At 48.2% G+C, this 144,179-nt stretch overlaps 1 protein-coding gene across 1 annotated transcript; it reads right to left on the reverse strand.

Moving 5' to 3' along the window:
* Positions 1–11,407: 11,407 nt before the first annotated feature.
* On the reverse strand, positions 11,408–94,198 carry LOC144167750 (chitinase-3-like protein 1). Its single transcript, XM_077696934.1, has 9 exons — positions 94,080–94,198; positions 88,854–88,958; positions 80,048–80,351; positions 77,911–78,058; positions 72,035–72,159; positions 50,143–50,302; positions 44,741–44,920; positions 40,786–40,908; positions 11,408–11,666 (listed from the first exon to the last, which is right to left on the reverse strand). Exons 1-9 carry the CDS (start codon positions 94,159–94,161, stop codon positions 11,499–11,501), a joined length of 1,395 nt encoding a protein of 464 aa, XP_077553060.1. The 5' UTR covers positions 94,162–94,198; the 3' UTR covers positions 11,408–11,498.
* Between the last annotated feature and the right edge of the window lie 49,981 nt (positions 94,199–144,179).

A 144,179-nucleotide genomic window follows, 5' to 3' on the forward strand; every position in this document is an offset into this window, starting at 1 on the left:
TATGAACTGAATGAATCGGTTTTTGCATTGTTGTTACTATTGGCCCTATAGCTTTTTTCAAAAGTACTATGTAGTTTGCCGGACTGTAGCGAATGAACGTGATTCCGTATACCTGCAGCTTTATTCGAATTTAATAACATCCTGGTGTGCTGATTCAGAAAAGTTTTTGGAGGTTAAACAGTGTGTTAACGGCACCTTTACAAGAAAACCTTCATTCCAATTGAATACGTATACCGTAAATTATGCTGCTGTGACAAGGGCCGAGGAATATAAATACCTAGGAGTTTATTTAGGGAGTGGTTAGAGGCTAAATAGGCAGGTTCACACCATAATAGTTACGGCTGCATATGTTTTTGGCTTTCTGAGAACAAATTTCAGTGAACTTCCATCTAACTGAAAATAACAACCGTATTTCACTCATGTGCGCTCAATCTTGGAGTACTCATGTGTTTTCGTGGATCCCTACACCAAAGAGCTGGTTGATACGCTCTAAAGCATACAGAATATGTCAGTGCGATTTGTATTAGGTAACTGCCACGCTCAACTTAGCATGAGAGAAAGTAAAAGTAAACTGAAATGGCAGGACGTGAAAGGTCACAGACGAAACCACAGGTTGAACTTTTTTCGTAATATCTATCATTCGAAAACTGGAGTAGAAGGGGAGAAGTATGTCCAAGCGCCATTCTACATATCGCAAAGTGGGACCGCTAGCTTAAAGAAAATTATTAACTTTCCTTTAAAGGTGACGCCTTGCGCGATTCATTTTATTTTACATCAATACTGCAGTGCAATTATCTTCCACGTATGATTGCATTAACTGTTTATATTGACGATTTTCAGCGCGCTTTGTAGAATTATTTTGTTATTTTGTCTCATAGTTAATGCTTAGTGTTATGTATCGCCCTTCTGTAATGCATGCAAAGGAAAGCAAGCATCAAATAAATAAATAAATAACTAAAACAATGAATAAATAAATGAATAACAATAAATAAATAAATAAATAAATAAATAAATAAACTTCCAGAGGCACAAGTTTGCCTCCGACGGGTTGGGAACCCTACGCATTGAACCTTGACCAATAAAATATTTATTGCCCTATTCGTTGCAGTATGCAAGGTTTCCTGTATGCATGCTACCATTGCTACGTTATTTGTTTGAAACAAATTATGGAACTCTAATTTTACGCCTTTCCTTGCGTGAACACAGAGGAATACAACTGCAGCCACCTGAAGCAGGGCGTCATTCGCAATGCGTCTAGTTTTTGAACGTAGTATGACATTAGAAGAAAATTAAGTTCTTTTGGACTATTAAGTGGTGTGGACGTATACTCATGAAAACAACATTAAAATAGATTGAAAATGAAAGTACCTGTTCGCTCCTTCTTAGGATCAGCCCTGCGCAAGATCATCAGAATTGTTGATCGAGCAGAAAATGTCTTTGCAAGAAAAATGGGCAAAAACTGGACATACTTTTTTGTGAAGGAGTTATATTAAATGCTCCTGAGTGTTTTGTTGAGAACCAAAACGCTTCGTAAAGGCATTCACACCGGTTTTATATACATCAAAATTGGTCAAGCAACTCTTATAAAAATAACTTATGTAGTCATAGCATGAAAGTGTTCTGGAATATTGCCCTAAAAGAAATTGGCTAAAAGCGGCGCAATTTATCTCTCTGAAATTCAACCCACTAAAGTATGCGCCCTCCGCCCCCCCCCCCCCCCCCCCAACTCCTCTTTCCCCGTTTATTACAGGTAAGCCGCCCCACAGAGGATATCAGGACCTGGACAATACAACTATTCAAGCTCTACAAAGAACTGAATATTTGCTGTGTTCGGCAGTAAAAGAGGCACAGCAATTAAAGGAACGACAATTTGTGAGCACTGTTTAATAAATGAATTTTGCTGTCAACTGAGGCTGGTAATTAAGCAAGGCTGCGCTGAAAGCTTGACGGCTGGTGGTTGCGCGCGAGCTCACTTTGATGTAGCTACATTGGACCCAAAATGCTGGGTTTGGGCTGCTTCTGCACTGCGCGAATGAGTCATCTGCTTGCGCGACATGCAGTGACCGGCTTCAGTACAGTTAACGTACTGTGGCCGAACTGCAATGCCCGTAGCACGGCCGTATTTCCGGTAGCTTTAGTCCGGCTGGAGTCCGACGACCGCATCTCGGCTGTCTTCCGGCGGCCGTACTTCGGCCGTACACGGGGGGCTTTGGAATGGCCGGAGCCCTACGGCTGGAATCTGGCCGTATGACCGTAAGCCGGTCGACTGGCCGACGGACACTGGCCGTTGGGCAGCCATGGGAGTACGGCCGTATACGGCCAAAAGGCCCACATTTGGACATGGGCCGAACATGGCTGCCGGAAAACGGCCGGACAGAAAATCACCGGCCAAAGTACACCGGCCTGTTTTAGGCCGAACAGTTCTGTGCTGCCTGGGGTTGCAGCATCCTCTATAGCATTGGTTGGCCATTCGAGCTACAGGTCACGATGGTAGCAACTACCTAGACTCGGCCGTTTCGCCGGAAATAAGCGATTTGTTGTTTGCTTGCCCGCATTATTAGGGAACTACACCATTTACTTGTGTAATTTCCATAAAAACCACCTCCCGGCGACCGTGGTTCTCACGTGGACCATGGGAGCGTCGGCGCGTCAGTTTTAGAATAGGGGAAACGAGCGTTTGAAGACCAGGTAGGGGGTCCCAAACACAACATGCTCGCTCACGACAGTAACTGAAGATTTACACCCATGACTAGAGACACACTAGCGTTTCCGCATGCGGCACAGTCGCGGCGAACAGGTCCCTCCAAGGCCCCGACGCTCGGAAAAAACATATCGCCGCAGTTATAGTCACCTCTTTACAAAGCCGCGCCGACGACGATGACCAGCGCAATCTTTCACTGCACTGCCACCCCCTTTCACGCATTTATAAACTGACTTTCAGCAATAGTGTCGATCTGCCGGGCGGTGACAAGTTTTAGCATCTGCGGTGTGTGCCGTATCGTGCATACACCGCACAGCCGTGCAGTCTGTGCAGGCAGATGCTTGCCGTGGTAGCGCGTGTAGCGGCGTTTCCGCGTGCAGAGGATCTCCGTGTTTTTCAACGTTGTTCATACCTTGTAAATGACGCGCTTTATCTACAAACTCCGCTAAGCTCGTGCGACTGATAGCGACAATGGGCATTCGAGGATACGCCTTGCCGCTGGTGTCGGAGCGCCACTCGCCGGGACCGCAACCGCGTTTCCCCCAGAGTCGAGAACGCTGAGGCTACAGCACTTAAAGGGGTTCACAAATAGCGGCGCCATAAGGTTGGTTCAGTGCTTATTGCGTCATAGAGGCTGCGTCAGAGCCAGAACTACGCATGGCGGACTCGATTCCCTTTTCGCGCGGAAAAAGAGTCGAGTCCGGCCGTGAACTACCTCAGAGCGAGGCAGTATGCCGGCGGGTAAGTGGTAGGGAAACAAGGAAAGAAATAAACTACCTTTCTGCGTGTTTGTGCGGCCCCTGCTTTACGCAGAGGTGTAATATTTGGTATACGTTGTTGTGAAGGGGTACTCCAGCAATTGCGCGATTGAAATTGCGCCCTTTGGAAGGCTAAAGGGCCCCTTTAAAGCGTTCAAACGAGAGGCGCGTGCTCCTTCTCGGAGGCGGCGTTCCCTTGGCGCGATGCGAGCTCATGGTTTTCCACCTGGGCGTGCCCGCACTGAAACACACGCCGCAAGTACGCGCGGAAGTTTTTCCTCTTACCTCGTTCCTCGCCTTTTCATGAACGCCTTCGCCGTGTGAACATCGAAATGCTCTCCGTCCTGCTGGGCGGTTCCCGACTCCAGCTTTTTTTTCCCCTGCAACTCGCAGCGAAATGCCCTGGCTCACCGCGGTTGTAACGCACAGCTTGTATGCAAGCTTCAAAAGCTTTCTTTCGGCGCTATTAATCAACGTCGCCGCCCATCTGATTTTCGTGGAGCCAGAAAAATGATTTTGCTGGTGCACCATCTTCCTTGGAAGCTCTGCCTTTCGGTCCTGACTTATCATGCCTCTGCCTGAACTCTTTTGGTCCTCTTTCGGCCCCTGCGCACCGCGACGTGCGTGCGACGAACTCGTCTGCGAGCTGAGCTGCATGATCCACAGTATTTACCCCTGGCCGGTCTTGCACCCAGATCCTCACCGTTTTCAGTAGTCGGCCGCAAAATTGTTCGAGACTGAAGCACTCAATAACAGAACGTGTTGTTAGTCCAGTTGGTTCACAGTGTTTGGGAGGCTTAGCGCAAAAAAAAAAAAAAGGACGAGGACGTTGGCAAACGTGACAGGCGCATGTCACGTTTGCCACTGTACTGGTTTTTCCCAATCAGTATGAAGCCCTCGACTACTTTGTCGTGCTCTCCGAAAGTCTTTCTCTCTGTGAGCCACTCTTTCAGGTTAGCCCTTAGCTTATAGGCGAACTCCGAGTATGACTCGCTTTTAGCTGTCTCAGCTTTACGAAACTCGGCGAAACGCTTCTGCATGAATTATGAATTGATTTAACCCCAGCAAACAATATCTCAAGTAATAAAGAGTGGGGTTAAGAGGCTTTCACTTGTCTTTGGTTTCACCTGTTGTAGAGCCACGTGTGTGAATTCGAATGACATCACATAAGTAATCGTTGTGCGTGTCGTTTATAGCGTCGCTTTCCAACTACCTTGGATTGGCGGGCATTCTTCTTTGCTTACGCTGGCGCTCACCCTTTTCAGCCTGACGGTTAGCGGTATCCGTGTCATTGATCAGCCCAATGCATTTCGACAGCTCATCATCGTCAGCCCCAACGCCGAGTATAGTCTGTATCAGCTCTAGCTTTCTCATCCCGTCCGAAACATCCTAGCGCATGTTTCTTTGCAAGCTCTAACTGCGGTTTCCTCAACGCCTTCAAATTCGTGGGCGGTCTAGCGTACCCGTTCCCCTTTACCCCAACATTGTTTTCCGCGAATAACACATGCAACAAAAACACACGTCCTACCAGCTATCCTCAGAAGCCCGGTAAAACTCATTGAAGAAACGTCCCGCACTCACCATTGACAGCCGTGAATTCTGAAAAGTCAGAAGCCGCCTTGACGTCTGTAGAGTTGGATCTCGCACCGCTGGCTCCAGTCGTTAGGAAGTTGCCATCTGACCGCTGCCAACCAGTTGCATTCGGGAAGGCGTCCCCGAACCGAGATCCGTCGCCTCCATCATGCTAGATAGCGTGAAGAGCAGCCAGCACATTTTTCTGCCTTTGTGACGACAACAAGAAGCCGAAGGCAAACCTAACTGGTTTACTGCATGGCGAGAGATGAGCCGAAGTAGTACAGAAACAATGCCCTTACGGGCGAGGTTACAGTACAGGACTCGAGCAGGGTGACAGCATTGATTCGTTGCTCGAAAACGAATAATCTTCTGCCCTCGTGGGCCCCCGTGTTTATTCCCGAACCCCTAACGGTCATGCAACTCTCTCCCTGTTTTTGCACACGGCGAGAACATAGTACACACACACACACCACGCTTTTTCCAGAGTTCGTTAGGGGTCTGTGGTAGCGGCGCACGTTGAGTCTGAGATAGGGCGAGAGGAGGTCCCCTTTGCAGCAAGTCCTAAGTCGCCGCTTCTGCCGCCGCCGATGTTCGAATCACGCCGACAGCTAGGCGCCCTTGCGACGGCCGTTCTGCGGAATGCTGTGATGTATTCCGAGGCAGGCATGCACTTGCAAAACTATGCAGGACGCGCGAATATGGTTGTGCGCGCGCAGAATAGTAACAAGGGTAAAACAGTATCATTTTTTGCCAAACCTTCCTGCCACCATGAAGCAGTACATACGGACGTGCCATGAATGCTAGCGCCGCAAGACTCCGCAGGGCCAACCAGACGGATTACTGCAACAGTTTAAAGGGGCACTGACACAAAATTTTGAAGGCGAGATAACTTCGGAGATAGATTGGTGGGAACACACATACATCATCTGCAAAATATCAGCGGCGAATACAGCCTAGAACATATTTAAAATCAGTTTTGAAGTGTGCGAAACGCAACCGAGCAGCCAGCAGAGGACCACGCGCAATTGTAAATAAACAACATCCAAACACGTCACGAGTTTGTGTTTGCCGCTTCCGCACTACCGGCGTTTTGCGCCGGCTCGCGCGGCTCGCCGCTCCAATCGGAGGGCCGGAGCCATCGAGCGGCCGTGGCCGGAGGGCGGAGCTTCTGCTCTCGAGAACGAACGACCCGATCGTTGGCGGCGGAGGCGCCGTGATTTCGTCAGCTAATCGGGCAGCTGGCCGCGACCAAAGTTCTACAGTGATTCCAGGCACTCTGTTTCTATTACTGTTTATTACCATTGGATGCGAAAACGCGCCGGAGGCACGAAAAGCTCACTGAGCTAGCCGCACGGTCGCTGTGCAGGCGGCGGCCACGGCCGCGAAATGGCCCAGGCCGGCGCAGGTAGCTCGAGTGATAGCTTGTTACCGCTGCACGAAATTGTCCCCAAGTCCCGACCATGGTGGCTTACGTGAGAAAGTAGTTAATGATGCGATGGCGGGTTGCATTAAAAATTGTCATCTGCACCGCTTACGAGAGCGGCACTCGAATATCCGCCGCAGTGCTGAGCCGAACACATCTGTAGGCGGACCTGTAGGCAGACCGGCCGGCTGCTCCCAGCGCGCGTCTTGCCACCCACCGTCTCGAGCGTCGCGCGTCGTTCTTTAGCCGCGGTAGCATTTGCACTCGCAGCGCCTGCGTCACATCCACGGTCACTTTTTAATTAAGCGCTTCACGAGATCAGTACCTGGGGGCATACGCAGAAACTGCCGTCGATGCGGATTCGACAGTGCTACGGCGGCTCTGCTCTGTGATATCCCTCCGACGGTCACGTGGTCAGCTTTGTTCACACAAAATCCACAAAATCCATCGTTTCGCGGCACTCGCTGAAACCGAAACTGCGACTGGCCGCATTGAAAATGCCTCTAATTAAACAACCGTCGCACGCTGAAGCAAATGAGGTTTCTACAGGTTATAAGTAGGTCACTAGCTACTTATCGCAACAAAAAAAAAACAAGATGCAAAATTTTTGTGTCAGTGCCCCTTTAAGGTACCCAATAGGCCGTTTGAGCAGATAGACATGAACTTTTTGGGATCCTTCACAACCCCTCACGCTGGAAACAAGTGGTTAATTGTCGCCACACGGAATACTGAACCCGGTACACAGAAGCGAAACCGCTTCAGCACTGTACAGCGCTCAACGTGGCCTAGTTTTTTTTATTTAAAACATGGTTGTTCGGCATGGCGCTCCGTCGGTTCTTATTACAGACAGACAGACAGACAGACAAAATAAAGAGCTAAGTAAAGTAAAAGCCCAACCCGTACCACATAAATGTATCACGGATGACGCCAATTAAAAATAAACAAACTGGACCGAAGTCACAAGGAGTTTTAAAAGACAGGAAAAGAAGACAGAAAGAAGAAAGAAGAGAGATCTATCACGCGAAACCAAGCCAAGTTAGGGGAGGCAATCAGCGGTATTTTTTTAAACGAATATGGGAAAGCTCAGTTATGAATCAACATGTCGTTCTTCGTACATGTGATCTTGATATGCACACATATATGCAGTTTAAGTGCTTGTTCAATGGTGAAATCTCGTGCTCCATGTTGACTCCTCTTGATCAGTTGATTCTTTTTCCGTCTGCGTTCCCTGCCTTGACCGCGATCTGCACCTTCCCCTGTCCTGCTGTCCCTTGTGCCCTGGTAGACGTTCTGTAAAATTCAGAAACTGATTACTTCCCCTTGCCCCCCTTCCCCGTGTTTTTCCTCTCCTTTACTTCATATTAGTTCTTGCTGTCACTGATCTTCCAAATTGAACTATCTTGATTGTAGTTTCACCTTGTTTCTGTTACTGATATCCCTACCTGAGGTATCTTAATTGTGGTTGCAACTCGTTTTTAAGGAAATTTGTTGGACTTCCGCTACTTCCCATTCCTCCAACTTATACTCCCTTTATAATTTGTACTTACTACTTTAACGTACTTTTACACAATTGCTCTTACGTCGTGTTTGTCGCTCATCATCAGTAATATATGACCTCGTGCACCCAGTTACGCGATTATATCTAGGCAATTATATCTACGCGATTATATAACTAACCTATTTTCAAGCAGGTGCGGCCACTCTAACCTCTTCCTCTCTTCCTTAAACCTTACTGTACATATATAGTTCTACCCTTTTACAATAGTTATTTTCCCCATCTCCTTTTTAACCCTTCCTAATTTCCTGTGTACACCTTTTTACTTGGTCTTCCCTTTCTGTTAAAAGAGCACTAAAAAAATTCCCTCGCACTTCCCCGAGGGGGAGAGTGTGTAAGTGCGAATGCACGGTTGTTGATTGCGCGATTACGGTGAATATCGTGGTCTTGGAGTGGAGAGGAGGCGCCCAACACCCGCAGTCACTGAGCGGAGAGAGGAGGAGGAGAGTAGCGCCCGCCGTTACGGCGAGGGCTACACGAGCGCCCTCACGCGTCGGAATGCGGAGCGCCCGCTACGCGAGCGAGAGCTCTCCCGCCCGAAGTGGAGAGGAGGCGCCCAACACCCGCAGTCACTGAGCGGAGAGAGGAGGAGGAGAGTAGCGCGCGCCCATCTCCCCCCGTTGCTAGGGAAGACGAGGAGGAAGACGAGGAGCGCGCGCACCCGCAGCTATTGCTATGCGGACGACGGCGGCGGACGATTCAGGCTCGCTTAAAAAGTGCATTCGCACTTAAAACACACCAATAGGTCCACAATTGCTACTGTTCCCTCCTGAGTGACCAGCCCTTGTTGATATTCCCGTTTTATTCCCTGCCCACCCTGTTTATAATACTTCCCACTACTCTAATAGAATTCCGGGCTATTCTCGAACATACCTCCCACGGGGGAGTGTATTTGTCCACCTCTTTCCACCAAATGCACCTTCCCGCCTAGGTATGCCAGGGGGTCACCAACTCAGACCGACTCTTTGCTTTTGCAGTTACTTCATTCTTTTTTTTTCCGAGTTATCCCCAGGGTCTCCGGGCATTGTTGCGCACACTCGAAGCTGTCCTACTGCGAAAGTCCACCTCCACCTCGAGAAAGAAAATTCAAAAATCCACCGCCCCACCTCTATCCTGCTGGTGGCCACGTACTTGGTCGAAGTCCTGAGGGTTATGACCCTGCGATAGAGGCTTATACCTATTTGCTCCTTGTCTTTTTTCTCCCACTTCCTGACCCTCTATGAGACCGCCACTGGCAAAATGTTTGCCAGCCGCCTCGGGAGACTGTGGTTTCAATATTTTGATATCATTTTTTTCCAAATGTGGGTTGGCCTTCTTTCGGTGATCCTTCCATTTTTACACCCAGCTTGGTTGATGGATAAAGTTTGCCATGTTCAGCCCCTGGGTGGTCTGGTGGTCTTGTGCGGCAGTGAACCGTTCCTCCCCCTCAGTAGGTGAAATCAATAGTGAGAACGGCGGAATACCCATTAACCTATTCCTCTTCAGTTATACTATTTTATTAATCTTTTCTACCATTTGAGCTAGGAACTGCGTGAGCTTTTCGTCTTTTATTATTTCTTGTTTTTGTTTGGATAACGGATGCCTTAGTTTCTTCTTGAATTTACCTCGAAGGAATTTCATCTTTGGACAGTCGTCTAAGTAATGGTCAAAACTCTTAGCTTCTTTTTTACAACTGCACATTTTATCACCTTTAAGCCCAAACCTATACAAATAGTGCGGGAGCCTTCCATGGTCCATCACTGCTTGTGACACAAAATGATTTTTTGGGAAGTGACTTGGGATATATTAGATGCAAAGCATCTCTTTCTCGGGGGGATGTCCCGCGTCTGTGCCCCGTCCGCAGCGCCTCTGATGATGACTGTGGCAGGATTCCCCTAGGGATTGGCCAAACAAAGAATCCATCACGAGATAGCTTTGCGTTCAACCACCCTCGTCGTCATCCCGTACGGGAACCGCTGAAGAAGAAGAAGGAGAAGAAGACAAAGCTGCGAAGAGGAGGGCATGTACGTTGCTCTCGGCCGGTGAACCAACATCAACAACCTTTACCTCACCAACTCTGACGGAGACTACCGATTCTACCTCAGAGACAACAACATCGACAAGAACATGATTGACGAGTTTCGGCGCCTCGAGAACCACCGCCTACTCACTGTCACACAACAGTACTTGCGTGCCTTTGCCACCAGTGTGGACCCGGATGCGGAATTCCCTCTGGCGCTACTAAACACCAGATCCCTCAACATAACGGCACCAAAATAGAACCACATGGAACCCCCATGATGCTTCGCATCCTCATCAGGGTTCCCCACGTGAAGATGGTGTAATTTTATTATTATTTCCTGCTAGGATTTCGCTTGCACACATCTAAATTGACCGGAGGTGGCCTAAACAGGGAGGCAACCATGGAGTGAAAACTGGGTGTAGCGACGTCGACGACGCAACGCACACGCGCATCGGAGCATGTCTCAAAGTCATGTGTGCGGCTAGTCATATCAGCTATATTTCCGACCAGTCGTGCATCGAATGGGACGCCGCCCTAATGCATGTGCCTCGCGCTCAAATCACTTGGCGACGCGGCGGTTTTCGGCGCCACCGAGGCGGTGCGACAGGTAGGTCTAACACGCATTTCTGGCTGACACCAAAAATGGCGAAAGTGAAGTGGCGCAAGTCTCCATCTCGCCGAAATGGGAGGCTATGAAAAATAAACAAAAAGTCGAGGACCTCTTTAGGAAGGGGGGGGGGGGGGCGGGGAAGGATTCAATCACTCCCTCCGCACCGCCCCTCACCCCTCTTGAGACTGCCACTGGGTAGATGTAAACTGATGTTAATTTTCGGCCGGTTGCGGCATGTGAAGCAGGACCCAATTCGGACTCGAACAGGACTCCCGCCTTTTTATGTGTGTTTACGTGTCAAGGTGTCGCATTTTTGCCGCCAGTACTGATATCCTGTTCGTTGACATTACTTTCCATCATTGTATTTCTTACTCGACGGGGTATTTTTTTTTCGTTGCCCTAGGACCCTGCCGTGTATTTTACACACCATTAGAAGTTTGCTTTGTACGTATTAGTCATGCATTGTTGGTGTATTGTACGTGGCATGGTCACGTTGGTGTCGAAAATTCTCAGTCTACGCAGCCAAAGTAGTTCAGCTCGCGAAAGAATTTAGCAGAGTCCTCATTCCTTATTATACAAAACAAGGCAAATTTAAACGATCGATAGCCCTTGTTGTTCTTCCGCGACAGCACTAGCACTTATTATCGCCTTCAACGTCACGATACATGCTCAGTATTGACTAGACCACAATTACTGCAGATGCTGAAAAGCCTCGTGCATGTAAAAAATTTGTGTACGTGGATGGGAAATTGCCAGTTAGAATGCAATGAAGGTAGACGCACAGAACGAAACTTTATTTTGGTGACCCCAATCTTTATCGCGCATAAATTTGTTCCTGATTGTCTTGCAATCCACATGTTTTGTCGCAAGTCAGTTAGGTCTTGCTTGTTGGCTGCTGGGATGGCGTCGAGTTGCCCACGAGCAAATTTCGAATTAATGTATGAATGGGGTAGTGCCCGTGTCCACAGGTGTTGTTGACGTCGTCCATATTGAGTGCGTAGGTCATCACGCCACCGTAGCTATTGTTGACGGTCCATTCCACCTGTAACGTTAAACACAAGACATCGAAGGTGTCATTAATACACCAGCAAAACCGTCATAGTGCGACCTTAGATTGTCGAAAGAAGACCAGGCTATGGCTTTAAACTGATGGGCTTTAAATGTGGTTGTTAAACTCAAGGGCATCGGGTGCTATGTTCAAGGGTTTTAAATTTATTTTTATTAGAAATACTGCTTCCCGAAACAAACATACTGAATAATTTCACAGTCTCTTCGAATGCACAGCAACACATGCATTGATTTACGGTTAAGCAGCAAATTAGAAGTAAATGCTGCTTGCAAGCGTGCGTTCTCTCTTTTTGTTGGGAAATGAAAGTATGGGAAACAAGTTAACAAATGCAGCATTACGTGATTACGATTTCAGAAAGAAGTGCAAATAAAAGAGCCTACGAAAATTTCAAGAAACTGTGCACTCAGCCACAACTTCATTCTGTTTAAAATTTACATATCTAAATGCATCCTCATCGTATCAGCCCATTTCTGTTCACTGGAGGACAAAGACCTCTCCTCTGTTCCTGTGACGTTCCTGTCTTGAGGTGCCCTAGTTCCTTATTTGCATCCGAACTTTCTGATTTCATTCCTCCCTGTAGTGGGTGTCAACGCGAGCCAACGCGAGCCAACTAGAGCCAACGGGCCCAAGAGGTCAACGCGAATGACCCGCATGACATTCAAAAATTGGATGTTGAACGGCGATGTGGACGCGCATATGACAACTTCAAACCAAGTGCAACCGCGCGAAAACAGCGCGGGTGCGTACTAGTCCAGGACGCTGAAGGACAAAGAACCGCGCTTAACCCGAGGACTTGACCACGGTTTTTCCATGCTCGGAATTGAGTGATTTTAGATGCGACTGCATCTCATTCACTCGCCTTGTCCCTCCATACGGCGTTGCCCACACCCCTCCCCCTACACTATAAAAAAAAAATAAGTTAGCGGCGCCCGGTTTTGATCCCACGACCCTGTGGGCGGAACGCGAGGTACATGGTGCTCTTCCCACTGCGCCACAAAACCGAGACAGAACCAAATGCTACGAACGCGCCTTATATCCTTGACTCGTTCAAACTACGTCAAGATGCTACTGATACAACGCATGATGGGGCAATGATTAACACTTGCAATAAAAGAAAAGAAGCTCCTACTTACAGCAACAATGATGGAGTAAAGGTCGTTGCGACAGCGAAGCCCCAAGCATACCACTTAGAGAGATTGACCAAGATTGGCCAATAAAACATAATAATAATCATAAAACATAATAATCATACGCGTTCCCGACACGTTTCACGCGATTTCAGAATCCATCCAGCGGAAACACCAAGTGAACCCCACGATGCGTCGCATCTACACAGGGTTCCCCTCGCGGGGAGGTGGGCGCAATTTTTTGTTTTTGTTTTCTTTCCTACGTACTTTTCAAATGGTTTAATTGTCTAGCTATGCACCAGTCACGTGATGTGTTCGCCTTCCCCAGGACCACTGGACCCTTTAACCAATTTTTCTGCGCAACTTAAAATATTTGTGCTAACAACTTTCTTAAAAGGGGGCGGTTGTGGTAAGGTAGCAGTGAAGGTGTGTGCGGTGATTGTGGTAAGGTGTAGTGAAAGTGTGCATGGTCAGCGCCTCATCTGGTCAGACGGCTGCATCAGGCTGGCCGAAGACGAGGAAGCGGCGGAGGAACCTCACCTGAGCCCTCCAAAAGCATCCATTTCTGAATTTCTTTTTATTATTATTCTCCTCCTCTCCCTTTCTTCTTCTTCTTCTTCTCCTTGTTCTTCTTATTTTTCTTTCTTTAGTTATTTATCTATTTATTTCCTCTTGTTTTTGTTTCAATATTGACCAAATTCCAAACTCAATTCCCCCAACACAAGAAAAAAAAAAGCTTCCACATTTTTCTAATTTTCTTTGAATCATCCACCTAGGCAGTAATCTCATTCGAATTAACGACTGATGTTTGGCCGATCCCCTGATTGGGTATGCGCCAATATTATCAAGGAACAAAAACAACAACAGTACACGGAGGCGCGAAGGCCGAACGAAGCTGCTCGATCGTTGCGGTGGTTCGCGGTGTGTTCTTGGACTCCGAGCCGGTGAGCATTCCTGGAGTGCCTCTCGTCATGTTCCTGAGGAGCGCTCCTACAGCCCTGGTGCCCGAATTCTTGGAGGTGTAGAACCGAGAAAAGGAGGGAACCTAATAGCACTGTGAGGCCTAGCATCGACGCAACCTGACACCGTGTGCTCTTCGCGGCGTAGGTCCGAGATATTATATAGATATCTCGGTTTTAGATATCCAGCCAAGTGCACTTATTCCTGTTGATTTCATCTATGAGGTCTGCCACCCAAGTTTTTTTTCTCTACATTGTGATGCGCGTTTCCCAAAATACTTTAGTATTAGCTTACATAAAGCAAGAATTGTTTCTCAACACTTTGTCCTCAGTAAGTAGGAGCAGTAAGCAAAATTACGGACGATGCTCAGAACTTACTAAGAATGTGAAGGCGGGAGCCTAGTTGGACCTCTGATTGATCTGCTGTTGAACTGTGCGGCCGCGCCCTTCACAACCTGATCGGCCCCTTGGACAGCCTTGTTGGAAGCTCGTTCCACTTGCTCGCCATCGCCAGGAGCCTCCTGTTCTCCCCTGTCCTTAACATTCACCTATCAAAGCACCTCGTATTCCCGTTGTGGCAGCCGCCTGTCCTCCTTTGGCGCCGCTGTTTCCCTTTCCCGCGATGCACAATCTCTGGCCCACGCTCGCTTGGATCGCAACCTCGACTTCTTTTTGCGCCCCCAATATTCCGTACCTCACAACGTGCGTGCTTGAAATGTAGAGATTTAAGGCTTTCACTCTAAAACAAAATTGTGCACAAGTAGAGCATTACAGCAAACCGCGGCGGCCACTGAACCACGATAGTAGCTGTCGCGGCGCACTAGGTCGACTACTGAAAGTTTCTCGATACTTTAGTGAGCACAATTGCGCTTGCCATTGCAGTGTCTGCGGGGTGGCCAACTCTGTCGAAAGTTTCGTTGACCTATGGGAGCTACAGTTGATTATTTCCCATCTTCCATCGAGAATTTCTCTGGAGGACGCTGCGTTGTTTTAAAGTGTCGCGCTGCAAACTCTTTTGAGCACGTGCTGAGAGTTGCAGGCCTCTGCGCATTTCTGCGGGCATGCTTGGACTCACAATTATCTTTCGTGCTTTCAGCTGTCGTAAAAAAAGTAAAGGATTGCACCAAATATTATTATAATCAAGAAATATTTATACTGCAGCAGTGTTATCAAAACGCAGTACCGTTAAAGAAAAATACAATAAAGAGCTACAGCAGACGTAAATTCAACAACGGTGACAGTGTGTTGCGTTTGCACAGCCGTGGATGGCTGCCGATGATTTATTAATACTCAAGAGGTAGGAACATGGGCAGTAGCTCGGCCGTCGGCGACAGCAGTGGCCAGCGTTCGACGGGTGAGGCGCGCTCGTGCCACAGAACCCAGTGCCTGTCTCGCACGCACATCGTCGTTGTCGTCTTCTGGCGACATATCACAGTGATAACTAACTCCAGTTACTACCGCGACGGCACGCTCACACTTTGGTACGGGTGCCGACATTCATCATTAATCGTAATTATCTTCACCTGACTTAAAATTGCGTTTCTATACGCTTACGGGGCAGTGACATTTATTCAGCAGGACTACACTATCGAATGAAAACCACTCTGTTACAACGGCTGTGGTTAGTACGTAACATTAAATACATGCAGTTTAATTAAAACACAAAGAGCTAATAAATGGTGAAACTGCTCATTTATCCCACTCGTATTTCTTGAGAGGTCCCATTTCGGCTCTACGTACATGGTCATGCTCGCGATAGTTCTTACTTCGCTGCTTAATAAAAAAATCCCTCTGCAGAGAGCTCGTGTATATGGAGACCCCGGCAGTCGCTTTTACGAATAGCAGGTCCTTTTTGAATGGAATGAGCTAACATATCCTGTAAGTGAAATACGTTCAATTGGGCGCTGCTGTGTTAAGTGACTGCAGCACATGTATAATTTGTTGCTTTCAAGGCACACATTCACCTAAAGAAACACTTCACTTCATGCAACAGATCTTGACTGCCACACAAAATTTCACAGAATGCAATGAAGTGACCCGGCGCAAAAATTCACAGAGATCAATTTTCTGTGCTTCTCAGTAGGGTCAGCTGATTCCTTGGTGTCCTTGCACGCAAAACAGAAAACACGTTAATTTCTTACAACGTGAAGCTGTCAACTCCACCGGCACAAAATACGCCTACCCAGCGCGCGGCCCTTTTATAATTAATTCCGAAATGCTTTGCTAGTAGGACGCGGATATGCAACCGCCGCAGGTTTTATGGTTAATGTCGACGATTTTCATCGTTTTAGCACGCAAAACCGCGGTCGGGCAACCGTCGAATCATGGTATCACGGTAAACATCACGTGTCGTATGGTTCCGCGGCAGTGGTTCAGCGGTACGCTTTTAGGCGCGGAGTACCTTAGGACCGCACAATGTCCGTCCGCGTCCGTGTGCATAGCATTTACAATCGCAAAAATCACACAGGCACCGGCAGGATTCGAGCCTGTGTCTGGTTGACCAGACAGAGTTAGTGTCAGTCGTATTACCCATTGGGCTATGACCGTGAGTTAGTACCCGAGAGTCCGACGGCTTACTCCCTCGCCTGTAACGGTGAGGAGTATCCTAGGACCTCCCAATGTCCGTCCACGTCCATCCGTGCGTACACCACCATCAAGCGAAAATCAAGCTAAATTAGGTTTGAGCCGGGAGTTCCAGTTTCATTTAGGGAATAATCAAGGTCGAGGCGCAAATTGGATGTCATTTCGAGTCCCCGTACTTCGCACCCTCGCCATCATCCACGGAGTGGATATGCTGCCATTTTCTTCCTCTACAGTCAGTATATTAATTGCATGGTTTAGCCAATTGACCTTGAGGACATACGATGGCTCCACCTGTGCGTGACGTCAACTAGAAAGCTGGGTTATGTCTTCTGAAAGCGCACCACATTCCCTCACTTGTGCGACAGCACCCTTCAACCTGTAGCCTCCACGCGCTCTAGCCACGGGGTTTCAATGCACATGACGTATGAGAGTAGCTCACTGACTATGTACTAATATTGTTACGGAGAAAAACGGCGGGGAACACAGTGCCAGTTCCTCCTCTTTCTTTTCGTCACTCGACCTGCCGCACAACCAGTCTCTATCTCTTCCTTGCCGCTCCGATGTAGGGCTAACCTCTCGCTGCGTTCTCGTCATTGAGATCGATAGGTATCCCGTGACGTAAACCCCGCCTTTGGAAGCGCCATCTCGGCGCTCATGAGCCTGGCGCGGAAGTTGTTCGGTGGTAGGGCTTAAGACGCGAGACGTGCACCACGTCTGTGAGAGTGTAGCTGGACGTGTGATGCTGAAGAGGCTATCGCATATGTCGCAGGCTAACTTCGCGTGGTATGCGATAAGGTCCAGAATACCAGGACATTAGTTTTTGACAAATTCCAGCACGTCGCGAGGGGGACCATAAGAAGAAGGAGTACGAGTGACCCCTGCGTAAAGTGGCGAGCTTGATGCCGGCTGTCATAAAGTGACTTCTTGGAGTGTTGCGACGAGTAGAGGCGCACCCCGGCAACTTTACGGGCGTGGCCTGCACGAGATATGACGGTGCGGGCATAGTCGGAGGTAATAACAGGAGGCAGGAAGGCTGTGCCCAGCGGCAATGCTGGTCCACGACCGAAGGGGAGATAGAAGGGAAAGTAGCCAGCAGTATTGTGACCAGGTGAATTGTAAGCAAAAGGCACGTAAGGTAGATTCATATCCCTGTCGCGGTGGTTGACGGACTTGTAAAGACAGCTGGTCTGTGGTTGTTTGATTAAGGCGTTCCGTCAGGCCATTAATTTGAGAATGGTAGGCGGAGGTGATATTGTGTTGGGTGGAGCACAAGCGAAGGATGTCGGCAACAACTTGCGATATAAATGAAAGGCAACCCTCTGTCAAGAGCCGTCGAGGGGCCTCGTCAAGAACGATAATGTAACGAAGCAGAAAATGGGCAGCGTCAGGAGCGTAGCGCGTAGTGCCTGCGTGATTGCATAACGCGTGGGATAGTTGCGAGGGATACCCATTTATTGCCACATGTGGACTGTGGAAACGGACCTAGCAAGTCTAATCCAAAGCTAAAGAATGGGTTGGTCAGTATGTATGACCAGTGGTTAAAGGTGACCTGCTGGAGGAGTATTTGGTGATTTCCCACGTTGGCAGAGATCGGAGGTTTTACGAAAAGACCAGAGTCCAGAGAGTGAGAGAGAGACAGACCCGTCGAATAGCACCATCGAACATCGTGTTTTATTTGATACATAGCCAGAAGTAAAGAAGACAGTTGTGCGTGCGGTCAGACAATTTTGGTAGGAAACTTAGCGTCCAATCTTCCGCGTACGCATGTGCTTGATTTGTAGCTATATACCGACCAGAATAATACGTATCAAGGGCAATCACCTGAGAGGGGTTGTTCCAACAACAAGACGAAGACCAGAAATTTGAATTTAACTCCAAACATGGTCCAGTCAAGGAGCTCCGGCATGGAAAGCGGCATCAGGACCAAATATGGAATTTAAATATGAAGCCAATCCAAGCTGTCCGGTAGACGTCGCAACCCGGCGGTCTCCGCTGGCGTCTTCCAATGGAGGAGCAGTCTGGAGCGTCGAAGAGGACCTGAACACCTCCATGTGATGCTCGAGTAAAGCCAGTGTGCTGGTCGCTGCGTAGTCATACACCATGACAGAAGCGTAGTCTTCCGCTGCTTGTTCGTCGGTCAGGAGGGCTTCAAGCTCGGCGTTAAGTGCGGACAATGCTGCATTGTTCGCTCGAAGACGCCCGTGGAAGACACGAAGGGCGGAAAGGTCCAACTGCTGGGACTGTAGGAACTGGTCCACCTCGCTGATGATCTTCGTGTTCATAGCCCGCCGTGACGCGCGCTTGTTCTTGATCCGTTACATGCCGCTCCTGGCTGAAGAAAGGTGTACCCAGCTCATCAGGAGAAGGCTCGCCGCAACGCTGGCTTGCTTCCCGTGTTTCGTCACCAATGTTACGAAAAGGGAAAGCCGATCTTCAGCGTTTATTGGAGCCGTGAAGAGAGAGATGCAAAGCCGTGCACGGTAGTCCAAGCGCAGCGTTCCGAACTCATGCGAGTTCCTGCTGCATTCCTCGTGCGTGCAAACGTGCCACTTCATTCTCAGCGTTTCTTAATCATCATCATTGTCCATGTTAGAAATCCGCAACAGAAATCCGCAACAGTCAGCATCCTGATGCAGGCGGTCAGACTTGGAGATGCCAGAATATGAGTAGTCCTGAGGGGGCAAAGCCCAGCGCCCAGCCACACCGTGTGGTTCTTCAGAGAAGACACCCAACACACGGCATGGTGGTCAGTAATGACCGAGAAGGAGCAGCCGCACAGGCATGTACAAAACTTAGCCACAACCCAAACTAGAGCACGGCATTCTGTCTGGCTGCGAATGGTTCCAGTCCTATGCCCACTGGAGTCAGTGCGAACGTCGGTGTGGCCGGACACTACGAAGTTGGCTAACAAAATGGTAGATGTCAGCCGTGAAAGTAACGTAGCAAATTCTTCAGCTTGTTTAGGGCCCTATGAAAAAATGGCGTATTTTTTCATAGATAGGTGAGATGACGGGGGATGTTGGTGAATCCTTTTATAAACCTACAGAAATAGGAAAAAGCGGCCACTAAAGCTACGGACGTCCGCGGTAGAGCGTGGGACACCAAACTGATTCACGGCTTTTATTTTATTATGGTCAGGCTGAACACCTCTCGTCAACATGATGCCCGAGAATGTTTATGCGGTGGTGCCCGAAGTGACATCTGGCAGAGTTGATCTGAAGGCGTGTTTAGAGAAAAAGCGGGAGGATATCAGACAGGTGGATAAGATGGGAAACAAATACGGGTGAAACACTAGAAGCCGTCATGGTAGCACAAACAGGTGGACCACTCGAATCCCCTAAAAGAGAGTCCATCATGCGCTCGCATGTGGCAGGCGCATTGCATATACCGAAAGGCATTGCCTTGAATTGGTACAGGTCATTCGGGGGACAAAAACGGCTTTTTTCTTTGTACAAGTCGTCGTCAGAAATCTGGCAACAACCCGAACGGAGGTCAATGGAAGAAAATATTGGGTACCATACAGGCAGTCAAGGGTTTGATCGACGGAGGGCAGGAGTGTAATACGTCCTTCTTGGTGATTTTGTTCAGGTGGTGGTAGTCGACGCAGAATGGCCACGTTCCGTCTTTGTTCTTCAATAACACGGCCGGTGAGGTCCATGGACTGCAGGATGGTTTAATGACACCTTCTTTCAACATTTTATCCACCTCACTTTGGATTACGGCGCGTTCGGCATGGTATACGCAGTAAAATCTTCGGTAAATGAAGCTAGAATCACCAGCGTTGAAACGGTGTATTACAGCTTCTGTTCGTCCCAATTGAGACAACCGGGGAAGTCAAATATAGCGGAATAAGATAGCAGTAGGCGTCGAGGATCACGGGCTCGCTCTTGAGCAAGGTCCTGGCTCAGAGTGGCCATTACTTATCAGGGGAAGCAGGTGCAGCTGCATGAATATAATCAGTCAGGGGAGTGGTTACAGCAAAAGTTGAGATTTTGCAGCCTTGTATGGACAACACGGACCCAAGATTGCTTTCTGTAATACTTATGTGAACATCTTCAACAGAGCTCTGTGTGGTTGGGTTAAACTTGAGGAAGAGGCAAATACACCAACCAAGGGCGTTTAGTGAAAGCGGTCCCAACGTTTCGGAGCCTGTTCGGCTCTTTCATCAGGGGTGACTGTGTATGACAAGAAGCAGAAGTTATATTAGTTGTCTTCTTTTCCTTTTTCTTTTTACTCGCATCTTGCCCTTGCGCGTCGGAGGCCATGGGCGTACATGGTGGGGAGGGCTCCGAGGGGTCTGTTTAGGCTTCCCGGTTCTCTTGTATGTGCCAAGAAGTTAAAGAGTATTCTTTGTGAGTAACTGGCTTCGGCGCCAATCACTTCAGCGCCGTCCAAGTTAATCCTGTGGTCAGCTTTTTTGTAGTGTTCGGCCAATGCACTGCGCTGAATGTCCGACTTGCGAACGTCGTTTTTGTGTTGTCGGGGGCGTTCCGAGAAGTTCCTGGTCTTGCTAACGTAACTACCGGGGCATTGTGTACAAGCGATTTTGTAGGTGACCTTTTGGGCTTTTCTATTGGCGGACGCTATTTAGATCGGGGTATCAGCCATCCAAGAGTTTACACTGGCTTGTGGGGGGCGACACTGTGTTTCTTCCGAAGAATGCGGGATGATGTTTCACTCGTTACTTTCTCTCGTTCCTTTAACTCGTCCTTTGAATTTGTTTTGGCTTTTTTTATACCAAGTCACCACAGATGAAGGACCCGAGTAGGCTCCGAAACGTTGGGACCGCTTTCAGTAAACTCCTTTGGTTGGTGTATTTGCCTGTTCCTCAAGGTAATACTTTTGCATGCAAGATAAAAATAGGACAGGCAGAGACAGTGAGCTGTCGATGGTGGTAGCAACTGTGTGCGGCAGCGTCACATTTGGGGTCAGTAGGACATCAGTCTTGGCAGAAATAACGTACTCGCCGTCAGATAGAGGGCAAGGGGCAGCCAATAAAACATACGTGAATACCTGAGGCAGGAGATGAATGTGTGTTGTGGAACATAGGCAGGTCGGATGGGTCTCATCTGCCCCCGGCGTACTCGGTAGCTCCAGACTCGGGAAATCTTTCGAACAGTCTATGAGCGCTGACTGGCCCGCTAAGAAGTCAAGGCCTAAGATCACATCATGCGTGCGGTTTTCTAATACGGTGAAAAAAAAAACGGGTACTGTACAGCCAGCAGTTCTGACACGAGTAGTGCATATTCCAGCTGTGGTGAGCGCTCCACCGTTAGCTACTCGGATATGAGGCAGGGCGGGTGTAAATACCTTACTGATAAGAGAACGAAGATTTGTGCTGCTGACCGATATTGTCGCCCCAGTGTCAATGAGTGCATGAACAGGCATGCCGTCATCTTCAATCTCTAGGAAATTCTCTCTGATAGGAAGGGTGAAAAGGATATTTGCGGGACAAGTCGAGAATGCAGCTTTACCTCTGGGAACTGCATGCATTAATTTTCCGCAGAAAGAAGCACTCGGAGGTCGTCGGAGATGACGTTCTCCGAGGCTGAGGCGAACGATACTGACGTCAGTGTTGTGACTGGAGTGTTCGAATAGGGATGGCGAAGTGGGGGAATGGGTTCAGCTGGCTGCTGCTGGTTTCGAGGTGTAAGGCGGCCGTTCATATTGTCGAAGCGCTCAAAGAGAATGGTGTCTCGGAGAAACTGGAACCAACGCTGCTGACAGTGGCGAGCCCATCCCGTGACAATGTCTACCGGACGTGCATATCACGACTCTCTATCCTCGGTTGCTACGTCGATACCTGCAGCTGTCACTTCTGACGCCATGCTGGACAATAAGATTACTTTTTATAAATGTTCCTCTGTAATCTCTTCAATGTTAAATACCGCACAGTCGGTCTATAGCTGTGCGGGAAAGCAAAAAAACGTTAATGAGGCTCACACTAATGCGTAAGACTTGAAGGTAGTGAAGCTGTAGGCACCCTGTATGACCATCACGACGGTTAAAGTACACGATTGCAGCCGATTTGCTTGTTCGTCGCTGCGACGACCTTTTCTTCATCATTATTGGTATAAGTGCCAGCTTCCTTCATTTCTGTAAGTTATAATCATTGGTCAATAAACGTGGTGTGAGCATTAGCACGTGTCACCACTCACGGTTGAACCGAGCGTCGGCTCCAGTTAGCGACGGACATTCCCGGTGCTGACGAGCGGTATCGGTATCGGCTGGAATTGATTGATTGTAGGGTTTAACGCGCCGACGCAACGCAGGCGATGAGGCGCGCCGTAGTGGAGGGCTCCGGATTAATTTTGACCACCTGGGGATCTTTATCGTGCGCCGAAATCTCGTACACACGGGCGTTTTTGCTTTTCGCCTCCATCAGAAAAGCGGCTGCCGCGGCCGGGAATCGAACCCGCGACCTCGTGCTCAGCAGCGCAACGCCTTAGCCACTGAGCCACCGCGGCGGGTTGTATCGGCTGGAAGTTGCCGGTCCCGCCCACACACCTTTGCCCGGTTGCGTTGAACGGATTCGGTGTTATGGCCGAACGGAGGGAGAGGAGGGCGAGAACACGCAGCTATAGGCTTCATATCATCACTGATGACATGACCGCTGTGCTGGCCGGAGATTTAAACGTGGGCATCAAACAGCCCAATGCGATCTGTCGGGCGTCCTCCGCGGTCGAGCGGATTGGGTTGGCGTGATACACAGAGTGAGATGCCTACGACGAGGGAAGGAAACAGACAGCTCCATGTTTGTCCGCAATAATGAAGCTCGAGGCCTTCCAAGTTTCATTCAGATAATTGGTCAGGAAGTATGCTCAATAGCAAATAACAAGCAAATGTGTTTTGTTTCGCGCACTTTTAACTGCGTCCAGCTTCACAAGTCTTTCTTCTTCACAGAATGAAAGGACATTAATTATTTTAAATTGAAGGCACGTGTAATTTCAGTGCCATCCGCTGCTCGCAACGCCAGGTTTTTCGTCTCATGGGGCACATAAGCCTTCATCGATAATGACCTAGAAAAATAAGGCGGGGCTCACACCACTCGAGCCCTATCGACTAGCATTCACCATCTGACGGCGTACTTTTTGTTATCAAGATCGTCATGCGGATGGAGTTGTTCTTTCAGCTGTTGCTTGGTGACTGGGCCGCCGCGGTGAAAGTGCTCGCTTGTCCGATTGGCGGTGCTTTTTTGCACGGATAAAGCACACAAATTTTCCTTTGTTGCACCCCATTGCACGTTAAGCGAATCAGTAGCAATCCATTACCACTCACCTTATTGCACAGATCATGCGCTGTGGACCAGAGGCATAATAACGGAAACCAGCCACATCAAATAGATGGTTGCCCTACTTAGTAACTAAGTCGGGAGCGTAGATGACATTTATAGCATGAAGCGTAATAAACGCAGATCGACTGAACGGGACCTCCACATTCGCTTCACGCATAACGTTGCGTAACATAGGATACCACCCCGTTCTGCGTTTACGAATCTTGGAACGGACACATCTGTGCTCTTTCTTAGTTCAGAGGAGTGCGTGTGCTGTGCTGCACGCAAGAGAATATCACCCGTCGTTCCAAACAAATATTTTAGCTTCGGACAGTTTTAACAATCTAATTGGCAGGCTTCACTCGGCCGGTTTCCCTGGCACTGCCGTCGTCGCTGTGGCAAAGGCGTCGCTCAAAAAAGTGAAAGGAGAGAAGAAGCCCAAAGGACTCTCCCGTCGGCAAAAAACGGATGTCATGCCGTACATGCACATTGTGTCCCACAACATAAAAAAAGTCACCAAAAGATACGGGATCACCCTTGCATTCTCTGCCCCGTGTCAACATGCGCGCCTGTTCTCGCACACACCGGATGAACGCAGGAAGGAAGCATGAGTAAAGAAACGCTCAAATCGCTACGTTGATTGTGCTGTCGGTGTTGTGTACAAAACCTTGCTATCTTGTGGAAGGTCTTACGTTGGCCAAACGGGCCGTTGCGTTGACGAGAGAGCCAGGATACGTGAGTTGTCGCTTGGAAAAGATAACCGAGCACTCCCCCCCCCCCCCCCCACGCTCTCATGGCTGCCGTTGTAAGCCACGGTTAAATGAGATAAAAATAATATACAAAAGCAAGAATAGAGAGACAAGGGAATTAGCCGAAGCGTCCTATATCAGGGAGAGAGAGAGAGTGACTGTGTAAATGATACCTCGATTGCTCTGTACAATAGAGAAACGGGCTTTCTGAAAAACGTGCTCTAAACATATCTATTTTTGTTATCATCTGTGTATGTGTACGATCCTTCTTTCTCGCCCTCTCTTTTCCTAGGGAATATAAGCGCATGCGTAGCCGAATAAAGTATTTGGAAGTTCGCGCCTGTCTCGTCCACTCTGTTTCTTCGTCCGTGTTTTCTGTTGCGGAGCAAGTCATGGCCACTACTCTCCAACTACCCCAGCAAGAAGTTCTTCTCGATAACGCAAGTTGTACAAATGTGTGTTGAGCATGATTGTGAGTTGGGCTTTTTTTGTTATCAATGAAACACATCGTATAAGAAAGTCGCAGATATTCAAAGCGAAGTGTTTTCACTCAACTACCGTGCTCACAGCTGCTTCAATTAGTTATCTGAACGCTCTTCGAAATCCGCGCTTCGTCTGCTACTAGCGGCTACGAGTGAGAGGAGTGTACTCATATTTCCGTATTTTCACTAGGAAACCAACGCAGAGGGGGCGCGAGTAATCTCCATAGATGTCAATTCTTATGACCCTAAATCTTGATGTGGTGTCATCATAACTTCTTACCTGTATCGTTGCCATCAGGAACAGGCGTCGCAAGCACTGCATCAGCGGAGTATGACGGAGAGAAATGCAAGAGGAACTGAAATTTCAGTTACTTGCGCTAGCAGCCAGGTAGCGAAGCGTACGCTCCCTTATGTTCATGTGAATAGCCAACACAGCAACAGGGTAAGATCTTTCGTCATAGATGTATGGTTATCGCCACCATACTACATGTGACGTCAAAACGATCGCAGAGGGGCCTGTCCAGGTGTGGCCCATGGGTTCAATATTAACCATGAAATTCATGAAAACCAGCATTTTACAGGCTCAGATAATACAACCCATTGTAAACTGGCGTGACGTCATTACTGGAGCCGGGGCTGCCGTGGATTGCACATGTTTTCTCTTGTACCGCCAATTACTGACAGAGTACAGCTCCGGGCCTCCACTAAATAGTAAATTGGTCGAATGTACGAGTCAGACTGCATTAGGCAGCCGAATTTGCTTCGATGTAATTTAAATATTATGCTAAGCTTGTTCGTTCCTTTTTTTGCTGCCACAGGAGCAAAGGCGTAGCATTTATTACCGAAAGTGTCTACAGATTTTCTTCATCGTCTTTAGCTAAGTGGGCATCAAACTTGAGATTTATGTTTCGTAAGGACGAAATTTCATGCTTAATTAACCAGACGGCTTTCGGTTGCGGACTGGAACAAATGAAAACCCTTTTCTTAAGATGTCTAGAAGGCGAAGTTGCTTCGACCGCATCGGAATGGTGCAATCGGATAGACGTCGGCTTCATAACGCGAAGGTCCAAGGCTCGATTCCGACTACGGGAAGCGATTTTCTTTCTTGGTCTCACTGATGGACGTGTCTTAACCAAAACGCACTGCAGGAAAACCAACTTTACACAATGTGATGGCACTTGATGAAAGAAGAAGATGATGATGATGACACAAGAAGAAACGCTTCCCGTGGCCGGAATCAAACCTAGGTCTCTGGCATTATAAAGGTGACGCCTGTCGGATTGCACATTTAATTCTGATTCACAGGACAAGAGATAGCAATGATTTTAAGAATTAGAAACCATTAGCATACTCTCAGTTTAGTTCAAACTGTTTAACAAAGTAACAGTCAACCGCACAAGCGACAGCCTAGATACCCAACAACACAGAGGGCAGGCTCGGTTAACGAAGGGGTACTCGAGTATGGATCACATCCACGTCATCAATGAAGTGACAGAAAAATCCGCAGAATACACTAAACCCCTTTGCATGGCATTTATAGAATATGAGAAAGCATTTGACTCAGTACACACAGCGGCTGGGCTGAAATCGCCAAAAGATCAGAGAATAGAAGAGGCCTACATAAGACTTCAAGACAAACATATTGTCACGAAGACAAGGACGAAGCAGTTGTCTTGAATGAGAAATACGTTTATTGGAGCGAACTTGTGCTCCCCTAACAACTCAAAAGAATACAGAGGCGGCGAAGCAGCGGTCAACAAAGTGACTTGCACAGGCGAGTGTCGTCGAATCGAATGCCCCGGCGTCCGCACTGCAGGCTTTTTATCTTTCGGCGCGCGTGGTTCTCGAAACGTCGATTCGCATCGAGAACATAGTAGATCCAAGAAGATTATTCTGGGTTGTTCACGTTAGATCGAATGCTCTCCCTATCACAACAGATAACACATGCGGCACAGAAAGAAAGAATGGAACACGCGCTTCCCTTGGCGCAGAGATAACGCAGACCGGCGCAGCCGGGCGGTAAAAGCAAAACACAAATAAACAAACCCAATGTATGGTTCGCGGCATTACCCCCCCTCTAAGAGTGCATCGACCCGATGCTAACATAAGCGACAGTCCGAACAAATGAAAATAAAAGTTCGTCATCGTCCGTAGAAAGGTTTTAGGCGAACCACGTGGACGACTTCAGGCCGCCTGCGTTGTCGTGATGTGCCGGAGTCACCATCAGGGATCACTTCGTAGGTAAGTTGGCCAACACGTCGTAGAATCTGGTAGGGTCCGAAATAGCGTCGCAGGAGCTTCTCACTCAGTCCGCGTCGTCGGATGGGAGTCCAAACCCACACACGATCCCCTGGTTGGTACTCGGCGTCTCGGCGTCGGAGGTTGTAGCGGCCCGCATCCACCAGCTGCTGGTCCGTTATACGAACTCGAGCGAGCTGGCGGGCCTCCTCCGCACGTTGAAGATATCCGTGGACGTCGGCGTTGAGGTCGTCGTCTTCTACGTGCGGAAGCATGGCGTCGAGCATCGTAGTCGGCCTTCTACCGTAGACAAGCTCGAACGGAGTCAGCTGCGTCGTCTCCTGGATAGCCGTGTTGTACGCAAACGTGACATACGGGAGCACTTCGTCCCAAGTCTTATGTTCAACGTCAACGTACATTGACAGCATATCTGCGATTGTCTTGTTCAGACGTTCTGTTAGTCCGTTCGTTTGGGGGTGGTACGCCGTCGTTCTTCGGTGATCCGTGTTGCTGTAGCGTAATACTCCTTGCATCAGCTCCGCAGTAAATGCCGTTCCGCGGTCTGTGATTAGGACTTCCGGGGCTCCATGTCGCAGCACAACTTGACTTATAAAGAACTTCGCCACTTCTTGTGCAGTCCCCCTCGGAAGAGCGGCGGTCTCTGCGTAGCGCGTCATGTAGTCTGTCGCTACGACAATCCACTTGTTCTGTGATCGTGACGTAGGGAACGGGCCTAAAAGGTCCATTCCAATCTGTTGAAATGGTCTCGATGGGACGGCGATCGGTTGCAGAAGTCCGGAGGGTCTTGTCGGCGGCGTTTTTCGTCGCTGGCAGTCACGGCAGCTCCGGACGTAGTGGGTGACGTCAGAGGTAAGGCCGGGCCAGTAGTACCTCGCCTTGATTTTTCCAATAGTGCGGGCTGTGCCGAGATGTCCGGAAGACGGGTCGTCGTGGCACGCTTCCAAAATTTCGTCACGAAGGTCCGCGGGGATGACGAGAAGGTAATTCGCTCTTGTTCCGGAGCTGAAATTCTTCTTCACGAGGACGGAGTTTCTCAGGCTGAATGCTGGTAAGCTGCGTTTGAAGGTCCTAGGAACGGCAACGTTGCATCCCTCGAGGTACTCGATTATGACGCGTAAGTCGGGGTCGGCACGCTGCTGGGTGGCTAGGTCGCTCTCGGTCACGATCCCGAAGAACGCGCTGTCTTCATCAGAGTCTTGTGGTGGTGGGTCGACGGGGGCACGGGACAGGCAGTCGGCGTCGGAGTGTTTCCTGCCGGATTTATAAACGACTGTAACGTCGAACTCCTGCAGGCGCAAGCTCCACCGCCCAAGACGGCCAGAGGGGTCCTTCAAATTGGCGAGCCAACACAGCGCATGGTGGTCTGTTACAACCTGGAATGGCCTTCCATACACGTATGGGCGAAATTTTGAAATCGCCCATATAATAGCCAGGCACTCTTTCTCAGAGGCAGAATAGTTTTTCTCCTCCTTCGACAGACCACGGCTGGCATAGGCGATTACCCTTTCGCCGCCGCTTTGCTTTTGGACAAGGACGGCACCCAAGCCTATATCACTGGCGTCCGTGTGCATTTCCGTTTCGGCATTTTCGTCGAAATGAGCGAGCACGGGCGGGCTTTGCAGGCGTTGTTGCAGCTCGCAGAATGCTTTTTCTTGGTCGTTTTCCCAGCTGAAAGGGGTGCTGTCTTTCGTCAAGCGCGTGAGTGGCTCTGCAATGCGTGCGAAGTTTGCGACGAAGCGCCGGTAGTATGCGCACAGCCCGAGAAATCTTCGCACGCCCTTCTTGTCTTTCGGCCTAGGGAAGTTCGCGATAGCTGAAGTTTTTACCGGGTCAGGTAGGACTCCCGCGGCGTTGACGACGTGGCCCAAGAACTTGAGTTCCTCGTATGCGAAACGGCACTTTTCAGGCTTCAGCGTCAACCCCGACGTACGAATGGCCTCGAGTACAGACTCCAACCTTGCAAGGTGTTCGTCGAAAGTCCGAGCGAATACCACTACGTCGTCGAGGTATACGAGGCAGGTGTGCCACTTAAGGCCAGCTAGCACAGTGTCCATGACTCTTTGAAACGTCGCTGGTGCTGTGCACAGCCCAAACGGCATCACCTTGAACTCGTATAGGCCGTCTGGGGTTATAGAGAGAGAGAGCAAACATCTTTATTGAGTCCGGCAGCTGGGACGCAGCCTAGTCGTCGTGTCGGGCCGCCACTCGTCGTCGGCTCCCTACTCATGCATTGCCTCCAGTGGAGGCAGCAGTTTCGGGGCGCTGGCGTTCGAGGGCCCCCAACACCTGCTGGACGGCCGTACGTTGTATTTCGTAGTCCTTGTCTCTGGTCGCACTTGCGAGAAGCGGCGGGAGCGTTTTGGCTGTGTTGGCTTCACTGGGGTGTAGTCTACAGTCCCACAGAATGTGAGATGCTGTGGCTCTGTCCTTCTTACACAACACACACACGTCGCTTGGGAACACTTCTGGACACATGTGTTTGGCTATCACCGGAGTCATTAGCGCATTAGTTTGTAGTTGTCTGTACACGACCGCTTCTCGTTTCGTCAGACGAGGGTGCGGTGGTGGGAAGGTCCGGCGGTTAGCTCGATACCACTCAAGGATGTCCCTATAGGTGGTGAGTGGCGACGCTTCGTCGAGCTCTTGCTCTGCAAGTTGGGGGCTGGAGCTTGCGCCGCGTCCGGTGAGCGCGTGCGCTGCTCGGTCCGCCTCCTCGTTGCGGTTGCTGCCCGTACCCAACGGGCCGGCGTGCGCCGGGAACCACCTAATAGTCATCGTCATTTCTTTGGGAGGTAGGGCCCCGCACACCCTCACTGCACTGTGGGAGACACGATTTGTGGCGTAGTTCACGATCGCTGTCCTCGAGTCGCTGATCACAGTGGTGCACTTCGGACTTGTGAGTGCCAGAGCGATCGCCATTTCCTCGGCGTGATGCACACTCTTGGCTTTGACGCTGCCTGCGGTGTATAGTTCGCCGGTGTTGGCGGCTATAACAGCTGCCGCATACGTGTTCGGCTGATTTGGGTACTTGGCCACATCTACGTAGTATGCTCCCGAGTCGTTGGCGTGCGATGCCGTGAGTGCCTTCGCTCTTGCGAGCCTTCTCTCTTGGTTGTGTTCGGGGTGCATGTGGCGGGGGATCGGCGATACGTGGAGTCTGCGGAGCAGGTCCTGTGGGAGTGATACATGTTCCTTGTCGTCTTGTAGTGCTTGATTTTGGTAGCCGAGCCGTTGCAGTATGTAGCGTCCCGTTCTTGTTAGCGATAATCTTGTAAGCTGCGCTGTATGCTGGGCTTCTGCTATTTCATCTATAGTGTTATGTATGCCTAGCTCAAGGAGCTTGTCCGTGCTAGTGTGTGGATATAGCCCCAATGCTGCCTTGTACGTCTTGCGGATGATTGCGTCGAGCCTCTGGCGCTCGGCTGATTTCCAATTGTGGAAGGCCGCGATGTATGCAATATGGCTGATTGCAAAGGATTGGACAAGGCGGAGGAGGCTTGCTTCCCTCATGCCTGCGTATCGGGTGGACACCCTTCGGATGAGTCTGGTGGCTGCCGATACCTTTGTTTCCAGTTTGCTGATGGTGGAGCCGTTCCTTCTGTTCCCGTCCAGATGAAGCCCGAGGACACGCAGGGTCTTGACATGTGGAATTGCAGTCCCGTCTCTTGTTCGAAGGGTGATGCTTGTGGTCGTAGATGTACTGGCGCATTTCTCTCGTGGTGGTAGGATGAGGAGTTCAGATTTTGAGGGAGAGCATGTTAGACCGGTACCTCTCAGCCGATTTTCTATCACGTCAATTGCCTGTTGTAAGGTGGCTTCTATGTGGCCATCGCTGCCCCCCGTCACCCACAGGGTGATGTCGTCGGCGTATATTGTGTGCCTGACGTCGGGGAGTTTAGCAAGCCTGTTTGCCACGTCAATCATTACCAGGTTGAACAGCATGGGTGAGATTACCGACCCCTGCGGTGTTCCGACGCTGCCCAACGACTTTGTGGGGAGCTGGATATCCCCCGCATGAATTGTTGTTGTTCGGTTCGACAGGAAGTCTTTGACGTAGCAGAAGGTCCGGTGTCCCATATTAAGGTGAGATATTTGTTCCAGGATTGCCGAATGGCGGATTCGATCGAACGCACTTTGGAGGTCCAGGCCTAGGACTGCTCTGTTGTCGAGGGTGTTGGTTGATTGGTCTATGACTTCGTGTTTAAGTAGCAGCATAGCATCTTGTGTGCTTAGTTTCGCTCGGAAACCCAGAATTGTGTTTGGGTACAATCCTTCGTTCTCTAGGTATAATTGCCATCGGTTAAGCAGCACATGCTCCAGAACTTTGCCTATGCACGATGTGAGTGAGATGGGACGCAGATTGTCGATGTTAGGAGGCTTTCCAGGTTTAGGAATAAGGACTGTTTTCGCTTCCTTCCATCTTTTGGGCAATCGGCCACTGCTCCAGCATTTGTTGTAGAAGCGTGTTAGTGCGGAGATGGCATTATCGCTTAGGTTGCGGAGAGCTTTGTTCGTGACGTTGTCGGGTCCGGCTGCTGAATTGCTGTTGATCGTTTGCAATACTGCCCTTACTTCCCAATCCTCGATGTCTCTATCGAGGAGGTCGTTGCTTGCTCCCGTGTAGTCTGGGAGAGGTTCGGGGGGAGTAGCGGGCAAGTATTTGTCGTTTAGACGTCGGCAGACCTCGGCTTCGCCAAGTTCTTTCTGAGCTCGGTGTATGATGCGGGCAAGTACATGGTGTTGCGTACCTTTGCTCTTGGTCTCATCTAACAGATGGCGTAACAAGTGCCAAGTTCGACTTTTGTGCAGCTGTCCGTCAGCTTCATTGCACACTGCGTTCCATTGTTGGCGACAGAGGACTGCGCAGTGTTTCTCAATCTCGCGGTTGAGTATCGCGACCTTCCTACGAAGCTTTCGGTTGTGCCGCTGTTTCTTCCATCTATTGTGTAACGAGTTCTTTGCTTCCAGCAGGTGAGCAAGTCGGCTGTCGGCTTGAGGGAGGGAGTCGTCGAGTTCGACGTCTGTCGTGGCTGTTCGAACCGCTTCTTTTAAAGCTTGCATCCATTCTTCGATGTCGTCCATCTGGGTCGGGGAGTTCTCCAGTGCTTTACGATAGGCTGTCCAGTCCGTTATGCTTTGTTTTTTGGGAGTGCGCCCCATGGTCCTTAGCGGTACTGTGATCTCTATGATGCAATGGTCGCTGCCCAGCGTTTCGCCGGTATTGCGCCACCGTATCCCAGCGTTGCTGCGTGTCGCCTTACAGAAAGTAAGGTCCGGGTTCGTGTCCCGTTGTACGGATGAGCCGATTCGGGTGTACCTTGCAGGATCGTTGATGAGCTGGTAGCCGGCGTCCATGGTGTCCTCGAGCAGGTTGCGTCCCTTGGCACTTGTCTTCGGGTAGCCCCAGTCGGTATGAGGCGCATTGAAGTCGCCGCATAGCACCGCGGTGTTGTCTCGGGCTAGTTGGCTCGTTTTGTGCATTAGGGTTCTGAATTTTTGCTGGTAGTGCTTGGGGTTGCTGTATATGTTTACTACGAAAGTGCTCTCTTTCTTCTTCTTCCCGGTGACAAGTTCCACTACACAGTGTTCGATGGCGCTGTTATGTAGAAGTGTATGTTCGATGTAGGTGATACCCTTCTTCACCAGGGTGCATACTCCCTGACCGGCGCCTTTACCGATGGCTCGCGCACTGGGTGGGCTGGCGTGGGAGCGATACCCCGGAAAAGTCGGAGGGATCTCACTATGCGTTTCTTGGAGTAGGATAACATCTGGTGATCGTGGGAGCTGTTTGATGTATTGTTGTAGGGCTGCTCGTCTGCGCTGGAAACCGTTTGCGTTCCATTGCCAGACAACTAGTTCTCGGTTAGGGGCTAATGCTGCTCTGGCCATGTTGGGCGTTGGTTGGGTTGCGGGTGGTGCGTTCCGGAGCCTAGTTTAGCGATGGCTGCTTGCATCTGTACGAGTGTTTCTTGCATCGCCTGAATGCTGTGTTGCGTGGCTTGACACGTCTGTTCGAGCGTCGTGAGGCGTGTGATGATATTTGCAGTGGTAGCTTCGAGTGCTGCTAGACGCTTGTTGGTTGATTCCGCGTGTTGGTTGAATCGTTCTTCATGCCTGTTGAAACGTTCTTCGAGGCGGTGAGAGGCTGCTTTCAGCTTCCCCTCCTTGGGTACGTCAGTGGCTCTTCTCTTGACTTGGGGTTCGGGTTCATATGTTTCCGAATCCTCGTCGACCATTCCTTCAGCAGGGGCATCTTGGGTGGGTGTCGGTGGTTGTTGCTGGAGGGCGATCAGTTGGTCCAGCTTCCTGTTCATTTCAGCAATGCGGGCGTCTTGTTCCGCGACCTGGCGTTTTAGTCGGTCATTCTCTGCTCGAAGGGCGATCATTTCTGGATTCGGTGAGGGTTTCGCCGGTGGAGGTGTTGGCTTGGGTGCTTGCGGTTTGGGAGCTGGCGGCTTGACTACGTCGGCCCAAGCCATTCGCTCTTTTGAGCGCGCCGCTTGACCTTTCCGACTAGCGCTGCGACTGGCGCTGCGGCGGCGGCTGGCCGAGCGGCGGCGACTGCTGCTGCGATGACGTGAGCGGCTCCGTCGGCCCGCAGCTGGCGCTTGCACCTGCGCTCGCGCCTGCTCTTGTGGCTGCAGCTGCGGGAAGTCCGCTAGGCCTGATGGCGGCTGCTGCTGTTCCACGCGCTTTCGTTCCCAGCGGCGACGCGTTACAATGTATGGAATCTTGTAGCGGTTCTTGCATCCCGCTACCCCGGTGGGATGTGGGCCGTTGCACAGTTTACATCGTGGTGAACATTCTTTTTCATGGTCTCGGTCAGGGTTCGGTGCATTGCATGCGTAGCATACTTTGACGTCCGGGAAAGGGCACACATCTGTGCGGTGACCAATTTTGCCGCACTGCCGGCACACTTCATAATGTTGGCGGTACAGACTGCATTTGACTAGGATAGAGCCGTATTTAATGTAGTTTGGAACTTTGGTTCCTTCAAATACTACTATGATAGTGGTCGACTTTCCGATGCGGTGCGCTTCCAATGCCAGTGGGTTGGCTTCATTGATGATGTTTGCTTGTAGTTCTTCGTGAGAGTCCGTAACAGCAATACCTCTAATAATCCCCTTGGTCGTTCCGTTCGGGGCTGAATGGTACGCCCTGACTTCGTGCTCCCGTCCCCCGATGCAGAGGCAACGTGTTCCGACGTATCGTTCGGCCCTTGCTTCATTGGGGGTGCTAATTACAATGATATTTTGGGCCACGTTGGTGCAGATCGTGTCCTCTTTTGACTCTAGTGGTGATATTGTTGCCGCTGCAAAAACGGCCGACATGATAGTTGATGCCTCGGTGCGGGCAATGTTGAGGCCCCCTCGTGGGCGCATAACGATGCTGTAGCCTCCTTTCGGAAGCACGTGGGGCATGCGAGCTGCTTTGGTGATTCGGGCCGTCACTCTTTTCGCATATGTGGCGCGATGTGTAGTGGGCGCTCTGAGGATGGTTGTTGGCTTACCGTTGGGTGCGGGGGTATTTCGTTGCCGGAGTCGTTTACCGGCGACTTGCCAGCCATCGTGTGCGTCCGTCGGCGGGGGCTCGGCTCCCTGAACGGCGATGATGGTGCGGCCTGTGCTTTGGTCGATTTGGTGATAATGATCTTGGGATCCCTCGATGCTGGTGGGGATAGTTTCCATGTCCATGTTCGCTGGCTCTGCAGAGGCAGCCATCCTTTCAGAAGGCGGCCGAGCGGCCGTCGCCGGCGAGCCGGGAGTTCGCAAGCGTTTCTCTGTGGCGGTGGGCGGCTGCGGAGCGAGCACGTGCACGTGGCGTTCGGCCACGGCGGGCTCCAGTGCACGCGCAAGTGGCTGCTATGCTCGCTCGTGGGTTCTATACTTTCATGACAGGACTCGCTTCAGAATTTCAAGTCGTCGTAAAATTCTTTGTGGTCCACTCACCCACTTGAGTGTAGGCTTGTTAGATGCCGCTTGTAGAGAGGAATCGCGCGGTGCCAAGTAATCCACCGGATGGCGGATTTGACCGAAGATTGGCGAGTGTAAAACGGAAGCCCATGCACCTCACGTCAACACGACTCGGCCACCTGGTGGGGGTTATAAATGCAGTCTTCTCTCGGTCTCTCTCGTCCACTTCAATTTGCCAGTAGCCGGTCTTCAGGTCCATCGATGAGAAGTACTTCGCGTGGCAGAGGTGGTCGAGGGCGTCGTCGATTCGGGGGAGGGGGTACACGTCCTTTTTCGTGATTTTGTTCAGTCGTCGGTAGTCAACACAAAACCTTAATGTGCCGTCTTTTTTCTTTACGAGTACGACGGGCGCAGCCCAGGGGCTTTTCGATGGCTGTATAATGTCGTCGCTGAGCATGTCGTCGACTTGAGTCCGGATGGCTTCCCGTTCGTGTGAAGAGACGCGGTACGGTGACTGTCGGGTAGGTCGGGCTCCATCTTCGGTTATTATTCGGTGCTTCGCTAGAGGGGTCTGACGTAGTTTTTCGCTCGACGAAAAACATTCGCTATAGCGACGCAACAAAGCCAATAATTTGTTCCGTTGTTCTTGCGGTAGCGCCGGATTCACGTCGAAGGGCTGCGGGAGCTTGAAGGTTTCTACGGGGGTGCGTTCAAAGTCGGCGACCGCGATCACGTCACTTGCTTCTTGCGTTTCTTCGAGGAATGCAATTGCAGCGCCCTTGTTTAAATGCTGGTACTCCTCGGTGAAATTAGTAACCAAAATGTGGGATTGGTGTTCCTTGAAGCGCGCAATGCCTCTTGCGACAGACACACCGCGGTCGAGAAGCAACCTTTGGTCACTCTCCACGATAGCGTCAACGTCAGGAGCAGCACCTTCACAGTAGACGGTGATCATCAAACTTGCGCGGGGTGGCAGGGTGACATGATCGTCGGCTATTCTTACAGCTGCACGGTGTTCGGGGTTCGGTTCCGGCGTCATGGAGTTATCGGAGGAAAAAGTTATCGACTTGGTCTGCAGATCAATTATTGCGCCGTTGTCCGTCAAAAAGTCCATTCCGAGAATTACGTCGCGGGAGCAGTTAGGCAAGATGACGAATGCGGCAGGGTACGTCGTGCCGTCTATGGTGACGCGCGATGTGCACGTTCCAGTTGGCGTTACGAGGTGGCCTCCTGCTGTGCGTATATGCGGACCGTCCCATCTGGTCATAACTTTCTTCAGTTTAGACGCAAATGGTCCGCTCATTACCGAATAGTCAGCTCCCGTGTCTACGAGGGCGACTACGTCAAAGCCGTCGATGGACACCTTGACGTCAGATGCAGTCTTCCTCGAGTTCCGGGTTCGTCGGGGCGTCGTATCTCTGCTTGTACGTGTTGACGGTCGGGCACTGTGCATCGTCGTTGTCGTCGTCTTCTCAACGGACGTCTCGGTCAGGTCGGGTACGCGTCGCGCCGTGTAGCTGTCGTCGTGTTCAGGAGTCTCGTCAGGGCTGGGTCGGGTCGTCGGGATGAGGGAATGTCGTGAATCACTGTCTTCGGTGCGTCCTTGCGTCGTTGGAGGGTTTCCAGTATTTCGCCGTAGAGCAACTTCACCTCCAGAAGTTGCTGCTTTTAGTTTCCCCCGCGTGGGCTGGGGGACCTTCCACGTGCGAAATCAGCATTGCTACGGCGGTTAGGCGACTGGTATGGGTAGGGCGATGGCGATCGGTGTGAGCGGGCTGGTCCTCGGTTGGTGTTGGATAGGTATTCGTCGATCTCAGTAGGGCGCTGGCCGGGTCGGGGGCGTGGGGCGTCGACGGAGAAACCACGCAGTCCGAGTCTCCTGTACGGGCAGCGACGGTAGATGTGATCGGCCTCCCCGCAGTGGTAGCACAGCGGACGATGATCTGGCGTTCGCCAAACGTCAGTCTTCCTCGGCGTCTGGGTTTGGGCTGTGTACGGCGGTACGGTCGACGGCGGCGAGAGTGGGGACGGCGGCGAGAGTGGACGGCGGTACGGTGGAGCTTCTTGTAGACGGGTTGGAGCAGGGCGGGGTCGACGAACAGCCGCAGAATAGGTCATCGCCTGTGGCTCGCGGGGTGCCTCGGATGGCATAGAAGTGCCCAAAGCGTGTTGAACCTCTTCGCGGATGACGTCAGTCAGGGAAGCCACTTGAGGTTGCGGCGTCGTCGGAAAAAGCTTCCGAAGCTCCTCCCTGACCACTGCTCGGATGGTCTCACGCAGTGTGTCGGAGCTTGTAGCCCCGGCACCGATCGTCTCGGAAACCATCACGTTGACCGGGCGATCGTACTGCCTCGTTCGAGCTTCCAGCGTCTTCTCCATCGCGGCCGCCTCAGACGCGAATTCGGCCACCGTCTTGGGAGGATTGCGGACAAGGCAAGCAAAAAGCTCCTGCTTTACCCCTCGCATGAGAAACCTTAGTTTCTTTTCTTCTGTCATCTCCGGATCCGCACGTCGAAACAACCTCTTCATCTCCTCAACAAAGATCACGACGCCTTCGTTGGGGTGTTGCGTGCGCGTTTCCAACAAAAGGGCGGCTCTTTCTTTCCGCACGACGGTAGTGAAGGTCTTAGTGAACTCGATTTTGAACTGAGCCCAGTTTGTCAAGGAGCTCTCGTGGTTCTCGAACCAAGTGCGAGCCGAATCTTCCAAGTAAAAGAAAACATGCCGGAACGTTTCTGCGTCGTCCCACCTGTTGAATTTCCGGACGCGCTCCAGTTTCTCCAACCATTCTTCTGGGTCTTCTGCGGGGGCCCCTCGGAATGATGGCGGTTCCCGTGGCTGCTGCAGAACGACAGGAGGATTGGCTTGGTTGAGCATGGTGCTGGTTGCGACGTGTTTCTTCTTCGTCTTCTCCGGTAGTAGACCGAACTCGGGTGGTAAATCTTGCACGCGGAGGCTGGCTCTTGTTGGACTGGCTTGGCGGCTTCCAGAGGTTGTAGTGGGCATGAAGGGTGCGTACCCCGCACCTCCACCAGATGTCACGAAGACAAGGACGAAGCAGTTGTCTTGAATGAGAAATACGTTTATTGGAGCGAACTTGTGCTCCCCTAACAACTCAAAAGAATACAGAGGCGGCGAAGCAGCGGTCAACAAAGTGACTTGCACAGGCGAGTGTCGTCGAATCGAATGCCCCGGCGTCCGCACTGCAGGCTTTTTATCTTTCGGCGCGCGTGGTTCTCGAAACGTCGATTCGCATCGAGAACATAGTAGATCCAAGAAGATTATTCTGGGTTGTTCACGTTAGATCGGAATGCTCTCCCTATCACAACAGATAACACATGCGGCACAGAAAGAAAGAATGGAACACGCGCTTCCCTTGGCGCAGAGATAACGCAGACCGGCGCAGCCGGGCGGTAAAAGCAAAACACAAATAAACAAACCCAATGTATGGTTCGCGGCAATATATAAGGGCTGTACGGACCGCATAATACTCCACAAGCAAAGCGATGAATGCCCGATCCGAAATAAAGTAAGACAGGAAGGTAAAATGTCGCCAAAACTGTTCACAGCATGCCTAGAGGGGGTATTTAGAAACTTGACTGGAAAAACAACGATGAAGGATAAACGGAGGATACTTGAGTCATTTAAGGCTTGCAGATGCAATAGCCTTGCTAAGTGAGTCTACGGAACACTTGAAAAAACTTGCTTGAGGAACTACAATCGCAAAGCATGGCAGTGGGACCAAAAATAAATATGAATAAATCCCAAGTACTGATAAATAAGCAGGCCGAATGCGCCCTCTTCAGCATATGTAACGAAACGCTAGAAAAAGTTGAAGAATGTAACTACCTCAGACAGATTGTCAGTGCTCACCCTAACTACGGAAGAGAAATCCGGCGCAGAAAGATATGGGCTGGGGTGCACTCGGCAGGCACTTCCGAATAATGAAAAGTTGGTTGATTGATTGATTGATTGATTGATTGATTGATTGATTGATTGATTGATTGATTGAAGGGTTTAACGCGCCGACGCAACGCAAGCGATGAGGTGCGCCGTAGTGGAGGGCTCCGGATTAATTTTGACCTCCTGGGGATCTCTAACCTGCGCCGAAACCTCGTACACACGGGCGTTTTTGCTCTGCGCCTCCATCAGAAAAGCGGCCGCCGCGGCCGGGAATCGAACCCGCGACCTCGTGCTCAGCAGCGCAACGCCATAGCCACTGAGCCACTGCGGCGGGTCGGAATATGAAAAGTAAGCTACATTTATCGCTCAAAACAAAAATACAACCAATGCATCTTACCAGTGATGACCTATGGAGCGGAAACTTGGCGCCTTACTAAACTGGAAAGCAAACTTAGGTCGGCTCATCGCGCCATGAAACGAATGATGATGGGAGTAACACTTAGGGTCAGGAAACAAGTTTACTTGATCAGGGAACAATCTGAAGTAGCGGATGTCATAGCTCAAATAAAGAAAATCATTGGTGAATCTCGCACTATCGGTGCAAGGCTGCAGAAGCAGCAGAGCTGGTGGCCTCTACCCCTTCCGAACGTGCCGATGAAAGTTCTCCATTACTGGAAGGCCGGGTCGTTTTGTCCGCAGGCTTCCATCTCTCGCCCAAAGTAGACCGCATTAGACCGTGTTAGAACCCGCGGCAGCTCGCTTCGTGAACTCGGCGTCTGTAGCAAGAACTCGGCACCTGCACTCCCCACTTCATGCGCAAACGCACGTGAACTGATGAAAAGAACAGCACGGGAGAGATCACGCCACGAACGCTCTGCAGAGTGTTTTCGAAGGCCGTACGCTCCTCAATAGGCGCATGGTCGTGTGCGCCCGGTATTTTTCTTGGTATTTTTTTACGAGCTCCTCACGTGGCGAAAGCCTCACGTCGTTCCGGCAAGCAAGCCTGAACGACGCCGGGCGCTCCTAACGAAGCGAACACTCACGTCCGCTCGACTGGGCTGAGTATTCTGGCAACCCTCCATGGAGTAACTGAAAGCTTTAACAGCTCTGCTGTTAAAGAAAATGGACTTGGGCTAGCAACGTAGTAAGGCGAAACGACAACCGGTGGACCACGGGGCTAACGGAGTGGATTCCGAAACACGGGCCTAGAAGAAGGAGAGGCTCGTAACTCTATGGAGAGACGAAATAAGGAAGTTCGGAGCAAGAGAATGGACTCGAGCGGCACAGGCTAGTAGGGGTTAGAGGTCGATGGGAGAAGCCTTCGTACTGCAGTGCGCCCAATTATTCTGTTGATTATGATCTGTCACATCCATAACGTGCGCTAAAAGGATTCGCTGGTCAGCCACTTTCATATAGTGGAATGGCTCCAACATTTTTCGTCGTGCCTTTATCCAGCCTCTCCTCGAAGTCGTTTTTAATTCAAACAGCGTCTTTCTTAATCTTTTAGTTAATTGTGTGTGGACGCTGCATTAGAATAAACTGCGTAATTTTATTATTGTTTTCAAATTTTTAATATTCTTTTTTATATTTTTATAGCTGAGTTTATTAGTTTTCATCTTCAAAGCGTTCTACATGTATTTTTACACCCTAGTGAGTCTGGGTTTTTAGGCTAATTTGTCTTTCTCATTTGCGTATAGCGTAATTAGTGGACAGAAAAACCACAAAAATTTCTGCATAGTATCTAGCATTTGCTGGCGTATCAACTACCCTAGAACTTTAAAAACGTCGGGAAAACACGCATTGAAGTTAAGTTATAAGGAATGTAATTGGTGCACATGAAATACCTTGGTCCTGATTGCTTCCTCCTCGTTGTAGGCAACCCATACGGTGTCGTTGTAGGCGTACGGAGCCACGGTTTTGTTGTCATACGCTTTTGACGTGTTGGTCTGGTTCACAAACTTGCACACCTGCTCGAAAATTCCCCCCACACAGCATTCATTACTCCTCCGTTCCGACAACCACACTCAAACAAATTTGCGATGTTCTATTCATAGACGCTATACCATAAAAACTAACGACATTTCATTCAGCTTGCCTGGCATTGATGCCACCACGTTGGCATGACAGCGCGAAGTTTTGTTGGCTTGAAATTTGCCAAAGTGACTGCACAAGAATATTTATTTGAAAACGCTAAACTAACAACCCTATTTGGATGGTAAGAATATAAAATCGTTACTGTTTTTTTTTGTAGTAATATTCAGAGGTCTGAGCCTCCGCTATTGAAAAACAGGGGCGGTTTCTTAGTTTGACTGCAGTTTGTAGGTACGGAAACAACTAGGCATAGATCATCAACAAAATGGAATTGAGGACGCTATCCCATTTAAGTATTGCGATCCCGCTAGGCAAATATCACATCGTTAACAAGAAATCCGGTTCTGCAGCTTTTTTAGGTATTTCCTGTTGCAAATGCAGTATTTTAAATGTTGCCTGCTGCGCTTCATGTTGCAAATGCAGTATTTTCAAGGAAACCAATGGTGGGATAAAAGCGGGTCAAAATGAATCATATTCGCTTCTGCATCGTAAAGTTTAGTTTGTTCCGCATGAGCATGCGATTTTTGTTCGACATTCTTGATAACCAAATGCGAAACATCTTCTTTGCAGAATTTTTCGGTGGAACTAAACACATACAGTAGACGAGCGCTTTTTTTTTGACACCAGAAATTCGGACTTGCTGAATATTCCCCACTTGTCCGAAAAACCGCCAGTTGTCCCATATGGGTAATGTATATGACCAACGAATATTTCGGACAAAATAAAGCCAAAACTTCAGTTTTACGCACAAAACTTTCCGCGACAGAGCCACAGTGCGACTCCAAGACGGCGCCATTTTGAATCCTAAGCCACCTGGGTAGCTTCAAATTGCTTGGGGATTGGCTTCACTCCTGCCGGGATAACAGACTTTGATCTTGGATTGCATCATTTTTTATGTAGTCTGCGGCGGAAGCAGTCTCGAAAGCTTTAAACGGGTCATTCGTTGCCATTTTTGCCTTTTGTCATCATGTTTTTTAGACGCGAGGTTACGCTTACGATAAGCATCATTATCAAGTTTGTCATGTGCGGTGCGTCATGTGCACATTGTTTTTGTACTCGATCGGTAGCCATTGTGGTGATTGTGGTTCCCAGGGTTCAGCCCATCGCCTGTGCACTGTGCATACCATCACAAGGATTGTGTTGCGGCCCTTCATTGTGGCTGTTAGCGCAACGCCGATGTCTTTTCCACACCATGGCTCCACCTCTATTCCTATGGCTCCATCCACCTCCACCATGGCTCCACCATGGCTCCACCTCTATTCCTATTTAAACGAAATAAAGTTTGTTTTTGCGAATCGCGAGTTTTTCGGACTGCTTCGGATCTTTTTTCGTTCCCCTCCAGGTTCGAGAAATCGCTCGGCTACTGTACTGCGTTTGAGAGAGGAGTACAAAAGTGAGGTCTGAGGTTGTTGTTCAACCAGCATAAAAAAGCCCACATGCGCTATTTAGCAAAAAAAAAAGGGCCCTGACGATTACTATACTCCCTAATGCGAAATTTGTGCGCAGCGCGAACCACAGTATTCTCGGTCACGGCGCATAGCTGCTGCGTCTCAGAAAGTGGTCGGTGGCGTCACCGCCGAGCATGTCTTAGCAAATCGTGTTTGAACCGCCGGCGCAAATGTCACGTTATTAGGATGAGCCGTGCAACGAGGAGGACGCGAACCAAAATCCCCCGGTTGCCTCAGTCGTTCTTCAGCCCACACTCCTGAGGGCTTCAGTGTGCCGAGGCAGCACTCACTCATGGGCTCTCTTCACGGCAGCGATGGAAAGCATCTGTGTTGACCGTGCGAACTGCGTCTCAGGAAGGGACCGCGAACTGTGTCTAGGGAGCTAAACGCACATCATCGTCGAGAGCACAACGGGACACGCAGCTATGGTGTCTTCTCACAGCGCGTCGCCACCGCCCAACATGTCTCCCTGCCTCCCCCTCACACTTTTGCCAGTCGCCGCCGCTGAGGAGCGTCTCGGGCGGGCTCATCGTGCTGCCCTCCCCCTCACACTTTCGCTACACTTTCCTTCGTCGTTTTCTTTCGGTCTTCGTTCACTCGGTTACGACTTCGACGCCAATGTCAAACCACAGTAGCGGCCGCCAGGGACGTAGGGAAAGGGGTGCTTATGGCACTTCAGCCCCCCCCCCCCCCCCCCCCCCCCCCCGAATTTTTATCCAGTTGTAATGCGCGGCGACCAAGGCAACCAACCGCTCCGGAAAGCATCATAGGATTTGGTCTAGAACCCCAGGAATCATGCCCGGTAAAGACCACCTACGCGCCATTGGTGGGCCGTCGCCCCTCTTACATGCCTAACTCCCATTCAAGGCCTTCATCCACGGGGGTGTTCTGCTAGCGCGCTCTGCCGGACGCAACGGAGAGGCACTGCTCAGAACAAACTACGGGAGATTCGCGGGCGAAACCGCAGGCCATGGCTGCTTCTGTACCTCCATGCAACTGGCACCGCCGCCGGAAACCAGTGCTCTAACGAATTCACACTCGGCACACCCCTCTCTCTCCCCCCCCTCCCCCCCCGCCTCCTCTGCATGTTTGGAATTTACTTTAAATTTGCTACTGCAGCGCTGCTCGTGCGGCCACAGCTACAAAATTTGCTGCTTTTTCCGCACGGGCGGCTTAGCATCAGCGAATTCGCAGGTAAACACGCACCATGTAGAAAAGGCTTTCTGTATAAATGTACACTTTGTTTCCAGTGACAGTTTGGTCGTCCTGATCCCGATATAATCTCGATTTTTCCACTACAATGGTACATTTGGACGTATATTTTGCTTGAGTAGTTTTGGTTCAATTATCCGCTGTACAGGCTACTCCTATGCAAACCGTCGCATAAGTGCAAGAAATAAAAAAAAAAAAGATCCTTAGATTACAAAGCGACAACAAAATAAAAAGTCCACCCACAAGTTCTTCGTTTCATGCTTTTCACATTAATAATGTCCGCTCATGCAGTGTTTTGTTAGTTTTAGATGCGTTACTTCCATGTTTGTTAAGCGTATGTGTTCATATTTTTTCTACAATTAAATATTTATTTAAGTGCTATTTCTTCTTACGTAGACAAAACAGGCAATTGTAAACAGTGATATCAATTCTGCCACAATTCTCGGAACGTGCGAATAAATTTTTTAGGATATATTTTACTTTCTTTGTTCTTGACACTTAATACTTATGTATTTTAAGTTTTTAGAATTTCAGTGGATAGTTTCAGTTATAGTTACGTATATTTTCAGTCAATAGTTATGTATGTATTATTCATATTTTAATCCCTTGAAAAATAAAATAACGGATGTCGAGGTGCAATCTCAGCACACCCCCTCCCCCTCCCCCCCTCCCCCCCCCCCAAAAAAAAAAAAAAATTCTGGCTACGCATATGGCGCCAGCCAAGGTTCTGCGCACAAAAATAATTAAGGGCTGCGCACAAGTCTGGTATTTTATGGCAGTGTTTGCTTGGGCAACGTCATCTGTCATGCATTACAACGTGCAGGATGCGCTAGCACCCGCACACATTTCCTATTAAGATGGCAAATTAGAAAGAATTCATCAGTGAGCCGCCTGAACCTGCTGAGAAAGGCGTGTCAGCGTGAATACTGCGGCGGATGCCACTGGGAAGCAAACAGGGACAGGAAAGGTTTGTGCCATCACTATTTTCTGTGCGATAGCATGTCTACACTTCTTACTCGTTGACCTTTTATAGTACAATGGCGCTTACCCAGAGGTAGGTAACAAAGCCGTTGCCGCCACTTCCTGGCCCAGGCCCAGTTGCTGGCGCCAAGAAACTGTGATTTGCCTTATTCGCTAGTTCAAATGTCCGACCAAACACCGGTAGGCCGACATTCATCTTGCTTGCGTTGAGGCTCAAGTTTACGGTCAAGTAATCCACCGTCCACTTCTGTGCAGAGTAGGCAAGAGACAAATTTTAAAGCAAAAAAAAAAAAAAAACCAACACAGGCGAGGCATCACTCAAACGCAGACTTATTATAGGCCTGTGTCGCGGCAAAAACGCGTCACTTTTACGCTCCTCAATTAACATTGGGCGCCATGCGCGGTTATCATAACGATACCGTAGCTTCCTTTTCGCGTTAACTCAGCCGCTTGAGCGCGTTGCGCAAAATATTCGAACTTCAAATTAGGTGCACCGGTTGCTAGTCGCTTGCACTTTGGACCGTAAGGATAAGCTGGAGGATAGCAATCTCATATACTGGAATTAATAGGTTTCAGTTCCTATTTTGTCCCGTCTGCCATCATATTTGTATGAGTTCACATGATGATGGCCCATCTCCATCACTGATCCATCCATACCACTCCAGAATTTCAAATTGTTCTCATGACGTAGGAACAGAATGAAGGGGCCTTCTCTTTTTGTTTTCACCTTGCAGCAGCAAAAACGTCGTAAAGCCTTTTTCTATTCATGTCACTTCTATGTGGAGTCCATGCCTTCGCCTTCAGTAAGTGTCTGTAGTTGAAATTTGCTAAAAAAAAAGCAATACCTCGGCCATCGCTTTTTCCTTTTACGTCAATGGCTTCAGTTTTGTAACGGCTAGATTACAGCGTGCGTACAAGGAGAAAAGCAGTAGGGGGACGACGAACAAAGGACTGGGAGTTTGATGGGACTGGCAAGTTATGCCTCCTGCTCCGTGGCCAGGTACAGCAGAGCAGGTTGGGAATCTTTAGCTTACTTGCTCTTCATGTCAGTTAAGAGGTGAACATCAAAGAGCCACCTAGAAAGAAATAATTACGAAATGATAATCCGGAAGGAAATTTCGAGACGATCCCCCCTACGTGATAGGACGTACAGCGACAGCATTTGCCCCGCAGCTACGCGGTCAGAACGAGTCTATAAAAACAGCGTTTGATCCGGAAAGTTTATAGTCCAACTTCGAAACCAGAAATAACAAAATCCGAGCCCGGGCTGTTTTTTGCGCTGATATGAGTGAATCGGTTTTGGGCAAATGACGGTTGAGATGCACTTGGAAACTGTCCTTGCCTTTGTTCACCGGTTCTCCTTCTGGGTATTCGTGTTTGAGTGTTCGTATGGAGCAGCAACGAAAATGCAATTCTCCGCGCTTCCTTCCAACTTCAAACTCCCTCGATATCTCGAAGATTAGATGAACTTCACAGCTACCTCCTGGCTTCTAAAATATGCCTAAAAACTGGGGTACAAAGGGGTAATTATCACTTGTGGTAAGAACTCGTGATCTCTGATGACTGTCATGTGAACTGCACAAGGATTTCTTTTACAAGCATGTGCAATGCCATTCCATAAAGGCAGAAAAAGTATTGGCCGCGTATCTTCTCGCCTCGCTGCAAACGTCGTGGAAGGACTACTTTTCTGCCGCCCCAGCCATGTAACTGCATCTCCTCTTCCGCCCACATCTCACGCTCTTCCCTCCAGCCCCGCTCTTCTCGTGATGAACGAAAATGAAGGTTTGCTAAATTCAATTTTCCCGTGATGGTGATCACGACGACGACGACGACGACGATAGTGATGATGATTGCTAGCGTTATCGCCCTTGTAGCGTGGATGAAGTGTCATCTTACCACAAAAACTAGTATACCTATATATGTTTTATACTCTTCGTTTAATACTAGCGTTGCTCGTAGGGCAGGCACAAAAAAACTTATTGTACACAAAATACTTTTTTTTCTGTTACGGGTGGTAGCTGTCCTAGGCAATATTCCAGTCTCTGCTTTTCGTCCACCAGCATTCTGATCTTCTTTTCGTCGCCTCGACAGCCTTGAAGTTACCTTCTCTGCGCCACCCTTAAATCCTAGGGCTTCTGGAAGCCGAATATTTCCCTGGTGTAAATTTGGATTGATACACTCGCATTCTACCCCTATGTGCCGCATAGTTTCTGTTTCTTTTCCGCAGACCAACCACACCCCATCATTTTGTGTATACTTCCCCACAAAGCTCTTAGTTCAAAAGCAACCTGTTCTAGTCTCAAAAAGCAAAGCACTGTCCTGGGAATTATCTTAGAAAGTTTCCTTTCTGATGTCCAATTTCTCATCCCTGTACATCCCTAGCGACGTTTTAGCTTCCATTCTTTCTCTCCTTTTATTCGTTTCTATCTGCCTTGCCTCTTTTCTGGTTACCTTGGCTGCCTTGGATTCTCCACTGTTCTTTCCGTTTTTCATCGTTAGCCTTGTAGTCTTCCTTAGCCTTTTCGTGTCCACGTTTTCCATGTACAGGCACTTAAAAAATCAAGCTGTCCCCCTAAGTTGATATATTGCTCTCACTCTCCTCTCAAAACATATTTTACTCTGCTCTTTTTGAGAGAGAGAGAGAGACGGAGAGAAATAACTTTTATTTACATAAAGGGTTAGGGCGCCGTGGGCACGACCCGGAGGGTCGCGACAGGTTCAGCCGCTCGAGTCACGAGCTCCTTCTGGAGTTGGGGGTCCGAGCGGCCCAACGCCTCCATCCACTGGTCAGGAGAATCAATTGGAGGGAATGGGTCCTCTGCACAAGACCACATTTGGTGTTGGACCGTGGCTTTTTCAGCGCAGCGGGGGCAGAGCGAGGATGGGTATAGGGACGGGTGGACATGATGAAGGACGGCTCTGCACGGTAGAGATTCCGTTTGGAGTTGACGCCGAAGGCGTTCCTCCTCCAGAGTTAGAGATGAGTGAGCGGGGGGAAGCTTGCGGCGGGAGAGGCGGTAATGCTGTGTGACCTCTCGGAATGTGATGAGACTGTCCCTGGTCGATCTGGCTCCATGGAAGGAACAGTCCACATCGTACGCCCAGGTGACACGTGCTTGGGCTGCCGTGTCGGCCGTCTCTATCCCTCCACTGCCCGTATGGACCCGGAACCGTTGGAGTTCGACCGTGTCGGATGGTGAATTTAGACCAATAATTTTGTGTGCCGGGGCGAAAATGAGCCCTATGGCAAAGTTTTGAACGGCCATCGCACCAGACGGGTATTCTGGAGGTCGTTGGTTCGGATCCCACACGGCGGGCATTTTTTCACCACTTTCTGACTCAAAAAATTTTTCATCTGTTTCTATGACCTACCGCATTCTTGCCTGCCAACCCTTATTCTGGCTTAATTCACTAAGCCCCCCCTCTATATATATATATATATATATATATATATATATATATATATATATATATATATATATATATATATATATATATATATATATATATATATATATATATACAGAAAATAAAGGTTGGCAGTCAAGAAACCTCGGAAAGCAAAGGAGAGGTTCTGGTAGGTCATTGAAACAGATAAAGAATTTGGAAAGAAAGAAAGAAAGCGGAGAAAAAGTGGCGCTGGCTACCACCCCCAAGCACAGGAAAAAATTACATTGACATAAATACCCCAGAAAGCGGGGGGGGGGAATCGCCCCGCCGGTAGCGTAGTGGTTATCGCACCAGACCGGTATTCTGGAGGTCGTGGGTACGGATCCCACCTGGCGGGCATTTTTTTCTCCGCTTTCTTTCTTTCCAAATTCTTTATCTGTTTCAATGACCTACCACAACCTGCCCTTTGCTATCCGAGGTTTTCTTGACTGCCAACCTATATTTTCTGTGTTATTTCTACGAGACCCTCATTTCCTATTGTGATTCGCTATGTGTATATATATATATATATATATATATATATATATATATATATATATATATATATATATATATATATACAGTCGAACACGGATATATCGAACTCCAAGGGGGTCGCGATATAGTTCGATATATGAAAAATTCGATATAAAAAAATATGGGCTCTGAGACCGCACCTATGGCGGACGATCACTTACCGATCGTCGCATTCAAGAATGACAACTAATTCCGCACTCACGACGCAACAGGACGCTTTATTTCCCTGAAAAAAAAAATCGCTGATCTTGGCCTGCTTCTTCGTCATGGAACTGAAATTAAAAACGCTGGTCTCGATCTTCTCGAGGCTCCACAACTAGAAAATTCCAGCAGTAGGCTGCGCCTTCGCACACCATGCACAACACGCACGCAAAAGAACAGCGCGCACGTACCACAAGAACTTTGAAGGTAACAATTCCAAGGCTCTCTGAACGGACTCCAACAAAGCGTTCGCGATTGTCATCTCCGAGAGAGACAGTGATCTACGAAAGGTGCGGGACAACTCCCCAAACAGCAGCAACAGCAGCAAAATGAAAAAGAAGGAGGAGGCCGCCAGCGCCTTCGTTCCATCTTTCCTTTCCCGAGACGACATCGGGGGAAGACAGACCCAGAGAGAGAGAGAAAAAAAACTATTTTTCGGCAAGCCGGGGAACGTACGCAGCCGCAAAAAAAAAAAAAAGGACGTGCGCAGTCGGGGTATCCCTACCTCGCACTGTCACATTTTCCGAGCGTTCGGGATTGTGTGCCTTGAGAGATTTAGCATACCGGGCTCCGTCCGCTAACGCTACGGCGGCCGGTAGCGGGGCCCGACTGGGCAAGCGCAAATTCGTTCTGGTAGGGGGGATTAGTCCCGCGAGCCAGTCTTCGCCATGCCCGCGCATTCCTCCACATCCACCTCAACCTCAATCGGGGGTGCAGCGACCGCCGAAGAGCACCTTCCAGCTCGCGCGGCGTTCGATATACCCAATGTCGGGAAAAATACGGTTCGATATAAACGTACGAATTCCTATACTTTTACACAGAATTTTCAAGGGGATAATTTATGAGTTCGATATAGACAATAATTCGATATACCCGTGTTCGATATATCCGTGTTCGACTGTATATATATATATATATATATATATATGTCGAGAAAAAATCCGCCGTTGCTCCCGCTCCCGGAAACAACGGCGGATTTTTTCTCGACTTATATTTTCCCCTATTTATCACTGCATCAAAGAAACATGACAAACAAACGTCATTCGGCGCTATTAAATATTTCGGAAACAGCCGAATAGCACTGGCAATGACGACTGCAACCTTGATATATATATATATATATTATATATATATATATATATATATATATATATATATATATATATATATATATATATATATGTATAGCGTATGAATAAAGTACACTGGGGCCGGTTTTGGAAAAATCCATGGTGCTTACAAGTCATACCATCCTCGAACAATGCCGCACAGCAATCTAAATGTAAAAAGCAGCGAACTTACAACGTAGGCCTTGGAAAAAAACTCCCTTGTTTGGTTATTTAATATCGGACTCTTCAATTCCTCTTCGTTTTTGTACAATGGACTGTTGTGCCTCGTGTAATTTTTCTTCTTGTGAAACAGGTGGTAGTTATAGCACATTACATTGACTAAGTCAGCGTACCTGTGCCAGGGAGACAAAAAAAATACAGTCAAACCCGGCTATAACGAACCCGGATAGAGCGAATTATGCTATATATCGAACAAAAATAATTCAGTTACGGAAATGCATGGGAAACATATTCCTCATAACGAAGTTCACATCCGATATATCGAACTCTGGGCGCCTAGAATGGCCGCCGAAATGCATGATCTCGGAGCGGCGATTGAGATGTGGATTGGCCGCGACCACGGAGCAAGAGCCGCGACTGAGACATTGCGCCTCGCACGGAGCGACGTGACGCCCGCTACTTTCCGCAACTGTTTCCGGTGCGCGGGACTCGCGACAGAACCCGCCCAGTCAGTGAGTGCTGACCAAGACAGCAGCATCGGTGAACTGTGGGAAGAGTTCGCCAACGTTCCCGATGATGTTGCCAGTGAAATCCGTCCGACGCTTATAATGAAGCGCTTTCGGCAGTCGATGTGCTGCGCCAATGCTTCTTCGATTTTTGAGGACGTGGACTCGAGCTGGTGCAAAGGATGTTTCGTGTAGAGAATGCTATGCTAGTTGAAGCCGCCAAAACGAAAGAGAAAACAAAAATCACCATTTTTTTTTTTTTGCAACGTGGGCAGTTCAGGCGGAAAGTAGCTCTGATACTTGCAATAAATGGATTATTTTGGTCTGGTAATGGCTACTGTATGTGTTTGTTTCTGCATATGCGGATGGCGGAGTCGGGGAGGGGGCGGGGGGCTCCCACGGGTTGCGAACTCGTAACAATAAGCTCGTTATAGGCGGTTTCGGCTATATCGAACTATTGGATATATCGAACTAATCGCGGTGCATATTGCAGTTCGCTATAAACGGGTTTGACTGTATGTGACATCAGGGCCTAGGCAGAAGCAATGGGTCTACTACATCTAAAAATAATAATGACTAAGTTACAATGACTCCACAGGGTAGATTAGAATAAAAGATTGTTGCACAGACGTAGGATGACAATGATATGAAGTCAATGTAAATGATTGATTCACTAGGTCCCCCATGGATACTGCTGCAACGTGATTGAAGTTCAGAACAGCGCCTTCACTACCAGGAAGACAATATTGTTCACAGTTTATTTTCCTGATAACACTAAGTATGAGAACCAAACAATCGGCCTAATTTGACGCATAACTGCTTCGAACAGCGTGCTTAAGGAGGAAGACAGTGTGCAACTAATGCGAGCTTTTGTGATAAGTCGCATCACATGCTCACTCCCCTTCCTTCAGGTCACTTTCGCTGAACTTAAGAAAATTAATTGTCGTATCAGGAAAGTCTACAATGCCACATTTCAGTTCCCCTTGTATACTTTCACTGCCCGACTTGAGATCTTGGGGATCCACAACCTCGCAGGTGCCTCGACGTGCCTCCACGTGTGCCATGGACGATGCCCATAGCACAGGCCAGCTGCAGTTGCGATGGGGCACTTCTACTGGACGGCAAATTCTTGGCACAATTGGCTTACGAGTTCCGCTAATCCGCTAGTGAGAATATCGACGCTAATGTCCTTTGTTCGCCCTCTTCCATGCAATGTGCCTCCAAGTCCCTTTCTTCTATTCCTTCTAAACGGCTCAATTTTGAGAGTGACAATATTTTGTAAACCTGTAAGTTGCTGCTGCTCGAGTTCGTAGCTTGTGCACTATGGTTTTTTTGTTACTGATACATATTTGTGTGTTGCCTTTTGTTTCTTAGGAGCTGGTAGTATTTGTACAACTACGTTTGTTGCTTAGTTTTCGTTGCCATAGCTGTGTATGAAAACCTGCTTTCGAAGCTACCACTGTTAGGTTTTGTTGTTTAGTTGTATGCAGTGCTATTTTTTTTTCTGCGGCTCCGCCGTTTTTGCCTTGTAGTGGCTTCTTTTGGACTTCGCCAAGCTGTGTACAACAGCTTTGAGCCCAGGAGGCCTTCTCAGGAACCACTGACAAATAAAGAACTGATCTGAACCAAGCTTACCACATGGACCGGCAGAAGCGAAGGGTACGCGCGCTTACAAAGCGACTCCACATTAGACCAGGCATTTTTTTATGAGGACACGGTAAACTACCGCCACCATGATGCAGATTCGGGCAGTCAATGATATATATATATATATATATATATATATATATATATATATATATATATATATATATATATATATATATATATGCGCATCACTGACCCCCTTTCGTTCCGTAACACCACCCCTACAACGCAGGAGGAGGCGGCAATAGAACTTGCTTTAAAGGGACACTGAAGTGAATTTGTCAAGCTCCCGTTTTTGCTTGCACTGCGTAGACTGGCTCAAATTAGCACACTTTTCATCGATTATCCGGTTGACAATCGGTAATTATTTTACAAAGCGCGAAAGAAGAAAAACTACCATGCGCGGTTTGCGGCGGCCGCACCAACTAAGGCTGTGACGTTGGGAGGAGGGGCGCCGTGATTGGACGATGCCCAAGGTTAGCAATCACACAAGTTTAGGTTTCGGTTTCGGTTCTGTAAAATATAACCAATGGCGTTGTTGGATGGGCATTCTCAATATCACAGTAATCATCGTACCGCGCTTCTGCCATGTTGTCGGCTGTAAAATGCACAAGATAAGCCTCCCAGGACGGCGTGTAGTTGTAGCATTCACTAGCCGAGACCTGCGCAGTGCATGAACGCCCTCCGCGTACCCGCAGACGCCCAAATGTCATGCGCTTTTCCCCCATATTTGGAATCGTAAAAAGCGTGTTCGCACCAGGCCAAGGGTCTGTTCATTCTGGCCTGTGCCCACTGCCTGCAAGCAGTCGGTGCTTATGGCAACAGCACGCCAACGAGAACTCGCTAGCGCGCCAGTGCCAGCCTGCGCGCGTTTTGTGAACTAGTTCGTGTAGCCATGAACGTTGCGCCCCAAAAAAAGGTGAACTCAATATAGAAAACATCGGCGGAAAACAAAAAAAGTTAACTTACAAAAAAAAAAGCACGTACCCGCGGGGATTCGAACTCGTGACTTGCAAAACATTTGTGGTGACATACCTAGCGCCCCAGACCACTGAGCCACGGCGCGGGACGCAAAGGCCTTGCTAATATAGGGTATATATTGTACAACCGGTTTACACTTTTATTTAGTTTTGGCATTTCAAGCAGGTTAGGTGACTATTTGTTGTACTGCGATCATGCAGTAAGCGTCGCCCGAGTTTCCACAGTAGCACACGTCTAGCAATTGCATTTCGTAGACGGAAAAGCGTTCGCAGATGCGTAGTCGTGCTGCTGACCGCTGTGCTTGTTCGCCCAGCGCAAAAAAGTGCTTCCCGCGCCCTAGTTTTACGCTGTACGGTAAAAATATCAGTTGATTTTATTTCCTTAGTACCTATATTGACTTCGCTGACTCTTCTCCCGCCTTCAAGAGGCCTTATATTTTCCTACTGGCGTACCAGTCAGCGAAGCGTCGCATGTGCGCTTGTGCAGCGCTTGTGTGAAGCGACCTTGACTTGGAGCTAGATACAGTGTACAAACAAACCAAGTAAAGAAAGGCACATTCTTCCATTCACAAACGTGTCCTGGCTTCGTTTCAACTAAGCGAACGAATTGCGACCAAGCAATTTTTTTTTAACCGCCTTGATTGCGACGACCCGCCGGCGGCCGGCGGACGAAACGCTGGGCCGACTGACTCTGTCGGCCGGGGAGCCGTGCAGTAGCGCAGCCGTGGCGCAGCCAATTGCCAGCTCATCCCCTCCTGACGTCACACGAAAACGCCACAGAAAATGGGCGAGCGTAAAGAGAGGAGGACAGCATTTTCGAATTAGTTTTTCTACTAAATAAAATCGCGTAAACGCGCCTAGAGTGGTCGAAACATGGCCTGGGGACTCCGGACTACAATTTGCGCTAGTAATCCCGCAATGTTTACATATCACTTCAGTGTCCCTTTAACACACCTATCGACTCCCACAATTTCGATCTCCGATTCGAAAACGGCTATTGAAAATTTCGCCAGGGGGCACCTATCCCCACAGGCACTCCGATATTTAGGCATGCAAGGAAGAAAATGAAATCCTTGGGGACAGCAGAATGGATTTAGACAAGACAGGCGATTGAATGATAATTTGATCGTGATAACTCAATGCATTGGAAAGCGTAGAATAGACCATTATGTATTACGTTCTTAGACGTTAAAGGGGCATATGACTACGTAAACAGAGAACTGCTGTGGGGAATGCTGAATCTCCAGGGATTAGATGACGAGTTAATACAGTTTCTTATAGCAACCTATAAAGACAATAGAGTGCACCTTACATGGGGAGGACGGAAATGCGCCCAGCAAGTCAACATCTATCGCGTACTGAAACAGCGATGCCCTTTGAGCCCAATACTGTTCATGCTTTACATGGCAGGGTTAGAAAAGAAACCTAAAGAAAGTCGAGTAGGGTTCAACCTAACGCATATGCTTCAAGGTTAAGTGGTACAACAGCGTATTGCTTGGAATGTGATACGCAGACTACATTGTTCTTTTAGCTGATAACTAGACCGACATGCAACAGCTCATAAATATTAGCGGTCAGGAAAGCACCGACCTCGGGTTCAATTTTAGGGCAGAAAAATCGGGAATAATGGTTTTCAATGACACTAGCACTGACGCACTGTCTATCCAGCAAGGCGAATTACCCAGACACAAGGAATATTAATATTTGGGAGTGTGGATAAACGAAGGGTATAACTACTTGTGAACTCACGATGGGCAACTTAAATGTAAGGAAAAGTGAAACGCACCTATAATGAAGCATTGTGCTCTGTGGGGGTATAACAAATATGAAGCAGTGAGAGGAATGTGGAAAGAAGTAATGGTTCCGGGTCTAAAATTTGCGAATGCAGTACTCTGCTTGAAATCAGACGCTCTAGCAGGCCGTGAAGTGAACCAGAGAGCGGTAGCCGGTTTGGCTCTAGGAGCGCATGGAAAAATAAGTAACGAAGTGGTGTAGGGAGATATGTGCTGGTCTTCGTTTGAAGTTCAAAAAGCGCAGAGTAAAATATGTTTTGAGAGGAGGGTGGGAGCAATGGATCAACTTAGGGGTACAAAAGGAGGAGGAACAAACGTTTATTTTACATATTTAAAGCAGATGGGCGGCCGCCTTAGTCCAGGTAGCCGCGTGCTGTCGTTGCTCGGGTGGCCCGCTGGATCAGTTTTTGCTGGTCCTGCAGGTCCGAGCTGGTCAGCGCGCATTCCCAGTGCTCGGGAGTAGGTGCTGGGAGTGAGGACGGGTGGTGAGGGCAGAAGAATACGAGGTGGGGGGTTGTGTGTGGCAGTCGGGAGAGTTGCAGGTGTAACGGCAGGGGAGATATGAGACAGGATGGTGCCGTTATAGAATGTATTTGTTTGGAGACGTCGCCAGATGCGGGATTCTTCGTTTGTGAGTGCAGGGGGGGGGGGGGGGAGGGGGGGGGGAGGGGGGGGAGGGTATTCTCGGCGGGTATGGTGATAGTGCGCTAAGATATCGGAGTAGGTGGCTGGTAGTGGGTGTATCGTGTCAGTCAGGGTGTCCAAGTCGCCTGGCCTCGTCGGGAGTGCCCGGTAGTGGAGTTCGCGGACCGCAGCGTGGGCTGCTTCGTTCCCGGGGAGGGAGGCATGACCTGGGTCCAGACGATGGTTACGTTAGGGCGTGATGCTACGGCTTGTAGAACCTTGAGGACAGGTAGAGGAATTCTTCCAAAGAGGTATCTTCGACAGGCTTGCTGCGAGTCGGTGATAATCGTGAAATAGTCGCACGTTGCTGTATGCCTTGCTAGGGCTATTGCTGTAGCTTCCGCTGCTGATGGGGATAGGTGGCGGTAAGTGGCCGCAGTGTATATTGTGCCGTTGGTGTCGGTGACCGCTACGGTTGAGTGGGAAGGTGAGTGATCGATGTCGGGGTAGCGGGTGTCGTTGTCCGATGAGTACTTCTTATGTAGCTAGCGAACACGAGCGTTGCGACGTCCTTTGTTGTACTCGGGATGCATATGTCGTGGGATTGGGGCGACTTTGATGGTGGAAGTTGTGTGCCGAGGGGGGAGGAAGGATCACAGTAAAGGAGGGCTGGGGTACGTGGAGAGGCAAGAGGAGGGGAGAAGAGAACGCAGATTGCTTCATAGGGTTCTGGTGTAGGACGGCCTAAATTCCGGAGGGCTATTCGGCGTGTGGGGGGTGAGCGTAAGGCGAGAGAGTTGGCTCGTTCGTTGGGCTTCTATAAGTTCGGAGAGCGAAATATGTAGCCCAAGTTGAAGGAGCTTGTTGGTGGAAGTGAAAGCCGGTAGTCCCAGGGCCATATTGCAGGCTCGACGGATGAGAGCATCCAATTTGGAGTGTTTTTTAGGTCGGCGTTTGACATAGGCAGTGCCATATGTAAGCCTGCTGAGCAGTAAAGTTTGCACAAGTTGACACGTGTCTTGTTCTTTAAGACCGTGTTTGTGCATTCTTCTACGACGGATGAGGTGGGCGAGTTGCGATATAGTGAAGTGTAGTTGGGGTAGTAGTTCTCTTCCAGATCCATCTGCGTGGAAGCTTACTCCCAGGATTCGTAATGTCTTCACTTGTGGGAAGGATTCCTGGTGAATCATGACCTGAGGGTCCGGTGCCGGTTCGGGGGGTCTTCCACGGGTACGTGCACGTAGGACGAGGAGGGCTGAGTTTGAATGGTGACAGGGGAGACCACGTGGTGCGAGGTAGTTGAGGATGGTGTCACCCCTTGTTGTAAAGCGGATTGTTGGGTGCCGGATGATCCTTTGGTGATCCAGAAAGTAAGATCACCCGCGTAGAGAGCATCGTGAAGGTTAGTGATTCCGGAAAGCTGCTTAGGCAGATATAAAGGGGCGATATTGAACAATAAGGGGAGATAACAGAACCTTGTGGGGTTCTCTTGGGGGGTGCGGAGAACATTGACGAGATCAATGATCGTAGTGGGATTGTGGCAGTTCGGTCGGCTAGAAATGCCCGTACATAGTCGAAGGTGCGTTGACCACAGCGTGTGGTGTTCAGCCCATTGAGGATGGCTTCATGGGTGACGTTGTCAAAGGCACCACGTACATCTAAAGCTAGGATTGCGCTGGGATGAATTTTGCTGAGGTTGTCTATGACCTGTTCTTTTAGCTGAAGAACGTATTGTGTGGAAAGGTGGTTACGGAAGCCAAACATGGGGTGCGGAAAAAAGTCATTATTTTCCAGATGGGCAGTGAGTCTTGCGTGTACCATATGCTCCAGCATCTTTCCGAGACATGACGGGAGCGATATGGGACGTAGGTTAATGGGTGCAATCGGCTTATTGGGTTTGGGAATTAGAGTAATGTCGGCGTGGCGCCATTGAGGAGGGAGCGTGCCCGCTTGCCAGTGGTGGCTAAGGAGATCCAGTATAGGTTCTTGGGCCTCGTGGTCGAGATTTTGAGGGAGCTTGTTGGTGATGCGATCCCGGCCAGGTATCGTGCTTCTAGTAACCTTGCTGAGGGTATGGTGGTGAAGGGGTCGTCCAATGCGGCGTTAGTGGGACCTGAATGTAGGACAGTAGTGGGCATGGGGTAGGTTGTCGGGTGCCCAAAGAGGTGGCCACGGAGAGAGTGAAGAATATATAGTATATATATATAAATATATATATATAAATATAAATATATATATATATATATATATATATATATATATATATATATACATATATATAAATATATATATATATATATATTTAAATATAGGGAGAAGTACAACTTTGAAGATGGTAGAGAACAAAAGAGAAGAACAACTTCGAACAAGGTAAAAGCACGATTGTGGCCTACGTTTCAGCAAAGAGAACTTGCTGAGGAAAGCAAGTTCTCTTTGCTGAAACGTAGGGCACAATCGTGCTTTTACCTTGTTCGAAGTTTTTCTTCTCTTATATTCTTATATATATATATATATATATATATATATATATATATGTATATATATATATATATATATATATATATATATATATATATATATATATATATATATATATATATATATATATATATATATATATATATATACATTATATATATATGTTGAATCAGAATGGGAAATGAGGGGTTCTTTGAATTAAGACAGAAATAAGGGTTGGCAGTCAAGACAACCTCGGAAAGAAAAGGGGAGGAAGCGGTAGGTCATAGAAACAGATGAATTTTTTGAGACAGAAAGAAAGTGGTGACAAAATGCCCGCCGGGTAGGATCGGAACCCACGACCTCCAGAGTACCGGTCTGGTGCGATGACCCGGCGAGCATTTTTTCACCACTTTCTTTCTGTCTCAAAAAAAATTCTTCATCTGTTTCTATGACATACCGCGTTCCCCCCTTTGCTTTCTGAGGTTTTCTTGACTTCCAACCCTTATTCTATATATATATGTATATGTATATATATATATATATATATATATATATATATATATATATATATATATATATATATATATATATATATATATATCCCACCCGGATCCCACCCGGCGGGCATTTTTTCACCACTTTCTTTCTGACTAAAAAAATTCTTCATATCTGTTTCTGTGACCTACCGCATTCCCCCTTTGCTTTCCGAGGTTTTCTTGACTGCGAACCCTTATTCTGTCTTAATTCACCGGGCCCCTCATTTATATATATATATATATATATATATATATATATCTGTGTGTGTATATATTGTCACGGGACCAGTGGACAATGCCCCATGGCGGTATAGCTCGGCATCGAAGACGACGTGGAAGAGGGCGCCTGCAGACTGACTAGACTCGGCCATGGCTGCTTGTATATACTGTAAATAGATCCTTCCACCCCATTCCATCGTTCGTCTCATCTGTGTCCTGCCGCTACGTAACAATATATATATATATATATATATATATATATATATATATATATATATATATATATATATATATAGGAAATGAGGGGCTCGTTGAAAATAAGACAGAAATAAGAATTGGCAGTCAAGAAGACCTCGGAAAGCAAAGGGGAGGATGTAGTAGCTCAAGATAAAGAATTTGGAAAATAAGAAAGTGGAGAAAAAATGCCCGCCAGGTGGGATCCGAATCCACGACCTCCAGAATACCGGTCTGGTGCGATACCCACTACGCTACCGGCGGGGCTACTTTGGCCTCCACTTTCTGGGGTATTTATGTTCAGGTGTTTTTGTTTCCTGCGCTTGGGGTGGTAGCCAGCGCCACTCGGACTACTCGGGGTGAAGGGGACCTTCTTTTTAACCCCCGGGCCGTGACTCGAGTGTCTACGACATGTCGAGAGTGGTTGACCAGCGTTGAACCCTCTTAAGCTCCCTATGGCACCAAGACTGCCAGAACAAAGGTCCTCGCTATTCATGTAGCGAATCAGAATAGGAAATGAGGGGCTCGTTGAAAATAACACAGAAATAAGAATTTGCAGTCAAGAAGACCTCGGAAAGCAAAGGGGAGGATGTAGTAGCTCAAGGTAAAGAATTTGGAAAATAAGAAAGTGCAGAAGAAATGCCCGCCAGGTGGGATCCGAACCCCCGACCTCCAGAATACCGGTCTGGTGCGATCACCACTACGCTACCGGCGGGGCTACTTTAGCCTCCACTTTCTGGGGTATTTATGTTCAGGTGTTTTTGTTTCCTGCGCTTGGGGTGGTAGCCAGCGCCACTCGGACTACTCGGGGTGAAGGGGACCTTCTTTTTAACCCCCGGGCCGTGCCTCGAGCGTTTACGACATGTCGAGAGGGGTTGACCAGCGTTGAACCCTCTTAAGCTTCCTATGGCACCAAGACTGCCAGAAAAGAAGCCCTCGCTATGCATGTAGCGAATCAGAATAGGAAATGAGGGGCTCGTTGAAAATAAGACAGAAATAAGAATTGGCAGTCAAGAAGACCTCGGAAAGCAAAGGTGAGGATGTAGTAGCTCAAGATAAAGAATTAGGAAAATAAAACTGGAGAAAAGGTCGTGGGTTCGGATTCCATCTGGCGGGAATTTTTTCTCCACTTTCTTATTTTCCAAATTCTTACCTTGAGCTACTACATCCTCCTAGTAAGGGGATGTAGCCGTCAGGAAGACCTTGTAACAGCATCCGCAACAGCACCATTGTCATCGCTATGCGGTTGCGTGGTCCAAAAAAGAAGAGAACGAAGTTGGCCCCCGAGGCTCGAACGTCAGCACTGCGTCTGCGTCTCTTTACTCCACGACCCTGGCCCGTCGGCCACAGGCGCCGTGCAGAATTTGTGGGCGCGGGCGGCCCGCCTCCTTATGCAACAGCCAGCCCAGCCTACAAAAGTGGTGACCCAATTCTGTGGCAACACGAGGAAGTAAAAACGCCAAGCCACAGAACACATATATTAGGAACACGTCACCAGCTGACGGGCCAGCGGCAGCTATGACTGGCCGAACGCTCACAATTCCCTGGAGCACTTACTGCTCGCGCAACGAGGCTCGCGCAGTGAGCCCCACAGTGGTGCTTCGTCATCTTCGCTGCGTTGATGCTGCTACAGGAGGCCATCTGTAGCGGCATCCGCAACAGCACCATCGTCATCGGTAGGCTGTTGTGGGGGCTGAGAAAGAAGAGAACGAAGTTGGCCCCTGAGGATCGAACGCCAGCAGTGCGTCTGCGTATCCTTACTCCGCGCCAGGGCCACGTAGTAAGGAGACGCCATGGCGCCCAAGCCATGGAGCCATGGAGCCGAGTTCGGAGCCATGGCGCCGAACTCGGACTCTGCCACGCAGGACCACCACCGGCGCCATGGCTCACCCGTCTCCGTCACTCTTCGCCTTCTGCTAACCTCTCGGTCCTCCTCTATAAATGAAGGCGGGACCTCTTCTCACTCCCCCTTCATAATTGGTGACCATCTTTAGCATAATCCGCAACAGCACCATTGTCATCACTATGCTGTTGCGTGGTCTGTGGTCTGATAAAGAAGAGATCGAAGTGGGTCCCCGAGGCTCGAACGCCAGCACTGCGTCTGCGTTTCACCTTGAGTCAGGTCTGGTTAAGGAAGAAGACCTGACTCAGGTCGAAATGTTGAAATAAAGGCTCCGAAGATTGTACATTTATTTTGTATATATATATATATATATATATATATATATATATATATATATATATATATATATATATATATATATATATATATATATATATATATAACACAAATAAGAGTTGGCAGTCAAGAAAACGTCGGAAAGCAAAGGTGAGGATGTGGTAGGTCATTGACACAGATAAAGAATTTGGAAAGAAAGAAAGAAAGAAAGTGGAGAAAAAATACCCGCCAGGTGGGAACCGAACCCACCAAATCCAGAATACCGGTCTGGTGCGATAACCACTACGCTACCGGCGGGGTGATTTTCCCCTCCAGTTTCTGGGGTATTTATGTCAATGTAATTTTTTCCTATGCTTGGGGGTGGTAGCCAGCGCCACTCCAACTTCTCGGGTTGAAGGGGACCTTCTTTTTAACCCTAGGGCCGTGACTCGAGTGTGTACGAGATGTCGAGAGTGGTCGACCAGCGTTGAACCCTCTTAAGCTCCCTATGGCACCAAGACTGTCATAGCAGAGGCCCTCGCTATGCATGTAGCGAATCAGAATAGGATTATGAGGGGCTCGTTGCAATAAGACAGAGATAATGTTGGCAGTCAAGAAAACCTTGGAAAGCAAAGGGGAGGATGCGGTAGGTCATTGAAACAGATAAAGAATTTGGAAAGAAAGAAAGTGGAGAATGTGGTAGGTCATTGAAACAGATAAAAAATTTGGAAAGAAAGAAAGTGGAGAAAAAACTCCACTTTCTTTCTTTCCAAATTCTTTATCTGTTTTAATGACCTTCCACATCCTCCCCTTTGCTTTCCGAGGTTTTCTTGACTGCCAACATTATCTCGGTCTATATATATATATATATATATATATATATATATATATATATATATATATATATATATATATATATATATATATATATATATATATACATATATATATTTCATATATATATGTATATATTTATATAAATATCAGTGTGTCGAAGCGAAAAAAACTGGTTCGGTTGGGGTTCTGGTTCAGGTGAAATCATTTCGTTCCTGTTCTGTTCCGGTTCTGGAGCTTGTACCGGTTCGCGAACCGGTTCGATGAGTTCAATTATCACTCAAATTAGAAAAAAAACATTTCGTATTTTAAAACGACAGTCAAATCAAAATACAAACAAAAATTGAAAATGCTGCTGTTCCCCAAGGGGAGTGGCGCAATTGCAAAGCAAACTTAAAACAATTACGATATATTAGAAAAACAGATGAAGAGGCGACGATTTACCACTTCCTTTTTCGCCCAGACTTTATGTTGTTCTAGCGACTATTCATATGAACTGAACTGTATTGGCAACGCGATATGAGGGTGGCTCCAGTGCAGCGAAGCGCAAGCCGAAACCAAGTTAGCGGAAAAGTTCTCTGTAGCGATTGGAAGGCGGCCTTCTCCCGACTCTGTCAAATGTGGCTGACTGTTTACGTGCGGACGGCGGGCGTAGTATCAGAAATCGCCCCAATTCAGCGTGTCACGAGCGTGTGTGAACATTGACGAGTTCATTTTAGATGTTGAAGACATGTCATCTGTCGTCGATTGTGTTTTACTGTGTATGAAGACGGCTGGCAGGAGAAAATCTGCTCTTGGCCGCTCCTATGGTACGGCTTAGAGCGAACTCTTCGTTCGGATTGAACATCGCCGCGACTGTGGCAGCATTTGACAGAACGTGGCCTGGGGACTTCGTTCATTTTTTGCGGCTGAGCTTCGTTGCTCGAGCATAAAATGCGAGTTACTTCGTTGCTGCGACGCTACCGCACCGGCAAAGTTGCCGCCATGTTTGAGTGGGGCGGGGGTCGTTACGCCGCGCCCACGAGCGTGCTGGGTGTGTTTGAGTGATCCGAAAACTCGGACGAAACTCGGGACTGATGTTGCACGGCCGAGTTGAACTCGTGAGGATAGTTATGGCGGTGGCTGCGCCATGGTTCAGTGTTCACTGTTGCGCCGTAGCAGCAATAAAACTATCCCGGAAGACCTTTTTCCTTAGCGTAGGATTTCGAGCTCGTTTTCGTTACTCCAAAAACCTTGGGCATTGGCTGTGCTGTCTCCTGGAGACGGACCCATTTGGGACGACTTTGAGGGGGCTTTCGCTTCATGATCGACGAGAAGCAAGTCTTATGTGCAATGTGGTTTTACGCGACGGGCACCATCTACGGAAGCGTTGGTAGCGACCGCACCAGCGGCCGTTACCAGCCGACAGTCTGCCGGTATGTGCGCCATAAGATTACTGCAGGCATGGTTTTCGTATTTTTAGGTGGTTCGCCAGACATGGCTTCCGCAGGTTCTGCCGTGCGTCTATCCGTCTACAGCCGGATCGTGTGGCTGGCGTATCGTCTGCTCTCAAAGCTGTTTCGAACGAGGCGTTGCATGACCGTGCGTTTCACATATCTCCAGCGTAAAAGACAGTTTCGCTTGTGGCGTTTCGTGTCGCACCATTCTTGTGAAAAGGTTTCTAGAAGGATAGTATACAATCAACGGCGCGTATCTATATTATCGGAGATGATCTCCACGCATTTCCTCGGGTTTTGCCCAGCGTCTTTGTCGTCTGGCAGTCAGCAGAGCATGTAAAGCTTGCGAAGGGGAGCATTGAGACCTAGACTGACAGCGTGACGCCAGAAGGAGAGTGAGCGATAGCAAAACAAAAGCGAAGGAACAGAGGTGTATGAGGGGATTTGACTTTAATGAAAAAACCAACGACTGTAGGCAGCTTCGTCGTACAAGAGCGGAGAGGAGCACGGGGAAATAAAGCAAAGAAATTTCAAAACTTGTGGTGGATGCTATTCTTTTCTTCGTAGCACATGCCTACTTGGGCGATTTGCCCGCAACTGGGAGCTTTGAAGAGCTAATGGGTCCTGGTGTCAAAATTCACAACACTATGAATTGGGAAAATAAAAGTTGTAGAATAGTGCATACCGCGTCACACGTGAACGTGATGCCACGTGAGAAGGACAGGTACACACCAGCCGTGCAGAGCGCCGATTCTAGGGAGGCTGTGGTGTGTGCCCGTCTTCTTGCTGGTGTATTTCACTACAAAACGAAAGAGAAGGAAATGGCGCAAGCCCCGTATATCAGAAAATAAGATGGTCGAACTAATTAATGCCGAAAGACAGCGAAATGAAAGCAATAAAAACACGCGAGTACAATTCATCAGTAATGAAGTTGTTACCAAGTATCGCCATGCTTTCGCCTGGAGCGCCACAGCGGTTACACAAACATCGCCCAACCAAAACAGGCAGCGAAAAGCGGACGGAGGTTCTCGATAGCGCAGCACCTAGTAGCGAATGTGGCGCGTTTCCATCGCCTGTGTTTGCCGGGCGGCCTTAGGCACGGGATTACACTGTCTGCCACCGACGGCAGAAATGGGCAGAAACTGCTTCTTAGGACGATAACTTTCAAGCTAAAAGCTTATAAGAAACTCCTGAAATCAAAATAACTGAACTTCGTAGTAAAATACACGTTAATAAAAGAAAAGTGCGTTAGAGTAAAGTTCTTGAATTATGTTGCCCCCAGTAGCCACCAGTGCAGCAGTGGAGCGAGAGAAAGCACTGAAAAATGCGCCACGTCTATAGAAGAGCCTCGTTCGAGCGCGGGGCCCTGGATCAGATACGTCGCCTTAATATTCAACTAATAGCATGAATCCCATTTTTAAAGCGCTTGAACCCCGCCTCGAAATATTATCCTCATGTTACGTGGGTATCGCTAGAGCTCGTGTCTCCCGAGTTCTGCTAAGTCTTGGTATTTCTGGAATAGCATCCGTGGTTCAAGCATTTTTGGTGATCCGGCATACGGCGGTGCGATAGACACATGGCTTCCTAGAACAAGAATCCGCTTCTAGCTGCATCTAAACCTCAAAAAACGTTTTCTCTCTCCATTTCTTTCTATCTCTGTCTCTCTCCCTCGAAAAGTCTGGTACGCACTAAAGAGAAGGCTAGGAGAGCTCCGTTCGAAGGTTGCTCAAGTGACGCAAGCTGCGCAAAGATTCTCGAAGCGAATCATCTTCAACCCTCGTTTGACAAAATGAGTCTCTTTAAAGGGGCCATGTAGACAAAATACAAGTTTGTTTTATTCAAAAGATTACGTGTTTTATAGGGCCCCCAGCGCTTGCCCGGACGCAGACGATGCTTTATTCACTGACAAATTATTCAATTTATGTTAATTTTTTTATTTGCCCGTTAAATCGTGTTTTCGTGGTCTGCAATGACATCAAAGGAACCGACCGATGTGCAGCCGATTTCGAAGCCTAGTTTACCGTTAGTGAACCTAGATGGCGCCATTATACCGCGGCAAGCCGTTTTCTGCTATTGTTTTTATTACCGTATTTAAACCTGGCTGGTTTTTGTTCAGGTAGAAAATAATCGTTTCGTGAAACATGGTGCTCGCTCGACAAATATGGTCGCGTAAGATACCGTTGCTTGCGTCAATCGGCCAGTGTCGTCTGAGACGACCCCAAAGCCTCGCAGTAGTGTGCAGTTAAACCAAGCATAGTGCGCACAGTACCAACAGCAGTACGCATCGGTACTTCTATGGTTACGTGTGCTTTCGGAACTTACCCCACCATTCTTACTGCTTTAAAAAGAATGTGCCCTAAATTGAAGCGCACATAGCTCGTTAGACAAGTTTATAACCTCTGCCTAGTTTGCGTTTGCTTTTGCCGGCCTTCGCCAGTCGCAGAGCTGGCTCGTATATCGTCATAGGTTCTGTTGCGGGAAACGAGCTAGTTGGTCGCATGGCCATTCCATTTTTTCCTAATTATATAGCTTATTTGAGCGAAGTTTACGTTAAGAGTGGTGTCAGTTTGATTCTAACGATGTAATCGTTTGAATGAACCAAACTTGTGTTTTGTCTTCATGGCCCTTTAAGGGGCCTGTGCAATTCTTTCTATATACAATTTTTTTCAACATCTGGAATGTTTTCAGAATGTAGTGGACAAGCGGATCCAGTACTTAGGTTATGGGGGCACAAAATATCCGGCCAAACATCATTGCTCTACGCTCATCGGATAACTTAGAGACCCGATCAAAATATTTTTTTTCTTTTAAGGAATAATCACCTTAGGGGCTCGGGCTGTCGGCATCTCCTGTCGTCGCCGTCTCCTGTCGTCACGGTAATTCAAGTTCTCAAACGATGGTCGAAAAACAAGTGTATAACAGATAAAACCAGTCACAATAAACCGACATAATTTCAACTCATTTAAAATAGAGGAATAATTAAGATTTAATTGCGTTAATAACAGAAATTTGTTAAAATACGTCTCGAAATCGGTTTCATACGCCAGGTTTTCTCCTGTAAAGCATACTTGTTAGCATGCTGCGTCGTGTCCGCAGCATGCTAATGTCCGGCCAGTCTGACCCTCATTTAATTGCTTAGATCCGGTTCAACGCAAAAGAGGGCGCCACTGCCTCAGCAAGCGCGTGATTGCTCCTCCCACTGGCGCTTCCCCGGCGCCCAATAAGCACGCGCAGTGTGGCAAGAGAGAGGCAATGGTGTGCGTTGGCTTCAGAAACGCTCTTTTCTGTGATTGACTCTTGCCCATTATCAGCGATTTTGCTGTTGGAAACACCGGTGCAACACTGCATGCTTCGCCCGTGCCCAGGTATCACAATAGTGGAGATGGTCGGGGTTTTGCTCTGCGTGGGCATTCTTTATGCGCTTGCCATATCGAGACAATAGGAATGGGCCGGCTTCCTTTCAGTTGCAGAAATAAACGCATTTGATGGCGATTTAATAAACCGCAACAAAAAGAGAGGTAACTGGAAGACGTGTGTGCTGCTACGCGCAAGTCGCGCTTTGCCGCTCTTTGGTGGCGATAAACGTCTTCTAGAAGGAATGAAAGAGTGAAAGCGGTTACCGGCAGTGTTGCAGGGTTCTGTTGTAGGACTTCTATTCCTCTATCCATATTTATTACGACCCTGAACGTGTGCCAAGCCACGGTCTTGAAAAAAAAAACCGTGCTTTTCCACTCTTTCATAGATGGGGACCAGGCAGGCTGAGCGTAGTCTGAGTGCATAAGATAACACGCATTTGTTCATAATTTGAATTGAGCATGCTTCCTAGCTAATCATCGGGATGAAACGTGGAAGGGCTAGAGCTTTATTCTAGCGTACAAACATGTTACGCTTGCCTTCCAGCACACCAACCAAAACGGCTTGACCACAGAGGACCGCAGTCAGGTCGTATCGGTCCATGAGACATTAACATTGAAATTTGCCACCAGCACAACGGGCGCGTCATCAGTGAGCGCATGAAGCCTGTTTGCGCGTGCACCACCACCAACCCCGCGCACGCATGACAAATGAATGGGAAACCGGTGATGTACGTTTGACTAGGCGTGACCGACACCCGCCAAAATGTCTCTTCGGAAAGGCGCAGTCACACTATCCCGACCACCGGCCGATTTGGTCGGCCAACACCGTGTCGGTGAGCTGTCGGCGGCCATGTCACACCGCGCCGACGCCTTCCGTCAGCCAACCGTCTGCGTCGCGAAAAATTTGCGGGGCGTCGGTGTCTGCGCGATGTCGGCCGACGCGCTTGTCACACCACGCCGACGACCGCGCGACGACCCACTCCGCCGTCTCGCCTCTCCGCCGGGGATCTCTTTCTTTCTCTAGTCAAACTTGGAGTATCGTGTCGCCGCTGCGCGACTGAAGCCGTTCTTGCATACTGGCGTGTGCGCTGCTTGTACTGCATGTACTCATCAACTTCGTGTTAGGTCACGGACAAAGAAGAAAAAAGAGCTGTGTTCGCTGCTGCCGCGGCAGTAATAATACGGATGGTATAAATGAACCCCCGACGAAAAGACCTCGGTAGCACGTAAAATATATATACAACTTAGTGCGTAGGTCAGCGGAAATTTAACCTCCTCTACTAGAGGAGGCCTTACATTGCACCATGGTACCGCATTTTCGAGAAGCACGGTGCAAGAAAAGGGAAATTAATTGTTGTGGCTCCAGACGCCACTCGCTGTTTCGAAGGAAATTTGCCGTTATAAAGGTGGTTGCTTCTCAAAATAACGCAGAAAATGATTCACAAATTGGATAAGCAAACCATGCCCCTTAAAAACCGCTAAAAAAACTGACCCTGCCAGGAATTGAACCCGCGACGTTGAGCGCGCGGGCGCAACGCGCGAGACCACTGCGCCACCGCACAAACACCGACCCGCCGCGAATTAGCGTGAGTACTAGATGGAGGTCCATCCTTCCGTGTCATACGTCGGTGTTTACTAGCTGGTTTACAAAATTCCTGGCTGGTAAACCGAAATTTCTTAAATAGCACTTGCACACCAAGGTTTCCCGAAGCCCCCAAAATAGCTTATCACCATCAACTCCGCTGCTTCGCGAAAGCGCTCGCAAAAATATGTGTGCCCGGCTGCGACTGCGAGTTCCCACTGCGGGGATAGTTCTTGCCGTACTTTGGTTTTACGTTAAAAACCTTGGTCGATATTGATCTCTTATTACCCAAATTGCACTACTTAACGGTTCTTCTGCACTAAACTGACTTTTTATTTTCTACAGGTGGGCCGATCGCACACAATGTGCAGTTTGCAGCTCCGGGGTAGCGGCGTCGTCGAAGAGCACGGCCGAAGCGTCGAAAGCCGAATTACGGATTGCATTAGCGCTAGTGTTGAGTTGCATTGGCTTCATGGACCTTACTGAGTTTATTACTTTCCAGAAACTATCAAAATAGAGCCGCATTCATTGCGGCACGAATGTTGTCGGGGAGCAGTTTTCGCTTCTCGATCAATTACCGACGACGCGTCGGGCGACTGGTCGGGCGACCGGTTTTGTTGGCGTCTTCGGTCGGCGAGCCAGTCACACTACGCGGACTTTCCATCTGCCGACGTATTTGTGTCGCCGTCGGCGTAGTATGACAGCGCGGTCGGGCAACTCGGCAGTTGGCCGATGGTTTGGCGACTCGTCCGCGTCGCCCTTCGCGTCGTCGTCGCCGTCGAGTCGGCCTAGTGTGACCGCGCCTTTCGGAATCTCTTCAGGCTGGACATGAAGAAACCCCGGTCGAAACGTCACATCAGGCGTCCTTCAAGAAGTAAACACAAGCAAAACACTAGGTCTTGGGTGCGAAAAGTTTGCGCCCTACGCCGGTTTACCGCACGCACGCGATAGGTGGAGACCGAGGCATACACAGCTAGGCTGTCCCCTCGCACATTTGCGGAGGATCGTTCCTGCAACCATACGTTCGTTCCACGAGCATTGCCATTACTAATAATCCATCCCCGAGAACAATTTCTCCAGCAGAAAGATCATCTCCTTCGCGTCACACGTGCTGTAATCTCACCCCTTGTAACGGACCTCTCAAGTAGACTGGTTCGCTCGGAGGAGGTCTCCCTGCGAAGACTTCGTGTAAGTGTAGCCTTCTCTCCCGCTGTGACGCGGGTGAGACCGCCACGTTACCATGCCCCGTTCACACAGAACTGCCCCCTGTGCGCGGATCCTGCCAAAGATGCTGATACAGAACACCTGCTGTGGACGTGCTCTTCATTGGAAGAGGCGAGAACGTGACATCTTCGACGGACAGTCACCCACCCTGGCAGACCACCTGACCTCCATGGTGGGTATGCGGAACCCACGACCGCTCCATCCTTGCGTTTCTCCGCGAAACGGCAGTTCATTTATACATGTAGTGTAGGCTTCATGCCATAAGGCATACTCGCAATTAAAAAAGGTTTTTCTTTGTTGAAAAAAATAGTGTTCTTTTGCCGTTTTTGGCCCTTTTCACTGGCTGCAGACTCGATTGTACAACGTGTACCGGCGGTGGGCGAAGTTCCAAAAGACGTCGAGACAGAAGCAGCAGCCGAGCCGTGCTTTCACCTGTCGTCTCCCTGGGAACATCTCCAGCGTTGCGGGGACAGTTCTGTACACTATCGAGGGCTGCTCTCTTTACGCTCTGTCGCTATATTCCGTCGTTCTCTGGTTTCCTATCGCTCGTTATGTTGACAGAGTGACGCGAAAATAAACAAAGCGACGCGGAAATTTAGACGACATATTTCATTCATTGTCTGCGCTATAAAGAAATCCCTGGGGGCCGCCACGTTGATTAAGGACAGATACCAGCCACAATGTGCCGCTGCGGTCCACGAATCCGCAATGCTCTTGCCGCAACCGCTGTTGCCGCATCTCCGGCATCTCCGACGCCACACTTAGCCTCCGCTTCCCTACCCGGTGTCTGCTGAAGCGCCAACCCCTCATTCTTCTTTATGTCTCCCCTCTCCACTTGCAGCCGTCATTCTTGTCCTTCGATACTCCTGTAAGCCATCAAGGGTATCCCAATCCGCAGCCGTCAGTCTTGTTCACGGACCGTTTCCCAGCTAAGAACATAAGCCGCATAACCCCTCTCCTCCCCCCTATCAGCTGCTTTCATTCGGACATTTAGCGTCCCAGCATACCCCACTGGGCAGCCGGCAGGGGTACTCTGTTGGCATACTGCAGGATCCTGCAGGGGTATCCTGGGTATCATGCACGCATACAGGGAATACATGCGGGGGTTAGAGGTAAAGATTCTCTGTAACAATCAGGCAGAGGTCACATCCAATGACTGCCGTTGTGAGGTTTTCACTTTTTACTGGTTGTTAGGGAGATTTGTGCTAAAGAACTAACCCCCCCCCCCCCGGCATCCCCTTGAGTCGTTCCTGCACAGTATGAACGCAGATATTTCGAGAGAAAGCAGGCTTTTTTACATCACAATCATAAAGAAGTGAGGCTTCACTTCACACAGCCAGCCGAAATCAGGTTCCTACACAAAATTGGCTGACCGCCTTCGGGAACAAACTAGTTTTCGTTTATTTTGTTGCATGAAGAAGGTAAACCTAGTCTTGCAGTGAGCCTACATTTGTTTCGACAGAAAACCACATGGTCTTAAATCCACCAAGGGAAAAAAGAAGATATTGGGACGCAATGAAACAAAAAAAGTCCTCTACAATAAGATTCAATACCCCACCCTGCGCGGAGACCGCGTATTTTTGAAATCATTCTTCGTAAGCAAGCTGAAAAAAAAAGTAAGACAAATAACACAGTGCAGTTTTTTTCGCCTCAGATAAAAGGAAAGTGCGAAGTTTTTACTGTCAAGACACGTAGATGTGGTAAATTGTTTTTCTTCTCTTGCAACTTGCATACTTCCCTCTAAGGGATGATGTTTGCTATCAGCAGCTACCATTTGAAGCAGACTACATGGCTAAGGTGAAAAGAAACCATGGCATTGTCACAAATACCATAAGATCCAAAGCGCTACCTTCGTTTTGTGAAAAAATAATTCCCGTGCGCCAATTACTTGCGGAACCGCAATCTTTACCCCTGCTGAAACCCTTCTAGAAAGTTAACAAAATATAAATCTTGATAAGTTTTGGACGGATGGCACGTTTTTGTTTCAAGCCTGTTGTAACGAAGTCTCCAAAAATAATGCCTGTCCCTATTTTGGAACAGGGAGCAGTTTACCATGCGCTTGAGCAAGGATGGTGAAATGTATAAATGTTGGGCGAACTTGCGACTGAACAAGCGCCCCATTTTCTGACAAACCAATTTGTTATATTGAATAACGAGTTTAACAATAAAATCTAAAATAAAGGTTCATTTGTACTTTCAGCTTTCTTTACGAATATACTTCTTCTAAACGGAGGGAACTGTGTGTTTAAGTGACGAGACTTGTGCACATATGCCAGCCTCGGAATTTTTTTAAACCCTACACTTAAAATAGCTTACTTTGATATGTTTGCTATGTCGTAGCCATTGTCTATGTACGACTGCGTGGCTGAGACAGGGACGGACAGCAGCAGGTCTCCACACTGTCTCTTCTGCGACTCGTTCCTAAAAGCTTCTTGTAGTTCCTGCACATAAAAAAGCCATTTAAAGTACATATTCCCTATTCTTATTACGTCAACCGGCAGCGCCATTCAACAAAAGACAAAAGAGCGAAGGCGCCAAAAAAGGCCAATTCACCAGCCAATATCGTTGGAAACCAAAATATCAGTAATGTTGCCCAGGTGTTTTATGCGATAAAATATTTAAAGCTGTGTTGGCTAGCTTTTGATCGTTCAGGAATACATTTAGGCATAGTTGACAAGAAGGATGATACCTGGTAGTGTATACAATATCAGTGTGCGACGTACTTCATAGCTTATAGGTCGATGAAAACAATCTATTATTGTAGCCCTATGAGCTACAGTGCTGCAGGCTGAATTACGCGAAAATGTTTAAAGGAACACTGGAGTTAATTTTGTCAAACTTCTATTTTTGTTTGCATTGCATAGACGGGATCAAAAAACATTATTTTCATCATTTATCCAGTCGCTGAAGCAGTATTAAATTTATAACGTCTGAAAGAGGCAAAAATACCACGAGACATCCACGGCTGCCGCAGAAGCTAACAGCAGTGACACGAAATGACGTTAACTGTTCTGTCGGTGTCATTGGACGATGTAGAAATTTGAAACTTCATGCATACGCGCTTGCTTTGTGTAAACGTTTCTTTTTGTCGGAAAAACTTTACTACTATTGGCAACAAGCATACGTGTCTGAATGTATATTTCTTGTGGTTTGAACAAGCATACGTGTCTGAATGTATTTCTTGTGGTTCGTTTTTGGAGAGCCCTTCAAATTGTTTTCGGTTCGGTTCCGTGCAACAACGTACTTCGCATCTGACGTTATCGTTGGTCGCGCATTTTTGATATCTCAGGAATCAGAATACTGCACTTCTGCCGTGTTGTCGGCTACAGAATGGGTCAGATAAGCCTGCCAGTACCGCTTAGTATCGTTCCTTCCACTTGCCTAGGCGTGCACAGTGGTTGGCTGAACTCCCTCTGCGTCGTCGGAGACGCCCAACTGAAAGACGATTCAACTCTACCTTCGAAACTTGCTTGGCTCTTCCCTGTGTCATAAGAGGCGCGTTCGCACCAGGCCGCCAGTCGGCTGATTCGTAACAGCTCATTCTTGTAACATTGTTCTTCACTGTGTCTGCAAACTGTCGGTGCTTATGTCAACACCACGCCAACGAGAACTTTCCGGCGCCTCGGTGTCTGTCTGCACGCAGTCTGCCGTCTCGCTCGTGGAGCAATGAAGGTTGCGGCGCAAAATGGTTAACCCGGTAAAAAGACAATTGTCGGTATCAACAAAAAAGACAAATCACGCCCGGGATTCAAATCTGCTTACTGCAACGCACTACACCCAACTATAATGGACTAGAATATTGTAACCCAGTGCTTCAGTCCACTCGTCCAACACACCCCGTTTGCTGGCGAGGGAATACGAAGTATAAATCTGACAACTAACCCTTCATGTTGCACAGGCTGTTTGTTGATTTGTAGCATTCTGAGCAGCTCGGAGGAGTATTTCTTGAATAACGCCTGTGCAGTAAGCACCCCTAAGCGCCCCAAAACAACTTATCACTAGTGACTTCGTTCTTTATGAAGGTAAAGCGATCGCAAATGTGTGGTGGCCGCCGACCGCTATGCTGGTTCACCTTGAGCGAGAAGCGCTTTTCGTACCTTTGTTTTACATTTTGCAATAAAAGCTTCGGTTGATTATAATTCCTAATTACCTATATTACATCCGGTACCTTTATCCTACCCTTCATAGAACTTATATTTTCTTCGAGCGGGCCAGTAGCACACACAATGAAGCTCACAATTCTAATAAAGCTAAGTCCAAGAAGCGTCATGACGCGAATACACGGATTTCATATGCGCTGGTGGGGAGCTATTTGCCTTCATTAACATTATTAAGCCTAGTACGCCCTGCAAACAATTAATTGAGCCACATTCTTCAAGTCGCAAATCTTCTTGAGGCTCAGTTTTCCCTTCGCGATCAACTTCTCAGACCCCGTTGGTGCACCGACGGGTTAGGAGAAGTCGATCGTGAAGTGAAAACGTTTTCTTGAAATGTACAGAAACATTACTTCCAGGTATCTGCTATCATACACATACTGTCGATTATATACCTAAATAAGAACAACACGTCTATGAAGCGAAGCGCGTAGTGGATTGTTTGCGTTGGCACAGACCTCGACCTAGATAAACAGCATTAATTATCTGAGGGCTGGCAGTGCTCGAGTGCGCATTCGTTTCGTTACAGGACGCAAAGTTTAGACAAAACGTTGTGTGATTGTTCGTTTTCATCATGGCGAGTTAATTTTTATGGAGCCTGGGACAGCCAGTATACCTTCCCTAATCGGGACATAGTTTTAAGGCGAAAGCCTTATGCATTGTGCGGTTTATCGCATTGTGCGATAAACCAGCGTTGTTGTTGTTGAAGGTGCACAAAGTGGCCGTCGCTGTAAACAGTGAATACAAAACACAATTGAGTTCGTATTGCAATGAACCCGGGTTCCCTTAGAAGCAGCTAAGTGCGTCAGCGCTGCGCAATTTCGGCATGTTGCCAGCGTTGGAACGAGTGTTAGCATATTGCGTGCCGCGTTGGAGTCATAGCGTCACATCGTGTGCAGGTGAACGCGACAGCACGTAAGTAGGCCAGGTGAAACCCCAGCCGCGAAGAACTCTAAAACTGATTGATTGATTGTACGGTTTAACGCGCCGACGCAACGCAGGCGATGAGGCACGCCGTGGTGGAGGGCTACGGATTAATTCTGACCACCCGGGGATCTTTAACGTGCGCCGAAATCTCGTACACACGGGCGTTTTTGCTTTTCGCCTCCATCAGAAAAGCGGCCGCCGCGGCCGGGAATCGAACCCGCGACCTCGTGCTCAGCAGCGCGACGCCTTAGCCACTGAGCCACTGCGGCGGGTAATAACTCTGATTCTGGGGTAGCTGTTCCATGAAGTGTTGCCAGTCTCCCCGTCTAAGTAATGCGCGCCAGAAACGAAGAAACGAAAAGCGAAGATAGATACTGTAACTATACGTAGCAGTACAGAAGTATTTATCAAGTATATCCAGGCTTTCTACTTCAAGGTAGACGAAGTACGTGCCCGAAAATGGCTTATTGCCAAAGCTCTGCGTTGAATTCTTCTAATTACGAATTTACGCAAACATATTGCACTCATTTTGTCAAGGCGGCTATCTCATTAAATGGATTTCTTTGCAGGAGTATTAGCCACAGACCTGTCAGAGTAAAACGCCAAGTGAAGGAACTTCACGAGGACATTTGGCGAGAGGTGATAAATGCTATCTTAATGTTGACTGCCTGTAGAACTCAGTTGAAAGTAACAGCTTTCTAAAGTGCTATTTTTGTGGTTTGGTGAGGCGGGTAGCCGGGGAGGCAGCAGCTAGGGAGAGAGAGAAAAAAAAAAGACTTTTATTGTTGCCCGGCAAGGGGTTGGTAGTAGAAGAGGTGGGAGACCCCGCTGTTACGAATCAGCCCGCCGCTGGGCTTTGTTTCAACACTCCTCGGCTGTGCGGAGAAACCTCCACTACGCGCGCCTTTCAAGCAGGCCCCCCTGTCGGTAACTCACGCTTGCCCCCAACGATTCAAACAAGCTGCGATGTGTCTGGATCTCTGGCGCCTCGCTATCGGCGTGATTCAAACCGGCATTGGCAGACGAGGCAGGCTCCAACCTGTCCGAAGGACGCGAAAGCCGCTGCGGAGACCTCTTCTCTCCCCTCTCTCGGACTCGGCGTGCGCCGCTACTACCGACACCTCACGAACTATCCAAAGAGGGTTGTGTGTGTCTGAACCGTTCGTGTCGTGTGCAGAAGCTAGAGGGAACGCTCGTTTTGACCGTTGGCGCTTTGGGTATAAATAAGACCCCCCAAGCGCTGTAGTTCATTCCTGTTAGAGCAGTGAATCAATGCTGTCACTCTGCTCGAGTCTTGTACTGTAACCTCGCCCGTCGGGGCATTGTTCTTTGGCTTCGGCTCATCTCTCGCTATGAAGTAAACAAGTTACGTTAGCCTTCGACTTCTGGTCTTCTTCGAGGCAGCAACATTGGCTGGCCGCTCGCTTCACCACTCTACCAAACGTATGTCGGAGGCGACGGAGCTCGGCTCGGGTCAGCCTTCCCGCATGCAACACCGCCCATTGCCCCTCAGCCAGGGACCAGGAGTCCTTGGTTCCTGGCGGCGGCGTCGGCCATCCGGACTATTTGTAGCTGGATGTCAGCTTCCGAGCTGAGCAAGGCTGCCTCCCACTGCTCGGGTGTGTTTATAATGAGTGTTCTCGGATCAGTTTTATCTGTTTTGGAGCAGGACCAGATGATGTGTTCTAATGCCGCTCTCTGGTTGCAGTGTTTGCACTTGTTGTCTTGTATGCCTGGGTAGTAATAGCTATGTAAGACTGCGTTTGCGTATACCCAGTTTGAATCCGTCTCGAAGCCGTGGCCTGCTGCATGTTGAGGGTTTTATGCGCGTCCGGCTAATAAAGTCTCCCTTTTCTATAATGATCAAATATTTATTTATAGGTTTCCATGCGATCCCTGTCTGCTCTGCGGAGAGGGAGTGGCTCGGGTGTTGCATTGGTGCTAACCTGGTCTGCGAGTCCTCGGGCTAGCTGGTGAGCGTTCTCATTTCCGGGTAGACCAGAGTGCGCTGGGGCCACACTAGTTGAATGTTTCTGATGTTGACAGTGCCGTTGTGGTTGATTATTTTTAGTGCAATGTTAGAAATGCGCCCTTTAGCGAAATTACGTATCGTCGTCTTGGAGTCGCTAACTATTAACTTCGCCTGGGTCGAGGCGATGGCGAAGGATATGGTTTCTTCTTCTCCGATCTCTGTCGTGGTGGTAAGTACTGTTCCTGAGGACAGGAGTTGTCTATTTTGATTCACAACCTCTAGTGTCATGACTTCCTGATTAGCGTAATCTGCAGCGTCTACATAGACGACCTCGGGAGGGTTTTTGAAGCGTTAATGGAGGGCTTTGGCTCATTCCATTCTTCTTTCTTGATTGGGAGTTGGGTGCATGTTACGGGGTAGCGGAGGTAGATAGATTTGTGTCCGGATTTCAGGTGTGATTTTTTTTTGGCTACGTTTTGGACATCGTATCCGATGTTGAGTTTTCTTAGTATGTGTCTTCCTGTGTTGCTCTTGGTAAGTCGTTCTAGCTGCGAATAATTCGGTCTAGATAACACACTAAGCGAGTTAATAGAGGCCCAGCAGCTAGGGAGGTAGCGGCGTCTGACTAAAACGCTGCCGTATTAAATAAAACTTATCCAGCAGAGATACTCATTAGTTCCACGTTTCGTGAATGTAATAAGCTACAGTCAGTTTGAATGAATTCAAATTATCTCAATGCCGCAGTCCTTAAAACCAATTATTGCATCGTGAGTGCTTGAAACCTCCAGTCGAATGTTTCTTTAGGGTGCCAGTTGGAAGTCAAAGAAAGCGGTGGCGTGTACTTGCTGTTATGCATTGCTAAGTTTAAGGAGTGTGTTGACTAACAGCATTCCCTTTTAAATAGGGGAAGTGACGCAAATTAATGTGCAAATTGGCTGTTTTTCGAAACTCCGTTTATGGAATTAAATGGAAGAAACATTCGCTTTAAACTGGTGTTCTACCGCGGTGCCCTTTAATTGCCGCTTATATTTAAGCTTGGTGCGAGAAGGCTTGAGAAAATGAAAAATAAAATGAGTAGTGCAAACTGGACGCCGGCTTTCAGAAGCCGCCAAATCAACAAAACAACATGGTGGAATTACCTTGAGAAGAAGGACGAAGTTTTCCTTGTCTTCGGGTGGAGATTTTGTTTTATTAGGGTCATTCGTTTTGTGTCCAGGGTATTCCCAGTCTACGTCCAGGCCGTCAAATCCGTATTCCCGAAGGAATGTCAGAGATCCATTAACAAAGCTGACGAAAAAGAATTTCATAATTGCTGCGGAGCAAAGTGTACGCATGGCAAAATTCTGCGGTAGACGTTTGTATTTCTAATTTACACTATGTTTTCCTTGAACCTTGTTTTCACATGAACTGTGCATGAACCTAGAGAAAGCCACTTGAAGCAGCAAAAAATAGAGAAATGGCTAAATGCACACCTAGCTAAGTGTACATGCTGAAATCACCGTACTGGAATGGACTTCATGGGGGTAAGTAAAGCACAATTTCTAAAACCGGGAGTGCTATACAAAATCTACCCTGTGGAGGTACTGGCGCATGATACAAATGCTGTCCGCCGGTAGCTCAGGGGCTAAGGCATTGTGCTACTGAGCACGAGGGCGCGGGTTCGATTCCCGGCAGCGGCAGTTTTTCTGATGGAGGCCGAAAGCAAAAGTGCCCTTGGGCACTATATCTCGGCGCACGTTAAAGATCCCCAGGTGGTCAAAATTAATCCGGAACCCTCAACTGCGGCGCGCCTCACCGCCTGCGTTGCGTCGGCGAGTTAAAACGCACAATCTATCTATCTATCTATCTATCTATCTATCTATCTATCTATCTATCTATCTATCTATCTATCTATCTATCTATCTATCTATCTATCTATCTATCTATCTATCTATCTATCTATCTATCTATCTATCTATCTATCTATCTATCTATCTATCTATCTATCTATCTATCTATCTATCTATCTATCTATCTATCTATCTATCTATCTATCTATCTATCTATCTATCTATCTATCTATCTATCTATCTATCTATCTATCTATCTATCTATCTATCTATCTATCTATCTATCTATCTATCTATCTATCTATCTATCTATCTATCTATCTATCTATCTATCTATCTATCTATCTATCTATCTATCTATCTATCTATCTATCTATCTATCTATCTATCTATCTATCTATCTATCTATCTATCTATCTATCTATCTATCTATCTATCTATCTATCTATCTATCTATCTATCTATCTATCTATCTATCTATCTATCTATCTATCTATCTATCTATCTATCTATCTATCTATCTATCTATCTATCTATCTATCTATCTATCTATCTATCTATCTATCTATCTATCTATCTATCTATCTATCTATCTATCTATCTATCTATCTATCTATCTATCTATCTATCTATCTATCTATCTATGTCTGTCTGTCTGTCTGTCTGTCTGTCTGTATGTCTGTCTGTCTGTCTGTTTTAACACAAATGCTGAATAAGGTACATAACTATGCTTAGGGCAATAAATGCTCTAACCACGGTTGACCTGTTCGTACCCAAATTTGTGAGAAATTCGCTCAGGTTTATCAAATAAGGGCCTAGTAATACACGATGCTCTTAAGTGCGTAAAATACAATAAAGACGAACGCAATGATTGAAAATGCTGAAACAGTTGTTTTTGTATGAATTTTTCTTAGTCGTGTGCGCGAAATGAGTTGCCGTTGTCGTCAGAAAGTTAACCAGCAGAAAATAAGCGAGCTTTTTGAACGAATAAACATTTTAACTGAAATCTTCTTGCCAATGAAATATTATTTCACGCCAATACCTAATGCATAGCTAACATTTTAAGCTCCTTTCATTGCATGCGCATAGTAAGTGCTGAACCCCCCGTTCGTTCCATGAATGCCTGCTTTGTTATGTTAAAATTGCTATCTTTTATTTTTTTTTACCGGCAAGTGCACATCTGCAGTTGTAATTGCTGTTACTCTTGTGAGCACTGTTCGCGGTAGAAAAACTCGGATTGTTTAGAAGGTCTTTATCTATTGTTATATTATTGCAGGGTAGTAACATGCATACTATTGACATTTCTGTCTCGTATACGCCCGGCATTGCAACTATCCGAAGCGAGCGAGTAAGCCCTGCTCTGTGCGTTAGAGATAGCCATCTCCAGCTAAAATTTTACGACCGGAGTTTCCACTTAATGAGCAAGCGAATAACCCAAACCACGTACTCGCTCCGGCCTTTCGAGTCGTTTACCAGCTTGCTGAACATTCTTGAGTCGGTCCGGTTGTTGTAGTTGTTGATTCCCGTCGTTACAAGCACCTTTAGATTTGGGTTGCAACTCTTGAGGTTAATGAGATCTTGGTACTGTTCGGGGTCTGTGTCCCGCACCATCTTAAGCGTGCCATTTTGAAGAGTTTTCACGAAGCCGGCTATGATGTGCGTGCACAAGTGTGCCGTGTAATTGCCGGGTTTCGGGTAATAGGGTAGCGTAATATAGCACACCCGCCGGACTTCACTCCTATTGGAAGTCCCTGCAACACGGAATACAAGGCCTGTATGAGTATACAAACCACACCGTCAGTATAAATGTCAAAATATTATATGCCTAATGAGGCTAAGATACGGCGTATCCCACAGTGGATAACTAAAAAAATCCGCTTACCGTGCATCACCATGTAACTAAAAAACCGTGGAAGGGGCGGGATTCGAACCCAGGGACGCACTCACGGTGAAAGTATACTGTATGCTGACACCCCACACTACAGGGCTATCGAGGAACTACGAAAGGGTGCCGAGAGGAGAAGCAAAGTACAAAACGAACGCTCTCCCTTCGTGCTTTTATATCGGGTCATGGGTAGCTACAATGCTTTCGCATTCCAACAGTGTGAGCAGAGTTACGTTATTCGGAAGCGTTCTGGGGATTTTCTTTTTCCCTCTTTAACATCAAGACATGCATAACAATGCATTATACCCAAGTACATGATTTCTTAAATTACGTGTTGAAGCACACTTCGCGGGACCATAACCACCGTGAGCCCATAGCTGCCGTAAAAAAGGAAAGGCACACTGATCAACAACCCGTAGCACATCTCAAGGATTGTTTATGTATTTGTAAGAACATCTTTCATTCCTCTAACTAGTCCGCTGGTTCTTTTAAGAGAAAGGGAGCAGGAACGCAAACCGAAAGGGAAAAGAAATTCACTTTAAAGGACACACTCAAATTTCGGGTCAAAGAGGAGGCATGTGCTTCCGCAGTGTTCCAGAAACTAAATTGGTAACCAAAATAGTTTTTCAATTACCCATCACTCAAATAAGCCACTCTTTTTCAGTTCAGGGTATGAATTGTGCATGTAAAGCAGGACCATAAGCACATGCGCATTTGTTGTCTCATCGAATTTGCATGAAAAACAAGGCATACCTAGTTGCGTGTGCACACAAGAACACAAAAAAATGCTTGCGGAGATGTTAAATAACTAACTAACTAACTAACTAACAAACTAACTGACTGACTGACTGACTGACTGACTGACTGCAACGGCTTACTTGCACGAATGCTTTGCTCTGTGGACAGCCAATGCAGTCGCCATTGGTACAAGTGCGGCACGCACACACACAGCTGGCTGGCGCCGCATCTTTTCAAAGTGCTACGAGTTGTGCCGCGCCTCCGCCAGATGGCGTCACGGGTCCCGCGACCGAGAGAAGACGCAGTGAAACATCCCTCTCGCGAGGGGCACGATCAAATGCAGAGCATTTCCGGGGGCGCACGACGTTAAGTAGTTTGCGTTACGGTAATGTTGTTGCACTTGTGGCAACTGCTGACGAGAGAGCGCTCGTCAGCAATAATTTGAATGAGTCAACGATATAAGGCGCGTTCGCAGCGTCCCATTATGTGTCGGCTTTGTGGCGCAGTAGGTAGAGCACCGTGTACATTGCGTTCCGCCCGCAGTGTCGAGGGATCGAAACCGGGCGCCTGATAGTATTTTTTTTTATATAGTAGGGACAACGACGGTGCGGACTACGGACGTCAACGCGGGTGACATCGTGAGTTACTGAAATGCTCTGCATTTAAAAACAAGCACAAATAAAGGAGCGTAACCCAGGCGGTAACTTCTACTGAGCAGTATTGAACGAGCAACGAAATCCACGCTGTTTAGGAACGAGCGTTTAGAAGCGTCATACAAAATACCGAGACTCCTGCAGTGATTGTGCTTGTGTGGACACGCTTGAAAACATATCAGCTACAAGTACTTAAACCATACAAACCACCAGTGACACAAATAATTTTCCTTACGTCCCGGCAACCCGACTAGAAGTTCCGAATGTTGCGGAGTTGCTTTGCTCAGCCCGGTAACAGTGCGGCGCGGAGCTGAGCGACGAAGTTGTCGAGCCCACGGTGCGTTGAAGCAGCGTTTATACACGATAAGTACAAGGCTAACAAGAGGGTTACATGGCTCGCACAAAGGCGACAGCACGTCTCGAACTCGGTGCCTCCGATAAGTGCCGCGCTCGATGCTGCTTCCGGATTGTTTTATACCTCTCCCTCCCCACTCTTCCCCCGGAGGGTCCGCTGCAGTGCGAGCAATTCGAATCCCTCTGTGGTGGTATTGGTGGCTAGAAGTCGAGAATTCGCGTCGCAAAAATAAGACAGGCGCTTGAGACGGGCGGAGGAGACGAAGACGTACATTTATCTGGACGAGACGGGTTAACAAGTAGGACGTTACAGGGACAAGCAGAATTCGACACTGAAGTCAATCCAAAAGACACAAAGTTCGGCTAGGGTGGAAAAACTAACACGTCTCAGTTCAGTTCAAACGGAAACCCATAATAAAACAAACGTCTCACGTGCCGTGGCACTGTCGATGCAGTCGATGCTGCCATTTCCCGGTTGTCGCCGACTGCTTGGTGGTGGTCACGGTGTACACAACGCTGCACAGTCGAAGCCGGCGATTGAATGTGTCGACGAACGGCTAGCACTGCAGCCTGCCTTGGTCTCCGGGTGTCCTTAACGGTGGCCCGGCAGACCACAGCTACCGGATCTTCCGGGGAGCCCTCCGAATCATGATTCCTCCAATTACACTCTACTATTCCGTCACCAGCAATAATCTCTTCTTCCTCTTTTTTTTCCATCACTGCTATGCCTTGGGCTATTTTGCCGGCTCCCTAGTAGCGGGATCTTGCTGGCGCATACACACAGAGGCGATTGTCTAACTTCGCTTCTCGAGCTCCGTGTTAATCTTCCTTGTCATCCAAGCTTGTCGACCTTACACATATCACCGATGTCCTCTACTTCATAACACTCTCCAATCAGGACTCTCCACTGGCCGCAGATTGAATACGATGAATGGAGGGGAAATGATTGCGTCAGCCGAAGCGCCGCGAAAGGGAACGGAGGAGCGACTCGGCGGCGCCGTTTCCCGGGCCGTCGTTTGGGGCACGTCTGCAGCGGGCCGTTTTATCGAGGCGTGAATCCGCCCAGCCATCGGCGCATCGCCAGGAGGAGCGAATTTGTGCCAGGTGCTCTGGCACAGCACCAATGACGTGGAAAATAGAGATTTCCGAAACCTATACGCGCGTAATTCCTGTGAATTTTACTCCGCTGACTCCTTTCAAACGGAACTTACTGTTACTGCTATTACGACCGCTTGAACACGTTTTAAAATAACGGTCTTCAATATCTTCAATACACCACTGTTAGCAGGACATTTAGGAGCCCAACTGTAACGATGTCTAAATTCTGGAAATTGTCCATGATATAAATGTTTATTGCGATATCCGATTTCATAAGCGAAATTTCACACGTAAGCTTTTTTTTTAAGTCGTGTTTAAAATAACCGCAACACCAAACTGATATCCTTTTGGGCCGGGGAGAGGGGCATGGAGATCATCAACTTTTGTGACGAGTATAGTATATACTATTGCTGGGACACATCAGGCCAAAGATCCCCAAAATAGTTAATATAAGTCCCCGAATGCCCTCCTTTTATCGTAGCGGTACATTTGTATGCAAGGACAAAAATGATGTCTTGATTGTTCGCAGATATTAATAATTTACGGCTAAAAGAATAATGCAGGAACGTGGTTTGGCAGCATTAAAGCGGCCGAGTTAGTCCCGAGGTCCATAGTATTATTCGTCGTGGAACTGTGACGCGGCGTTTCTCATTACACGATGAGAACAAAGGTGGTTAGAGAGGGTTCGCCATCAAGCCTTCGCAATGAACTGAAACATGTAAATTTCTTGAAAGTAAACCTTCCTGCGCCGCGTAACAATGTCTGCGAAAACATGATGCGCACCTCAACGCAGATACTTAAATCCTCGAGAACGCTGTGAAGGCATTACGGAGAGAAAAGTGTTCAGAGGGTTGCGTGCGTTGTCCTGGTCATACGAGTGTATCTCCGGTGGCCTACGTTAATTAAGGATAGTTTCACCAGAGTCGCCATGTTTCGCCGGCCTCTAAGTAAGGCAACGATGGCTCTATGCAGTTTCCAACATTATGGGCCCCTAGGGTGTTCGTAGTTATAATGAACTACTATAACGATTTGCTTAGCCATACTACAGCCATGTTAAAAGGCCCCCAGCGTGTAGCCTGTAGACCTGACACGGCGAAGCCACGTGATTATGAAGCATGCTAGAAAGCATCAGAAATTGGCGGGTTCCGGGCATACGTGAGAGTCGTCGTAAAGCGAAGCTTTTAATTATGCTTCCATCGTCATTATAATGTAAGTACTCTGAACTACACAATCGAGTTCAAGAAGCACCGTTTCAATTTGTTGGACAGGTGTCGTGGCACAACTCGGCTGAGGCGAAAGTTTGTGCGGCATTTTGGTTCGTTCGGCACTTTTGGGTGTTGTTCACAAGACACTCGCCGTCTTTCATTGCCGCCCTGCTTTGTCCTTGACTAACGTATTCGAGCTAGCATACCCAGCGTAAATTTGTGTTCTGCGCCACGTTTCGCTGTTACCAAAGAAGTTCCTCTTCTGCGGAACACTTATTTTGGGACCTGGATGTCCTGGGTGTTGTGGGAACGTATTTGAGCAATTATACATTCATACATTTATGACGGCGTCATGAATGAATGAATGAATGAATGAATGAATGAATGAATGAATGAATGAATGAATGCGGAGACCCGCGCCACCTGCTCCTTTTGTGAGAAACCTTGGTTGCTCCACTCGAGGGTGGGTGAAAAGGAGCCGCCCGGCATGACAGCCGCATTGTGGTAGTAGAACAGCAGCAGCAACAACACCTCCAAAGGCCACCAGTGAAGTAAGTAAAGCTTCGCTTTAATAATTTGTTGTTGGTCGAGTAGGCCTCGGGGAGTTTGATGAATTCAGTAAAGCGGTTACGAAAGGTTATTAAAGGCTATTAAAACGCTCGAATAATTACTCCGCAGAAATGCTTGTACCCTGGATGTGACTGCTGTAACGCTTTGAGTTTGTTTAAGCTGAGGGGTGTAAACCAAGTTCGGTCGCATTTACCATTCCCAGAGAAAGACCGCTGTAGAAGAGGCGCTTCGATCGAATGGTATACCGTATCTGAGACTGGAGCCATCGGAACTGCGGTGAAGAGATTCTCGTCTTTTCTGGCATTAGCTGTTGCGGGTCAGGGCCAATCAAAGTCCACCCTGTAGAACTTTTACCAAGGCTATCCAGAGAAAAAATTCGGTAAAAAGGCCCTTGACCTAGTGAAACAGTTGCACATTCTTGCACATTCGGGAATTCAACCTCTAGTTTCAACGAATTCCTTAACGTGTGGGAAACAAGGGAAACGGAGTGTGGGGACCATTCGGCTTAACAGGCGCTGCTATATGGCTTACCTATGGTGGGGCCATGGGTCGTTCGCACTCTCGAGCGTTCCTGTTAGATAGCCCGGCCCCAACCCTGCGTAACAAGGGGATTGTCTAGAGCACCACCCTCGTCTACGGACTGCAAAAGGGACCTGTGCATACTGAAGCTTGGATCCACACGGTCGGAATTGGCACCATTCATTGTATTATGGTGGACGCTTCCCAATTTATTTTGTGACTGCGTTGAATGCTGCCATCAGCGGCGGTAACTTCACGACACGCAAGGTTTTGTGCCATGCTGAACTCGAGTGTCCCGGTATACTAAACTTTATTGACGATATCGTATACATGTACAAGCGAATGGTAGCATGACTGTATTATGAAGGCACACCGAGGCACAGTAACCAGAGTATGAACTTGATCTAGTTGGTAATGCATACTCGTAAACGTAGTTCAAAAATAGTTACAGGACAAAAGAATGAACGAAGACGTAGCGCTATATCTTCGTGCCCTATCTTCGCCTGTGTAAATTTTGGTGCTACGTCGACAAGTAAACAGATTCTTTGCCGGCAAGAACAGTAAAGTTAATCTTGCCTATAGCTACAACGTAAAAAAACACAGGCTCGTAAACTGTTTTTAATAAACACAGCTATAGTTTAGAAGCACGTGTTCTTGGGCGAGTTGTTACACCTTTGGGGAACTAATACGGGCTTTGCGCGAAAAAGAGAACATATACAAGAAGAACGCGACGAGCACTCGTGCCGTTCTTTCTGTATGTGGGGCCTCTTTCGCGCAAAGGCTGTGTTAGTTCACCAAAGCTGTAATGCGTGCAAATACATGCTCACACAAACAACTCAAATATTCAGTGATATTCTTACGAAATGGACCTGTTTTCCTGAGCGCGCACTTTGTTGCTGTATAATAAAGCGTAGATTGCAGCTCAGAAAACTAGAAGTGAGCGTTACATCTCTCTGAAACCTGCGGCAAGTTTCCAAGGAATTGTATGAGGAAGAAAACCTGTTCTTTTCTAATATTTGTCTGAAAACAAATGTAGATTAAGGTCTAGGCGTACCCCAATTATAGTAGTCATCCTTTGTTGTTCTCACAAGTAGGACCCCTGAAATAAATGCTACTCTGACGAAACTCCAGAGTTCCATGTGTAGCGGCCTCGATGAAAGCCAGCGTTCAACACGCTGAACACTTCCTGTCTAAAGTCTGCGCATTGGGGTGTGTACCCGCTAAAAGATTGTTTATCTGGATGCATCTCTCATAAACGCGGAAATCTGCGTCCCTTACAAACTCTTGGAGACTGCAGATTGTGTTTCTTTTGAAGACAGGGAGAGGCAGCTTCTACTGAAACTATAAGCTAACGGTCACAAATGGGGAATATATGTGCGAGCGTTAATCTCTCTCCTGATTTTTTCGCTGGCTGAATGGTCAACGACACGGAGAACCTCCACCCGCCAAAGAACGTAATAAAAATATATATTTTTTCTTTGACGTATGTGTCAATGATAGAATGCGCATGTTTTTAAAATGTTCAGCACTGTTTTACAGCGAAGCTGTATATGACACATTCGTAGAAATTGCTTCGTCCCGTGGTCCCTCAGCAGATTACACTTTGCGGCAAAGGTAACTTTCTCACGAATGTTCTGTAGTGCTCAGTCGCATAGGTACCTAGGAAAAACCTAGTGCAGACGGCCGCTGACACGACTCTGCCGTTACGCCCAATTTCACAATTTCACCTACTTGCCATGCTTTCATTGCGGGGCAGTTGTTAACAACTGGGAATGCTGTAACTACAACGGGATCTCGGGGGAGCAAGTTTGCAGAAAACAGCTTCAGTTTTCTTTTTATCCGAAGAGCAATATATGACGTGAGATTGTTCATATAATTACATAAACGCCGCAACGTTTATCTCAGCAGGTATCATTTGCAACTATCAGTCACGATTTTCATACAAATGACGTGACGCTGCCGCCCCTTAGCCATTCTAGTCGCATCACAAAGAGGCCATGGAACAAACACTCTCGTGTTTGTCCGCTTGAACAAAACTGTAGGCCTTCGAAGATTCATGATTCTAATTTACTTAGAAGTATGATTAATTGCACATTAGAGACAATCGGTTTTTTGTTTCGAGTACGCGTTGGGAGTGTGCGCTGGTCCATGCCCTCGTGAATAACTATTGTCACGTTGAAATTTAAGCTCAGTTATCACACTTTGGTATTCCATTTTTATTGCTGTTTTGACACCTTTACTGTACAATGATGCCAGAAGGGCTGCGTGTCAATTGACTCTTCCTCAGTGGGCAAACCTTGGTTTCCACGGATAGAAAAAATTATTTTCAGTATGCTATAAAATGTCGAATAATCCTCACACTCTCGGCTATCAAAGTCAAATGTGAAAGCCAAGATCACCACTTGTCTTTAAACTTTCTTCGTATAAAACCGGAAATATCAGCCCTTCTCTTTTAAATTTTGTTTGAACAAAATCCGGACGTTCCAGCACCTGCAGCTTTTCCTACGAAAACAGGAAAAGCTGCAGGTGACGGTGGCCTAACTACGGTGTTTTTGAAGTAGGGAGGAGATATTGTACTGGATAAGCTTGCTGTACTGTTTTCGGGATGTTTGAAGACTAAAAACGTGCTCATACCCTGGAAAACGCGACCATAATTTTGATTCATAAGAGTTCAGATTCCAAGGACTTCAGGAATTCCAAACCGATCACCTAATTTCAGTTGTTCACAAGCTATTTACCAAAGTTTCAGTGGGCCGCATAGTTGGAAGTGTGGATTCTCAACAACTCAGAGAGCAGGCTGGGTATAGGAAAGGTACTTAACCATGGATCACATCCCTGTCGTCAATCAGGTGATAGAAAAATCCACAGAGTACACTAAACCTCTTTACATGGCATTTATAGGATATGAGAAACCGTTTCATTTCACAATCACCGCAGCCCTGCTAGAAGCACTAAAAAACCGGGGAATAGAGGAAACCTATATAAGACTTCTAGGAGGCATATATAAGGAATGCACGGGTAGTATTTCAGGCATTAGTGCCTGAAATTTTAGCATTTGTTTCTATTTTCTCGGAAGATCGGTGTTTAAGGTCCTGCTGAAGAGAGTGGCTTTATTGCCTTACCACTTAATCCGGTCAATGTCTTCAATGCGTCCTTTTCTTTCTCAGTTTTTTTGGCCGATTCCAGCGTATTTGTTTTTCCCACGAAACTGACTTCAAAAGTGCCACTCACCTGGAGCAATCTTGCCTGTTTGGAGCCCGTTGAGCTTTCGTTGTTTTAAAACACATTCATTTGTAAAGTTGTATAGCGGGCACGTTTTGTTTGTATTAGTTGTTCCTGAAATGGAAAATACCATAATGACTTATATGTGGATGAACATTATATTTTCATTGCTTCGGTAGCATAAAACCACCCTTGAAATCAGTATGACATCATTGCGGTAGTGCAACAAGTAGCCGACCGGGAACGCATGGTGTTTTTTTTTTTTTTTTGCTTTTTCGGAGCTTTTAAGCGGGCGAGATTGAGACATACCGGCAGACAGACCGAAACTTTCACGTTTAGGTATCCCCAGAAGACATCCTCCTGGAAAATCATCCTCATTGGTTTCCAATGCGGGTACTCACAAACTGGTGCCCCCATTCGCTCCGCATACGGGCACCTACCAACATGACGTCACCATTGCCTGGGCATGCCAGTATGCGCCATCCTGACGAAATGAAGGAAGAAGGCGTGATAGAACGACAGAAGTGAGAAGAAAATAAAAGAAATGGCTCCAATTCATGCTGTTAAGTTGGTTTTACTGCGAAGCTGTTACGACACCCACAACGAAACTGTAAACGGACCCAGCGCCTTCTAGGAAAAAGAGCCTGGACTGCAGCCAAGGCCAGCGTATCCCGAATTCGGGACTTTCCCCTACGGGCAGGTGCCCTAACACCAGCACCAACACCCGTACATACACATTTATTTCTACTCCGCGTTTTTGGGCATGGGCATACTGCGCTGGCATGTGCCGAGAATGTCACCTTTAACTGCGCTGACGATCGAGACCAGTAATAAGAAGGTTATTTCGTTAAAGGAAGAATTCCGGCCGTTTAGGCGCCAGAATTCACTTCGGAGAGGGTTCTGCGCTCCTTCCGTTTCGGTTCTACAAAAAATGAAGAAAGCTCACACTAACGCGTAAGACTGGAAGGTAGCGAAGCTGTACGCAACCTCTATGACCATCACGACGGTTTAAGCCCACGATTGCGGCCGATTTGCTTCATGTTCACTGCGGCAACGACCTTTACTCCATAATTGTTGCAGTACGTGTGACCTTCCTTCATTTTTTGGAAGTGATAATCATTGGATATCACCTTGAAGAAGCGTACGCTATGAGGTGTCTTCCCCGTTCCGAGCAACTGTTGCCACAATTACGGCGAACGCTGGAGTCTCTCTCGTTCCGAGCAAGTGCTGCCACTATTACGGCGAATACTGGAGTTTTCTTTTTTTGTTGGCCAATCTTGGCTAATCTCCTTAAGCGGGTAGGTTTGGCTTGAAACGCCGCGAGGCAGGCATACATGAGCGCTCAGCATTTTCTTTGTTTTGTTAAAGGCCGGCCGGTCGCCGTGAGGCGCGCGTTCACCTACGTTAGGCATTTTCTTGGAATTTTTAAAAGCGGACACGAAATTCTAACGATTTGCTAAATGGTTACGTTGTTAAAAACTGACCCCATTGCGATGTAACATCACTCGATTTAAACATTCCAGAACAGAGAGTGTGTGTTCCGTATTGGAGTGACTGGTGTCTGTTCCGTAAGACGGTGGCCAAGAACCCGTGGTCCTTAGGAGGGTCCTCTGCCAGATAGGTGACAGCCGCTGGTGAAAAAGCTGAGTAACGTCTCCTGTCACTGCTCGACAATTGTAATTCGTAAGCCTTGTGCAGGGGCCCTGGGTTATTGAGACAGTGCCAGATCACGTGTTGTAAAGTGGCTCGGTGTACCTATCTGGATAGTTGCGGGGTCGCGGGGGTGGGGGGCTGTAGGAAGGCTTTGGATTGCAACCTGGGCCGGGCAACTGTTTCCCATCAATTTGGTGCAGTAGGGGTCGTAAGAAAGTTCAGAGGGCTTAGCCTACAGTGCTGGGTAATCTCCGGCTAAGTTACGAGTCTCTTCCTCCCCACGTCGTAGTATTCAAAGTCAGCCGGCTTGCTGTATCCTCCGGCTGTTCGTGTGCCATCTCGTCCGTCAGAATAGACTAGTGTGCTGGCGTTCATACCCGGGGACTGTTTCGTGAAACTGGGATTGGGCCGTCTTAATTATGATTTTGGCTGTTGTGGAGGATATTTTATACCGCGCGCATAGTAGTGCAGGGCTGCCTTGGAATCTGGTATGATGGTGGTAGTCTGCGTGCTCGTACTTGCAAGCACTGTGCCCGCATTATCTCGCGTGCCTCTGTATGGCCCGTGTGATTGAGTATGATGGTCTTACATTACCCTACTGATCCACCACTGCTGCCACCAGCCCCGGTAGAATGCCATGTCGACGTAGTATAACACTGGGTTTGAGTAGTACTGCTAGCGGAGCGGCTCCGAACGGGCCAGCGGGGGCCTTGATGGTGCTCCGAATGCATGCTTGTTGTGAGTAGGGCAACACTATGTTTGGGTCGTAGATCCTTTCCAGTTTCGGGCTTCATTCCATTCTGGTCCGCGTAGCGTCTATGCAGTGACCCCAGGATGATCCACTGAATTTGTATCGCAACCAGCCACCAGGTGTTGTAAATGCCCATTCCCATTAATTTTGCGTCTTGGTGGCCTTGGTATGATCAGTTCTACTTTGCCTTTCGCTCGCTTGAATTTGAGGCCCGGAGTAATTACATTACATTTCATTTACTGAAGCCTCAAAATCCCGGAGGCATTACATAATGAAGTCACATTTTTTCTACCCGCAATTTTGGCCACAATTTTGCCCTTTTATGTACATCTATTCTTTCCGTCTACCCCTGTGATCACAGTTGTAAACTTCAAATGGGGCACTTCAAACCCACACAAGAAACTGTTGCCTTAGTTTGGGCTAGACAAGTTTAAAATGCCACACCAATAGAAGTTCGTCAACTACACCACAATGGTCATGTATAGATATAACTTTTGCCAATAATCTGTCTAAGGTTTCAACGGGACCGATCAGTGCGTATCACAGTAACCACAAACCTATTAGCACTACCATTACCAAATAAAAGGATGAAAAGCCTTTAATTTCCAGGGTAAACTCCATACTAGTTGAAAGCAGTCAGTGAAAGCAGGTGGATGGATGGAGGATTGAATGAAGTGAGCTCCTGAGTGGGGGCGTGTAAATCTTAAATTCGGCATTCTGGGACAACGAGGAGCCTTGCGGGGGTCGGTTAAAAAAAGGGAGTACACTCAGTTCAAAACTGCTCGTGATAGACCACTTGAGAGTACGAACACTTCAATTATTTGAATGGTGGGCTTCTTCACGAATTGAAGGCTTGTGGGAATAGCGCGATTGTGAAAATAAAAGTACAGCCTTGCCTAGCCTTGTGTGGTATGCTATAACTTCAGAAGAGACCCCCTTTCTAAAAGTGGAGTGATTCCTTCCTTTTTTCTAAGACTGTCATGCACCGGCGAGCCAGCTGCGTACCGCGCACCATGTTGTGCTGGGCGAACAGTCAAAGAAGGCTTCAGGTTAAAATCTTTTTTCAGAAAAAAACAGTCAATTCCTGATAAACACACTACAAACACTATAGCTCAGAGATTGTGTTTAAAGATGGTCGGTCATGATCAAGCCAAAATAGTAATTGGGAGCTTCCATGCTTTTACCCACTCACGTACACCGCCATTTGCACCTGTATTATTCCTCATAAATGCACTTGCACAAATGGAAGACTCATGTTTCTGTTCGAAAAGTTTAAGTGCTTTCTGGATAAGCAGGTGGTTAAAAATAAATACGCCACACCGAAGTGTAAATTCAAACTCACCGCGAGTTAAAAATGTCCGCAAACTGCTGAAGATTCTAAAAGGTAAGCTTTTGCTTCAAATACTCGTAGGAGCTGAATGTACATGTGTCTACTGCGAAAATCAACTGCATTGAGCGTTCGCCCCGAAACAACTTAAAATTTTGTACGAGCAAGCACTGCGAGCCCCTCCACCATTTTCTTTGTGAAAATGCCCTCCGTAATACGCAGAAATACGACACCACGTGGGGAATCTCTAAATCAACTTCCTACCAAAGCTCCGTACTTCCTGCAATTTGCACTAATCAAATTGCAGGAATCTGCACATTTTTCCCGTTGTTCTGCCCTGCCCATCATACGGTGTGGGAAGTGGGAATACCTAAGAGCTCAGTGCCTCCCTCTTAACTAAAGCCCCTCCACGAGCAGCGTGGAAGAGCCTTCTGGCCAGCTCGCGACACGCAGCTGAGATGCGACAGATGTCTCGCGCAGAATAGCGGCTCACGCTCGGGGTACCTGAACTGAGGCTCCAAATCCAAGACTGACGGCTACAAACTTTTTCGCTAATTCTATGAGCGTTTTTCCCCTACGTAACTCATTGTCGCATTGCCTCAACCTAGTAACCTTAAATATTCCGCCAGAAACTGGTAGTATTTTAAAAAATTGGCCGCGTATCTGCTCCTTTCGTTGCAAATGTCGACAAAAGACACTAGTCTTTATCGACTTTTGCCAAGTAAATGCCTCCTTTCGCCTTCCCGCTCACCTCTCATTTTGTTCCTCTTGCGTCGCGCTCCTCCCAAGGTAAAGACGCCAAAGGTTTGCTAAAATCATTTTAAATTTACCGCGTTCCACTGCTCCAAGCCGGGTGTCTCGGTGCCAACGCTGCCGTACGGCGAAGACGCGCGTGAATCGAGGCGCCCTACTTCAACGTTAATAGAACCGCGTTTCCCTAGTCCACGTGCATCCCAAGTAGGACGTGGAATCTATCTAGTGGAACCTTTCGTAACTGTTGCCACTTGATTTCTTCAAATGGCGCCGGAAGCTATAGTGGCGCGGGCGACAGCAGGCGACGGCGGAGTGAATTTTTTTTCTGCAGTTGATGAAGTATTTAATTTGGCAAAAATCAAGCATGTATGCTTTTTTATAAAGGAACACTGCAAATATCACTTCTGTTTTAATCTGTTGTCTCATATTTGCGTAATGTCTTGTTCTTCTTCAACAATGTTGATAAGTATGAACATTATACCGGGCATAGATGGGTAGATTTAGCTGTGACTATATAAGACTATTGCGCAGGCATTGTTTTACTTTGGCCGGGTGGCCGAATCGAGTCACAGACAGACAGACGGACAGACAGACAGACAGACAGACATACGGACATACAGACAGACCAAAATTTCTGGGTTTAAGTAGCCCAAGAAAGACTATTGTCTTTAAAAGATGAAATATCACTCTTGCATATTATTGTATTGATATCAGAACTCTAAAAGTGGAACACGGAAACTGCGCTCACTACCTTCATCCCTGTCTCCATGCCCTGTTGTCACTAAATGGAGTGCCGTGAGAAGAGCTACTTGCGCCAGCCAAGAAATCCACATGTCAATGTTTGGACATATAGGACATCATGTGTGCGGCTGTGTATTTATATTTGAAAAGTGGTGGACGAACTAAGTTTCTCTTTATCTTATTTTTTGCTGTGATCATTTTCTCGGTCTTCAGTGTAAATGCTGCGAACGAATGACCGGTACATTTATCTAGCCATTGTTGTTTAACATTTTAACCGTGCTTGTAAACATGCACACGCACTCATATTTTTAAATTCGCTCTTTTAAGCGAGTTCAAACTAAACTGATATGCATTCTATGAAAGGGCGACAACTGAAGAAGGAATAGTGTAGGGGCCGACACTACAAAGGTACGCCTGTTATTTGAGTGTCGCCCTAGGAGCGGGCTTCGAACATCTGGCGCTCTTAGCGAGGGACAAAGTTTCGCTGACAAGTGGGCTTTAGCGTCCCCTACCTAAAATATAAGTGCAGCTTCCGCTTCCAGTAAGTGAAAGCTGATATGCAACAGCATGACGCCTCAGATATTATGCTACCTCAGTGGGGGATAACGAAAACAAACTTTACTGCCCAGACAAACTTATCTATGGTGAAAATACGCAAATACAAAGTTAGCGGAAAAGCGCACGTAGTGTGCATAAACGAAGGCACGGGGTACGGAAGCAGTCAAGGCATTATAACAAAATGAACGCACCAACAAAAGTCAATTTGCAACCACCAACAGCTGGTGAGAAGTTTCTGAAAGCACGACCAACAGAAAATGGGGAATAATACAAACATTCATGCCGCAATGTGGGCCTGGTGTGGGGGCCTACGACCCACTGGTATCCGGCACCGTAGGGAGACCAACCCGCCCCCCCCCCCCCCCCCCCCCCCCAATGCTCTCATGCGCTGTAGACACACAGACTTCCCAGTTTGCATTCACCTGTCATTATTCTATATGAGCCTGATCGTATATATTTATTCCTTGAGAAAACCAACCATCTGAAATAAACATTGGATGCATTATTTACAATGAAAAGCTTTACCAATCCTTAACGAAAGTTGAGAGAAGCGCCAAAGCTTTCTGACATCAAAACTGCAACAGATGTGCGACAAAACCATTGTGCTAAAAAACCTTCCCTAAGAGTGCGTGGAACCGTCGCTGAAGGTGTGTCCAATCGATTGTCAAACCTTCAAAGACCCAAGTAGCAAGCCACGAACGAGCCCATATGACGTTTTTTGCGAACTAAGTAAACGCACCTACAAACGATCTAAATCTGTACCTATCCCTAGTTAATGGTTTATTTATTTAGTCCTGTTAGGTTACAGGTTCCCATCGGTGCATTGAGTGAGGAGGGCGAGGAAAGCAAAAACACAATCGAACGGAAGCATCATAGCATAAAACAACACAATGGGGTAATATAGTATAACAGAAGAGGTAACATGGAAGAAGCATACTGCAGTTTTAATAATGTTGTCTACCACAAAGGAGTAGAAATGCGACAGGTACAAAAGGATATGGTGCCAAAAGCACAAAGTACTGCTCACGGCATTAAAAACCGCAAGAATGCGGCAAAACACATGTGCACATGTATCAATCTACCTTTTTATTATAAATAATGCTGGTATACTTGGTTGCTGTATAATGTATGGTCAGCGATTGAAGTAATTGTGTCAGGAAGATATTTCCGTAATGTTACGGCTGTGAGCTGTGCCGATACGTTAAATGCTCGGGTGTGGCCGTAAATACGTTTGAAACACAGCAGATTGTTGAACCTATTGGGCATGCATAAGGGAGCTTTGAGGGGAAGCGGTGAGAGGTAAAAGCAGTTTACATACTTGCGAAGTAAACAAACGATAACAACGGAACTACGTATGTCTAAGGGTCCGAGAGTGTTATCAGTCTTGGGTTATGCTCGTATTTATAACGGTCCGAGAGTATTATCAGTCTTTAGTTGAGTTATGCTAAGATGACGGCTGTATTTTTTAGAAATTAGACGTGCAACACGGTTTGCGTTGCTTCAATCACAAAAGTTGAGTACTTTCGGTAAGGTGACCAGGCAGATGAAGCAAACTCGTGTTGAGGGCAGACGTACGTTAGGTATGCAAGCTTACGGACATTTGTCGGGCAGTGTTTGCAATTACGACGCAAGTATCCTAGGGTTCTGGATGCTAGGGTTCTGGAGCTAGGGAGACAGGTAGGTTGCTTAGGACATATTTAATGGCGAAACCGCTGCGTATGCGACTGAATGATACAAGCTTGCATTTGGACAGGTTGAGGGACATCAGCCAGATTTCGTACCGATGCGAAATAGTGTTCAGGTCATTTTGGAGAGCTATGTGATAGACATAGTCAATGTTGGTGTGGTATACGATGCAATCATCTGCAGATAAGCACATTCTGGATGATATAATATGGGATAAGTCCTTAATATAAATAAAAAATAAAAGGGGACCAAGAACACTGTCCCTAGAAACACTGGAAGTGGCGTGGCAACGGGGGGAAGAAAAATGATTAACCACTGTGAATTGTTGACTGAGAGAAAGGAAGTTACGGATCCAAGTTAAAGATAGTGAGCCTAGTTTAAGGGCTGATAATTCTCATATTAGTCCGCAGCGGGCTACGTGATCGAAGGCTTTTGAGAAATTGAGGAATATGCAGCCAGTTTGCTGATTGGCGTCCATCCTGAAGTGTAAATCGGTAGTAAATTCCAATAATTTGGTGTCACAAGAAACGTATTGCCTGAATCCGCGCTGGTTAGGGAATAAAAGATTATCAGATTCTAGATGACTGAAAACATCAGACGCAATGATAAGTTGAAGTATCTTGCAACAAATACATTTGAGGGTTATTGGATGATAATAATCAGGCGAGTGCTTGTTTCCGCTTCTAAACACAGGGAATCCTTTATAAATCATCCAATCTGCCGGTAGCGCCCGTGGCTCTAAGGATTGGTTAAATAAATAGCATAATACCTGACTAGAAATTAATGAAGTGTTTCTGAAGTATTTTTGGATGGATTTTATCTATACCGGCAGGTGTAGATACTTTTATGTTCGCAGTGAGACGTTAAATGCCATCAACCGTAATGGTAATTGGTTCCATGAAGCGCAAACCAATTTCAAGTACAAATGGTGCATTCGAATGGTCTTCCCGGGTAAACACCAAAGAGAAAAATATATTAAACAAAGCTGCACACTCGCCGTCCGGCACTGCACTTGGTTGCATGGTGTAGTGAAATGAGATCAGTGTCATGGACTGGCGCAACAATCCACCAAAACTGTCTAGGATTGTGTTGTAGGAGAGTGGTCAAGTCACTGGAGTAATACTTTTTTTAGCGTCGCGTATTGCACTGGCATAGGTTTTCAGGAATTCTTTGTATTTTATAAACGACGCATGATTATAACCGGGTTTTTTTTCCCTAAACAAGCGCTTTTTTCTGTTTCGAAGAATACGCAGTGATCGATTAAACCAGGGCTTCGTCTTTTCGCTTGTGATCGCTATTAATGAAACGTAGAGATAGACCAAAGTAGCCATATAGTTCGTGTACGATACCCAATTTTCTGCGATTGGGTGGTCAGTTAAATTCGGGAGAAGTTTCTCATCAAAAAAATGTTCTAGATTTGAATTCATTTCTACGTAATTTGCCCTGTTTGCGTGACGAATTTTTTTTGTAACTGAACCGGCATGAGCTAGAGGGCTGTGAGGCGATAGTTGGAGCAATTTGTGATCACTGAAGCCACCTAGGCAAGATATTGTTTCAACTGTTTCCAGTGTAGAGGTGAAGATCAGATCAACTGTATTTGACTCTCCAGAGTACTCGTAATAACCCAGGAAAAAATGAAGTCGTAAGTAAGTTTAAGAAAATCAGTTTAGTTGTGACATGATGAAGGCGAGAGCCCGTCTATCTGAGGAAAGTCGAAATCACCGAGAAGGTATACATAATCTGAAGGAAAACTTCGCAATGCCATTTCAAAACTCACGAAGGTTGTCTGAAAGTTGCTGTCGGCCGCCGGTGGGTGGTAACAAGCACCAATCAGGATTTTTTTATTTGGTCATGCATGCTGCCCAGACTATCTCAAGGGACGAGTTTGTAGGGATGGAAACCGTAAAAAGTGATTGCGTAATGCCTATCAGCACACCCCTCGCCGTCAACCCAAACGATCACAGCAATAAATGTAGTTGTTGCTGAATGGAAACATTTCATTATCGCGCATGTCAAGGTCGAACGAAGTTTCTGTTAAGACCACAACATGTGTGTCATTAAAGGCACCTTGCAACACTTTTTTCAACTTTTTTTGAAATGTTAACTGCTTGGAGAACGTAGTCACCCAACACACCCAGCACATAGATTAGGGGGCCGCAAAGTACCTTGCCAAAAATTACCGCTCTATTCCCATAAGATAACTTGTAAACTCGCTCAAAAGATTTTCCTCTCTTTCCTGGATTTAACGTTCTTCGACGGGTTGAATTACGTTACTAAGCCCATCTAGCGGCTGCTGGCCGGTTTTTCTTCAGTTGCAGCAATGAGCGCTTTTCGATAGCAACTTAAAAAAAAAAGCCACAAAAACAAAGCACAAATGGAAGGCGTACCTGGTGCGACTAGGAAATCACGCAGTGCCGCTCCGTGCTGGCGATAACTATAGCTTTCGCAGTGCTTCTAGACGCGAAGGAAAGATTGAAAGCGCTTATCTAAAGGGCTGCAGGGTCCCTTTAACTTCTAACAAGGGACAAATGTATTCCCGTTTTGGCACTAAACTGCATAGGTTAGTAGGTGTTACCGAGAGTCGTGAAGCTAATGTTGCGGGGTAGGGTAGGGCGGAATCTTGTTGGCGCTTCTTTCTTGGCTGTCTTTTAAATTCTACGACAAAAATTGGTTTTATGGTCATAGATGTAGGTTTCTTTTTCAATGTACAGCTTGTCGACAGAAAGTTTCAACGGTTTTTTGAGAGGCCTCGCAAAATCTAGCTTTTCCTGATAGAATAATCCGTATCCTTGAACTTAGGTGCAGCAGACAAAATTAATTGTTTGCCTTTGAAAGTAGCCAGTTTTGCTATTATAGGCTTCGTTTTGCTGTCCGAGAACCTACCGAGGCGATGTACCCGCTCAAACCTATCGCTGTGAGGTGAAAGGTATACCATTGTACTTCTTGTTCATGATCGATGATTGTATTGTCTTATCTAGAACCGCTCTTCTTTCGCAATCTTCAAGTAGTTATTTTGGCACAATAGAAGCCCGGTTTCACGCACACGCCGCCTGTCCAGAGATTTTATCAGAGCCTTTCGGTCTGTGGAGAAATGCATTAGTTTTCTTACAGGACGCCATCACTCCTACTAATAAAGCTTTCGCTTTATTAGTATGTATGTGGCACTTCAATGTATGTGGCACTTTTGTACATTCTCTTCTTTTTCTCTTTAGCGACATATATCCTGTTATTTGCTGTTCCGTTCTTCCTAAGTTCATTCAAAGTTTGATGTTCCCTTACAGTTCTGTCGCGATACTCATCTTTGTTACCCCCCTTACGCAATGCCCTGCAACAAGGGCCTGTAAGGTATTTTTAAATAAATAAATAAATAAATAAATAATACCTCTCAGAGGATTGGAATATTCTGGATATAAAACAGCATTGCCAAAGCACTCCTACTCAATGAATAGAAAATGGGTATAAAATGGTACTTCAATAACAGCTTCCCAGAAGAGACAAGCAGCTACGAATTGCTGGCTCAGTCCTCGCCCACAAGTGTGGCAGCATGTCGTATTTTGCTGCACTGGCTGCGCATTCTAACGCACTTAAAGCTTGGACCTCCGTAGTTTAAAGGGGCCCTAAATACGGGTTGCGAAGGCTATATATCGCCTGGAGCTTTCGCCGTTTCCACGGCACGTCAGTTCAAGCATAGGGGAAGCGAGAGTTTGAAAGCCACATAGGGAGGCCGCAAACACAACATGTTTGCTAACGACAATAACTGAAGATTTCCACCTACGCCTAGCAGCCCGCTTGTTTTTCTTGCATGCGGCGCTGTCATGACGAACGGGTGCCACCGACGCCGGGTCGCGCAGACAAGGCTTAGCGTTGCCAGAGTTATTCGGTCACCACTTTATGAAGACGCTCTAACCACGATCCCCAGCGCAATCTTTCACCGCACGATAATCCCGTTTCGCGCATTTTCAAACTAATTTTCTGCAATATTCCGCATTTGACGGGCGGCAACGAGTTTTAGCTGCTGTGGTGTGTCCTGATTCATGTGAAGCCCTTGTCCACCGTGGTTGCCGCGGTCGCGAGCATAGCGTTTGTGCCTGCAGAAGACGCTATGTGCTTTTCAGCGTTATTCAGATCTTGTAAACGACGTGACATATCAACAAGCTCAGCTGAGCTCATGTGACGGGTGGTGATGATTGAAATTTGTCCCAAGATTCACCGCACCCCAGTGTCGCTCCCGTAAACGCCGCCCGTACCGCCGACGCCACCGGCGGCTTCCCCCAGAGCCAGAAACGGCGATTGGGGGCAACCATGGAGGAAAAAAAAGCTTAGGAGAGGCCCCCAGCTATCCCCGCGCATTGGCAAAAGTGTGGAGGAAGTCACGTGTTTTCGGCGGCCATTGTAAGTAGCGTTAGCAACGGCGTCCTAGCAACAGCCCGCCCGCCGTTCGCCAGTCATGGAGGAAAGGCAGCGCCTGCCTTGTCGTCCGATTGCGAAGATTGCTGCTTCGCTTTGCTGCGCTGTGGTCTTGCGGAACTCGAAAAGGATGCTGCGAGTTGCGACAGCTGCGCCGATGGGAATATGTCATTTAATTTCTACTTGCAAGTGCACCTTGTACCGCGTCAAGCTATTGCTCCGGTCGCGATCACGACGCGCCTATTGAAGTGCAGATATCGTGAACGCGCCGTCCCGTCGTACGCGCGGACACCCGTCTGGTAGATTTTCGGGAAGTGATACACGTGTGCAGTACGTAGGCGACTTGCAACCGAACGATTCGCAACTCAATTTTTTGGTTATCGCCGCCGCAATATATAGTTTGCTAGGCCGGCAATGCGCGGCAGTGCTTTTGCAACTGTTACAAGGTAGATTCCCAGTTGATATAATTCCATCGTCCTATTACCTTAGTAGGTGTCCGTCTGTTGACTGGAAGAGTGCTGGATCTGGAATCTGGATCTTTTTGTGGTCTCGCTCTGGATTTCGATTTTCAACGCTTCATACTGCGAGGTTAGTGTATGAACGTTTTCAACTGATATCACAAGCTTGAATTTATTGACACAGAGACAAGTTGAAACTTGGCGAAAAAAAGTTTATTGACGCCACCCACCCTCTCATTTTTTTTTACTCAATAAAATGTTTTGCCTCCTCCTCCTCCTGCTCCTCCTCCTTCGCAAAAAATTCTATCGAAGGCACGCGAACAACGGTAAAAACATTCCACAATTTTTTAGCGTGAAATCTGCATGAAGTACTGCTTACCTATATATATAGAACGGCCGTTTAATTGACTAGTCATCTCTGGGATTGCCAGTGAAACTGCAACGCAAACTTGGGCACTTTCCAGTCCGGTAGCCGCATGGCGTTCGCCCACTGTTTGCGGCGTTCTCCATCGCTTGGGCGGCGGCGATTGCAAACAAAGGATGAATGCACACCAATGTACAGCAATACTTGTCAGCGGAATGATGCACTAACCGGTGGAAAGTGACGCCCAATTCCTTGGGTACCGATCGCGACTTGCAGCCTGGCACCGAGCATTGCGGCATTGTTAGAGCGAGCCGCTTCGCAAACCTGCTGCGGCCACACTGAAGACGTGTAACAGTGTAACCGCGCGTTTAGGTTCACGGTCACGCGCTGCAAAACGGCCTTCTACCTGCCTATCAGCTGATTTCCGCCGGCTCGGCGCTGGCAGATGCAGACGACAAGAGAGGCGATACAGGACGGAGGAGGCGGAGAAGGTGCACCGAGAGAGAGAGAGGCAAAAAGAGTCCGCCAATGGCATGGAGGGCCAATGGTCCGCCATTCGACTTACAGAAATGGCGTTTCCGGCTGCGCTGGGTGTGACGTCAGGGCCTCTCCTAAGCTTTTCTTTCCTCCATGGGGGCAACAATTGATTGAGCAACCAGTGATGCCAATTTAGCGGATTTTCCGCTAAATCTGGCGGATTTCATTTTGTTCTGACGGGGAAAAAATTAGTCTAGCGGCTAGTAGATTTTTTGGCGGGCCATTTTCATACATAGCGGATTTCTGGCGGATACCTCACGCAGTGCACCGATTCAAAATCGCCCTGCAAGAAAGACCTTATGACTTTGCTTTCAAGCTTGGTTAAAAAAGTCGTAATTCCGACAGAGCAGATTGACGTTCTGACGTGCAGACTTGAGGACCACTTGAACCCCAAGCCATATCTGGGCTACGTGTTTGAGACGTACGTTAACAACGTGAAAGCTCAGAAGAACGACGGGTTCTCTCTCGCAGATGAAGCTGTGATGCGAGAAAGCTGCATAAGGTTTATTACCACACTAGTAGATCAAATCAGACAGCGACTTCCCTGCAAGATCACAGTTCTCCAGGAAACATCACTCTTATCGATAGAAAACGCTTTGTGTGTCGTGAAGGAGCCATTGATTCCTCTGCTGGAAGCAATGGCAGTGCTCCCTGAGACAATAGAAAAAATTTAAAACCAGTGGAGCAAAATCACCCTCCTGAATGGAGGCAAATATCATCCACGTAGTCGTTCTGGTGTGAAGTTCACTCCTGTAAGGACGCCTGTGGCGAAAACCTGTTCGCCGAGCTGGCCAGATTTGCCATGTCGATGCTCGTGCTGCCGTATTCAAATGCCGAAGTAGAGAGGACGTTTAGTCAGCTTAAAATACTAAAATCCAAGCTGCGGAACAAGATGAAGCCTGAAACTAGAAACGCCATCTTCGTCGTAAGAGCGGGGCTGAAGCGACACCAGAAACGTTGTTTTGATTACGAACTTCCCGCGGCAGTTCTTAGTGCCATCGGGACATCTGCAACGTATATGCAACCAAGTCTCCTTTCTGGTCCCTGAACAAGTACCTGAACAAGTTCCTGTAGATATGATATCAGACGACGACAGCGGCGACGAAGACCTCGATGTGTTTTTTGTTGACCTGTGAGTTCTTTTTTTCATCAGTGTGAACATTTATAACTTTTTGCCTCATCTGTGATGAGGTTGACAAATGACGACCACCGCCGCACTGAAGCTTCAAGTGTTCTAGTTAGACTCCTTGGAAGACTCTTTTATATGTTATTTCAGCTCTCGCAGTTTTGGGGAGATTATAAGAATGATAAAGGTATTTATCATACGAAATTGCACTGTTTTTCTAATAAAATAGGCCCTAGCGGAAAATTTAGCGGATATGTTTTATAATCTAGCGGAATCTGGCGGATTTTTTATGGCTTTTTAGTGGATATCTGACGCTCAGCGGTGGCAACACTGTGAGCAACCCGCTAACAGCGGCGCTGTAGCCTTCAGTGCCAGTTGCGTCATAGAGGGTATGTCACAGGCAAAAGTCTACGTCAATGCTTCGGTTAATGGTGACGAGAATTCAAGTGTAAACAAGGAAAGGAAAGAACACTTATCTAGCGATATGGGCACTTGAAGTCACGGCCTATTAGGGCCCCTTTAAAGATGAGCCCCCTCAGTTAAACTGACAAAAACGTGTTTCTTAAGGTATGTGTGTACAATTACACTGGAAAAATAGGGGTCGGCTCAAGCCGGGTAGCGGCAAGGAAAAAGGTCGGAGGGAAAAGCTAGGCCATGCTGATAAGGTTGTAAAATTAGCAAAGTTCCACAGGGTGTAAAGACATTTCTCTTCGATGCGGCGGCTTTGATAGATCCATCCTTGCAGGCGTGTACATAAGCAGGTTCGCGTAGCCGGCGTTAATCTGCCAGTGTTTCTAAGTCCAGGATCGGGTGTTGGGTGCCCGTGTGAACGTGTCGGTGTTCACAAAGTCTACATCTACCTACTTGAGATGTTTCTTCTTTGGTGGACAGATTTATTTTAATTTTGGGAAGCCATTCTCAACTCGGTCTTCAAACCGTCCATTGCCCCGAAACCAGTCCGCTCCGTGGAGACAAGCACTTGAGACAGAGAGAGAAACTCTTTATTAAAGAGGAAAATGCAGAGAGGTTTGCCGACATCAGTTCGCCGACATGCTACTCTGCGGGGAAAGGAGAAGGGGGAAAAAGGTAGTAGGTGTAGTGAAGAAAAGGAGAGTAGTAGTAGAGAAAAAAATATGATCCTTCTTCAGGGTATTGAGTCCAAAGGTTCTTGAGATGGAGGAACGACTACAATTTCGTAGACACACCAATGTCCTGGAGGAATTCGAATAGGGCGGACAAGATTTTGCGCTGAGCGGAGGGAGAGGGCCATGGTACAAGTACCAATCTTAATGTCAATGGTCCAGGGTGAAGGCAATCAATTTTATGTTGTAAACGGCACCTTGAGTCGGCATAGGCAGAGCATTCCAGTAATATGTGTTCAACAGTTTCAAGTGAACCACAATTATAGCATATGGGCTTGATGTCGGGCCGATCCGATGTAGATAGGAATTTGGTAGTGCGGCATTAAGACGAAGTCGATGCAGCAACTTCAGCTGTCCTAGCGACAGCGTCCGACACCAGCAACCAACACATGGCAGTACGGGCATGCTGGACAGCAGCTGTTTCTTGCGCTCCTCATTTTTTTTTTGTCGGCGGGAATTAGTAGGAAGTATTAGTCGGGAAAAAAGTGGCTCATCAGAGAGCCGGTGATATTTTTTGTTGAATTTGGCCGCTCTGGTGCGCGCCTCCTTGTTGCCGTTATTTGCTTGCTGCCGCGGTTCTATTCAAGTCGAAATAAATATTTGAGGGTATTTTTCAGCTGCTCCTGCGTTGTCAATACGAACCAGGACAACGAAGATAAATGCTTCTCTGAATCAGAAGGACGGCATAGGCCATCTGGCCTGCATAAGTTAATCATCTACAGACGATCATCTTTCTTTTTCCTTAGCCACTTACACTTCTACTTCACTCGAGACTATGTCCTCACGCTAATACGGTTGTCACGGCCCTCGATCAGACCCCTTCTATGCTTTTTTCTCCACCAATACTCCAACCACCTTTTGCTAAAATTAACTGCACACCACTCAATGCTTACCTAAACAGCAAAACTCGTGGCTTCGCGAGATGTAATTCACCCCATTAGAGCTGCACGAATACTTGCAATTCCATTCCTATGTGTTCCATTGTTTCCGTATTTAGGACCATGGGCTTATCCCAAACGTGCTTTACGGGCTACCAAAGCTCTGATAGAGTACTTGCAACACACAGGTCTAGACCAGTCGCTGTGAATAACTCGCCGTATATGTACGCATCAACTTCTTGAACATCATCGTCATCATCTTCATCACGTCATCAACTGGCGTAGCAAGTTAGGCATTTTAGCCCAGCTAACATCGCCAGACTTCATTAAAGATCGCTCTCTCTCTATATATTTTTTTCAGAACATACACACGCCTCAGCCTGAGCCGAGTATTTACTCACACAGGTCTTTTTCTTCAAGCAGCCAGCTCGGGCCACAAAAAAGCAGCGCATCCTTCTTAGTCTTATTGTATAATTATCTTTCTTCGTTTGCCTTCTTTTTAACATGTTGAAGACTGTAGGCTCTTTCTCTCGGAGTTACGAATCTTGTTCTCCGCGTCTGCGTAAATACAAGCCGTTGGCTAATTGTCTACGTCGTCTACGCTTCGTCTGGAAGACCGTTTCGTTAGGGACCGGGTGGTCGTTGTATGGCACCACCGTCGCTTCACCGAACAGCGCCGCCGTTGCGAACCGCTCGTCAGTGGACTGCCGGTGGCGGTCAGCGCAGCGTGTGCATGGCTCTCTTTCGTTCTGCTACGGTGCGGCTTGCAAAGCGTAGGTATCCACAAGGGCTTTTTTTAGATCGGTAAATCTTAAGCGTGGATGTGACCTTTGCGTTTCGAGGCATGCCATTTGTGTGATTTACGCTCATACTCCGTAATTACAAATAGCAGACGGTGCTCAATGCGCCAAGCTAGATGTCAAGCTGGAAGTGCAAGTCCATTCTTTCGGGCAAATTTTTTATGCATGCATGCAGTTTGGCGTATCGAGGAACATACTTCAGCTATAATTGCTCCTACAAAGCCGGTGTGAGCAGCCGATCAAGGAATGCTGTAGTGCTGGTCTTCGTAGTTACGGCGAAACGACGTCGTGCACAAGCGAAAGACAAAGCTAAGGAGGGGGGGGGGGGGGCGAGAGGGAGGAAAAGGAAGCTAGGTTGACCCCCAGCTCTTCTGTTCCTTGATCCTTGCACCACTGGTACATTCTGCGCCAATTTAGATCGCGTTTTAGCAGCCCCCGAAAGCCTTTAAAAAGGTTTCCTAACGTATCCACATACGCACATGTCCTTTATGCTCCCACTTGAGCTGTCGCAAAAGCCGCATTCAGTGTTATAATCTCATATCTGAAGCGGTTCACCCTTTTACAGGCGGCGCAGATTTTTTCTTGGTGTTTTCATTTTTTTTGCAAGCTCCCATTCAGGAAAGCGTCATTTGAGAGCGGACGCGTTTAGATGGTGCTGCGAGGATTTTCACATTTCCGTCAGGATATCTGCCATGTAAGTTGTAATCATTTCAATCTCCTCTTTTATAAAGTTCTAGGGCACCTTTGTACCAATTTTTAACCTCGTAGCATCGATAGCTTTAAAGTAATAAACATTTTCTTTGTTTTCGGCGCGGCGGGTGTGGCCGCGCGTGCTATGTCACACGCAAGCAAAACAAACCTAGCTAACTTCCGCGTCAAAGTGATTTTTTAAAAGCCATACTCGAGTTATCACGTTCCTGTTCCCATAGTTTGGCAAGTTAAAAACAATCTCTAGCGCATTTTTGGTAAAGTTACAGCCAAACGCCGAAATGCAACCACAGCCACCCTACGTTCTGGAGACTTCCATTCATGGCGGAGGCGTTTGGATGGCGCTGCACGAATATTCGCATTTCCATCAGGAAATCTGCCATCCAAGTTCTAAGCCTTTCACATTCCTCTTTCATAAACTTCCAGAGCACCTTTGTACCAAATTACAACCTTGTAGCAGCAATACTTTTAAAGTTATAAACGTTTTATTTGTTTTGCTGCGCTGGTGCGACCGCGCGCACTGTTTCACACGCAAGAAAAACAAACCTAGCTGACTTTCGTGTCAAGGAGACCTTTTAAAAACCATACGGTGTTATCGAGTTGCTGTTCCGATAGTTTTACAAGTTAAACTAGCTTGCGAGGCGCATTTTTTGGTAAAGTTACAGCCGAAAGCCCAAATGTAAACACATTCACCGTACGTTTTGGAAGCTTCCATTCATTGCGGGCACGCTTAGACGGAGGTACGCGAGCTGAGCTTCAAACTAGCCAGCTGAGCGTCTGCTGAGAAGCTGAGCTTCTCTTCGGAGAGCTGAGCTTCAAATCTCGCCACTTTTTCGTAGCTCACACTTGAGCGTGGCAGTGGCTTACCTTTTCGATGGCCAGACGTCACTAAATCTCATCAGTAAGCCATCGGGTCAGCTTACTCGTTCGGTACCGCACGTATCAAAAGCAAAACCGACAAACGCTGGCTCAATAATCACTACAAGTATGTGCTACAACGTCGGCGGCGGGAAACTTCTCTCGCTCTCTTGCTGTTTTTCGTCTGGTTCTTTATGCCCAACCCGTGCAGGTATGTAGTTCTACCTGCTCCGGAAGCAACCATCATCCCGGATACCTAAGGGGTAACACTAGAAATGTTCAACCATGCTAGGAAGGCTCTTAGGAACACAAACAGCAGTCCCTCACCAGAGAAGGATCTGTCCACCCTGGTGTAGTAGTTGGCCGTCCCCTCCCATGACTAACCAACTCAACTGTGGGCCCTTAGTCCCAAGCAGCTAAAGAGCACCTGTCCACGGCGGCGGTAAAAACAGCGATAGAGCAGAGGGTGCTAAGAGGGCCTGGGTCCGGACAGGCCACTATTGGAACTTGACCCTGCCAACGTTCAACGCACGCACTCTGTCTAGCGAGGCAAGCTTAGCTGCACTACTAGAGGATCTTTCTAACATTAAGTGTGATATTATATGGTTAAGCGAAATTAGGAGGACAGGAGAAGGGCTGACGGAGCTCCCTAGGGGGCATATTCTATTCTACAGCGGACCTGAAGAGAAGAAAGAACACGGGGTGGGATTTTTAGTCCACCGGGAAATAGCAGGAAACGTGGAGGATATTTCAGCATTAGCGGAAGATTCACGGCTGTTGTGATCAAGCAAAACAAGCGATTCAGGTTAAAGATAGTACATCCCTATGCGCCAGCAACATGCTACGATAATGAAGCCGTAGATGGCTTCTACGGGGACGTCGAAAAAGCAATGAAGAAGGCCACAACGCAGTTCACGATTGTGATGGGAGACGTTAGCGCAAAGGTCGGTAACACGCAAGTGAAATAAAGGTCAGTGGGAAACTTCAGAGCAGACAATTGCAACAGTCGTCGAGATACACTGCTGGGATTTGCAGAGAGAAATAACATGAGGCTAAAGAACACATTCTTCTACAAATGAAAGAAAAGGAAATGAACATGGAAACGTCCCGATGGTACTATCAAAAATGAAATTGACTTCATTTTAAGTGACAACCCGGGTATCGTGCAAGACGTAGAGTTGCTAAGTAAGATACTGAGCAGCGAGCACAGGATGGTTAGATGCAAGCTAAGGCTGAATCTCAGCAACGAAAGAACAAAACTCCTGAAAACCAAGAAACCCCGCATGGAATCAGTCAGAGCATGATCACAAGAGTTATTAAAACTCTTCAAAACAAATTCTCGCTTTTGAACGAGCCGAACGAAGTCAATGTAGACAGGCCAAACAACAACCTAACATCAGCACTCACTGAATCAGCAGTAGCAGGGGGAGAAGCAACATGTACAGAAAAAAACTGGTAAAATAACTAAGAAAACAAAGGGACAAAACATGACAGTGTCAAGTACGGTTGAACGAATTGAATTATCCCAGCCGTAAAAACTGATTAACAGAAATAAAACAAAGGCATTCATGCATATAACATTGCGGTGATCGAAGAAACGCTACAAATAGGCGGAAGGCGGAAAGCAACTAAGACAAAGCTAGCCATCGGCGAAGACAGGATATACGCACTTAGAGATGAACAGGGAAGCATTACGCACAACTTGGACGAGATAATTAAGGTAGCAGAACGATTCTACACCAGGCTGCATGACAGCGACATTAGACCAGGGGATACGGAGAATACAATCTCAACTTGCGATGTCCCACTAATAACTAAAGAGGAAGTTGGAAAGCCTCTCAAAGGCATGAAAATAGAAAAAGCTGCAGGTGACGACGGCATAACTGTATATGTTTTGAAGGAGGGAGGAGATATTGTACTGAAAAAGCTTGCTGTACTATCTTCGGAATGCTTGAAGACTCAAAAAGTGCTCATAGCCCCGAAAAACGCTAACGTTATTCTGATTCATAAGTAGAGAGATCCCAAGGATCTCAAGAAGAATATCCAACAGCCTACTCTCAGTTGTTTACAAGCTATTTCAAAGTTATATTTAGCCGCATGGGTGACAGCCTGGATTCCCCACAACCCAGAGAGCAGGCTGGGTTTAGTAAAGGGTATTCAACCATGGATCACATTTATGTCGTCAAAGAAGTGATGGAAAAATCCTCAGAGTACACTACACCCCGTTACATGGCATTCATAGTCTATGAGAAAGCGCTTGATTCTGTACTCACTGCAGCCGTTCTAGGAGCACTAAATACCAGGGAATCGAGGAAACCTACATAAGACTTCTAGAAGATATACATAAGGAATGCAAGGGCAGGATAACTCTCCCCAAGCAAAGTGATAAATTTCCGATCCGAAAGGGAACAAGACACGGAGATACCATCTTGCCAAAACTATTCACATCATATCTGAAGGGGTATTTAGAAAGCTTAACTAGGAAAAGATACGATTAAGTATAAACGGGGAGTACTTGAGCCATTTGAGGTTTGCGGACGACATTGTCTTGCTTAGTAAGGGCTGAGCGAGACAGATGGTTTGTGCTGACCTCAACCACGAGAGATGTATTTGCCGCAGAACAGGTTTGGCTTGGGGAGCACTCGGCAAGAACTCCGAAATAATGAAAATTAGGCTAGCTCTGTCATTCAAAAGAAAAATCTATAGCCAGTGCAGCCTGCCGGTGATTACATACCGAGCTAAAACTTGGCGCCTTACTAAACAACTGGAAAGCAAACTGATGTCGGCTCAACGGGCCATGGAGCGAATAATGTTAAAATAACACTACTGGACAAAAAACGAGCTTCCTGGAATAGAGAACCAACTAGAGAAGATATCATAGTTAAAATAAAGAAAAAGAAACGGACTTGTCCTGGCCATGCAGTGATGAACCGAGCGACAACCGGTGGACAATCAGGGTAACAAAACGGATACCAAGAGATGGGTGCAAAACAAGGGGAAAGCCAATAACATGGTGGAGGGATGACATACGGAAATTCGGCGGTAAACTGGGGACTGTAGTAGCGCAGGAAAGGAGAGTTTGGAGGTCAATGGGAGAAGCCTTTGTCCTGCAGTGGACCTGAGTAGGCTGATGATGATGATGATTTTTGCCAATGCCACCGGTCCAAGATCAAGCTTAAACAGCCCCGCTGTTAATATGTTGGCTTGAAACAGCGCACTTTTTAAAAACTGCATATTGAGGTTGATTGCATACCCTTACGCTTATAAATATCCTCGCCCTTACCTTATATCTCATCCACAAAAAAAGTTCTGTGGAAGCCCACCATTTGCGAATAGCTTTCCTGATACTCATGTGGTGCACCTCTTGTGTCTCCCCCAAATCGAGCACCATCCAACTGTAAAGAATTCTTATAGTGATGGCTCAGTAGAACTACTCTTTGAATCGAGGCATGAAATGGCATACCTCCGCAGTATATAAGTTAGAACTACCGCTTCCTTGCAAAGCCACCTGAATCACGCCACCCATGAGCTTTCTGAACAAATTCAGGTGGTTCATTAGCGCCTGTATCCTAAGTTTTGTGTTGATGCGCTACAAGATTTCTTGACGGCGCCCTGTTTGAAGATTTTAGTAGTGAATCACTAATTTTAACATTTGAGCTTACTTGTAGAAATGCGACAGCCGACCAAGGCGCGTGAGCACTGGCGCGCTTTCCCAATGCGCAGTGCCTTGTTCAGTGTCCGCGCTGTACCATTACAGACAAATACCTGCACGCAAGGGAGCTACCAGCCTTCTCCGTGGCTGGTGTGCGCCTGCTCACCACCGTCAGCTGGTATAAAGGGCAGAGGACGCCACCCGTGCTGAAAGAACCCTGAACTGAGGAAGCAATACCGAAGACTTCACTGCACTCGCTAAATAAGTATATTTTAAAGGCGATATTCTTTCGTGGGCTACTTAAACGTAAAATTTGTGTCTGTCTGTCTGTCTGTCTGTCTGTCTGTCTGTCTGTCTGTCTGTCTGTCTGTCTGTCTGTCTGTCTGCCTGTCTGTCTGTCCGTCCGTCCGTCCGTCCGTCCTTCGATTCAGCAGCCGGGACAGAGTGAAGGAATACTTCATCTCTAACTCTATATATCAGGACCATTCAATACTAAAGCTGCTCGGAAGGGTTATACGTGCTAAAATTATTCAACCCAAAGGAACCTCAAGTTAATTTGAGCAAGGCGTAAGTGCACAACCAAGAACACTAGTGGTTCTTTAAATCAAAATACACTTAAGTTTGAATTCATTTTACTCTACCAAATAAAAAACTACGCGTAAAAAACGCCAAATAAAGGGCACACAAAAGCTAACGAATGCACCTCGGCCTCCAGCACCTGCTGTTCCGATCAGAGCAAAAACAAACCAAGAAAAACACACGCGCTCTCCAAACAGATGGCGCGAGTGCAGTGCGGACTTGCGGAAGAAACTTGGGGAAGAAAAAATGAGAGAGGTTGCGTGGCAGAAGCGGCTGTAGACTGTCATCTTTCGAAGGCATTTGCTGCCAGATATCTAGATACGCGAATCATTGATCTCTCTTTTCTCAGGTACTTTGACCTATTCTCCCAACGCACGCACTTGGCACATCTTTAATCCGCCAGAACCGTGGAGCCGCCGTGGCGTCGGAGGAGCATGCGCATCTTATCCACTGGGCTAAATTTAATTTTCCCCGACGTCCGAATGCACCAAATTTCTTTTCGAAGCCATTAGTTCTGCAGAATGGCGAGTTGGGCTAGTTGGGGAAATTGCATGTCGAAACCTTCAAAAACCGCAACAATTGAAAACAAAAACAAAAACGCGAACCAAACGAAGGGAACACAGGACGAGGACAGGGACATCCCTGAGAAATCCGACGTCAATCCGAGCATTTTTGACGTCTTGTTTACTGTTTTTGCAGGCAGCCGACCATTCTTTCAGCTAACGGCTACGCTGTTTTCGACCCATAGGGTGGAATGCTCTCGCATGAAGAGAAAAATGGAGATTGACGTCAGCCAATTGACGACTGTGCCCTTCATCTCGGAGAAGCAAGAGAATCGCAGCAGTACGACTACTGTATGCGCACGACTAAAGAGCGACACGCGAAGGGCAAATTGTAGGAGAGCACAACAGAAGCTAGGACGCGGAAAACTTACCATTGGTCACTTCACAAGCTCCTAGAAGCCGGCTTGACGCACAGAGTTGATATCATCACAGCATTTCCATGAGCAACGATCCCGACGACACACTCATAGATTAGGGGGAACTATGAAGGCATACGTTCCGCCCATGCATACACATAGGTTAATTAAACAGCACTCGAAGTTGAAAAACGTTCGCTGACGCTGACCACGCAACCTTTACACCTATGACAATCGACAAGAACGCCGTAGCAAGTACGATAGCGCGCAAAGGTTTCACTAAAGCTTTTTTCAGCCAACTGTTTGGTTATGTTCGGGTCGGGCTGCAAATGACGTCACTAGAAGTTCTGATTTTTCGCTATTTCACTGACATCTAAGCAGTATTGGTGTGTTATTTTAAGAAACGTAAAATTGTTTATACTTGAGAGCCATCATTTTCAGAAGCTGCGGGGAAACGCGACCTTTCAGATCATAACCTCTGCCTCATCGAAGCATTGCGACCTGGAAACAGGGCACTTATCCTGAATCCAGCTGCTAAATTTGGAAAGGCAAGAGGTTCTACCAAAAATCCATAAACGTTTACATGAAAAGAGAGAATCTCCATTGGAAAACGAAACATAATAGGTTCCACCGGCAAAATAGAACTTCTATCGTAGCACGATGGAGCACTCCGTAGCGGAGCGAACAGATGTTTCTGAAATGTACAGTGGAACATGAAGAGATCATCCTAGATTAAAAAAATAACAAAGGGGTAGTGAGGAGATTTTAAAAAGAAGTTTGCTGTCTGGGTACTTAGAACTGTGGACAATTGATATACAAACTATGCATGGCCGTTTCGTTGCACAATATAGGCAAACAGGTAAAAAGATGCAGTTACGGTTTCACCAGAGCTTTCCCTCTCAAGTAGAGCTATGACATCACGTTAAGAAGTTAAGCAGGCAATCATAGCTATCCCCCGACTGGTCAACTCGCCTGCGTAGAGTGGGCTCGCAAAGGATCGGATACAGAGAACCAACGTCACTAGATGCAGGAAAAATTTATTAACGTTGACTGCAACGTCGGCGCATGCTTAAATTCGCCCTCAAGCGAACGGGCATGTGTGACTGATTTTTGATACGACTGACCAACATGGCCGAACACTCAGTCAACAAACTTTGCCTACCCACGACAGCGCTGCAGGCACTAATAATCACGTCCAACGTAAACCGGGTATTTGTAATTTTCGTCTCTGTCTTCCTGCTAGTCGATATCCTTGCTCAGGGTTGCGAGCGTCTATCTGACATAGCCTCTAATGTGTGAGCGATGCGAACGCAAACTTCCTGACTTGACAAGACCGATGACTGATAGTTTAAAACACGAATTTACTGCATTGACATGTTTGTCGAAGGCACAGAAATTAAAACCAACCAGCTTTGAAAGCGAAGCTTCGGTGTTATCACTGATGGCGTCTGTAACGCGAAAACGCCGAAGTGATAGAAAAAGTTAAAGCCGTTCCACTCAATGTGAAACCTGTCTGAAGTGCGGAGCCGCGATTCGCCATAATGGGCTGCAGCGCCGTTATCCACTCACTACTGCCACCCACCGCATTTCAAATTTCCTGCCTTCGCAGTGCTCGCGCGCTCCCCTGCCTGAAACTGCGCCAGCGGGACTTCTGTTCTTTTAGGTGCGGAGTACTTTAGGACGGCACTATGACCGTCCGCGTCCGTGCGCATAGCATTTACAATCGCAAAAAATCACACAGGCAACGGCAGTATTCGAGCCTGTGTCTGGTAGATCAGACAGAGTTAGTGTCAGCCGTCTTACCTATTGGGCTACGACCGTGAGTTTGTGCCCGAGAGTCAAACGGCTTACTCCCTCGCCTGTAACGGTGCGGAGTACCTTAGGACCTCCCAATGTCCGTCCGCGTCCATCCGTGCGCATACCACCATCAAGCGAAAATCAAGCGAAATTCGATTTAAGCCGTGAGTTCTAGTTTCATTTAAGGAATAATCAAGGTGCAACACACGGCTCAAATCGAATGACGGTCGGGGTGCAAATCGGATGTCACTCGGGGAGCAACTTGGATTTCATTTCGAGTCCCCGTACTCCGCGCCCTCGCCATCATCCACGGAATGGAGATGCTGCCGTTTTTTGTGGTTGCTTTAATTTCGTTTTCTGGAGTTGTTTTGCATCATTTCGAACGCGTACTTTTTTTTTTGCGCGTCTGGAGCCTTTCTGCGTAATTTAGAAAGCGCCCACGCGCCCAGCGTGTTCGCAGACCTCCGTTCCGCACGTGGCGGCCCGGACCACCTCATGATCATGCGAGGGGTGTCCGGGTGTGGAACCGATGGCTCATGCGTCGCAGCAACACCGGCGTGCGCCTGTGGAACCAGCTTAGCTCTGGGTCGATTGGTGACGCTGCGCCGGAGCCGCTTGATGAATGCACATGTGTCACATAATCCGTATACCGTGTGTCTGTCATTGAAGCAGCAGTAAGCATGATAAACGAACTAATCCTAGACAACCAGGAAAGCTAAGAATAACCAGCTGAACCTTAGCTCACGCTACGTATATCCTGGCATAGCCGAGCTAAGCCAGTGCTAATTTTTTTTGTTTTTTTTTGCGTAGCTGGAGCCTTTCTGCGGCATTTAGAACGCGCCCTTTTGTTTCTTGCGCGCCCGCTTTTTTCGCTTACTATCGCAAAAACCAACCCAACGAGCGTTCCTCACTAATTGAACGCGGGGCTGCCAAGTATATACACAGATTTTGCCTGAAATGCACCTGTAGTTTTCTTTGCGTTAAACAATGGAGCATCACAAGCGACAGCGGTGCACGAGGTACCAACGGTTATGACTATTTAAACCACGTGGTTTTCGTAGCCTGAGCTACGCTCCCTGACGACAGTTCGCAAGTCTCTTCTTGGGTCCGTTATCTCGCCGCGCCGCCTGATTCCGGCAGTCGCATTGACCGTTAGCGAGCTGCGACAAGTCGAGCCCATAAAGTGCTTTGCACACTAAAACGCTTCCTCGAACGGTCCCTCGCGTCATGAAGCCACCGTCTATCCGATTTCTCCATTTCGACATTGTCGAAGCGATTTGGAAAACTTAGGGTCGTATTCTGAGTCCTTACTCCACTCTAGCTTTTAGCAGAGGAGGTCCTTGAAATCGATTTCCCCATGCATAAGCATTGCGCAATCCTCACCTTAGCCTAGTGGAGGGAGCAAAAAATGGAGTGGAGGAGAGACTCAGAATACGGCCTTTAGACGAAAACCAAAGAATCCGTCACGAGAAAGCTTCGCGTTCAGCCATCGTCGTCGTTTTATAGAGAAGTGCATGATTTTTCTAGTTTTGAAGCTTAAAAATAGCGAGCGAGAAGGAGCGGCGCCGAGTCTCATAACGCCGTTCTATTGCTTTCCTTGAATAAATAAGGGTGTTAGCGTTGTTTGGTAATTTGGATATGCTTGCCTATTGCTGACTGCAGGAGCTTTTAACATACGTTGGCGGTTAAAGCTCTGGTGGGATTAGAATTTATGGGAACAGAACGGTGTGCTGGGCTACGAATACCGGCCGGCTTTTATTACGTCTTTTTCGGCCACTACCGCTCTTGTGCGTTATCTTTTTTGGCTACCAATTTTGGTGTTTTTACGCCCTAATACGTATACCCGACCGGGCGGAACCGCAATTCTCGAACAGAAATATCATTTCTTAAGCGTAATTGATTGCGAGCTCGCGAAGGACGTGCGTTTTAGTGCCGCCGACGTCCTGGATAACGGCGCTGTAGTATACAGCCCATTATGGCGAATCACTGCACTGCACTTCCGACAGCTTTCACACTGAGTAACGACTTTGTTTTTTTTTTGTTTGTTTTTTTTCGAGTCACGAGCTTCCAACGCTAGCGCGTAAGCGCGTAGTTCGGGTTTGGCCCCTGCTCTTCAATAGCATCCATGACCAAAGCCTGGGCAGTATACACCATCATTGTAAACCTTGAGCATAGGCCATCAGTACCCGCTCATCCAGACAACCGCGGCCAAGCTCCAACTCCTGTATGGGAGTTGGAGCTTTGGAGTTGGAGCTCCAACACCGAATGTTCGAACATGGCCCGCAAAGCTAATGGCGCTGCAAGGGTGTCTATACCACCCGGTAAAACCGGGAATTCTCAAGAATTTTGAATATTCGGGAAAAGCTCAGGGAAAGATCTCTGTAAATTTGTACTGATATCAGGGAAAACTAGCTAAGGTACGGAAATGTGTCCGGGTGGTACGAAGCGCGTCCTCTCCACAGGCTTCGCCCATCGCCGGCCTCCCACCCTACGGACGCGTTACTTCCGGCGTACTTGCGTATCGGTGTACAGCTTGGTGTAAAGCCACAACTTACGCCGTGATCTCGGATATTCGCGCAACAGAGCGCGCAAAAACCAGTTCTGTGCCCGCACGAGTGGACGCGGCTGGCCGCCTCGCGGAGTCGGCAGGGAGACCGGAGCACAGTGTACTCGCTGCGCGTTTTTTCCTAGGTTGAAAATACGTTATGTCGAAAAAAAAATGGCGGCGTATCTGCTCCTTTCGTTGCAAATATCGACAAAAGACGATGGTCTTTGTCGACATTTGCCAAGTAAATGCCTCCCTTCGCTTTCCCGCTTACCGCTCATGCTGTTCCTCTTCCGTCGCACTCCTTTTAAAGTAAACACGCTAAAGGTTTCTCAAATCAGTTTAAATTTACCGCGTTCCACTGCTGCAGGCCGGGTGCCTCGATGCCAGCGCTGCCGTACGGCGGAGATGTGCGTGATTGGAGGCGCCCGACTTCACCGTTAATAGAACCGTGTTGCCCTACTCCACGTGCGTTCCATGCAGACCATGGGATCTGTCTAGTTGAACCTTTCGTAACTCTTGCCGCTTGACTTCTTAAAATGCCGCAAGAAGCTACAGTGGCGCGGGCGTAAGCAGGCGACGGAGTGAATTTTTTTTTTCTGCAGTGGATGTAGTATTTAATTTTGCAAAAATCGAGCATCTATGATTTTTTTACAAAGTAACACTGCAAATATTACTTATGTATTGAGTTTCTGTCTTGTATTTGCGCAATGTCCTGTTCTTGTCCAACAAAAACCGGACTTAGATGTCTAGATTTGGCTGTGAGTATATAAGACGATTGCGCAAATTTAGTTTCACTTTCGCCGGGTGGCCGAATCCAATCGAAGACAGACCGGGGGTGAAACAGTCTGGCGGCTTGTCCTGCCACAGGCGGTTGCGAGTTGAGCGTCCATCGTGGCTGTGGAAGGCACCATGCGAATTCGTGTTCCTTGGTGGTGCCGGGCACCTACCGGTAAAATAGGTACAAGCGACTCCCCGGCCTGGCGCTCGGCCCTTGTGTGGGACTACAACGCTTGGGAAGTTCACCCGGCTTGCACGGGAAATCGCCCCTATGGTATGGGGCGGCTGCAAAATCGCAGGAACTTTTTTTTTTGAGAGTGCCACTCTCAATGAGGGCGTTGAGAGTGCCACTCTCAATGCTGTCGTCGATTTCTTGTTCACCCGGCTTGCACGGGAAATCGCCCCTATGGAATGGGGCGGCTGCAAAATCGCAGGAACTTTTACCGACGGCGATGGTCGAGTGGTAAAATACTCGTATCGTAATCGGGAGGTACCAGGTTCGAATCCTGGGCCGCCGGATACCCACCGGTTTCTTTAAAGGGTACAAGCGTCCCCGTACCGTAGCTTGTCTCGACGGTGGAAGAAACGCTTGGAGCTTGACCACAAGCAGCCATGGGAGGCCATGTGGTTGGTCCCTCGAACCCCTTCGGGCGGGGTCTGGGACCTCTGGGCACCCACCAGTTCAAAGTTTTTTTTTTTTTTTTTTTTTTGAGAGTGCCACTCTCAATGAGGGCGTTGAGAGTGCCACTCTCAATGCTGTCGTCGATTTCTTGTTCACCCGGCTTGCACGGGAAATCGCCCCTATGGAATGGGGCGGCTGCAAAATCGCAGGAACTTTTACCGACGGCGATGGTCGAGTGGTAAAATACTCGTATCGTAATCGGGAGGTACCAGGTTCGAATCCTGGGCCGCCGGATACCCACCGGTTTCTTTAAAGGGTACAAGCGTCCCCGTACCGTAGCTTGTCTCGACGGTGGAAGAAACGCTTGGAGCTTGACCACAAGCAGCCATGGGAGGCCATGTGGTAGGTCCCTCGAACCCCTTCGGGCGGGGTCTGTGACCTCTGGGCACCCACCAGTTCAAAGGGTACGAGCGCCCCCTGTCTCGGCGGGGGATGAAGGGCTCGGACACGCACTACCACTGCGGCAGACGTGGTAGGTTCCTCTGGAGCCGCTGGTCACCCACCAGAATAAAACTGGGTACAGGCGCCCCCCGTACGGGGGATCCAGTGTACTGGAAACCGTTCCACCACGTCGGTTTGTACCATGGGGTACGAGAATGTGGGAGGTACTTCGGTACCGCTGGGCACCAACCAGTAAAAATTGGCACAAGCACCCCCTGCCCAGGGGATCTAGTGCTTGGGAAGTTACCCGACTTTGTCGGGAAAATGCCCCGGTGGAAGGGGTCGTAACTTTTGACCGACGGCGATGGTCGAGTGGTAAAATACTCGTATCGTAATCGGGAGGTACCAGGTTCGAATCCTGGGCCGCCGGATACCCACCGGTTTCTTTAAAGGGTACAAGCGTCCCCGTACCGTAGCTTGTCTCGACGGTGGAAGAAACGCTTGGAGCTTGACCACAAGCAGCCATGGGAGGCCATGTGGTAGGTCCCTCGAACCCCTTCGGGCGGGGTCTGGGACCTCTGGGCACCCACCAGTTCAAAGGGTACGAGCGCCCCCTGTCTCGGCGGGGGATGAAGGGCTCGGACACGCACTACCACTGCGGCAGACGTGGTAGGTTCCTCTGGAGCCGCTGGTCACCCACCAGAATAAAACTGGGTACAGGCGCCCCCCGTACGGGGGATCCAGTGTACTGGAAACCGTTCCACCACGTCGGTTTGTACCATGGGGTACGAGAATGTGGGAGGTACTTCGGTACCGCTGGGCACCAACCAGTAAAAATTGGCACAAGCACCCCCTGCCCAGGGGATCTAGTGCTTGGGAAGTTACCCGACTTTGTCGGGAAAATGCCCCGGTGGAAGGAGTCGTAACTTTTGAACCGCAGCGATGGCTCAAAGGTACAGCACTCGCCTCGTATGCGGTAGGTCCGGGGTTCGAATCCTGGTACCGCCGGACACCCACCGGTTTCTTTAATGGGTACAGGCGTCCCTGGTCGAGTGCGGACCCTTGAAAGGGGATTTCACGTCTGGAAAGCTGCCTTTACCCTATCGAGGGGCCCCTGACCCTTGTCCATCTGGCGGGGCCCCCGGCCATCATGCCGCGTTGCGCCATTGCCGGGGGTGAAAGAGTCTGGCGGCTTGTCCTGCCACAGGCGGTTGCGAGTTGAGCGTCCATCGTGGCTGTGGAAGGCACCATGTGAATTCGTGTTCCTTGGTGGCGCCGGGCACCTACCGGTAAAATAGGTACAAGCGACTCCCCGGCCTGGCGCTCGGCCCTTGTGTGGGACTACAACGCTTGGGAAGTTCACCCGGCTTGCACGGGAAATCGCCCCTATGGAATGGGGCGGCTGCAAAATCGCAGGAACTTTTAACCGCAGCGATGGCTCAAAGGTACAGCACTCGCCTCGTATGCGGGAGGTCCGGGGTTCGAATCCTGGTACCGCCGGACACCCACCGGTTTCTTTAATGGGTACAGGCGTCCCTGGTCGAGTGCGGACCCTTGAAAGGGGATTTCACGTCTGGAAAGCTGCCTTTACCCTATCGAGGGGCCCCTGACCCTTGTCCATCTGGCGGGGCCCCCGGCCATCATGCCGCGTTGCGCCATTGCCGGGGGTGAAAGAGTCTGGCGGCTTGTCCTGCCACAGGCGGTTGCGAGTTGAGCGTCCATCGTGGCGGTGGAAGGCACCATGTGAATTCGTGTTCCTTGGTGGCGCCGGGCACCTACCGGTAAAATAGGTACAAGCGACTCCCCGGCCTGGCGCTCGGCCCTTGTGTGGGACTACAACGCTTGGGAAGTTCACCCGGCTTGCACGGGAAATCGCCCCAATGAAATGGGGCGGCTGCAAAATCGCAGGAACTTTTAGTCCGCAGCGATGGCTCAAAGGTACAGCACTCGCCTCGTATGCGGGAGGTCCGGGGTTCGAATCCTGGTACCGCCGGACACCCACCGGTTTCTTTAATGGGTACAGGCGTCCCTGGTCGAGTGCGGACCCTTGAAAGGGGATTTCACGTCTGGAAAGCTGCCTTTACCCTATCGAGGGGCCCCTGACCCTTGTCCATCTGGCGGGGCCCCCGGCCATCATGCCGCGTTGCGCCATTGCCGGGGGTGAAAGAGTCTGGCGGCTTGTCCTGCCACAGGCGGTTGCGAGTTGAGCGTCCATCGTGGCTGTGGAAGGCACCATGTGAATTCGTGTTCCTTGGTGGCGCCGGGCACCTACCGGTAAAATAGGTACAAGCGACTCCCCGGCCTGGCGCTCGGCCCTTGTGTGGGACTACAACGCTTGGGAAGTTCACCCGGCTTGCACGGGAAATCGCCCCTATGGAATGGGGCGGCTGCAAAATCGCAGGAACTTTTAACCGCAGCGATGGCTCAAAGGTACAGCACTCGCCTCGTATGCGGGAGGTCCGGGGTTCGAATCCTGGTACCGCCGGACACCCACCGGTTTCTTTAATGGGTACAGGCGTCCCTGGTCGAGTGCGGACCCTTGAAAGGGGATTTCACGTCTGGAAAGCTGCCTTTACCCTATCGAGGGGCCCCTGACCCTTGTCCATCTGGCGGGGCCCCCGGCCATCATGCCGCGTTGCGCCATTGCCGGGGGTGAAAGAGTCTGGCGGCTTGTCCTGCCACAGGCGGTTGCGAGTTGAGCGTCCATCGTGGCTGTGGAAGGCACCATGTGAATTCGTGTTCCTTGGTGGCGCCGGGCACCTACCAGTAAAATAGGTACAAGCGACTCCCCGGCCTGGCGTTCGGCCCTTGTGTGGGACTACAACGCTTGGGAAGTTCACCCGGCTTGCACGGGAAATCGCCCCTATGGAATGGGGCGGCTGCAAAATCGCAGGAACTTTTAACCGCAGCGATGGCTCAAAGGTACAGCACTCGCCTCGTATGCGGGAGGTCCGGGGTTCGAATCCTGGTACCGCCGGACACCCACCGGTTTCTTTAATGGGTACAGGCGTCCCTGGTCGAGTGCGGACCCTTGAAAGGGGATTTCACGTCTGGAAAGCTGCCTTTACCCTATCGAGGGGCCCCTGACCCTTGTCCATCTGGCGGGGCCCCCGGCCATCATGCCGCGTTGCGCCATTGCCGGGGGTGAAAGAGTCTGGCGGCTTGTCCTGCCACAGGCGGTTGCGAGTTGAGCGTCCATCGTGGCTGTGGAAGGCACCATGTGAATTCGTGTTCCTTGGTGGCGCCGGGCACCTACCGGTAAAATAGGTACAAGCGACTCCCCGGCCTGGCGCTCGGCCCTTGTGTGGGACTAAAACGCTTGGGAAGTTCACCCGGCTTGCACGGGAAATCGCCCCTATGGAATGGGGCGGCTGCAAAATCGCAGGATTTTTTTTTTTTTTTTGAGAGTGCCACTCTCAATGAGGGCGTTGAGAGTGCCACTCTCAATGCTGTCGTCGATTTCTTGTAACCATTCAGAGAGGCCAGGGACAAGCTTAAACAAGAGAAGGCTGCCGACATTGGCGCTAGTACTGCTGTAGTATCGGCGGCTGAATTGTGCGCTATAATTCAATAAATTAAGCAAAAATAAACGTAAAGCCATCGCCTCTTCTATTTTTTCATCGCCAAACGCATCGTTCGCTTCACGGATGTGCCAGGGACACCTTGCTCTCGTACTTGGGCGGTGCCGCAAGCTTAACTGGGTTCAAAGTTTATTTAGTCACACTAGTTCAACCCATAGAAACTCGATGGTTCAATACGGCTAGTTTGTTCGTCACGTGAATTCGAGAGCGCCGGTGCGGGGTTGACAAGGCAACCGAAGTTCGAAACCGCGGAAGTAGCGCAGATCTGGCTAGTGATAGCCACCATGGATGGTGGTGGTAGTGGTAAAATGAATTCAGGCACCATGTCGTGCACTAGCACATTTTTTCGTGTCAGGGTAGCAAGGAAAGAAGCAACGGGTACGTAAAGGGAGAAGAGGAAATGAAAGACAGGACAACGTGTGGGTCACAGAATGTGATCTAGGCTGGACGACAATACATTTGAATACGTTTCCGCTTCCCACCAGACGTCACCCTAAGCTTGACTAAAGCACTGGGAAAGCTATCACTTGTGAGAGAGTGGCCGGAGTAGCAGGAAAGGGCTTGGTAGAGCGCCGATCGCTGATTATTAGTGTTGTTACTTTTATTTAATGCCACAAGGTCATCGTTGCCAATTTTAATAAAATAATTAAAGATTTCACTAACAGCTTTTCGTTCACTTCAAAGATCCTACATAATGTAATAATTAGGGCTAAGATTTTATCGGTTGGGGAAGAGCAATCGTACTCTCTGCGTAGCACTCGGAAATCAATTGCAACCGACTTCCCGCGCTATATAATCTACACCGTGAATAATATTATGGCAAGTATATTCAAGGAAATCATTTACTCCCCATACAGGAACAGCAAAACTACAACGATAGTAAGGTGTCAGTAGCAAGGAAATTAAATAACGAGTAGTCCTGGCAGGCGAGACGTGTGCTCTGACAAAATGACTCAAGTGTATTAAGCCTCTAACTCTGGACCATTACAGCCAGAGTTTGTTACAAGACCAGGAGGGGCTCCAAGCCCCCTGCTTCCCCCCTTATTTCCCGGAGCCCCGGGTCGCCTCGTATATGTGAAATACAGTAAAGCCCGCTTATATCGAACAGCGCGAGGATTGTAAAATAGTTCGATATCGCAAAAATTTGATATAGGAATTAAAGCAAAAAAATGTTTATATGACAGCAATTTTGCCGACGGAGTCACGAGCTAACTCTGAGCTCTTACCACCTTGCAGTTCAGTATTGATACGACACTTTCTGGGAAAGAAAACTATAATTTATTGAGGCGGAAGAACTGCGTGAGTGTAGCCTGCTTCTTGGAGCGCAACGCGTTGCTACTGACTGCTTGCTCCACGGTATCTAATCAGTCGACAAGCACAAGACCGCTGCCCTCAGTGGCACTGCAGTATCGCCGTGGCAAGGCCATGGCAGCGACGGCTTCGCTCGTGCTCAGAAGCGGCACGGAGTACTCGGCGTTTTCGGCAGGGCGGAGACAAGCATGGACACAAGCGAATAACGGTGAACCCAGCGAACCGAAAGAGTGCGGGCAGCGAGTGGGGGGAATGGAAGTTCGGTGACACCGCAGCCCGCTGCGCCCATTGTGGTGCTTTCGGCTCCACCGGCATGCATGCTTGGAGCTGGTCCACTCTGCCACGGCCGGTTTGGACGGGCCCGAGCTCGCGCGGAACTCTCAAGCGACACCCGCGCCACCACTGCGCGCCGATGTATTGCGGGAAAGCCTGCCGCATTCCTAAGGAGAGCGAAAAATCACGCGAGGGAGAGTTCGATACAGTTAAACCTGTTTATTATGAATTGCAATATGCACCGCGATTAGTTCGATATATCCAATAGTTCGAAATAGCCGAACCCGCCTATAACGAACTTATCATTACAAGTTCGCAATCCGCGGGAGCCCCCCTAGGGCCCCCTCCCGAATTCCACCATCCCCGCATGCAGAAACGCACACAGTAAAGTAGCCGTTACCATACCCAAAATAATCCATTTATTGCAAGTAATAAAGCTACTTTCCGCCTGAACTGCCTACTTTGCAAAGAAAAAAGCGGTGATTTTTGTTTTTTGACTTTCGTTTTGGCGGCTTCAACTAGCATAGCATTCTCTACACGAAACATTATTTGCACCAGTTCAAATCCGCGTCCTCCAAAATTTAAGAAGCATTGGCGGAGCACATTGACTGCCGAAAGCGCTTCATAAGCGTCGGACGGCTTTCACTCGCGACATCATCGGGAATGTGGGGGAGCTCTGCCCACAGTTCACCGATGCTGCTGTCTTGGTCCGGACTCGCTGACTGCGCGGGTTCCGTCGTGAGTCCCGCGCATCGGAAACAGTTACGGAAAGTGTCGGGCGTCATGTCGCTCCGCGCGAGGTGCAATGTCTAAGTCGCAACTCTTGCTCCGTGGTCGCGGCCAATCCACATCTCAATCGCCGCTCCGAGACCATGCATTTCGGCGGCCATTCTAGGCGCGCACAGTTCGATATATCGGATGTGAACTTCGTTATAAGGAATATGTTTCCTATGAATTTCCGTAACTGAATTATTTTTGTTCGATATATAGCATAATTCGCTCTATCCGGGTTCGTTATAGCCGGGTTTGACTGTTTATCCATTGTGAGCAAAATCGCGTTCGATATAAAAAGTTTTAAATGCATGTAATTTTTACCAGAATTATGCAAGGATTCGATATAGGCAATTATTCGATATATCCGTGTTCGATATAAGCGGGCTTTACTTTATATTAGTGTTCCCAGTGGAGCGCAGTTTCGCACATCACGTAGCAATGCTTGACGCTGAATCTCTTTTTCGGTCTCAGACCGGGTTCGGGTAGGGTTCGGGCGGGGCTGGGGCCCAAGGTAAAAGGGTGGCGGGCCGGGCCGGGCAGGTAACGTAGACTATCCCCGGGCCCGGGCTGGGCCCGGGTCACGCGACAAAGCTTTTTGTCGGGCTCGGGCGGGCAGCCAAATGTAGAAACAGGCCCGGGCCGGGCCTGGTCGGAAAAAAAATCGGCCCGTGCAGTGCTCTAGTCCAGATACGCCTTGGGACCACCGCGTATGTGTATCCAATGGTCGCTGATGTGATGGATCCGCCATAGGGCCGAGCCTGAGGTCACTGTAGTTGAGTTAGGTACCGAATTTCTTGAACTAGATGAAGGCCCAGGTGTCTTTCGTGATAAGTCAGCGGTGACTTGAGCATATGTTCCTGCCGATGTCGACAGCTGCTGTTGAAAGGAGACATTGCCTCTACCGTTATCTGTATTCGGCACACTGCGCCTGGGTGGTGGTGATTTTCCGTGTATTATTATATGCTTTTTTGCTGCTGTAGCAGAGTTTTTTTTTCGGGGGCATGCTGCAAAAATTGCATAAGATGGGCAGCAGTTGGCACACTTTGACTCTGTTCTTGATGGGCAAACCTTGTGACTGTATGGGGGCCATAGCACATCTTGCAACACAAGGGTCCGCTACTAAACTTGGCAATGTGTCGTGAAGCGGTTAACAGCGCACGAAGACAACGACACATAAGTTAGAAAAGACAGGACGAAGCACTGAACTACAACTGATTTTTATTCCTACATGAAATAGATATTATCCTAGAAGCATCCAATAAGAAGGCCGGCAAATCCTGACATGAACACTTATCTCGCGTCTTGTCTGCTACACCCATTGCTCCAGGTATTGTTTCTCCTTTTTTTGTCCTTTTCTGACAGCGCAACCGGTTGATTGCTTGCAGGCTTTAACGCGCCGACGCAACGCCGGCGATGAGGCGCGCCGTAGTGGAGGGCTCCGGATTAATTTTGGCCATCTGGAATCTTTAATGTGCGCCGACATCTCGTATACACGGGCGTTTTTGCTTCTCGCCTCCATCAGAAAAGCGGACGCCGCAGCTGGAAATTGAAACCGCGTCCTCGTCGAGAGCGCAACAGATAGCACGCTTACACAGCTGTCATCACGACGGTAAATTTCGAGCGCCTCTATAAACTCCCGTGTATGTTAATCATTTTCTCTAGAAATCAGTGAGCACTCTCTGAACAGCGGAACACAAGCACAATCTTTAAGTGCGAAGCTGACTAGCCCGAGATAGGTCTCTCCTATGAGGTTCTTATGCTCCCTTAGTCTATCCCTTAGCCTTTCCCTGACGCTGGCATTTGTAGCACTGATCGCTGTTCCAACGTACTCTGTGACAGGGTGGCTGCCCAGGAAAACACGTGTGGGCATAGGGCGGTCTGGTCGAAACTGTAATACAATGCTTCGAAGGGCACGCTCTTCCACTGAGCCATCTTCTCTGCGAACAAAAGACTTCTGCCGGCATACAGATACAACTCATACTTCAGGGGCCATGCAGACAATATACAAATTTTTTTTTTATTCCAAAGATTTCTTGTTTTTTCGTGACCCCAGTGCTTGTCCGGAAGCAAACGATGCTGTACTGACTGAGAAATTAATCAATTTAAGTTAATTTTAATTATCCCGTCAAAATTCGTCTTTTCTTGACGCCGGCAATTACATCTCAAGAACAGGTCTTCAAGCTAAACTTGGTGTGTGGCGGAGCCTTGTTTCCGTTAGTCAGCCTAGATGGCGCCACCATACGGCGGCGGGCCGTTTTTGGCCTTTGCTTTGTTTTTGAACGTATGTTTACCTGGTTTGTTTTTGTTCAGATAGAAAATAATCGTTTCGTGAAACATTGTGTCCTCTCGATAAATGTGGTAACGTAAGACATTGTCGCTTATGCCAATCGGCCACTGTCGTCTGAGGCAACCCCAAAGCGCCGCAGTGCTGCGCAGCTAAAACAAGCACAGTATGCGCAGTACCAACAGCAGTACGCATCGGTACTTCTATGTTCAGGTACTTCGTAACTTCCACTGTTTATTCCACCATCCTTACTGCTATAAAAAGAACGTTCCCGTAATTTCAGCGCAAATAGCTCGTTCGGCAAACTTATAATAAGCCCCGCCTAATTTGCGTTTGCTTTGCCCGGCCTCAGCCAATCGCAGATCTGGCACAAATGACATCATAGGTTCTGCTGTGGGGAATGAGCTAGTGGGTCCCATGGCCATTCCCTTTTTCCTAATTGTATAGCTTAATTCAGTGACGTTTACGTTAAAAGAGGTGTCAGTATGATTGTAACAAGACAATCTTTCGAATGAACCAAACGTGTTTTGTCTGCATGGCTGCGGTTACGTCAGTTAAATGGCCGGAGTTGAGGCAGCAAGAGCGGGAATTTCCGCTTTGACTTCGAGTGAAGCTACTTTGGAATTTCCAATAGCTGCTGAGCAACAGCCAGAGAGAGAACACTCTCGTAATTCTCGAAAATACAATTTATAGGTCAGGATATATATGTTGTACAAAGATAGGTCTACGTTTAAAGGAGTACTGACACAAAATTTTGAAGGCGAGATAACTCGGGATTGGGGGGAACACATACATCATCTGCAAAATACAGCGGCAAATACCGTTTAGAACATATTGTTACGTGTCGATAGCGTAAAGATGAGACGAATATTGGAAGATGGATGAGCGATGTATTTACATGGATTAACTATGTACAAGCGGCCATGACAGCTCGAGCTGAGCCCGAGCCATACACTGCTTCATCGTCGTCGGCGTGGATCCCCTGGAGCTATGCGCCATCGCCTTTTTCTGCTTCCCGTAACATTATTAAATGTCAATTAATGCGGTCATAACGCAACGGAGCAGCGAGCGGAGGTCATCGCGAGATCGACATCTTCTTGGATGCTAAGTGAATAAACAACATTCAACACGTCACGAGTTGGTGTTGGCCGCTTCGGCACTGCCGGCGTTTCTCGCCGGCTTGCCGCTTCGATCGGTGGTCGGAGCTTTTTGTTGTGAGCTACAAACGGTCCGATCGTTGGCGGCGGGGTTGTTTTTTGGCTCATCGGGCAACTGGCCACGACCTAATTTCTACAACACTTCCAGGCGCTGTACTAATATTGCTTTTTGTTACAATGGACGCGAAAAGTCACCTGGCACACGACAGGCGCACTCAGGAAGCCGCGTACACTACCAGCACGGTCGCTGTGCAGGAGCCTGCCGCGGCCTCGAAGTGGCAAGGCAGGCGCTGGTAGCTCGAGTGATAGCTTGTTACAGCTCCACTAAGTGGAACTCATGGCGCAAATAAAGCTGTGAATACGAGAAAGGAGGTAATGATGTAATGACAAATTGCAATAAAAATCCTCATCTGCACTGCTTACGAGAGCGGCAATCGAATATCCGCTGCAGTGTTGAGCCTAACATCTGTAGGCGACCCTGTGGGCATACCGGCCGGCTGCTCCCAGCCCGTGTCTCCCCACCCACTGCCTCGACCGTCCCGCGTCGTTCGCTAGCCGCGGCAGAAATTTGCACTCGCAGCGCCTACGTTCCGTAGACGGTCGCTTTTAAAGGGAAGTCCAGCGTGTACTTTCGTCTACTTTCGTCTAGCGAAAGTCTACTTTCGTCCAGCGGTTTCGCCGCGAATGCGCAAGTTCACCTTTTGACCGCAGACACACACCCCGCGACACACCCCTTGAAGCACATCGCGTGATTCGCAGGGCCCGCTTTCTGTGCTGGGCACAAGGCCCCGTTTTCTGGCGTTATGCTCAAGTAACGGCGGCGGCCGCGACGGGAGCGGCCGCTCAGCTGACCGGCAGCCGACCAAACCCGCAGCCTCCCACGGATTCGTCGCTGCGTCGTCTCGGGCTACATAACTTGTCCTGCGCCGCGTTCGCCGTGAAAGAGGAACGTCGCGTTCGCCGAGAATGAAAGCGGGACCGGGCCTCCTCCTGTGAGAGCGCACGGGACCGAATGGCTTTGAGCAGTTGTCGGCAATACAGCTACATCAAAGGCTAACCAAGCGAAACCAAGACTTATCCAGACTAAACCCAGCGTTTGCTTTGCATATCCAATGTTAGCTGAGCTAAGCCGCAGTCATTTTTTAATTAAGCGGCTAACGAGATCCGTACGGAGGGGCATTAGCAGAAACTGCCGACGCGGAATAGACAGTGCTACCGCAGCTCTGCTATGTGATATCCCTCCGACATTCACGTGGACAGCTTTGTTTATACAAAATCCAACCTTTCGCGGAACCCGCTGAAACCGAAACTGTGGCTGGTGGCATTAAAAACGTCTCTAATTAAACAACCGTCGCGCGCTGAAGCGAATGAGGTTTCCACACGTGATAAATAGGTCATTAGCAACTTATCGCAATAAAAACAAAACAACATACACAATGTTATTTTTCAGTGTCCATTTAAAACAATTTTAAATTCAATATGCTCTCTCTATGCTTAAACTTTTACGGGCTCATGTTTAGAGTCTGTAGGACTCGGGCTGATATTAAAAAATGGCTCCAATCCATGCTGTGAACGGGGTTGGAAAGCAAAGCTGTAAACGACACCCGCAACATTTGCCCATAACGCCACTTGAATTCACACACTTGGCTCTACAAAGAGTGAAACCAGAAGTTCTGCCAGCTGTTACCTGGGATTCGCGGGGGCGGCTTCCCGAACGCAGCAGCGTCGGCCACGGCAGGGCTGGAGCAACGGACGCCGCCGCTGAAGCCCGACCGTATGTCGGCAGACAGAAAACGGCAGAGGAGCGTCTTTCGAGGGGTGGGACAGCGAAACCTAGCCATACTGATGTGCTAGCTCAGGGCTGCACCACCGCGCGACACAAGCGCAGACACCGAAACAATTCGGCATGTGAGCTTCGTGATTCCCATTAATACCAATTTAAACTAGCTAGTTTAGTAAGTTTGAGAATGGCGAGAAAGCGGAGGGAAATTTTATAATAGCCGTATTTTAGAACCAGTGCCTCCTTTCGCCTTTTGTAATACCTGCTAAAACACAACCGAATTGGTGTTCACCAATTTAAAGACGGAGTCCCGTTCGTGGCAAGCAGTGCGCGAAGGATAGCGTTTCTCTAGCGGCCCTAAGTCTGTATGTGGTCTCTACATTTTGTTTTCGAACCCTGCAAACCACTGATCTCCACTAGAGTTGCTGGATGGCGCTTCGAGCTCTCCGGCGCACGGCCGCCGGAAGTTCAAGCGCTCGTCCCGGAAGTCGGGCCGTTCCAGCATAGCGCATGCTACGCATGGGCTGGTTTCGCACGTATTCCGCCAAAAATGCCTGCTTGTCGCGCCGTCAAGTGCACAAGCAGACCAGAGTAGTCGTCTGGGAAGACGCTCCACTCGGAAGTATTACAATATTCTGTATGACGTGCGTGATACGCAGCGAAACGCAAATATCATATCAGTGTCGTTTTTAAGCTGTGGCTCTTGTTACGCAGAATCCCTCGCTCTAAGCCGGATTAATACCGGCGTTGGGTGGCAAACTTATACCCTAGTTACACGGCGAAAGTAACCGCAGCTAAGTTTAACCGTTGTTAATAACTTTAACCGCGGTTATCGCAAACTGCGGTTTTGGATGTTACATGTGAAATTGCAAGTTTGGTGACCGCAGTCACTTGATTGTGAGCGCAACGAAAATAAATTACCACGCTTTTAACTTCACGATGAAAAACAAAAGAGAAGCAGTGTAGACAAAGACAAATATCGTTAAAGCATTCGCTTCTGACAGAAGCGCAGCGCACTCGTGCGCCGCGAGAAGAGGGGCTTCCCCAACAGCTCGCAACCGGCTTGGTTTGCTTAGGTCTGTTCGGTGTTGGGAACTTTCAGCTTTCTACTTTCAGCGGTAGATATTTGACCACCGCTATCTCTACAACTGCGAATTACAATCCATAGCACAATTTTTCACCGCACTAACATCCATTTTCTCGCATGCGGAAGTTCTTTTCCGCGATCAGATTGATTTCGAAGAGCGGCGATGCGATAAGCTGATGCTGCCGTGGTCTGGGCCGGTTCGGGCCGCAAGCAGTGTCGTGCGGGCAGGCACGCCGGCGTGTTTACAGGCACGGCCGACGCGCGCGCCGATCGTTTCCGAGTGCTGAAAACGCTTCAAGATTGCTGCTATATCCATTTTTGGCGGTCGACACGCGGAATTTACAAATTTAGCACGGCTTTTGTCGTAGTTGATCGGGCGGATCGGGAAACGAGCCGCTGCTGACGGGCAGTCGCGCTGATTGCGAGAGCGATGCAAAGAACGCAAGCGCGTCTTGGGGACAGCTTTGGGGCGCCCGCTATTGAGAACCTTCGTCTCTTCCGAACGCCAGGTGATTTTTTTTTTTCGCCTCCGCTGATGCGCCGCCACTTGCGTGCGAATTGAATTGTGCGATTTTGAGCACTGCGGCTGCGGAAACTGCGGTTAGCGTGACCGAACTAAGGTGGCCAAGCTCAGTTTGCGTTAACCATGGTTAGCGACGTAACCGCAGTTTCGTCTGTCGTGTAACGCAGCAAACGTTGCTGCGTTAACCATGCTTAACCGTGGTTAACTGTGCCCGTGTAACTAGCTCTACACCCCCAGGCAGCAGGCTCTGCAGTGACCACTTTACTGACAACTGTTTTGACAGAACGGGCGCACGAACTCGGCTACAGCCTGACGCCGTGCCCACGTTGTTTTCTTCTAGCATAAATCCCTAGCATAAATTTGTAGCATAAATCCCGTTAGAGATGCGTCGTCTCCTCTCAAACCAAGACCCAAGTGACATTTTCGTTCTCCTTTGCAATTAAATTCTGCTTCATATAAACGTCGAATATTTCGGTTTAGCATAAGTTGCGATCTGAACGCGGTGTGTATAGTCAAAATGCAATAAAGTGAGAACAAAATGCCAAAATGCACCAATGGTTGAGAAGCGTAGCAGATTCCTGACTTCCGGGACGAGCCGTTGAACTTCCGGTGGCCGTGCGCGCGCCCGGCCGCGACAGCGGCGAAGCGCCATCCAGCAACTAAGTGGAGATCAGTGCTGCAAACGAATCCTTCACATATCTTTGCCGTACGACCACTTGGTACCGTCGAGTTTTGTCGGGCTCGGGCCGCGCCGTGGCCGTGTCTCTACTGGTGCGGGTCGGGCTGGACCAAGGAATTCCGGCCCGTTCAGTGGTGTAATTTGCGCAGCCTATGCGGTAATTTTAACAATGAAATTTTCATATTTCTCAAACCTACAGTTTTCCTTAGAACTCTACAACCAAGGCTACACGGCTCAGTGCAGCGCACTCTCACAACGTATATACTATAGTGCAAATGCTTTTTCAGGAATATTTGTCTTTTATCTGCATTCATATTTTTTCTTCCTTCTTGTAAGCAGTAGTCTCCCGCGCTTTCCTTCCTAGCCATGTCAGGAAGGAATTAAGCCCACGCTCCCATCAATAAGCTAACGTGTGTTTTCTTCATGATAAGTATACTTTTAATAATACTATTCACCTTAAAAGAGTGATAAAAACAAAATACAAGTTTGTTTTATTCGAAAAAAATTGTGTTTTATAACATCCCCATCACTTTTCCGGCAGTAAATGATGCTTTATTAACTGAGGAGGAGGAGGAATAAATGTTTCTTTTACGAGCGCCGGTGCTGCCGTTAGGGCACACGCCCGGTGGGGGCTTCCCTAGTCCGGGATGCCCTGGCCTTGGCTGGCAGTCCAGGCCGTCTTCACCAGTTTGCGCTGGTACCCAGGGTCCAAGGCAGGCCACCCACTGCTCGTAAGAGGGGGTTAGGTTGGGGGTAGGCCTGGGGTTTGTCCGCACTCCCATACTTGAGGGTATAGCGTTCCGGGCAAGGGGCAGAAATTGCAGGTGGCCGTGTATATGGTGGAGTAGATCGCGTGAAGAAGGGTGCGATGGGGATAGGAGTTGTTTGTATTCTTCTCAGGCTGGTGGCTTCTTGTCTCGATAACTGGGGATGTGGAGCCGGAAATATTCTTCCAGAAATTAATCAATTTAAGATAAAATTTCGTTTCTTCAGCTAAGTCGTGTGTTTCGTGACGTCCATCATGACGAAACAGTGATTGGTCTTCAAGTGAACTTCTAGTGGGCTGTTCAGTCTGCAGCGGACAGGGGAACCTTGTTTACCATCAGTCAACCTAGATGGCGCTACCATACTCTTCGGCACCGTTATTCACCTTTGCTTTGTTTTTGACCTTATTTTCACCTTCTTTCTTTTTGTTACGGTAGGTAGTAATCTTTTCGTGAAACATTGGCTATGTTCGACAAGTAGGGTCCCGTAAGAAAATGTCGCTGATGCCAATCGGGTGGTGTCGTCTGAGACAACACCAGAGCACCGCACTGCTGTGTAGCTATAACAAGCATAGGGCGCGCTTTACCAACAGCAGTGCGCACTGGTTCTTCTGTGTTAACGTGCGTTTTCGCGACTTTCATTGTTGCACCCCACACTCTTACTGCTATAAAAGGAATATGAATTACACTAAGCGAAAATAGCTTGTTCGGCAAGCTGTGACTAACTTGTAATTAACTGTGACTAACTGTGACTATGTGTGTTAGCGCGTACTTTCGTGACTTCCCTTGTTTCACCCCACATTTCTAGTACTAAAAAATGAATGTGCATTACACTTAATCGAAAATAGCTCGTTCTGCAAGCTGTGACGAATTTGTGACTAAGTGTGACTAACTGTGACTGATAGCCCTGACTAACTTGCGTTTACTTTTACCGGCCACGGCCAATCGCACGGCTGTGTATATGAAGTCTTATGTTCTAGTGCGGGAAATGAGCTAGTGAGTCGCATGGCCATTCCCTTTTTTCCTAATTATGTAGCTTATTTGAGCGAAGTTTATGTTGAAAATGGTGTCAGTATCATTCTCACCAGGCAATCTTTCAAATGAACCAAACTTGTGTTTTGTCCAGGGAGTCAGAACAAAAAGTTTTTGTTCCGGTTTCTGTTTCGTTTCATATATACAAGTTCCGTTCCGGTTCAGCTCAACAACGAAAAACGAAGGTTCCTAACGATACATAAAGGAGGTAGGTGGTAGCCCGCAAGAAAAATTGATAATTGAGTTTCCGCTGCGTTCTGGCACCACTTGCATACAAGGGTGGCATGGCTTGTAGCTGCTTTCGTTGAGTGGGCCGTTGTAATCTACTGCTCTCGCTGCAGTCAGTGTATGCTGGTGTAATCACGCCAAAAGTGCATTCTCTTTGTCTTCTTTATTATTATGTCGTTTTTCTGCGTTTTGGTGCTTATTCATGTATGGTATCCCCTTACAACAATGCTTGAGGAGAAGGTAGGTTATATATATAAATAATCAAATAAATAAATAAATAAATAAATAAATAAATAAATAAATAAATAAATAAATAAGTGAAGGAGGACGTCAACAAACAAAATTTAAAAAATAAAAAGATTAACGCCCCCGCGAAGTCTGCTTTCCAGCCGACTACGGGCGGCGATCACAAGGAGAGCTAAGCACTGACAATCGCGTCCGACGTATAGCGTTCTGGAGAGTTCTGGAACATGGTGACAGACAGAGAAAGTAGGGAAGCACGCAGCATGCCTGCTGCCAGCGAACCGGCGGCAATCTCCGATTTCGCTGCATGGAAATTAGGATGAATGCTGAAATACCTGAACTTTCCACACGAACTGAAAACCGAAACGAAATTTTTTCGGTTTTGCTACTGAACGAAGTAATGAACAACGTTTTGGTTACATTTTTGTTCTTGCCAAAAATATCGTTTTTTTTTTTAGATTTTCGGTTTTCGTTTCGTTAGGACACTTTGGTTTTGCCTTCATGGCCCTTAAGCAGTACTCGAGAGAGATGGCTGCTCCGGGGTACAGCAAATAAACATCAATAGATTTACTGAAAGTATTCTTTTAAAGCGAAGCTGTAGTGTCCTCACTGACACCGTTGTACGCCAATACGTCCTGCCGAAAAGCCAACTTTCTCTGACGATGATGATGAATGATAATGGGTAAATTGAAAGAAAAAAAGCTTCCCGTGGCCGGAATCGAACGTCGTTACCCCGCGTTATGAAACGGGCGTCTACCCCATTGCCCAATTTCGACATTTCTTTTTTCTTTACTACACGGAAAACAGCAATTATTACAGCTTACAGAAGCTACCAGTCATCCAAGAAGATGCACATCACTGCAGCTGGCCGTCCGTGAAAACTCAGGCAAGTAGACGCACGCGTCGAACAGATGCAGCCATCCTGGTGGATCAGCTGGCCCCGCACAAATGCTCCGCCCCAACGCAGCCTGCTCCCGAAAAATGCACTTTGTTGGGTGCGGGGCTTCCGCATGCCTGTCAGTCATGCGGCACTTCCAGAAGCTTTACAATCCCATCACAACAAATATATCATAGTGCACTCCAGTAGCGTCTCGAAAAGGCAAGAACCGAATTGTATGAGGGGTAGTGTCGATGTCCTTTTTAGCAGTTAGTTGCAAAACATCAGAGAAAAACACCGCATCCGGGCATAGAAGAAAACTATGATCAATGGATTCAGGTTGTTTACATAAGCGGCAATTGTCGGACCAAGGAATAGACATTCCTTCCACCGCAACAACGTTTTCATTGGGAGTGTTGAGGTATGCAGCTTAAAGAATAATGATTTTACATTTGGCGGAAGACACATACGTATCATCCGCTTTAAAACACTGTCGTTATGGTGGCCAATGCAAGGCTGGCGATGAACCGCAACTGCGAACAGACTCTCTAATAAAATATTCATCAAAGCCTTCCTGGAAAGCATAAACAAATATTGCAAAGACACCCTCGAAGTAAGAAATATAAAGGGGTCGACAACCTCCTTTAAAAAGCAGCGTGGCGGCTTCGCGCTAAATTCACCTGTGGAGACAAGCAAAAATGGTAGATGAAAACTTAGTCACCGTTGAATGACGCTGAGCAGATGTGGATGATGCGTCGTTTAGAGAAAAAAAAGTTCTGCAGAAATTCAGAGAAATATCTTCTAAAGCGTAGCATTTTTATACCGCTTGTTTTGAGTGTGAGTTTTTTACAGCCAAATCTTTTGTTTTTCCAAGTCCTGTCCGACCAAATATCTGCATTTACGCTATTATAACGATTTGACGTGGAACATTCGCGAAATCTCCATTATTGTGGAAATGCCACGCGTTATACCTTTTGACATTTTCCCTATTTTCAAAATATTTTTCTTATTTTTCATTGTCTTTAACTTTCTTCTGATCGATTTCTTCCATTTACGTTATTATAACGATTACATTGGGAACTTTCGCGAAATCTGCATTGTTGCGGAAATGCCATCGTTATTCGTTTTGCCATTTCCCGTAATTTTTTTTATATTCGTCTTACTTTTTTTTCACAATTTCGTCCGACCAATTATCCCCATTTACGTTATCATAACCATTTCATTTCGAACCTTCGCGAAATCTGCATTATTGTGGAAATGCAGGGGTTTACACGGTTCGCAATTTTCCGTGTATATTTGACATTTTTCTTATTTTTTATTTTGCCAGAATTTCGTTCGACCAATGATTTCCATTTACGGTAGTATAACAATTAGATGTGGAACTTTCACGAAGTTTTTATTATTGTGTTATTGCGATGCGTTATAAGTTTTGCAATTTTCCGTAATTTCTGTTATTTTTCTTATTTTTCATATTTTCGGAATTTCGTCCGACAATTTACGTCCATTTACGTCATTATAACTGTCACATTTGGAACTTTTTCGAAAACTGCATTAAACGGTTCGCCAGTTTCCGTAATTATTTTATATTTTTGTTATTTTTTTCAGTTTTTCAAAATTTCGTTCTACCAATTGTCTCCATTTACGCTATTATAAGATTAAAGGTGGAACTTACGCAAAATCTGCATTATTGTGGAAATGGCGGGCGTTACACGTTTCGCCGTTTTTTCGTAATTTTTCGTATTTTTCTTATTTTTTAGTTTGAAAAAATTTCGTCCGACCAGTTATCTCCATTTACGATATTATAGCGATTGCAGGGGGAACCTCCGCGATTTTTGTATTTTTGTGGAAATGCAGGGCGTTACACAGTCCTGGCTGGGGGGGCGGGGGGGGGGATGGGGGTACTTGGCAAAGAATGCTACGTATTAAACCTATACACAAGCTGGTGTAGAAACAAATGCGTCAGCCCAGCACTCGCCCCCCCCCCTCCCCCCCCTCCCCCCCCCTCCCCCCCCCCCCCCTTCCACACACACACACACTAATGAATGAAACGTAGCGTCCGTACGCATAGGTTCCCCGTGAGGCTACCGCACAAAAGTCGCCAAAATTCTATTAGAACGCGCACAATGAAGTACTTACAGCCTATAAACAAGCTTTACGACAAGGAAGACATTACAAACCTGCGCACACGCAAACGAAGAAAGTTCTCGCCCCATCTATGCCTGCGAGGCGCGTGACTTTTTGGAGTGCCAACGACCTATGGAGCGCGGTGTTTCGTATTAGGTGCAAAGGCGCACCTAGGAATTTAAGTGCGTCCTTATCCCAGGTAATGCCAGCAAATAAGGGGAGTTTCGCACCCCATTCACCAAACCAAAATCCCTTAGTTTTCTCGTTATCCACAGCCGCTCAAGACGCGTCTCGAAACTGCGTGGTTAGAGCAAGGGCTTCTTCAACGCTTTTTTATCAACACAAAAATATGAAATGGCATCTGTGTGAGCAAGGACCTTAACTTCGCAGGATAATGAGGAAAACCCGTACCCTTTGAGAGAGAGAGAGAGAGAGAAAAGACTTTATTGAAACACATCCTGCGTGTTAGGAGCCGGCTCGACCGCGCAGGGCTCGTAGCCGCTCCCTAGTCTAACTTATAGATTTCTATAAGTCCGGGTGTAGACCTCGAGGCTTCGTGCCCGCCTTGCTCGGGCTACTTGAGCTCCCCGTCCACTTCCTCCCCTGCCTGGGGTCGGTCGTGTTTGGGTCGCTCTTTCGCCTTTGCTTGGCTAGGGCCGCTTCGAGCCGCTGGATGACCCTTCTTTGGTGGTTGATGTCCGTCGAACACACACACTCGCGCACATCCGGTGGGTACGTGTCTCTCGAGCACTGCACATTGTCCCCCCCGTCGCGCACTTCACTTTCACATCCCCACATGAGATGGGATAGCGTCGCTGTCTCGCGTTTGCACACACTACACGTAGCGTCCTCGAACAGGTCCGGGCACATGTGGCGCGCCAGCGCCGGTGTCAGCACGGTTTCCGTCTGTAGTTGTCGAAACCTGGCTGCCTCCGCCCTGGATAGTTCCCTGTGCGGGGGCGGAAAGGCTTGCCTCTGGTCGCGGTAACATCGCAGGACCTCGCCGTAGTCGGTGATGGGTTCTGCGTGTTCTTCCTCGTTGTGGTCTTGTTCGCTGGGGTCCGACGGGGCTTCCGCCACGGCTCGGAACTTTGCGAGTTCGCGAGCCGCGGCATCCGCCTCTTCGTTGCGATTGCCGATGTTGGTTGCCAGCTCCCTGCCTGCGTGGGCCGGGAACCATTTCAGGGCTACGGTGGACCGGATGGGTGCCGTCCCTGTTTATGCGATCTTGGCCGCTGTCTTCCACACCACGCCGCGGGCGTAGTTGCGGATGGCGGTCTTCGAGTCGCTGAGGATTGTGGACGTTCCCGGGATGCGGAGGGCTGCTGAAATTGCAGCCTCCTCCGCTCGGCTTGCCGCCCGGGTGCGGACCGTGCTGGCGGTTAGCAGTTCCCCGGTGGATGCTCGAATGGCCACCGTCGTGAAGGCGTCTCGCTTTCCGCGACACTTGGCCGCGTCCACGAAGATCGCGTTGGCGTCTTCTTTGTACTGCCGGGCAAGCGCTAGAGCGCGCGCCGCCCTTCTGCCCAGGTCCCTTTCCGGGTCGGTGTGCTTGGGCACCGACCCGGATCAGGAGCTGGGATTTCTGCGGCGAACACCGGAGTCCCGTGCCCGAGAGCGCGGTCTCCATTCTGCTGAATACTAAGGCACCGAGGCTCGATGTATAAGGCAAACAACAATGGCGAAAAGGGGCAGCCCTGTCTAACAGACGACTTAATCGCAACTGGGTTAGACAGAACGTGGTTTCGGCATGGTCGAAGCGATTTGGGAAACTCAGACGATAACCAAAAAATCCATGATGAAGGAGTGGCGTTGCTCTGTGTGCCGTAAAGCTGTTAGCCACAAGACATTAGGCCTAAATTCCCATTTTGAGGTTAAGGGCGTCAGGCCTGACGTCACATCTTGGGGTTCAAGACCTCAAACTGACACCTACTTAAAAAAATGCTCACTGCGCGAAAACAGCAGGTACCGATTCGCGCCATACACCGGAAACCTAAACGTAAGGCCTACGGAGTGCACACCCAATAGTTGCTGTGGGTATCCTTGAAAAGTGGTGCGTACCTCCAGAGTAGAACATACTTGCAGTGTGCAACTGGCCAACCAAAGAATCCATCCCGAGAAAGCTTCGCGTTAAACCACCGTCGTCGTTAGACGGGGGCGGGAGTGCATAATTTTAGGTATCGGTTCAGTAACTGATATAGGTATAGATGTATGGTGGAAAATCTGAACGTTGACAAGGCGCAAAGTTTCGGCCGTATGTGACCCCAGTAAGGTCAATAGCCGGGAGACAAAAGCGTCGCTCTCTTTGCAACAATCAAGGATAATTTTGTACCGACAACATCAACCCAATGTACATCCTGCGATTTTTTAATGGAAGCATTTCGAATCCGGCAGCGTTTCACAATTTGTGCAAATGGCTGGGGACGTATTTTTGGTTGTAGCTCATTGTTTTGAGCACCCCTACGTTTTCGGGTTGTCTAAGTGTCCATACTGTAAACACGCTCCTAGTTTTGACTGCTTTACTTTGTGTTTTTGATTGTAGGGTTTAATGCGCCGACGCAACGAAGGCGGTGAGGCGCACCGTAGTGGAGGGCTACGTATTAATTTTGACCACCCGGGCATCTTTAACGTGCGCCGAAATCTCGTTCACACGGGCGTTTTTGCTTTTCGCACCCCACCAGAAAAGCGGCCGCCGCGGCCGGAAATTGAACCCGCGACCTCGGGCTCAGCAGCACAACGCCTTAGCCACTGAGCCACCGAGGAGGGTTTTTTTTGTATTTTTGACCCTACAACGCAGATGACTCGGTGTAACTTATATACAAAAATACTTAAATTACCTGGTTAGTTCTGAAGAAAAATGTAACCCTGTAATCTTTATTCTTATAGTAAGTTGTGACAATAATAAATCAGAAGACAAAGCCCTGTGAACAAAGTTGTTACTTTAATGAAGGCGTGAGTAATTGAAATTGACTTTTTTTGCAGCTTCCTGCTTTCAGCTTTTGCAGCTTCCTACTTGCCATGGGAGCATATCCCTTGTTTGTTAATTGAATACCAGCGGACGTTATTTCTAAACTGCAAACATAACGTGATGTGGCCCGCCACAGTGTGAAAGGTCAAGCAAGAAAGTCTCTTATGCGTCATGATCTTAGGGCTGCAAATGTATATTAGACATGGACATTTAACAGCGGAGACTGCTCAAAAAGATCATGAGCTACAGTTTGTTTTTCTGGGCGCTCTCACATGTACACTGAACTAGCGTCGCACCGTAATTGAAATGTTACCATTTTCTATTTTATAAAATGCCGGAGGACAGTCCTATAACGTCGGCTGAAAGTTTGAAAAAGAGATGGCATGACGTGGTGTAAGCCCTGACCTGCATGGTGACTAATATAAACAGTTTCTTAGACGTCTCCACCTAGAAAGTGCCGTAATAGTAATACTTATTCCCCAACACCCCGACGCCTGCCCAATCGCTGGTCAGTCAGCGCTCGTCATCAAACCATGATCGTCGAGATACCCCGCACGGGGCACCTTGAGTATTCATGGTGACGGTGAGCAGCGACACCGCGGACCCCGAGCTCCCAACATAAGCCGTGTCCAACCGTGGCGAGGTGTTTTTAAGGTGAAGGGTAGAAGCCGTAAACGGTGGCCGTCGGAACCTTGGTCAAGCTCCGGCCGATGGGCTCCCTGCCTGTCTACCAGGCAGGGAGCTCCGGGACCTCTTTGACTACCAGGGTAAGGTCAAAGGAGAAAGTACCCCCGTCTCCCTGCTTTCCAATGTATCATATGGAATTTTCAAACCCCCCCCCCCCAGGCGTGATCGGCCCCCGAAAAGGGGCCGCACCGAAGTTTCCTTTCCACCCCTACCAACTATCAACGTTCCGAAACATGACAACTATCCCCGTTTTTTGGTACTTGAGTCAATCGACAAATCCAAACCCGTCTCCTCCCAATCTGTATTCCTCGTCTCCAAGTTCCTTGAAGGAATTGTTGGCAAATCTTTCGAGGCAAAAAAACTACGAACAGGCGAAGTGTTGGTTGAAGTCAAGACGCAGCAGCAAGCCACAAATCTCCTGACCCAAACCCGCATGGCAGATCTGGACATCACTGTCACACCCCACCGCAGCCTCAACAGCTCGCAGGGGGTGATATCTCAACCAGATCTGCTAAGTGAAACAGAGGCCGACCTTCTAGAAGGTCTGAAGGATCAGGGCGTAACAGCTGTCAGGAGAATCACCATCCGTCGCGACAATGTAGAAATACCCACAAAGCACATAATCTTAACATTCAGCAGCTCAAAACTTCCTGATCACATCAATGCTGGTTTCATTAGGTGTGGTGTACGTCCGTACATACCTAACCCGCGCCGCTGCTAGAAGTGCCAGCGGTTCGGGCACGCTACGACTTCTTGCCGCGGCAAACAGACCTGCGCAAAATGCGCCGCACACGACCACCCCACTGAAAAATGTGATTCCACCACCTTCACCTGCGCAAACTGTCAGGGGCCGCACGCGGCATACTCCCGTAGCTGTGAGAAGTTTCACCAAGAAAAAAAGATCATCCACGTGAAAGTAACTGAGAACATCTCCTTCCCCGAGGCGCGAAAGAGGTTCGCCTCTTTCCCCTTGGGGAGGTACGCCGACGCAGCTCGCCGGGGGGCGGAGCGGCGTCTTGTTTCGGCGGGGACCCAGTACCACGAGTCGGACTTGGTCCCGCCTCCGTCCCCCCCTGGGTTGCCTCTGGCGACCCAACCCGCCACCGCACCGCCTGCTAAGTCAGCAGCGGCTGTGGTGGCATCCACGTCCGTTGGGGATGCTGCTGCACCCTCTGTTTCCTCCTCTCCACCGGCCCGAAGCACATGCGAGGGCCCGGAGGAGATGGAGCTGGAGCTGGAGGAAACCGCAGCAGTTCCCACCTCCGCCGCACCGCCTGTGCCACCTGGGGCGCTCCTGACGCCCTCGGCGGTCGCGGCCAAAACAAAGGGCACCACAAAGGGTGCCAGGTCCGGGGGGTCCGGTACGCCGGGTACCCCTTCCAAATCAGATGATGACTTGGATGTGGGACCCTTCCTGTCTGCTTCGCAGCGGAAGGAACGGGTCCCTCCATCTAAACCTCCAGAGGAGGTAAAGAAACCCCGTCCAAGAGTCCAAGCCCCGAAAGACCCTACATAAATAGTCACACTCCAGTAGCTCTAATACATAATAATGGGAAGAGAAAATATCGTTCAATGGAACTGCAGAGGCCTTCTAAGTAATCTTGACGACGTCTATGAGATCCTGCATGCTAATCAGCCAAGTGTAATGTGTGTTCAGGAAACACACCTGAATTCCAAGAACACAAATTTCTTGAATAGTTACCTGGTATACAGAAAGGACAGGGTTGGCTGCACACACTCTTCTGGCGGTGTGGCCATAATCGCCCGCAAATCCTTAGCATGCCACCCTGTCACCTTGAACACAATCCTTGAGGCTGTGGCAATTCGAACGATAATATTTAATAGGTTGATAACGGTATGCTCCATATACATTCCTCCTGATGTTTCACTTTTAAACTCTGACTTCGAGGCGCTGGTTGACCAGCTGCCCGAACCATACATCCTGACAGGCGACCTTAATGCTCACAACACTCTTTGGGGCTCTTCTCCCACGGATGCCCGAGGTCGCCTTATAGAGAAATTCCTTACATCTTCAGGAGCATGCCTTTTCAACAGTAAACAGCCTACATACCATAACATAGGACACAACACATACTCATGTCTTGACTTGGCGATTGGCTCCGCAGTTCTCTTTCCTCTCCTCGAGTGGGGTGTGGGCACTGACCCATACGGTAGTGACCACTTCCCCACCTCACTCACATACATAGGTAAAGGCCCATGCAGTCCATCTTCCCATAATAGGTTCAATGAAGCACGAGCTAACGGGAATACATTTACAGAGACATCCAAACTACACCACACATCCATAGGACAAGTACACGTTGAAGAAGCTACCCAACTCCTCACGGCGCACATCCTCGACGCCGCCGAAAAGTCCATTCCCCACGTCTCTGGTGCCCCGCGCAACCAGCGGAGGCCGTGGTGGAATGAGGACTGTAGGCGGGCGCGAGAGGCCCAGAACAAGGCGTGGGGTATCCTTCGTCGGTACCCCACGTCGGGAAACCTCCTAATGTTCAAACGGGCCAAGGCATTAGGAAAACGTGTGCGCCGTGAGGCAAAACGAGAGAGTTGGCGTACATTCATAACATCAATAAACTCCTACACAGACACACGGAAAGTATGGACACGTATACGCAAACTCAAAGGACAAGAGACACACAGCCTGCCCCTGGTCAGTACAACAGGGGACACTCTGGAAGACCAGGCTGACACACTCGCACAACACTTCCAACACGTGTCCAGTTCAGCACACTACACGAACACTTTCCTGAAACATAAAGCCTCTTGTGAAAAGAAGTCCCTACACGACAACAACAAATCACAGACTTCGTACAACTCCCTGTTTTCACTACATGAGCTGAGGACTGCTCTGAGCACGTTT

The sequence above is a fragment of the Haemaphysalis longicornis genome, unplaced genomic scaffold (assembly GCF_048455015.1).
Source record: "Haemaphysalis longicornis isolate Haplotype H1 unplaced genomic scaffold, Haemaphysalis longicornis Haplotype H1 scaffold_2, whole genome shotgun sequence".
NCBI lineage: Eukaryota > Metazoa > Arthropoda > Arachnida > Ixodida > Ixodidae > Haemaphysalis > Haemaphysalis longicornis.

What these genes read in the sequence shown, in the direction of transcription:
- LOC144167750 (XM_077696934.1), bottom strand. Translation starts at nt 94,161, where the DNA reads ATGTGGATTTCTTGGCTGGCGCAAGTAGCTCTTCTCACGGCACTCCAT. An exon ending in AACAGGCAAGATTGCTCCAG is followed by an intron (nt 80,352 to 88,853) that starts GTGAGTGGCACT and finishes TCCGTGTTGCAG; the next exon opens with GGACTTCCAATAGGAGTGAA. An exon ending in GACATAGCAAACATATCAAA is followed by an intron (nt 50,303 to 72,034) that starts GTAAGCTATTTT and finishes TCCCTGGCACAG; the next exon opens with GTACGCTGACTTAGTCAATG.